Below are 144,179 nucleotides of genomic sequence, written 5' to 3'. Positions count from 1 at the left end.
TCTGACTGGAGCATGCTGGGAGTTGTAGTCCAACATATCTGGAGGGCACCAGGTTGGGGAAGGCTGGGTTAGACCTGCCACTTGATGCAGAGCCCACCCAACAGCTCCTGACATATCACCTGTGCCAATGGTTCTCAAATGAGAGCAGGATATGTAATACTTAAAAAGGGGTACAAAGATCTAGTGAATGGTGGAATCCTGAAATAGATGGGGTTGCCCCCCCCCCACTAAGATGCGACTGGCTTGAATAATAGCCTCCAGCTGAGGATTGTTCCTGATTCCCATTGGATTCATGGGAGTTACTGTTCCCTATTCTCCTATCATCCTAACCTGTTTTGAGAAGAGCTGCTGCTTGCCTCTGACAGTGGTTCCCTATGGTGGCTGGGGGGTGGGGCAGAGATACCTTCTTCTATTTCACTTTCTAATAAAATGCCAGAATTAGATTTAGGAATGGGAGATTCTGGCCATTTTGATTTCACTCAATTTTTCATTTTTCCAACCTTACATTCATTTCATCCCATTTCCAGATTAAAATGCAAGAAAATTTGTACTCCTTCTCCTGCACATTTCTCTGAAGATATGCATTTTTGTATGCAATTTTGCCTAATGTTTTGCAGGCAATGTTTTGCAGGCATGTTTTGGAGGCAACATCCACTAATATAATGCATTTTTGTATGATATTCATGAATATACACATTTTTGTACTTTAATATACACATTTTTGTATGATTGTTTTGATCGGAGAACTGCATCTCAAAATTTGGAAATGTGCGAATATCAAAGCATAATCGTATTTCAATTCACATATCAGTTTGGGAATGGCAAATTAGATAGATTTGCATTAAAATGTGAACCAATTTGCCCCTCTCTCCTAGTTAGGCTGGTGTCCCAATCCATAGCTGCTTGCATACAGGAGCAGGCTGCATGCGCTGCTTCAGTGTAAAAATCTCTGCATGTTCCCCTACATGTGGAACAGAAGGTTGATGCTGGGTTGGGGGGCAGAAGGTAGAATCCATTTAGAAGGGGGCCTATGCTCAAAATGTCTAAGAAACACTGTCCTATGGTGGCCATTTCACTAGAGCAAGTTATGACCCAGCATTAAATTGGAAAAAGCTCCATTCACTTTGTTGTTGTTGTTGTTCAGTCGTGTCCGACTCTTCGTCACCCCATGGACCATAGCACGCCAGGCCTTCCTGTCCTGCGCTCTCTCCCGGAGCGTGCTCAAGTTCATATTCATTGCATCCGTGATGCTATCTAGCCATCTCATCCTCTGCCGTCCCCTTCTCCTTTTGCCTTCAGTCTTTCCCAGCATCAGGGTCTTTTCCAGGGAGTTTTCTCTTCGCATTAGGTGGCCAAAATACTGGAGCTTCAGCTTCAGTATCTGTCCTTCCAATGAGCACTCAGGGTTGATTTCCTTTAGGATGGACTGATTTGACCTCCTTGCAGTCCAGGGGACTCGTAAGAGTCTTCTCCAGCACCACAGTTCGAAAGCATCAATTCTTCGGCGCTCAGCCTTCCTAATAGTCCAGCTCTCACAGCCATACATTACTACTGGGAAAACCATAGCTCCATTCACTTTACTCTGCATTTAAGTGCTTGTTGTGAACATGTTGAATTTCTTGGTTTATTAATTCAAGATCCTTTGCATAGAGGATTACAGAAGTAGATTCATTCAGAAATCTGATGAGAGTAACATTTCCTTGAACTTACATGGAATCAAGCACTGACATGGCTGATTGGTTGCAGAAACTTCTCCAAAATGGAAAGTTGTCATTGATCTCAAAGATGGTTCAACCCCCACCCCCTTATATATAGTAGACGAGCTTCCCTCAGCCTGGCAACCCCCAGCTGTGTTGGACTGCAAACTCCATCATCCCCCACCAGGCTGGGGGTGATGGGAGTTGCATTCTAACCCATCTGGAGGGCACCTGGTTGGGGAAGGCTGCAGCAGACCAGCACTCATTTACAACTGATTGCCTGTGATAAGGAATCTGGAAATCTATGGAACCCCAGTGTAAGATTGTGCCGTGGACTGTGGTCCTGACTGCTTTGTAGTTGACAATCTCCATTGCATTGCTGCACATTTCTTTGCAGAGCAGCTGAAGGTAAACTTCATTTATGTCTGACCTCCTTGGCCTTCACAGCTGGAATGTGTTGGGAATCACTTCTGGCACAGAAAAGGTTAATTGTCTCCCGCTGTGAGGTAGAAGCTGAGCAAAGGATGCCACATTTGGTCAGAATTAGAGTAAATGAGGTTTCCTTTATACCACTGCTCATTCTCGACATGTTGAAAGAGCATTAGTTTACAGTCACTTTTGCTGGAATGATCAAATCTGCTCAGGAAGCTTCATTAGGATATTAAACAGGACTTAATAAGTGAAAGTGATTTGCATCGCTGATAATCGCAGGCATTAATCAAGGCAGCTTCTCTCCCTCTCTCCCTGCAATATGCTTCCCGTTTTATTGTAAAGCCTCTGTAATTCTGTGTGGCATCTTAAAAATGGAAGTGTTCTGTTTTAGAAAGCCATTTTTATAATGATTTACTTAGCAAACATTGCTATAAATAATGCACAACTCAGTCCTTAGCTTCACCCATCAATATGATTAATATTGTGTGAGGTTTGTGGCCAGGATATGGACCAGATGTGTTCCCATTTACCAGACAGGGATTGCACTTACTTTAATAAATTCAGACAGAGTAACTTTGGGATCCAAGTAATGATGTCTCACACTTTAATCTGAAGTCAGAATGTTAAGGGATCTTTTATACAGGCTCAGCTGCACGATGTTGAATTTGTCTCACTGTAAACAGAGAAAGATGAAACATGCAGCTAATTACTTCCTGAATATAGTTTAAGATAAAACTGTTATTAAATTATGTTGCTTGTTTTATATTCTGCCCAACGATTCTACTGATTATCTAACCAGGATTTTATCTTTCATTATTTCTGGACAAAGTGTCATTTGTGCTTCTTATGACATATGCAATAGCCCTGTGAGGTAGGCTAGCCTGAGAGATATTGACTTGTGTGGGATTAACAAGGGGGCTTCATGGCTGCAGCATTTTTTTTAAAATCCTGTACAACACTGGACTACTCCTAGTGAGCACTATTTATTTAGGGCACAATCCTATGGTCCGCACCCTCGTTGCTTGGACACCTCTGAACTCGAAGGCTTCTGAGATTCTTGTGCCCTGCCGGGCAAACGCCAGCAGGGCGGGAAGCGGGGCGGAGGCAATCTTGGCCTCCCCATCCTCCAATCTCCTTTATTTTCGCTAGATGGGATTTTCAGCCTGTCTAGTGGGGGTGCTTTGGAGGAGGAAGAGGAGGAGGAGGAGAAGGAGGAGCAAAGGAGGCTGGAGGAGGTTCAGGATGGATCGTATCCTGGCCTCTCCAATCTCCTGCACTCCCCACCCACTGGTACATCCCCTTTTCCCCCCCTCCAAGGTCGATTTTCCAACCTCGGAGAGGCAGCCAGCACTGTTCTTTCCATGCCAGCTGCAAGGGGGTGGGGGCAGATCTCTGACTCCCCCTTCCAAGGTCAGAGTGCTGTCTCCAACCTCAGGAGGGATTTTCCAAGGCATCCTATGGTCCCTGGGACACTTGCCCAGGGACCATAGGATTGTTCTCTCAGTGCATTTCCCTACCACCTTTCAAAACTACAATCTTCTTCCCAAGGTGGTTTTTAATATAAAACATACAATTCTGCATCAATGGAACAAGTTCATAAAACTGTAAGTTAATTTTAAACAAATTGAAGAATAAACCAGTCACAAAAGCAGCATATGTAATTCAGTTCAATTCAAAGCCAAAGAAAACAAATCATTTTTTTTAAATCCTCTTAAAATCAACAACAGGGTACAATCATGGGCTAAAAGAAATAACCGCACTTATACACAAGGGAACATTTAAATCGTATGAACAAGTATGCAATGAAATGCAGCGTGTCCAACCTTTATTTTTCTAGTATTTACAGCTTAGAAGCATAGCCTTGAGGCTACTAAGGAAATCTGGACCTTTTCGGGCAAAAACCACTTTTGAAATGTTGATGACACAAAATCAGGAAAATCTACTAAGTAAGCTGTATAAAGTTCTACTAGATTTAGATCTTACAATTAACAATGATCAGAACGGCGGGGAAAGAGAACTAACTGATTCCAGTAAGCATGTGGACTTGGATCTGGAATAATAAATCAGAGCAGACTATTAGTACAAATCTGAAAGAAAACTTTTAAGAATTTATCTTCCACTGGTATTTAATGCCTGCAAGGCTTATCCGTATTAATCATAGGGTTGATAACAGGTGTTGGAGATGTAAAATGTCTAATGCAGATATGGCTCATATTTTCTGGTTTTGCCCAGACTATTGGCTAAAGATAATAAATGAACTTGAAATCATATCAGGGTATAGACTACCATTGGATCAAATAGTTATTCTCTTCGGTCATGTAAAGGAAGTTGTTCTATCTGATGACATAAAGATGAACAGCCACCAAAATGCTGGTATCTACAAACTGGGGAAAAACGAAAGCCCTCACAATTGATGATGGGATTATTAAATTATGGGAAATAAGATATATGGTTAAGTTAACTAATATGGTTAAGTTAAGGGTTAGGGAGGGAAGACAACAATAACAAATTTATAGAAAAGTGGTCCTTATTTGTAATGTATTGGTGTAATAAGAATCAAGAGAATGTGCAACCTTTTGTGTTACTGGGAACCTTATGATATTTGTTGGTTTTGCTGGTAAATTTGTTTATATTCTCTATAGTTAAATTATTGATAATACTTGGTCCAATTATTTGTATACTTTTGTACACTTTTGTCAGCATTGTAAATGAATACATAAATCAACAACAGAGGGAGTCAGTCATATATCTCTTGTGACAGAGTTCCAGAGGGCAGAAGCCATCACTGAGAAGGTCCTGTCTTTAATACCTGCCAACACCTTACTTCCATAGGTATAGGCAGCTACTAAAAAGGTCCTGTCTCTTGTGCCTGCCAATCTGATGGAATTTATTGGCAGGCTTTCGAGCAGGGCCTTTGTAGCCAATCTTAATTAACTGTACACTGTCCTTCAAATGCAGGGCTTGCCTGGAAAATTATGCCCATTGATTAAACATTTGTATATTGTTGAACTTTTGAAATATCTTGATCATTCACTTGAGACCTATGTCAGTTCTTGCTACACTATAGTGATGACTATTAATTCACCTGTCAGTGAGCGCAATTACTATTTTTCGCAACTATATTTACCCCAAAGCTTCTTCTTGATTCAGATTTCAGAGAGAGATGGGGACCTCCAACTATAGAAGCAGTTTGATCACCCTGCAGTCAATTAGCTAGACAACAACATGCTCCTTTGAAATCAGTTCATTGAGATCAGCCAATAGTATTAATTTGGAAAATATAATCAGGTCTGACTAGGGATGTACAGATGTTGTAAAATCTGATCTGTCTGCTTTTTGCGGATTGTCGTGTGCCTTTCGTTCCATTGTCCACTCATTATCAGAATCAGTTCTTTTTCCCAATTTCCAAAATTCGCATTTTCACAAATTCTCACTTCTGAAAGTTCACAAATCTCCCCCCTCTCCCCGATGCCCAAAACCACCCCCAAACACGCATTTTCATGCTTCAGCCTATTGGGGAAATGCACATTTTTGGCCGTGGTTTTTTATTTTACCTTTTTTCCACAAATAAATTTGCATAACATTCTGGAAAGTTAAACAAAACAGTCTAAAAGTCTGTGGAATCCATGTAACTCAGGAAAAGCTGATCCACTGTGGAATCTGCATTGGATTCATAGAAATCCAAACTTATTTGATTCTGTTGTAGATTTATCCGACATCCCTAAGGCTGACCCAAAATACTTTGCTGACTGTAGCAAAAGACAAGATGGCATTCCCTCCGCCCTCTATTCCATGTACAGAAGCCAACTGGACTGGCAGTTGAATGTTACTTCAGCACTGCAAACAGGACAGAGTTCTCTTTTGCACCCAATGGCAGCAGGTTAGCCTAAGGGACAACGGGCAGGTTACGTGGCCTCTCCCTGACCCCAGTATGTGCTGCCTGAAGCAGCTGCCTCACTCTGTCTAACATTAGTGCTGGCCCTGAATATTCCACCATCTTTATTTGGAAATATGGGCACAACTTTAAAAGTTTTGGGCTGGGATCTCCCACATGATGCCTGTGGGCACCAATCTATTCACAGACACGTCTCTTGGATCCCACCAGGCTCCCTGCCCTCTTCATTTTTATTTTATTTCTTAAGAGTTGTTGTTGTTGTTGTTGTTGTTAATTAACTGGTATTCTGTAAAGCAAAGTGCTGCCCTCCAACACCATCTTTATTTGGGTTCAAAAAAATGGTTTTGTGTTTTGGAGCTCAGACCCCACCTCTGCCTTGCATTTAGGTTCTTGGGCAAGTTACTTTTCTTTTAGTCTCACCAGTTTGCCTTCTGGGAAATGAGTGTTTTGTGACTGGCCTTGCTCACCACAGCAGCTATTTTATGAATGGTCAAGCTCACCCTCATGGAATCCATTTTGTGAAAGTGCCAATGACATTCCCTCGAAATTCCAAATGTGCCTACTAGCTCAAAAAGGTTAAGGACCCTTGGTTTAAGTTAACTTAAATTGTTTAAGCTTGCAATCCCATGTAGGGATGTATGAATTGTGTACCTTCAGTGCTGCTTGACCTCCACAGTTTGCAGCCAGTGCTCCGTTCTGCCGTTCACAAGCCCCCGGAATTCTCCTCTTTTTTTTTTCCACTCCAAAAATTACGAAGATAGATCCATACCGAAAACTGTAATTCTGGTGCCCAGCCATCTCTGTGAGTCTGCATAACTTCCGTAAGAATCACTATTTTTCATAAATATTTATGTATTTTTTTAAAAATTGAAATCCTCCGTCTCCATTTACTTTCAGCCAAAACACTTCCTCTTCCTAGGGGCTTCCCAAAAGAAGGCTGTCTTAGGTGTGCCTGAGCGATAAACCCTTTGTTTAAAGCAACGCTGTTTTAAAGAAAGAAAAAACCTTTTAAAATGACCATGCCAGTCCTGGAGCAAATGTGGATAACACCTGTTGTCACCTCAAAGGCAATATATTTTTTCAGTGGGGACAGTTTACACGTATCAACTTGAGCGTCATCAAGGATGAGACAGCGAAAGAAGATCATCCCTAGCTGTATCAGTCCTGAATAATCCCTAAGGATGAAATATCACAATTCACAATGTGTCTTTGATTGCAGCTTTTCTTATCGGCTGGACTGTTTCAATCACACAGGACATAAGGTCTGTCTTGAACAGATGACAACAATCTTATTTTACAAAGGCCAGAGGGCATGACATTTACCTGGCTGTCTTGCTGAACATGTATCTCAGATTTAAAATGACAATGAGGCATGGGTTTTTTTTGTTTTGGGTTGTTTGGACTTTTTGAGATGAATGATCCACAGCCAACCAGTTCAGGATTGATTCATGTTATTGACAGCTAGCGGCTGGTCATGATATGACTTGGCAATTTCTATTATGTAGTCCAGTCAAAGTGCTTGGAAGGTTGACTCCTCCCCTTCATGTCAAATTAACTGCGATGCCCTCAGAACAAGGCAAGGTCTAAATCTCAGTGAATAAACCCCATCCCACTGCCCCAGAGCTGCTCTTGAGATTGTCCTGTACAGTAAGCATGTTGGTAATTTTTATAATGATGTGCCAGTGTCACTGGATGTCTTGCTGGGAGCATTTGCACAATGCGTCAGTGTCTGTCGTGTCATCATGTCATATCAGATTTTGTGTGACATAGCCTGTGGATTTGCATCATTCAAGGTTCATAACTCCCCTTCCCCTTCCCCTTTTCTTCAGTGGTCATTGAAAGCATTTTGAACGATGCTGTTTCACCCCCACCCCACTCCACCCCAACAGTCTCTGACAGTGATAAATCTAATCTTGCATTTCCAAAACTAAATGTCCAGTATTCTTCAGTATCTTCCATCAGCCAGTTGAGCATTAGATCAAAGCAGTTCTCTTTAGGATTAAGTCCCACTGTCAGACTGTTGTGGAATCAGCAGTTGGGGCAGAATCAGTAGAGGAAGGGGAGGGGTTGTGATATCACAAGCGCCTGCCAATCAGTGCTGTGAACAGCCAGGCAACTGCTATTATAACCTAAGAGAACCAATTTAGGTACGTATGACATGAATGTAGTTGGTGCAGTCCCAGGGCAGTAGCTTATACTGCTGCTGTGCCTTTGCTAGTTACATTGCACCAGCGGAACAGACTGCTAGCACAAAAGGAACTAGCAGTCCCTGAAATAAGCCAGAACATTAGCAGAAATGCTCATTTCCAGAACGAGACAGTTTAACTAAGCGCCATTCTGTGAGCGCCACTGCCCCATCCCATTCTGGAACAAGTGCTGCTGCTAGTTTCCAGTTGTTTCAGGAACTCCTAGTTCCTCTTGCTCTAGCAGTCTGTTCTGCCAGCACATGTGGGCTAGTGTAGTAGGATACTGCCCCCAGTGTAAAGCAATTTCTCTTTCTATGTATATCTGCAAGCAGGGTTATAGCACAATCCTATACATGACAGAAGTAAATCAGTTGTATTGAGCTGAGTTGGGCTTACTCCCAGGATATAGGATTGCTGCCTTAAGCCCTATTCAGGCATTTGACTTACAGCTAAAGTGAACACATGACCCAGGAACCATGCCAAGTCGCTCTCTGCCTGACGTCGCACATGTAACGTAGCCCTTCCCCTTGACGTCCGTGCGCACAGTAGCAATGGGCGAGAATTTCACTTCAGTTTGAACTTGATAAGTTTTTACCAAAATTTGCAGAGTTCTTCCATACCCAGGAAAGAAATCACTTGAGCTTTAAAAAAAAAAAAAAAACCTGAGGGAGAAACCAAAACTAACAGATTTGTCCACCTAGGCCCAGTGCTTTCAGTGCTTAGCTCTTACATAGGGATGTTGGAGGAATCCATCCAGGGGGTGAAGCTCACCAAGCTTTCGTCAGCTCGGCCCCTTGGACTTTGGCTCATTTACCTACCTGTGAGCTGAGCTGACTTGATTTGCATCAAATTGGGACAGCTCGCAGATTTTCCAGGATGTTGTGTTGGTTTTTATTTTTTGATTTTTTGTCAACAGAAATTTGTGGAAATCGCAGCCATAATTTGCTTAATTTGAGCCAACTGCGGCCATAATTTGCTTCATTTGAGCCAATTGCGGCCATAATTTGCTTAATTTGAGCCAACTGCAGCTGTAACTTGCTTAATTTGTGCAAGTTATTTCTATTTACGAAAAAACTGAAAGAAGTTCCTGGATTTCGGGAAAAACCGTCAGCTTGGCTCACAAATCCAAGCTGAGCCAGGGGTGTTGTGGAAATCCGGTGAGCCCCCAAAGGGCCAGATTTCCTGGTGATGGACATCCCTACTCTTAAAAGCCTGGCTTTGAATCCCTGCGTATTCAACCACATTAGTTCTGAATTGGGGTTGCCAGATCTTTCTTCTGACAGGCTCCTCATTTTTAATAGCTGTATGACAGGCAGGTTCACAATGGTCCTCACTGTGCTAGGAATAGCGGTTTGGCTGGTGCAGATGGACAAGAGTTTTGTTTCATGTTGTTTTTTATTTTAAAAATTACCAAAAGTTGCAAGAGTCTTCATAGGCGAGAGAGAACAAATGTGAGTTGTTGTTTTAAAAAAAGCAACTACAGCAGAAAATAAAAGTGACAGATTCATCCATTCCTAGTACAGTGCAAACATCTCAGCGTACAGGATTGAAGCTTGCATGGAGATTTCCTGCAGATATTTGCACAGAAAGTGTTGCAGTCAAGGGAGGGGCTACATTACATGTGCAACATCAGGGGAAGAGCTACTCAGAATTGCCCCACTCCCAGCTTGCATGTTTAACTGTAAGTTGAATGCCTGAATAGGGTTTTTAGTGACATATAGAACTAAAATTCCACACAACTTGGTTGCATCTTGAGTAACTCCAGAATATTCTGGCTATTCAGCTCTTAGAGACATGTTAACACTCAATTACATATTATCACAAAGTTCAAAGGGTAGGTAGGTAAAGGCCCTGTCCTGCATTCCCAGTCCCACCAACCAGACTAATTTTGGTGGTGGGATATACAACAGGGTCTCTGAAGCTGATCACAACCTTTAGGCAGGTGACAGGAGGTGATGGTCATTCAGATAACCTGACTTTAAGCCATTTACAATTTTATAGATAAGCACCAGCACCTTGAATTGGGCCCAGAAGCCAGTGAAACTGATACATGACCAGCATAATATCATCTTAAATATATACACCAGAAAACAAACCGGCTGCCACATTTTGCGCCAGCCGCAGGTTCCAAACATTCTTCAGGGCAGCCCCACAAACAGCATATTTCAGTAATCTAATTGACCAAGGCATGTATCACTGTGCCCAGATCTGCCTTCTTCAGGAAGGGGAACAGCTGGTTCCAGCCAAAGCTGGACAAAAGCATTCCAGGCTATGACATCCAGAAGCAATTTTAAATCAAGGAGCAGTCCCTTCAGAGGGAGTGAAATCTAGTCTAGAACAGGCTGTATTTCCAGTCCTGAATGAGCTTGTCTACTGATCAACAACACCTCTGTCTTGTCTTGTTTTAGACTCAACTTGTTAGCCCACTGATTCAGGGTTTCCATAGCCTCCTGGTCTTCAGCTGAAAATAAGAGGACAGAGCTGGGTATCATCAGCATAGTGATGAGACCCAACTCCAAAATCCCAGGTGACCTGTTCCAGTGGCTTCATGTAGATGTTGAAAAGAGGATAAAATAGAGCTCTGAAAAACCCCATAAGCCAATGGCCAAGGGGCCTAGAAATCCCTCAGCACTACCTTCTGAGAATGTTCAACCAAATAGGGCTGGAATTACTGTAAAATGGTGTCAAGTCCCATATCAACTAACCCTCTCCGAAGGATATCATGGTTAATGACACTGAATGCTGTTGAGTGGTCCAACAAAAGTAGCAGGGACACATTCCACCAGCTAGCTCCTGGCGTAGGTCATCCACCAAGGCAACCATGGGTGTTTCAGTCCCCAAACTAGGCCTGAACCCAGATGGGGAAGGATCCAAAGACACAGCTTTTTCCAAGAGGGCCTGGAGTTGAGTAGCCACCAATTGCTCTAGGACCTGACTCAAAAGAGAAATATTAGAAACCGCCTGATAATTACCTAGGATAATGATCTAAACGGAAGACCTTCCAAGCTAAAAGACTTGATCCAGCACAGGAAGGGAAATGCCCACCTAAATTAATTTGGTGCTGTAGCATTTAGAAAAGCAGCAGCAGAGACTTCATGTTCATTTGTTTGAGGTTTCATAACCACAATGTTTCCTCCCTCTCCTCAAAAAAGTACTCATTCAAAGCTTTTCTCCCCCCTTCCCACTCTTTTTTTGTTAAAATTCTTCAAATACTTTGCTCTTAAATAAATGCATGAAATGATGGCCTTCCACATTTCCCCTTTTCCTATGAATTGGAACGCTAGGAACCAGGTGCTGAGGCTGAGAGGAGATTGTTCTACCAGAAACATCTGGCCCTTTAGGAGGCCATAGGAGAATCTTCAAAGGTGCATCTCTGCCTCTCACATGGTTAGGCTGCTGGTTGCCTGCTTTATCTTCTTGGATGTAATTCTTCCCTTGATTCACCTATAATTCTGAAGAAACGGATGCATTTGTATCCATTTTGAATACAGTTCTATACAAATGCTCCGTTTGATCTCAAGGCAGATCTTTTTTATTTCCTCTTATATGATCTCTCAGCATTAATTTGTGCTTTGGCTCAAGAACTGCACTCACTCATCCTGGGTGAAATTATATATATACTGCCATTCTTTTATTCCTACCTAAAATAACAGCACTTGGCCATACCTATACATATTAACATTGATAAAGCTCTATTTTGTTCAGAATTAAAGGCTTCTGTTCTGATTTGTTTCAAAAAATCATATGTAAGTTAGGCTGCAAAATGTTATCTGGACTGGACCACAGTTGTACATTGTAGGTGTTGCTGTTCCTGAATGTTATTGTGGACTGGGGTGGAGATAAAACAACACAGCCTTGATTTCATGCACTACTGCATTACAGCTTGGAAGCCCTCAGTATAATTTTTAAGTTGTCTGGGATTAGTTTTCCTTCATCTTGTTTAATTTGTTCTTGATCTGGACATTTACCATAAAGTCCAAAGTGCTTAATGTTAGAACTGTGCACCAACTGCCTCTCAAAATTCCCCACCCTACTTTTGAGTGGAAAAAAATGTGGGTGGGGGGAGAGGGGAAGACCATGGGAATCTCTCCACAGGAAGGAGAAGTTCATCAACAGTTTCTCAGTGGTAGGGCTCACCATGAGCAGCGGCAGTAGCAGAATGGGTCTTGGAGGGTCTAAGTGATGCATATAACGTCCTCTCCCCATCCCTCCTGCTAGTGTTGCTACCTCACCTGTTTTTCAGAGTTGGTGGATTGCACCCCACAGACTCACACACATACTCTGTCTTCCAAACAAACTTAGAAGTTTTATTCAAACAAAGGCTTTCTGCTGAGCTCTCTCAGGCTGTGGCCAGACGCAGTGGCTGTTGCCTTTAACTACTTCCTGGTTCCTCGCAGGAAGTACACCCCACTCAGGCGGAATCCAGCAGTTCTTTCATATTGTTACAACCCAATCTGCAGCAGTGGCCATGGGAAATGAAATCTAACCCCCACCCCAGAAATAGGTTGCCAGGCTTATGATTAGCAGGCAGGTGTTTTCAGTGTCAGGGGAGCTGGCCTTCCTCACCTGAGCTGATGGCCAACTTCTGTGGCTCCTAGCTCTGCTTCCTGAACGGTAGCAGTGGTGACAAAGAGGTACTGGAGGGCAGATGTTCTTCATGACCCTTGCCGCAGTTCAACAGAGATTCCTGCCACCACTACTGCAGTACACCACCATGTCCCATCATAAACTTTGTGGGACTCCTGTCAGTGAGCCTGGACCACTAGTGTCAGAGTAAGTAGGTTTTCCCCTTACCGCAACAGTGTCCCCATATGCCAGAGGTGGGCAACTTCAGGAGGCCTGAGGGCCATTTTTGCCTCCAAGAACCCTCCCACAGGTCACACCCCTCCCCTCATGACAGTGTAATAATAATAATAATAATAATAATAGGTAACAATAACAGCAGCAGCAGCAATAGCAACAACAAAATGGCATCCATAGTGGCTATCAAGTGCTAAAGGGGTCAAGCTTAGCTTGCAAACAAGCTAATTTTGACCCTCAGTTAATGGTTTAATATGTTTTTAGCTGTTTACATTATTTATTGTTTTATACTGTTTAAATTGATTTTATCTGTACGCTGCCGTGATATCTTAATGATTAAGGGCGCGATACAAATGTTTTAAATAAATAAATAAGGATGCTTTTTTCCCAAACATTTTTTTGTGAGTGGAAAAAAATGTGGGTGGGGGGAATGGGGAAGACCATTTCACCAAATCTCCATGGGAAGGAGAAGTTCATCAACAGTTTCTCAGTGGTAGGGCTCACCATGAGCAGTGGCAGTAGCAGAATGGGTCTTGGAGGCTCTAAGTGATGTATTTGGGGGTCAGCGGGGGTGTGGGGGGGGGTCGCATGTGGCTATGGATTCTGTGTTGCCCACCCCTGCCATATGCAGTGCTTTATTTTTCCCTGTAGGTGTGAATGTCAATCATGTATTTATACTGGAGAAAATAAATGGGGTGCACTTGAGGACACCATTAGGTTGGGAGCTAAGCTTGCTCTTTGCCCCCACTGGGGATCAAATGTGGGGTGTTCTGTTTCAAGGGCAGACATGGTTGGTCACCTGCTGAGGGCCCATACCCCAGCAGGGGCCCACTGACAAGAGCCCCCTTGGAGTTGCTCCTCCTTTTCAACTGCTTGTTTGCCAGCCTGTTGCTTGGGCCCAGACAATGGTCATGTCGAGAAGGAGGAGCAGTAGCTGCAACTGCTTACATGCTTGTAAGGCCTTGGGCCTGTAACCTGAGTAACCAGTAGTTTTAGAGGGGCCTAGAGATCCATAATGCTCTCGGCTTTGGTTCATGGGCTGCAATTATCTTGCTAGTGGGCCTCTTGGCTGGTAAGACGAGTCAAAGGTCGGTATCGCTGCCGCAGCACATTCCATGCTAACAAGCTCTGAATCTTATTGGGGCCTGGGAAGCACCTGAGAAGTGAGGCTCTGTTTACAGGTGTCTGTGCTGGGAAAGTTCTGACTGTCTCCCATCTGACGTGGGGCTGTTAGTCTATGCTGGGAAAGTTGCAGATGAATGCTAATTAACGCTTGCTGCTGTCATGCTGCCTCACTGCTGACATGTATGGTATAAAACCATTATACCCCTTGGCTCTGGGTTCAGAGAAGCTGTCTTATCCAACCATTGGGTGCGCCTGTGTGCTGTAAGTACTCAATAAAGTTTCCTTGTAAGCAAACCTGGGTCTGGCTTATTACTATCTTGGCACCTCCAAACCTTAGTAGCCCACTGCTGGGGCAATACAATGCTCACTTGGCTCTCTGTCTGTCAAGCAAGTGGCAGCAATGATGAGAAAGAAGACGAGGTGCAGGAGCTCCTGGTAACAATGGTGGTGAGAAGGTAGATTGACTGAGGGAGGGAGCCTATTGAGGGTGTCTTGTGCAAGGGCCCTCAAAAAGGGCACTGCTAATATACATCCCAATTTCAAGGGCTTAGGATCAGTGTAAGAATCCCTGGGTCCTCTTCCAGCTTCCAAACAGTTGTGCCAGAAGTGAAATTCAGAGCCACCCAACACATTTTAATGCCTGAGGTGCAGGACAAGATTGTGTTTCCCTCATACCATTCCAGGTACACATGCTGACTGGACTGACAGCTGAATCTTACTTCAACACTGGCAATGGGATAGCAGCCTCCACCATACCGATGGGCACCAGAATGGTGGGGGCAGAGGGGAAGGCACAAGGCAGGCTGTGCAACACACAGCTCTGTTCTCCAACCCCTCACCATTGCTCCCTGCCCCCCTGCATCTGCTGCCTGAAGTGACTGCCTCATTCTGCCTAATGGTAGGGCTGGCCCTGACTGAATGCTTGTAATGGATTTAGGAGACCAAGGTACAGACAGCCACTTAATTGACAGTTGGGCTTCACCATCTTGGCTGGAAGTACACACTGCATTCAACATGCCTATGTCAAGTTCTCCCCTGTTCCTCGTAATATGTAGAATCACTTTTCCCATGCCTTGACTTTGACACTACCCAGTCATGCGATTCCCCACCCACACCACATCTGGTGATTTGGAGCAGGGGGTGGGGAAACTGGCAGCAGCGAGGCTGCTTCAGCCAAAGCAGGCATGGACATGCTGTGCCTGCAGTTGTCCTGGTTTGGCTGAATCAGACTCAGAATTAGAGCAAATGATGAACCAATCCAGAAGGCGAGACAACCAAGAGGACAAATGGTCATACACAGAAGTTCCAGTCCAATAGGGGACCAGGCAAAGGCAGGAGTGGTCCAACTACAAAGGTCAAGCACAGTTAAGCAGGAAATTAACATACACCGTGCAGAAGCAGAGTCAAACAGGAGTCCAAGGGTCAGTAGCACACAGGTCAATCATAAGGCAAGGTTGAGAAAACAAGGTGCAAGGCACAGGAGCTGATGAACAATATTGTTCTAGCAGTGGCTAGGCTAGAACTGAAGGCTTATATAGCCAGAGCTTTCTGAGCCCCACCCAGGGCTCAGCTGCAGTGTGTTACAGACCCTCTGGCAGAAGTCCGACTTTGGAGGGGGGCCTTGCTCCAAGGTGTCCTCTTTTTAAATCGAGCACTCCTTCTCAGAGGAGCCCTATTGGCCTGCCTCTTGAGGTGGCAATGCTCTCAGGGGCTAGGTGGTTGCCCAGTGGAACTCCCCTCCTCCTGCAGGGATGGACTAGGGGTGATCTCCTCTGAGGGCCCAGGCTCCCCCAGATCTCATGACATGAGTGACTCCTTGGCATTATCTAGTGGATTCCTCCAACAGGGGCATAACAACAATGAAGCTTCAGCTGCCACTCGGCTGAGCATAGCAACTCACATTGCCACATCGGCCACTGCTACTCTTTGTCCCATCAGAGCATTCACCAAGGGACTATGTATTACAGGAGTACCCATTTTTAAAAATAATTATTTTATAAATAAAAACAGAATAACTACATACAATACTTTTCTAGTATATCCATCCTAGTATATGCAATTAAACTAGGCACCCCAGTTTACGAAGGATATTGAAAAATTGAAATGTGTCCAGAGCAACATGGCAAAGATGGTCTCTTCATAGGAGAGCAAGCCCTATGAAGAAAGGCTGAAGCAGTTGGGTATAACTAGCCTGGAGATGATACCATTACAAAGCAATATGTTAACTATTTTTAAGTATATGAAGGGCTGTCACATAGATGAAGAAGCAAATTTGTTTTCGATCACTCCAGCAGTTAAGACCCGAAGCAATGGGTTCAAATTACAAGAAAAGGGATTTAAATGAAACATTAGGAAGAACTTCCTGATGGTACAGGCTGTTCAACACTGGAAAAGACTGATTTATCCAGAAGTTGGTAAACTCTTCTTCATTAGAGGTTTTCAAGTAGTGGATTATCTGCATCAGCAAGGAGTTGGACTAGTTGACCATTAAGGTCCTTCCAACTCTATGATTCTAAGTATACACATATATAAACCCTTCAAAAATACTCAGAGAAAATCATAGAATAGTGAGCAAATTATACAGACCCTCTACTAATTCAGTACATAGTTTAAAATGATTTCTGAGTGACCAATTAAATGGGTTCTTTCCATAAGGAAATACACAGTATTCTAAAATATAAGATTAAATGAAGAATGGATTCTCTCTTGTCTAAAATTAATACTATGAAAATATGCTCTATGTGGGGTTACTGGAAGCTTCAATTGGTACAAAATGCTGGCTAGGATTGTATCCTAAATGCCTTAGGGCCTGGCTATCTGAGGGACTGCCTATCACAGTATGAACCTGTTTTGTTACTAAGATTAGTAGGAGACGCCCTGTTTGAAGACCCTCTCTCTTACAGAGGCCGGCTTGTTGGGCATGTGGAAAAAGGCTTTCTCCTGTGTCGTTTCCAAACTCTGGAATGCACTTCCTATGGAGATGAGACTCATCCACACTCTGTGTTCAGGACAGGGGCCAAGACCCATCTTTTTAATTTGGCTTTTTAAAATTGTTGGCATAGTTTTTAAGGTTGTTTTTAATAATTTACAATGTTCTGATCTGATTATATATTTTCTTTTATTTTCTGAACTTATTGTAAACCACCTCGGTTGGCTTCAGAAAGATCGAATAGAAAAGCAACAAATAAATAAATAATACAATATACACATCTTTTAAAGTATTCACTAATATTACTTAATCTGTTGATGTACTGAATGCAAGTATGTGGATTTCTGCCTCTTTTGCTATCAAAGTTTATGTACCTTCTTTATGGTAACTCACGGGCTCCTGGGCTGACAACTCAAATCATAGCCACTTGGTAGAACATGAATAAGACTAAGAGACAACCCCCTCTGTCCCCCCAAATTAGGGGAGTGTTTTCCCAAAGAAACATTAATGCAAGACTATCCAATGTGGCTCCAAGTAAAATAGGTGCTGCTCTTCCATTGACAGGCTCTGTTATAAGTCAGTCACTGATCATTTGTGTATATATAGGAGCAGGAGGCCAATTCTTGTCTTCCTGACTTAAGAAGAAAACACAAAGAAGCAAAAGGGACTAGAGAGCAACAGCTTCCAGGCAACACTGCACATCCCTCACCTTTTGTTTGCATCAAAGGAAGCACCCTACCATTCAACACCTTGAGCCCACTCAGGGTGACAGTAAAGTACAACAGATATTTCCACCCACTTGACCCAGCCTAGTGTAATTTCAAGGAGCAGATCTCCAGGAGGTAAAACAGCTCAAGTGAAACTCGATCCGTCATTCACAGCAGATGCTGAATGTGAACCCTGCAGTAATAGAATTAGTCCCTGATACAAAGACAGGACAGAAGAGCAAAGACTGGAGAAGCACAAGGTGCCCAGTTACCCGGGACCTAGAAATGTGATGCTGGTGTCCTGGAATCTGAAGTATTTATTCAGCCCTGTGGAAAGTCCACCATTCCATATATGATTCTGACTTCTAGACACTGGTGTGTGTGTGTGTGTGTACGTGTGTGTGCGCGTGCACACGCACAGCCCAGCCCAGCCCTACATGACAGCATGTAGGGCAATCACCCAATTAATCTTAAACTACCAATTAATCTCAACCAAAAACTTAATTGAGCAGTCATATGAGTATCAATTGCATCTGCGTATATTTACATATAAATAAAAAACTAGTTCTGAAGCAAAACCATATTGGCTTGAATCCTAAATTGGTCCTCTGTTCACATAAATGGGAGGGGGGTTTTGCCAGCTCCCCCTCCATGTGCGTGACCCCTCCGTATCATATCCCACTTCATTTTAAACTGTCTCCTAACTGCTAGGAGCAGATTTGGGTGGGCAAGGGGGGTGCAGGGGGCTACATAGATGGATGGGAAAGTCCTTGGACATGAACCCTGTCCCATTCACAGAAAGGAAGTTGGGATCCAAATAATATGCAAATGCTTGACCAGAGACCATTTTAGAACAGACATTCCTTGCTGTGTGGAAAAGAAGGCAGAGTGCCTCTTTAAGGTAATGCTTAAAATGCCCTATTCTTCCAAGTACTTGTGTTAAAAATAATTGTGTGGGGCGGGGGTTGTTGCTGGTTTTGGCAGCATGATTAATTGGGAACGTTTTTTACATGGACTGAAAAGTTTTTTGTTGATTAGTCTAACGATGAATGAATCAATTAAACATTGAATCCCTAATATGGCATGTGGCACAAGGCCATGTGTACATAAGTAGGAATTATGACAATGCTAGCACAGACTCCTTATCTATGTGCTGCAAAGACAGCCCATGCACGGAAACTCCTTGCAGCAATCCTGTGAGGTAGGGTAGGCTGAGACCATGTGACTGTCCCAAGTTCAGCCAGTGAGCTTCAGGACCAAGCAAGGATCTAAACCGTGGCCCCCCCAGGTCCAAACCTCAACCTGCCACACTGCACTGGCTAATTTTGAACAGGTCTTATCCATTTCCCCATCCATTCTCTGGTTGCATTCCATGCATGCAAATGTTATTTAAGTGGGCACAGCTTAGAACACTCATCATGTTTTTAGCTCAAAACTCTGCCATTTTGATGGCCTTTCTCCCCCCCCCCACACCCCCCAATCCTCTTCCTACATTTCATATCATTTTCAAAGGGTCTTTTTCTACAGCTTCTTGTCAAACCTACTTTCACCGCTTCCTGGAGTGCCTCCATAGACAGTGGCAGGTTCCTCTTCTCTTCAATCATTTTCATATGCCACGTACGTGTCTGAATTTCAGCCCTGGTATACTTATGAAGTCAGAGGACAGTATTCTTTTATTAACTGCTGATAATATTTCCTTTGTCTCCTATGATCCCTTCCTCAGAAAAAAAAAACAAAAAACACCTGGGATAAGATAACAGCAATTAGAATTCATTTTCTCTTCATTTTAACTTGATATTCTATATAATTTCTTTCCGACACACTCTGTCTTTCTAAGTAGCTCAAGATTAGAAGGGCTACAGTGACCTGTGACACATCTACAAAATACCCAGGAGTAATTCTTGGTGTTAACCTTCAATAAACGGATGGATTATATTACAAATAATAAGATGGCTAAATATAGGTGCAGCCTATGAATTAAACATGGCCCTAACTTTGCATGATGCTAATTTATTCTGGCACATCTTGATCATTCTGATGCAGCTGTGTCCTTCCCAATGTTTTTTAATTGTCCAGTCATTGTCCTTTATAAGCTAACTGCTGTCTGCTGTACAGTGTACAGTGAATCCATGTCAACTCTTTGCAACATATATGATCCACTTCGAGGCTGCTTTTTCAAGATAACCATGGAAAAAACAAGCCAGAGAATGCACAATAACAGTGCATGGGTATTGAAATCTCTAAGATGAATCAAGCATGTCCTCTTAACAATACCACGTTGGGACCATATGTAGGCAGAAGAGCACATACAACACTTCTCTAACTTGCTGCAAAACAAACATGGAACTCCCTTCCTATGTTTCTGCTGAGAATTTAATGTATGATATGCCACATATTGAGTCAGATTGGACCATCTAGTCCAGAATTCTGCCTGGTAGTGGTTCTCCAAGTATTCAGGGTGAGAAAGCCCTTCTACCTGAGATCCTTTTAACTCACAGGTGGGCAAAGAAACGGGCTGCAGGCCACATGCCCCCCCATGTTTTATTTTTATTTTTTACAAACAAAATGGCTATGGAGCACGGAAAGGGTCAAATTTAGCTTGCAAAAAAGCTAAATTTAACTCTTGTACTACTCCATAGCACTACGATTTGGGGAGGGGGTATTAAATTATTCTTTGAGGTAGGAGTACAGCCTGCAGGAGGGACCTGGGGCAAAATGTCTCCTGGACCTCACTCAGTTGCCCACCCATTTTGAACAGAAGCTAGGACTGTCTGCATGCAAAGCATATGCGCTCTACTGCTGAGCTATGGCATATCTCACCAGTTCTTAAGCAGTTACACTGGTTATTGGTTTCCCTAAACATCTACAAACAACAGGTCTAATTGTTATCAAATCCCTTACTAATGTTATCAAATCCCTTACTAAGCAAACAAATGTCATAACGTAAAGTCAACAACAACTTCCCGTCATTAATTCTCCAGTGTCTCAGAGATGGTTACAATTTCTGATATGAATTCGGAGAGGATATTTTATTTATTTACTTACTTACTTAGGGCCCGATCCTATGGGGATAGTCGGCCGCCTCCAATGCAGGGGGGCAGAGCGCAGAGGGGGATCTTCTCTGCATTCCAGCTGCCCTGAATTTGCAGCTAGATTTGCTGTCTAGCTGCCATAGGATTGTGCCCTTACTTACTTATTTTAACATGTGTATGCTGCCTTTCAGACTTAGCCCTTCCAAGGTGGCTCACATGGACATGCTGCCTGGGAATTATGGGAGTTGCAGACCAACACCTCTTGAAGGCACCTGGTTGGAGAAGGTAGTGGTAGATCATTAAGGCATTAACACAGTAACCATTTAAAACAATTGAGAGTACTGTACATGTTAATTACATAGGGAAAGGGCCTTCATGGTGGTGGCCCCCTGATGGTGGAGTGAGGTCCTCCTGGTGCCAACATTGTCATCTTTTCTGTGCCAGGTTAAGACTTTCCTGTACACCCAGGCATTTGCTGGTATATGATGGGGCTTTTTAATGTTAGTTGTTTTTATGAGGGTGGGGGGTCCTGATACTTTGCTGTTAATTCTTTTTGGCTATTTCAAACTGCTGTAAATTTTTGTATATTAAGGTTTTTAATTATGCTTTATCATGTTGTATTAAAGGGTCTCAATTTTTGTGAACTGCCCAGAGAGCTTAGGCTATTGGGCAGTATAGAAATGTAATCAATGAATGAATTAATTAAAAGCAAGTTAAAACAGAGCATTACAACAGCAACAGTTGAAAACAATGTGGACTACTTCTAATATAAAGGCATTTTTAAAAATCAGTGAAGTAGAGGGCCCATGCAGACCTCCCTGAGGAGGAAGCTCCCTCCTCCAAAATCTTATGAACGTGGCAAATTTGTCTGTTTTTCAGAAGGTAATGCTATGTTCTTCCAGTGTTGTGCTGTATCATACATGGTTACAGGTTACAGCTGATTTTGATTTGATATTTTATGAGGTTTATGCATTTATATTCTGTTCTATTAAAAAGTACCAGGAGTTATATGTTGGGATGACAACCACTGAATAATTAAGGTCAGAAGCAGCATTCCTGTTCTGCCTAAGAGCTAGTTCAGGCACACACTCTCATCACCTGAGTTCAACACGTTCAACAGATCAAACACCACAAACAGAACATTCACATCAACTTGCATCACCTCAAGCTAGGGATATACAGATCTTGTAAAATCCATTCTGTCTTCATTTCACACATGGTCAGATGCCTTTTGTTCCATTGTCTGCTCATTGATGGAATTGGGTTTTTTTTTCGAGTTTACCAAATTTGCGCAAAAATTCACACTAGTGAAAATGAGCAAATCCTCCCCCAAATGCTCCCAAAATTTGCATTTTTGTGCTTTAGCCTATGGGGGAAATGCACATTTTTGGCCAGTTTTTTTTTTTCAATTATTATTTTACGTATTTTTCTATGACTAAATTTGTGTGAAATTCCAGAAAGGTTAAAAAAGAAAAGTCCACAAGTCCATAGAATCCATGCAACTCAGGAAAAGCTGGTCTGCTGAGCAATCCATGGGTTGGATTCATAGAAAACCGAACTCATCTGATTCCGTTGCAGGTTCCTCCGACATCCCTACCTCATACTCAATGCTTACAGTGGGATCCCCATTCACACATTTTTTTCAGGTCCTGAGTAGACAAGCAATGAGACATCAAGCAATCTACAAACCAGCCATGACATATTTAAGTTTGTTACTGGGCAATCTACAGCCTACGTAGTAGGGAGCTAGTCTTGGAGGTGCAACTAACAAAGCAAAACAAAGTCATATGAAATGATGTTATCCTCAGGGTTTGACTCCCAATTTGTTTTAGACTGCATGGCAGCCTTCGATGCATTCAATTGCAATTGAAGGCCATTGGGTAGGATAAGACAAATGCATCAGAACATGATTATTGGTACTATCACCATCTTGTATTGAAAATGATGTTCTTCAACCATATTAGCCTGGTGACTCACACAGCCCAAAATAAACAGCATTTAAGATTTTGGTTTGATTCACAAATGCATGACATTTGTGACTGGAAGATCAAGTGATAGGTGACGTGTGCGAATAAACCATCATAGTTCTCAGACAGAACTTCCATATTGCCCTCAGATAAAGCAGCACAATTTCACACATTTTACTTCTAGTCATCAAGTGCTATATACTTACCTGCTGAGTAATGAAGCGATGTCCATATATGTGTGAACCACGAGAACTTTGATCCACATAAACCATTCTTTTATTTTACTTTAGGAGAACAGAGCTTTGACAAATAACAAATAACAAATCAGTGGGGTATCAACATACTGACCTGGTTCACACAACACGACAAGACAGAGTATGGGTTGCATATGGGTTGAGTGTGGGTTGGTATTGACCTGTGGGTTGTGTTGTGTGAACCCAGCCACACTAACAAACCATGGTTTCTTAACCATGAAAAACCCACAATTCACAACCCAACAACAAACCATGGGTTCTCTTCATAGGTTGTTTGTGGTTAACAAATCCTGGTTTGTTAGTGTGGCTGAGTTCACACATCACAACAACCCATGATTCAGCAACAAGCCATTGTTCAATGACAAGCCACACTCAAATCATAATCTGGCTCGTGTTATGTGAACCTAGCCACTGTATTAATAGGGATAAAGAATTTTGTTTAGTCTTAATTTTTAAGTGAACCAGCCTAATTTGCATTTATTCCACTAATATGTGGACTTGGAACAGTTAACCTTCAGACTCCGCACTTCAGGGCTCAAAAATTGCGTCCCCAAATGTATATATTAGGGAAAATTGCTTACAAAAATGTGTATATTGGGGAAAGTTGCATATATTGGGGAAATGTGTATGTTAGGGACAGCCAGTGTGGTGTAGTGGTTAGTGTTGGACTGGTTCTTGGGAGATCTGGGTTGTAGTCTCCACTCGGCCATGAAGCTCACTGGGTGACTTTGGGCCAGTCACTGTCTCTCTGTCAGGAGTGCTTTTGGGTGCAGGGAGTGGGACAGCAGTTCAGATTCTGAACAGGAATCGCCAGACATGGGAAGGTATGTTCCCAGGGTAGTCCAGATATGGATAGGCACGCTCCTCAGGTTTCAAAGGTCCAGCTGGAGGAAGGTCCCTCATCACACTAGGGGTGTACGAAACCCCGCTTACCTGGCTCCGCCGGGTTCCGCAGGTGGGGGGAGGCGATCCGTTCCTCCCCCCAGAATCCTTGATGGGAGGGGAGGTGATCCGTTCCTCCCCCCCCTCTCAGAATCCTGCCCGGCAGGCTCCGCTCCGCAGCCAGGCTGTGGAGCCACTGGCCGGACCAACCCACAGCGGGGCCTCCAGCCACTGCCGGGCTGCTGTGGATGCAAATGGCGTTCTGTGTAGGGGACACCATTTGCATCCCTACGCCGGCCTGTGATAGGCTACATAAATATTTATGTAGCCTATCACAGCTAAAGCAGGGACGCAAATGGCATCCCCTATGCCATTTGCATTCCCACTTTAGCCGTGATAGGCTACGTAAATATTTATGTAGCCTATCACGGCAAAAAAAAAAAAGGGAACGCAAATGGCGGTGGCTACGGCAGCCGCCATTTGCGTTCCCTTTTTTAGCTGTGATAGGCTACATAAATATTTACGTAACCTATCACGGTGAAAAAGGGAACGCAAATGGCAGCCGCCGTAGCCGCCACCATTTGCGTTCCCTTTTTTTGCCATGATAGGCTACGTAAATATTTATGTAGCCTATCACAGCCTCCACAGGGACGCAAATGGCGTCCCTGCATTAGCCGTGATAGGCTACGTAAGTATTTACGTAGCCTATCATGGCCACTCGAAAGACGCGAATGGCGGCTGCAGACGCGGCTGCCATTCGAGGAGCACTGGAACAGCCGACAAAGGTAGGCGCTGTTCTGGGCCCATTTCGTGGGGTGGGGGGGCTTTGTTCCACCACAGATTTCAGGGGGCCAAATGTGCTGGCATTCGGCCTGAGATCCGTGGCAGAATTCTCCGCCATGCCTACATCACACACACACACCCTGTGAGAGACAGAGAACAGGGAGAAGCGGTGTTTGGTGAGTCTGAATTAATAGATGCAAGGCACAGATGCAGAGCCAAGAGGGAGATGGCAGGGACAGAACTTAGAAGGTCTTCCTGATTGGCCCTGCATGTACAGCAGTGCTTAGAAGCCGAGAGAGAGAGAGAGAGAGAGAGAGAGAGAGACCTCCACCAACCCCTTAAGTTAGGCTAGTGAGCCCGCCTTTCTTTCAAATGGTGGGCAACTTTCGCAGCTACCTTTTGAGCACCCTGAAGGCATTTCCTTGCAGACTGAGAGTCACTGAGAATTTGCATCTGTATGACCCTTTGTGGTAATAGAATTAAAAGTTGTAGATTGAAGCCTCTTGTCTATGTTTGATTTGGCGTTTGAAGATCAGTGGGGGCAAAGGGAAACCTGACACTCTCAGCCTAACCTACTTCACAGGGTTGTTGCTAGGATATAATGGAGAGAAGGAGAACCATGTAGGCAGCCTTGGGTTCCTTGTAAGAGAAAAGAAGGTGGAATATAAATGTAATATTAAATAAATAAATAATACATACATACATACACTGCATACAAAAATAAATGCAAATTTTCATGCTGTTTCATTTTATTAAAAAAACACAATTCACAGACTGATGCATAAATTAAACAGAAGGGACTTATGACTGAATATGTACCAAACTGACATGGACTGATTCATTCATGCCTATGTATAAGTAAGTCTTTTGACTGTGACAAGGGGAATCCATTGTTCTTTAAAGTCTCCACCTCAACCACCAAACCACATCCCCTTCATATATACTTAATTGGCAGTCTGAAAAATTCTACAAAGTCTCCCATTTCTTTAAAAAACACACACACACCGAAAGACAGAGAGAAAAGGAGAGAAACCTATAGTCTATGAAATAATAAATATCTTCAATTGGATGTTTAATGCATATAGCAAATTACCAGATTACTTTGCAAGTAGCTACAGTGTCCTTAAAAATATTCTTTAACTGAAGAAAAGTTTTCTGACCTTTGCAGGAAATACTTGCTTCTAGCTATGAGTAGAAAGAGATTTCCTTCTTTCTCTGTTGTGTTAAGAATCTTTTCTTCTTATAAAGAAGGCACCACAGTGGTTTATAACTGTCATGAAAGCCTGGCAGCCTTTTGAGGTTAAGCTACTCAGCAATTCAACTTTTACTACGGAAACTTTGAAATTCAAAAAAGAAAAAAAAATAATGTAAGTTTTTGAAGGACATGTGTTGCTGTAGGTGATCCTCTTAATTAAAAGTGATTGCCTGCTAGGAAATCATGCTTTTAAAAGTTTCGTGAATTTATTAGAACCCTGAAGGTATCTTTGTATGCACAGGACTTTACATGCCGTTTATGCAATTTTTGTTTCAGATCTGTTTAAAGCCTCACCAGCACTCCCTGAGCAGGGAACAGCACTGCTGGCATTTGTATGTATTTTGGCTAATTGAATTATGTGAAAATACATACTAATGAAGCTTTACTAGTGATGTTTGCAGAGGGGAGCACACGACTCGCTTCTTCTAAATTAGAGATCTCTCTCTTCCCCCTCCCCCTTTTGTGGTGAATTAACATTTTTGATAGACAGAGATTCCTGCAGACTGTTGTGACAGAAATGACAATTTGTTTGGAAGCATTATACAAAAAAAAAATTGTGTATGTGTGCGTGCGTGTATGTTGGATAAAGCACACATATGCTTAAACACAAACAAATAAGACACAATCCAACAAAAGTTAGTGACAACAGGCAGCAGGGTCCTATTCATGATTGTTTACCGAGGACCACATCCCATGCAGTTCAATGGAACTTACTCTCAAGTAAGTATTCACAAGGCAGTAACCTCTCAGATACAATCCTGTGCAGAGTTAGTTGAGAGCATGCCCCACTGTCTGAACCGAATGAGATTTACCTCTGAGTAAACATGCATAGGGTCAGGCTGTACATCCCACATCAATCAAATGAGATTTGACCATTTTAGGCTTCCTTAGCAGTAGTGAACTACTACAGAAGCCTAAAACCGCCATATCTCACTTGAAAACAAGTGAGATTTGGCCACTTTAGGCTTCCTTAGTGATTTCTGAGGAAATTGGCGGCAAACCAGCCAATTTCAGCAGCTCAGTGCAAAGCACCTTGGATAGCTCCTTTAGAGGTCTGACTGGTTCTGACTGAAACCCGGAACGGATTCACCACCCCACTGACATCAGAGCCAAGTGTCTCAGTATAGGACAGCTTTCTATGTTCCATAGACTACTTTAGTTGTATAATCCCGCCTTTCTGACTGCAGAACTGGGCAACAACTGCCATGCCGATTTTTGGAAGAGAAGTGTGGAATTCTAGACCCTCATGCAGAATAAAGAACTGCCCACTAGCTTAATGTGTGTTTCTGTACAGTACCATTACAGGCAGGCATTTCATTGTAGGAGGGAAGTACATCCAGTATCTGAGTGAGAGAATAACTGCTTTGAAGAAAGAGGAAGCTTGAACTGTGGGAAATGTCAAAGCAGAAACATAAGAAGTTATTTGCACTGGGAATATGTTATGCTTAGAATCATAGAATAGTAAGGTTGGAAGGGGCCTATAAGACCATCGAGTCCAACCCCCTGCTCGATGCAGGAATCCAAGTCAAAGCTTGAGATCTCTATATTCCCCAAATCCACTTTTGCTATGGATTAACTAGAGTGATCATCTCATTTCAAATATAAAGTAGCACCAAGCACACACATCCTTTAAAATTCCAGCTTATAGATGTAGGAATACAGGAATATTGTTCATTTCTCCCTTTTCTACTCTAGTATTTTGCAATTAATAGTGTGTCATATGAGATTGGACTTCTATCCTTAAACAGTGTGAAATATCGAGGAGCTAAGGAAAGAAAGGCTATAGACATTACCTAAGTGGATATAGAATCGACATGTACAGAGCTAAAGGATAGGTTGGCTCAACAATCCATGTGCTTACTTTTAACCGTCCTGTTGATTTTGATCTGACTTTTATCATGTCCTGTATCCACATTGCCACTTCAGGACGTGGCGGCCACAGGAAAACCTGTGTATGAGCACAGCCTCTTCAGGAGGAGGCAACACTGTTGCCAAGTACACACCAATGCAAACGTTTACACATTTAGATGTGTACACCACTGCATTCACAGTGGCATGCCAAATAGATCAGTAAGCCAACCAGTTGTTGCTGCTGGCTGGTTGGTTGGTTTTATTTCTATACCACCCAGTAGCCAAAGCTCTCTGGTTCACAACAATTCAATTTATTGTCCAAGTTCAGATGGTAAAATGCAGGTGGCCAGAACTGGGCCTAAAAAGCCAGTAAGCAGAGTCTGCCAGATTCTGGCCATGACCCAAATCCTCCCTGCCCCTATCTCTGGCCCATCAAAATCTGCCATGGTTGTCCCTTAAGTCACCAGGAGGTCCTGTGCTGGTTCTGCCTCTGACCCTAACAAAAGCCTCTGCTCTGACCCTTGCTTCAACTCAGTCCTCCTGTGCTCAGGTCTCAGACCCTCAGAACTCAGACCCTCTATTGAACTGCCCTAGCTTTTTCACCTGTGCCCAATTTGGAGCCAGTATTTTTCTTATCAAACCTAGGACCAAAAGATGAATGTGCTCACAGATGCACACAACTGGCTCAACAGGCAGAGCTCAGTCCAGCTTTGAGAAAGCCATGGAAAGGTTGGCCTCTCCTACACTGGTGGGCCTCTGGCCATTATTTTAAATTTCCCACAGTGCCCCAGGGGAATGTTGGATACTCTGGAGCTTTGTGGGGAATTTAAAATGGGGAGTTGCTTCCAGATGCAGCTGCCTGTCATGGGGAGAGGGGAAGGGGCAATGTCAGTGATGGTTTCTGCTAGAGTAAATTTGCCTCTATATCTGCACGAGCATGCCAGACACGGATGCCAGCATCCCTGTCAACAGGGACTGAAGTGACAGGAAATCAAAATGGACAGGGCTTTTCTGACATGAACTGAAATGGAAAGAGATATGAATTGGTCCTCGCTTTTTAGTCTCCAGCCTTGGGGGGGGGGGAATTCTGAGGGAGCATCAGGGGCACTCTCACAAAATAGAGGGGTTACCCATTCATAAAATGGCTACCATACTCAATTCCCAGAAGGCAAACTGGTGAGACTAAAAGAAAAGAAACTTGCCCAGGAGTACAAGACAGAGTGAGGGTCTGAGTTTCCAAACACAAAAGCATTCTTTTGAGTCTAAATAAAGATGGCGCTGGAAGACAGCACCTCATTTTGCAACCTGACAGTCTCCCAGTTAATTTTCTAATTAAAAGAAAGAAAGAAAATCAACATCAGCAGGGACAGGGAACCTGCAGACACCAACAGAGGTGTTTGCAGGCACACTGGTGCCCATGAGCACCATATCTGAAACCCCAGACTTAGGAAACCTTTTAATGAATGCAAAATACTTTAATCTTTAGTTTGTCTCTCCCCACAACAAGCTAAAGCCAGGAGACAGCAGCTCTCTGAAAAGTCACCCAACGAATACTCAACTAAGCCAAAATTTGAACCCAAGTCTCCCACATCCAAGTGTCCCTGGCAAGAGTCCAGATGCTACATGACAGGATTAAGTGGAGGAGGTATTTTACTGAGTAAAGCCCATAAACAAGGGTAGACATGTCCAAAGGATAAGTAGATTCCATTTGTCATACACAGCAGAAACACAGTGTTAAAGGAAACCTTGAAATCAAAACGATTCACTTCTAGTCAATAGGAAGGTAACGGAGATGTCTTAACCTTTTTTATTTTCCATTCTGTTTCCCCTCTTGTCGTATCTCCACCACATCTGAGTATCCACTCTCGACTGCCTTGTACCCTGCGGTAAGAGTCAAGGCCAACTCAACGACAGGTTCCCTGGCATTGCTAACATGTTCAGAAACTCACAAGCTGCTTTGTTGGGGGAGGGACAACCTGGCCTCACTACCAAATGCCAAGACCCTCATTGAGATGCAGTCAATGTCTCCAGGCTCCCATTATGCGTGTGTTTTTTTTCCAGTTCCAAGCTCTGAGTATTATTGATAAGGGACACCACACGAGAAATCACGAGATGCTGCTGAGTGTTTAACATGCCTGCGAGTCTTCATTATTGCTGGGTTATAAACAACACACCCCATTTTTGAGAGACACAAAATAAATTGGGGACTCAACATTGGCCTTGATTGTTGATCGCTTCTTTTACTTTGGTAGAAGAGAAAAAACAAAACATAATTTCACAATGGAAATCATTCATTCATATGTACACATGCAGAAAACCAATAAATTGCATTTCTTGGTCAGCTTCTCAAGTCTCACTGAAAGGATCAGCTTTAATTGTGGCTACTGTATCTTATTCCCCTGAATTATATATTTGTGGAAAGGCAGCAAGCTTTGTGGCCAAGAAACTTCCTTATTGCTAGGAGTTCCTCTTGTCCTTCATATTGTTTATGTATTTTTTACATTTCTATACTGCCCAATAGGTGGCGAAGCTCTCTGGGTCGTTCGTCTTTCTTCCTTGATGCCACCCTCATCAAAAGAGACATTTCTATAAAGTAAAACAAAACAATGGCATTCAGCAAGCACCCTCAATTCTAGAAGACCCTTCCTAATATTTTAGGTATATTGTTGCTAACAGCTGAATTCCTAAGAAGCCAGTGTTGCTGCCTCCAGCATTGGCTCTTTGATCCCAAAGTTCCCCAACCTGAGTTGTAATTTATACACCGAAAAAGCCAGGGTGTAGGGCAGTACCTCACTTCCAGCACTTCTGATCACCTCCTATCCCAGACGAAAGTACTGAGGGCATTTCTGGAAGTAGGGCCAAGAACTATTGTTTCCCATGTAGAAATCCACATTGACAAGAACACACACATGATTTCATAGAATCATAGAATAGTAGGGTTGGAAGGGGCCTATAAGACCATCCAGTCCAACCCCACTGCTCAATGCAGGTATCCAAGTCAAAGTATCCCCGACAGATGGCTGTCCAGCCTCATCATGAATGCTTCCAGTATGGGAGAGCCCGAGGGAATGGGTTCCATTGTCGTATTGCTCTAACAGTCAGGATGTTTTTCCCGACGTTCAGCCGGAATCCGGCTTCCTGTAACTTGAGCCCATTATTCCGTGTCCTGCTCTCTGGGATGATCAAGAAGAGATCCTGGCCTTCCTCTCTGCGACAGCCTTTCAAGTACTTGAAGAGCGCTATCATATCTCCCCTCAGTCTTCTCTTCTCAAGGATAAACATGCTTTTAAAAATGGATCTCTTCTACTTCCTGTATGGCACTAACAGTATTGTAGCAATGATCCAAAGAGCTCAATTTTGAATCAATTCTCTCTCCCCGCAGAAATTGGGGTGGGGAGGATGAAAGAGAGGCAGAAAACCACTGGCCAGTTGTGTGTGTGGGGGGGCTGAGTAACTTATTTCGAGCAGCAGTAGCCCTTTGTTCCTTGAATGTTGTTTTGCCTCTGCTCCAAACAGGGGTTGTGAGAGCAGCACTTCTGTGAGCCATCCTGAGCTGATGTACCTAGGATAATGCTATGTAGGGATGGAGAAAACTGTCAGTGTCAGTTTTTCTCATTTCTTGTTCTTCCAGTCTTAAGTTTGGTTTGTCTCAAATGTTGAGAATTTCTCCAGCATGAAGTTCAGTTCATCCTGAACTTTGAGATTATTTTTAATTTCACATGAATATTCCTAGGCATTATTGTACAGATTTCTCCTAATGCATGCATTCATGTTTGCATTTTTGCCTAATATCCACATTTCATGCAAGCAATTCTCCCAATACCATGCATTTTTATTTTATTTGCCCTAATATATGCATTTTTGTACACATTTTTGACTGGACAATTTGACTGCAAAATTTGGAGAAGTGCAAAGCTAGATCTGAAAAAATTCTCCCTCATCCTTTGTAGGTGTGGGGATGGTGCAACATTTGAAAACAGTATCTAAAAATGAAAAAGCCACTACCACCATCACTCCCAGTAAGCCCAAGCCCCTGAAAGACATTGAGAATTTTTTACGCACACCCCACCCCCAAGAAATTGCTGAAATCGCTGAGACTTCCAACTCATTGCTATAATATTCAGAAGTGATGTAATGAAGAACAGGAACTCAATCCTATATGTATCTACTTGCAAGCCACTCCCACTGATCTTAGAAAGAGTTCAGACAAAACCACACAATGACAATGAACACAGAGATGCTGCTGAAAATGGCAGCTCTGTGCCAAATTCACCCTCTTCTTCCATTTAACATGCACATGGAGGTGTATAGCATAGTATCATCATCATCTTATACATTTCTCCACCAGCACTCAACAGCCAATAACGTCATCCAAAGACATACAAGGATGTCACCTTACACATTTCCATCGCTCACTGATGGAACATTAGTCATTTTCATATTTACAAGGTTCCATATCTACAAGTGAAGAGGAGGGGCAACTAAAGAGTTTGGGCAGCAATCTCGTGTCCATCATGTCTAGTTGTGTCCTTTCAAGTAGGAGCAGCAGCGTTATACCATCGCTTCCCACAAAAAAATGAAGCGCTGATTACAGATGTGTGTCCTTAAGCACCAATGTATACAGGCCAAGGAGACCTGATGGGGGTACATAGGTGTCTGTGAAGGTTTGAAGCCCCCACCCCACAACTCATCAGTCATCCCCAAGGCAAGCAGAGAATGGCCTCAGTAGGAGGCCTCCACCCTGTCCCTTCAGAACTTGCAGCCACCGTCTCTAAGACCTTTAGCTGCACTCCTTCTTCCTCAACAAGTTTCAGTAATGGCCTTTATAGGACAAGGCAGAAAGAGTCCCGCACACCACTATCATGTCAGAAATCAGCTCAGGCTTCCCCTTGCCTGCCATCTCCTGCAAGATGGAGGCAGACTCCACAGTGGAACCTGGTCACTTGTTGACCCACAGTGTTTAAGAGCCCACACCTGTTGTTTACAGTTTACGTATTCCCGAACAACACTGATGTTACTCTGAGGTACTCATGGAAATGTGTAAATTGTAGATTAGTCAATCAATCAAAGTTTATTATACAGACACAAACCCATTGAAGGAAATTGTAGAGCTGCACGCACTACACTTAGGTTTACTGTAAAATAGGGATTCCTACAGCACAATCCTATGCATATCTACTCAGAAGTACGTCCCATTGAGCTAAATGGGTTTTTTTCCCAGGTAGGGGGCGGTATGGGATTGCCATACAAATGTCTCAGGACTGGCCCTACCATTAGGCAGAGTGAAGCAGTTGCTTCAGGTGGCAGATGCTGGGAGGCGGCAGCATGGTGTTGGAAGAGAGAGCTGTGGGCTACATGGTCTGCCCTGCACACCCTAAGCTAGCCTGCTGGCTTCAGGTGTGGTGGAGGATGCAATCCCATTGAAGAAAGTTTCAACTGCCGGTCCAGTCGGCTTTTTTCATACATGGAATGGGAGGGGGACGCCCTCTTGTCCATTGCCTGAGATGGCAAAATGCCTTGGGCTGGTCCTGAAATGTCATTTGTGAACATGCAGGTACTTTGAATGCATATAAGCCCCAAACAGGTACCCCCCCTCCCCTTTCAGTGTTTAGTTAACACAAATGGACAGTACAGCTTATGATACTAGATGGTTCTGTCTCCCCATCTGGTATATAACTGGTCTGCTCAACTGTTCTTAAATGCAGACTCTTGAAATGCCCACTAAAGCCTTCTGGAATAATGCATGATGTAGCCAGTAGATGTCAGTAAGTGATAATGAAAAAGGGATGACATGAAACTCAGCCAAAGTCTTACCACAAGTTTCATTTCAGGCCTTACCTGGCTGCAACCAGTAACCATGGTCTGTGATGCTTTCACAGATGGCTACCTAAAATGATCTTTTTCCAGGTGAGTGAAACAGATACTAAAGTTTCCAGCAACAACAAAAGGGTGCAAAGAATGGTGTCTTGCCTCCAGCAGTCTTTGAGTTTTAAAAAGAAATTGCCAAAAGAATGACATTTTCCTCTTTTTTCCAGATTCTCTCAGTAATTACTCTGAGTCCAAATGGTTTCCCAAGAAAGACCTGATGGTGATATCTGACAAAATTGTGTTTCAATGGTGCCTGTGCATGCCCTTTCTTTGGACCACTCAAGAGTCCCTCAGCATGGATAATCTACCATAATGGAGTCAAATGCAGTCCCTGATGCATGTTAGAAAAGACATTGAGCTGAATCTCATCTCTACATGTTGTTGTTGTTCAGTCGTTAACTCATGTCCGACTCTTTGTGACGCCAGGCCTTCCTGTCCTCCGCTCTCTCCCGGAGTGTGCTCAAGTTCGTATTCATTGCATCGGTGATGCTATCTAGCCATCTCATCCTCTGCCATCCCCTTCTCCTTTTGCCTTCAATCTTTCCCAGCATCAGGGTCTTTTCCAGGGTGTTTTCTCTTCCCAAGAGGTGGCCAAAATATTTGCGCTTCAGCTTCAGTATCTGTCCTTCCAATGAGCAGTCATGGTTGATTTCCTTTTGGATTTACTGATTTGACCTCCTTGCAGTCCAGGGGACTCGTAAGATGTCCCCTGGACTTGAAGACTTGATAGGTATAACTGAGACTTGGTGGGATGACTCTCATGACTGGAATACAGCAATTGAAGGATATGACTTGTTCAAAAAGAACAGGAGGAACAGAAAGGGAGGTGGGGTTGCACTGCATGTGAAAAATACATATCTCTGCACAGAAATACAGGAGGATGAGCTTGGTAGCCCCATCGAGAGCATCTGGATCAAAATAAATGGAGCAAAGAATAAAAGGAACCTGGTGGTCGGAGTCTACTACCGGCCACCCAATCAAGGAGAAGACGAGGATGAAACTTTTGAAAAGCAAATAGCCAATGTTTTAAGGAAGCATGATGTAGTAGTAATGGGGGACTTCAGTTTCCCCGATATTTGTTGGGAGACAAATACTGCAAAACATGGCCCCTCCAGGAAATTCCTGACTTGTGTGATGGATAACTTCCTCCTACAGAAAGTAGAGAAAGGAACTAGAGGATCGGCTATCCTTGACTTGATCCTAACCAACAGAGATGACTTAGTGGATAAAGTAGCAGTTACAGGAACTCTGGGGGAAAGCGACCATGTTGTACTTGAGTTCTTGGTTCTAAGGGAAGCAAAAGCCAAGTGTAGTCAAACATGTACCCTGGATTTAAGGAAAGCTGATTTTAATAAACTCAGAACAATGATCAGTAAGGTCCCATGGCAAGAGACGCTAACGAGAAAAGGAGTCCAAGGAAGTGGAAAAAAGGAAGTGTAGGAAGTGGAAAAAAGGCCAAGTAACAAAGGAAGAGTACAGGCAGGTAGCACAGAATTGTAGGGATGGTGTCAGGAAGGCTAAAGCTGAGAACGAGCTGAGGTTAGCGAGGGAGGCTAAAAACAACAAAAAGGCTTTCTTCAGCTACGTGCATAGTAAAAGGCAGAGGAAAGAAATGGTTGTTCAGCTATTAAATAAGGATGGCAAAACGATAACAGATGACAAAGAAAAGGCAGAGGTGCTCAATTCCTACTTTGGCTCAGTCTTCTCCCAAAAGAGGGTCTATGACCCCCCCTGGCAAAGGCGAAGTACAGGCTGAAGGGGCAGGATTGCAGCTTCAAATCGATAGGCATATGGTCAAGGAACACCTAATTACTTTGAATGAGTTCAAATCACCAGGGCCAGATGAACTGCATCCTACAGTAATAAAGGAACTGGCAGAAGAACTCTCAGAACCGCTGTCTATTCTCTTTGAGAAATCATGGAGGACGGGGGAAGTGCCAGATGACTGGAGGAGGGCTAATGTTGTCCCTATCTTCAAAAAGGGTGAAAAGGAGGAACCTGGGAACTACAGACCAGTCAGTCTGACATCAATCCCTGGGAAAATTCTGGAGCAGATGATAAAGCAATCCATCTGTAAGCACCTTGAAAATAATGCCGTGATTACTCGAAGCCAACATGGATTTGTCAAAAACAAGTCCTGCCAGACAAATCTGATCTTATTTTTTGATCAAGTAACCTCCCTTGCAGACCCTGGGAATGCTGTAGACATCATATACCTCGACTTCTGCAAAGCTTTCGACAAAGTGCCCCATGATATCCTGATGAGCAAACTAGCTCAAAGTGGACTAGATGAAACAACGATCAGGTGGATCCACAGTTGGCTACAGAATCGGACTCAAAGAGTGCTTATCAATGGGACCTTCTCCAACTGGGGAGAGGTAACAAGTGGGGTACTGCAGGGCTCAGTCCTGGGCCCAGTGCTCTTCAACATTTTTATTAATGACTTGGAGGAGGTGCAGGGAATGCTGATCAAATTTGCAGATGACACAAAATTGGGTGGGACAGCTAATACTTTGGAAGACAGAAACAAAATTCAAAGTGATCTGGATAGACTGGAGCGCTGGGCAGAAAACAACGGAATGACATTTAATAGGAATAAATGCCAAGCTCTGCACCTAGGAAAAAGAAACCAAACGCACAGTTACAAGATGGGGGATACGTGGCTCAACAACACTACAAGCGAGAAGGATCTTGGCATTGTTGTCTATCACAAGCTGAATATGAGCCAACAATGTGATATGGCTGCAAAAAAGGCAAATGCTTTTACATGACCACGTGATCCTCCAGGGCGTCTCCTGCACTAAATGCCCTTTGTTCCATTTTTAAATAGATTGCAGATAATGAGCTATCAAATTACCCTGTTGTGTTCTGTGAGTTACCTCCATGAAAAGAGGGAAAGCAGCAAGAAGAGGAGTGAGATCAATGAAAGATAATGGAAGACTCAGTTATGGGCAGAAGGAGGGGGAAAGGGGAGTGGAGAAAGGAAGCAGGTGAAAAAGGGAATTGTCGTGATCCTGCATTTAAAACGGAAGCAGAAAGCCCCGTTTTAAATGCAGGATTTGAAGTTGGTGTAGAGATGCCCTATGAGCAGGCCATGTGAGAGCCAAAACACACATTAATTTAAATCCGTATCTAGCAGCTATCTCTTTTTTCATTTTCACTCTAGTCACGGGGGGGGGGGGCGGGCAATCTGGATTGGAACTCTGGCTTGAGGCTAGGGGGACTTTTAAAATCTGGATCAGGTTTCCTGTGCCTACTGTAATTTTTTTTTTAAAGGCATAGGTGTGAGTCATGGATGTAAAGTAGCGTCTGTTTTGGCTCTCAGTGAACTGGGAGAAACAGTTTCACCTTTGCAACAGAAACCTATATGAGTGGTTAGGCCTGCAATATCTTCTCAGGGCCCAAACAATCCTGGCCCTATATGGACCAGTGAACCAGTGACAATTTTCAGTTAAGTTGCACTTGTTTCTTTTCTTCCAGTCCACATTTTCCTGCCCACTGGTCATGCAAGCTGGGAATGATGGGAGTTGCAGTCCAACACACCTGGAGGGTGACAGATTGGGGAAGGCTGTTTTAAATCATGTTTCCTTTTTGATCCATCGCCTTTCATTTCCTAATGATAATGCTTTTCCAACTTACTCCACTTAACATTTCCACATCTCCTTGAAATGCCTATTTGGATTGCATAGTTTATCCAAAATTGGCTTAACTTCTGTCCCCAAACCACAGACAGCCTGTTGGGTGACACCAACCATCTTTAGGGCTGGCTGCATTTTCTCTCTCGTTATGTAGATGGACGACCTGTTTTTTTTTTTTTTATGGTTTTTTGTTAGGACAATCTGGATCTCAAACTAGTTTCCTTGGAGCCATTCTACTGCTGTTATTTCTGGGCCATATTTATTGCCACCTCCCCACGTTTGTTTTTTCATTTTAACCTCTTCTTTCTTTTTAAAAAATCTATTTCAGGCTTACTGAACAGGTGTTCATCTTTGTGTTGGCAATCAGTCACAACTGTAGGGTTTCTTGTGGGTCCAAGTGAAATAAGAACGTAAGAAGAGCCCTGCTGGATCAGACCAAGGGTTCATCTAGTTCAGCATTCTGTTCAGACAGTGGCCAACCAGCTGCCCATGGGAAACCCAGAACTAATAGCACCCTCCCACCCAGTCATGTTCTCCAGCAACTGGTGTACATAGGCATACCACCTCTGATGCTGGAGCTAGTGTATAGCCATCAGTACTAGTAGCCACTGACAGCCCGGTCCTCCGCGAATTCTCCTTCTCCTAACACGCTTTTAAAACCATCCAAATTGGTGGTCATCGGTATGTATTGTGGCAGCGAATTCCATAGCATAACTATGCACTGTGCAAAGAAGTCCTTCCTTTTACCTGTCCTGAATCTCTCAACAATCTACTTCATGGGATGGCCCTGGGTTCTAGTATTATGAGAGTGGGAGAAAAATGTCCCCTATCCACTTCCTCCACACCATGCATAATTTTGTACACCTCTGACATGTCTCCCCTTACTCCCCATTTTCATAAGCTAAACCATCCCATACGTTGTAACCTTTCCTCATAGGGGAGCTCCAGCCCCTTGATCATTTTAGCTGCCCTTTTCTGGACCTTTTCCAAGTCTACAATATCCTTTTTGAGGTGCAGTGACATCTTCCCAACGGACTGAAGTGGCACACACTGACACAAACGCCCATGCATGTCCTTTTGTGTTCATCGACCTGCTTGCCTCCAAGATGCTTCTCTACAGAGGTTGCCATTAAAGTTCAGCTGCAGACTCCGTGCCACTGAAATTTGTTCTGCTTAGCTGGAAGCCCATCAAGGATGACGTGCAAACAGACGCAGATGGCTCTCACAGCTTTGTCATGAGGCTTTCATTCAGGATTCTTAGCAAAAGGAGAGTCATCTTCCACATGGTGCTTATCAACGGGTTTGAGTTTCTGCAACGGAAATGTCAGGCACATGCAAGCTAGGAAAAGGGGAATCATGGAATTAACAGTCCCTTCATGCAGGCTGCCACAAAAGTGTCATGAAGTTGAGGGGGATTAAAATGGCTTAAAAACTGAGCGTGCTACTTCAGAGCAGGGCCATCCCAGGGAGCCAGTGTGGTGTAGTGGTGAGAGTGTTGGACTGGGAGCCGGGAGATCCGGGTTCTAGTCCCCACTCAGCCTTGGAAGTTCACTGGGTGACTTGGGCCAGTCACAGACTCTCAGCCCAACCTACCTACCTCACAGGGTTGTTGTTATGAGGCTAAAATGGAGAGGAAGAGGATTATGTACACTGCCTTGGATTTCTTAAAGAAGAAAAAAGGCAGGATCTAAATGTAATAAATACATAAATACATAAATCCCTGGGAAGCTGGCCTGTACCAGGTCAGACTATTTGTCCACCTAACGCAGTACATTGCCATCTTATCTGATTTCCTTGACAACAGGGAGGGGGAACCTCTTTCAGCCTGAGGGCCAAATTCAGGTTTGGAGAAGCTCTTGGGGGCTACAATCCATGGTTCAGCATGGCCAAAGGCCTGGGACCAAAATGCCAAAAATGCCACCATGTCTGAGCATAAAGCCAGCATAAAGCCCTGCCCTATTTATTTATTTATTTATTTATTGTATGTATATACTGCTCTACATCAAAGATTTTGGAGTAGTGAACAACAAGATAAAACAATAAAACCCCATAATTAAAATAATTAAAACATTTTAAAAGGAACAGATTCTGAACTTAATAAACCCCAGCGGATCACTCAGGGAAGTCCTCTCGATAGAGCAATGTCTTCAGGAGGCACCAAAAACAACAGGATGTTGGCGCCTGTCTGACCTCCAAAGGCAAGGAATTCCACAGGAAGGGGGCCACCACTCTGAAGGCTCTTCTCCTGGTAGACTCCAACTGGGCCATGGGTCCATGTGGAACCACCAGGAGCAAGACCTGCAATGACCTCAGTGACCAGGCAGGGTGATAAGGAAGAAGGCACTCTCTCGGGTGTCCTGAACCCAAGTTGTTTAGGGCTTTGTACACTAGTACTAATACCTTAAACGACCTGGCCCAGTAGTGAATAGGCAGCCAGTGCAGTTCCCTCAGCAAAGGAGTTACATTCCCCTTTTGCCTTTGGTCCCACCCATGACTGGAATGTATCCCTCAGGACCTCTCCAAAACCATTCTGATTGTCTGAACTATGATATGGATCAGGAACAAGCCCTGTGCTCAAGTGCACACGTACTGTTGAGTAAGTGACTCATTTCAAATGTGGGAAGTGGCCAAAAGAAAGGCAAAGATCCCAAGGGACTAAGAGGGGGAAGAAGTAGGGCAAATGGGAAGGAAAAGTTGGGCAAAGCCAACTGGAAAGAAAATTGTGGGCAGTCCTCCACACCCAGGAACCTGGAATGTAAGATCAATGAATCAAGCTAAGCTGGAGGTGGTCAAACATGAGATGGCAAGATTGAACATTGACATCTTGGGAATCAGCGAACTAAAATGGACAAGCATGGGCGAATGTAATTCAGGTGACCATTATATCTACTACTGTGGGCAAAATCCCTTGGAAGAAATGGAGTAGCACTCATCGTCAACAAAAGGGTGGGAAAAGCAGTACTGGGCTACAATCTCAAAAATGATAGAATGATCTCAGTACGAATCCAAGGCAAACCATTCAACATCACAGTAATTCAAATCTATGCCCCAACCACTGAGGCCGAAGAAGCTGAGGTTGATCGGTTCTATGAAGATCTACAACACCTTCTAGAACTAACACCCAAAAAAGACGTCCTCTTCATCATAGGAGATTGGAATGCTAAAGTAGGAAGTCAAGAAATCACCGGGCAAGCATGGCCTTGGTGTACAAAATGAAGCAGGACAAAGGCTAATAGAGTTTTGCCAAGAGAACACGCTGATCATAGCAAACACTCTTTCCAACAGCACAAGAGGCGACTCTACACATGGACATCACCAGATGGTCAATATCGAAATCAGATTGATTATGTCCTTTGCAGCCAAAGATGGAGAAGCTCTATACAGTCAGTAAAAACAAGACCTGGAGCTGACTGTGGCTCAGATCATGAGCTGTTTGCCTGTTTCTTGCAAAATTTCGGCTTAAATTGAGGAACATAGGGAAAACCACTAAACCATTCAGGTATGACCTAAATCATATCCCTTATGAATATACAGTGGAGGTGAGGAATAGATTTAAGGGATTAGACCTGATAGACAGCATGCCTGAGGAACTATGGACGGAGGTCCGTAACATTGTTCAGGAGGCAGCAACTCAATCCATCCCAAAGAAAAAGAAATGCAAGAAAGCAAAGTGGCTGTCTGAGGAGGCTTTACAAGTAGCTGAGGAAAGAAGGGAAGCGAAAAGCAAGGGAGAAAGGGGAAGATATATCCAACTGAATGCAGATTTCCAGAGAATAGCAAGGAGAGTCAAGAAGGCCTTCTTAAATGAACAATGCAAAGAAATCGAGGAAAACAATAGAATGGGAAAGACTAGAGATCTTTTCAAGAAAATCAGAGATCTCAAGGGAACGTTTTGTGCAAAGACGGGCAAGATAAAGGACAAAGAAGGCAGGGACCTAACAGAAGCAGATGAGATTAAGAAGAGGTGGCAAGAATACACAGAAGAACTATACAGGAAAGATCTTAATGCCCCTGATAGCCATGATAGTGCGGTCACTGAACTTGAGCCGGACATCCTAGAGAGTGAAGTCAAGTGGGCCTTAGGAAGCATTAGTAACAACAAAGCTAGCGGAGATGACAGTATTCCAGCTGAGCTATCTAAAATCCTAAAAGATGATGCTGTTAAAGTGCTGCACTCAATATGCCAACAAATTTGGAATACTCAGCAGTGGCCACAAGACTGGAAAAGGTCAGTTTACATTCCAATTCCAAAGAAGGGCAATGCCAAAGAGTGTTCAAACTACCGTACAATTGCGCTCATTTCACATGCCAACAAGGTTATGCTCAAAATGCTACAAGCTAGGCTTCAGCAGTATGTGAACCAAGAACTACTGGAAGTACAAGCTGGGTTTCGAAGAGGCAGAGGAACTAGAGATCAAATCGCCAACATTCGCTGGATCATGGAGAAAGCAAGAGAATTCCAGAAAAACCTCTATTTCTGCTTCATTGACTATGCTAAAGCCTTTGATTGTGTGGATCACAACAAACTGTGGCAATTTCTTAAAGAGATGGGGGTACCAGACCACCTTACCTGTCTCCTGAGAAACCTGTACGAGGGTCAAGAAGCAACAGTAAGAACCGGACATGGAACAACCGATTGGTTCAAAATTGGGAAAGGAGTACAACAAGGCTGCATATTGTCGCCCTGCTTATTTAACTTATATGCAGAGTACATCATGAGAAACGCCAGGTTGGATCATGAATCACAGGTCAGAATTAAGATTGTCAGGAGAATTATCAACAACCTCAGATACGCAGACGATACCACCCTAATGGCAGAAAGCGAAGAGGATCTAAAGAGCTTCTTGTTGAGGGTGAAAGTGGAGAGTGCAAAAACTGGTTTGAAACTCAACATTCAAAGAACGAAGATCATAGCATCTGGCCCCCTCACTTCCTGGCATATAGAAGGGGAAGAAATGGCAGCAGTGACAGATTTTACTTTCTTGGGCTCCAAGATCACCGCAGACGGTGACTAACCATGAAATTAAAAGACACTTGCTCCTTGGGAGGAAAGCTATGGCAAACCTACACAGTATAGTAAGAAGCAGAGACATCACCTTGCCGACAAAGGTCCGTCTAATCAAAGCTCTGGTTTTCCCAGTAGTAATGTATGGCTGTGAGAGCTGGACTATAAGAAAGGCTGAGCGCCGAAGAATTGATGCGTTCGAACTGTGGTGCTGGAGAAGACTAATAGAATCATAGAATAGTAGGGTTGGAAGGGTCCTACGAGGCCACTGAGTCCAACCCCCGGCTCAGTGCAGGAATCCAAGTCAGAGCATCCCTGACAGATGGCTGTCCAGCCTCGTCTTAAATGCCTCCTGTGTGGGGGAGCCCACCACCTCCCCAGGTAATTGGTTCCATTGTCATATTGCTGTAACAGTCAGGACGTTTTTCCTGATGTTCAGCCGGAATCTGGCTTCCTGTAACTTGAGCCCATTATTCCGTGTCCTGCACTCTGGGATGATCAAGAAGAGATCCTGGCCTTCCTCTCTGTGACAACCTTTCAAGTACTTGAAGAGTGCTATCATATCTCCCCTCAGTCTTCTCTTCTCAAGGCTAAACATGCCCAGTTCTTTCAGTCTGTCTTCATAGGGCTTTGTTTCCAGTCCCCTGATCATCTTTGTCGCCCTTCTCTGAACCCTCTCCAGTTTGTCTGCATCCTTCTTAAAGTGTGGTGCCCAGAACTGGACATAGTACTCCAGATGAGGCCTAACCAGTGCTGAGTAGAGGGGAACTAGTACTTCCCGGGATTTGGAAGCTATGCTTCTATTAATGCAGCCCCAAATATCATTTGCGTTTGCCTTTTTTGCAGCCACATCACATTGTTTGCTCATATTCAGCTTGTGATCTACAACAATGCCAAGCTCCTTCTCGCTTGTAGTATTGTTGAGCCAAGTATCCCCCATCTTGTAACTGTGACGGGCAAACCAATGAGGCAAAGAAAGAATCAGCAGTCCTTACAACACCCTCCCTGTATTATGTTTCCCTGACCTAGAAGAAATATGAAGAAAACCCTTCCTCTAACACAGTTGTTTTCCAGGAGATATTACTGAAATTTTTCCAACCACATGTTTAATAACAATCTCCAGGAACCCTTACCAGCACAGCCCCATGTCACCTGCCTTCTTCTGCTTCTCAAAGCAGGAAATGACCTCTGACCCTCAGCAGGAAGCTGCTCACACCATCCTGTGTCTTTTTCCACATGGAAAGCCTAGCACAGTTACATGAATTCCATTCAAGTGAAAGCCGTTCTTTTTATTCCTGTTTTTCTCTCTCTCTTGACTTGTAGGTATGAGCCTATATAGTATTGTGCTATATTTCATTTTAACTAATGTTATTTATTTAATGTGTTACGTTTCAACTACCGCCCGAAGCTCTCTAGGCAGTTCACAAAATGGAGCTTAAAACCATGAAATATAAGAACCTAAGAAAACATAGCATAAATCCTTTAAAAAAAGAAAAGAGAAACAGTTATGGAACAAAACCACAGCAAAACCCATGTGAAAGAAAAATTATCTTCTCTTTATTTCCAAGCGTTCACTTTTATTAATCAGCTGAACAAAAGGCAGACAGACATGTATGGAAGGGGATCCGTGGATCCACTTAATAAAATATAATTCTTAGGATATTTATACCTGGATACAGGCAAAGGCACATTTGGCAACAGTAGATTAAACACGCATTAAAAATGTGGTTGTTCAGGCAGACTTTTGGGGTGGGGTAATTTTAGAAATATGATATTTTAATGTAAAATTTTATTGTTTTAAAACTGTTTGTATTGATGTACATCGCCCAGAGTGGCCGGATGACCAGCCAGATGGGCAATTAAGAAATGTAATAGATAGATAGATGATAGATAGATAGATAGATAGATAGATAGATAGATAGAATACAAAATGCTGCATACGGGCAGAGAAAGTCATTTATTGGCTACTCACTAGATTCAAGCTAGGCTCACACAATCTACATAATCACGCTTACTTGCCTGAAACTCCTGGCTACATGCAGTTTCACTTTTAGCTAATGGTGTTTCTTTCACACCCACGGCAGTGGAAAGATCTAAAAAGCACAAACATGTCTTTTAAAAACTGAAGGACTAAAAGGCCTGGGAGAATAAAACGGGTTTGATCTGGAACAGAGAAGACCACATCGTAGACACCAGAGCCTCTCTGGAGAGGGCTTTCCACAACTGAGGCCCCACTATTAAAAAAGCCCTCTCCTTAGTAGCCACCTGCCTAACCTCATTTGGCAGGGGAAGCTGCCAAAGGAGGATGATCTCAGAGTCCAGGGAGGAATATATAACGAGACCATGTTTCAGGTGCCCTGGCCACAGGCCATGTAGGGATTTTCTTCTGGTCCACTAAATAGACTATGATTGATGATTGCTGTTCAGGTGGTCATCTCCTTATGTGGGAACGGCTGGCAGTTCTACTGGGGACCATATTAGAAACTTTACCATGTTATATTTAAGGCAGCCACAAAGGCTGGAAACATTCATTGTCGAAAAAGAGAGTTTCGACTGTTGGGCAGTATGGAAATGGAAGAAATAAACAAAAGGCCAATCCAAATAATTGCTGCTGCTCCCTGGGATGTGGGAATGTCAAAACTAAGACCGGCGATGGATGTTGCAGAGACTTATTGCCTGTACTCACCTCTTCCTGGGGAGGGAGGCCTCAGGAGGCAATCAATCAAAGCCTGGAGTCCAGGAACTTTAGTCATTGGTGTCTGCTGCAGTTGTAGGCTCTTGAGCCTTTTGCTTGCTATCATTGCCACCATAGTCCTGGGATCTAGATGACTTCATATCCAAGGCAGGCAATGCTGTCAAATATTGGTGGCGGGAAAGGGCTGGGAAAGAAAGGGCTCTTGCATGCCACATGGTCCCTGATCCCATCCTCCAAGGTGATACATGCACAACCCAAGCCCGTTTCTGCTCCCATATGTAGCCTCAGTATTGGCTCCATTTGCAGGAGGGGGGAGGCATGGCCAAGATGATCCCAGGGAGCCCTCATCTTCCTGAAGAGCTGATCCTCACTGCTGTTGTTGCTGCACTTTTGCTCACCTTGCCCCTTTGGGCCCAATCTACACTACTGCCCAAAGGGAAAGGTGAGAGGAGACCGGTGCTCCTTCTCCTTTTTCCTGTCCCTGCTCCCTCGCTTCGAGGGAGCAGGTGGGCAGGAAGTGACAGCAAGGAGAAGGAGGAGGACGTCGGGTGGCCAGGTGTCCTCTTTTCCAGAGGCCAGTCCTTATATTTGGAGGGTTGCCCGAGGACTGTCCCCTATTTCAAGATGCCCTCTATTTGAAGGCTTGTCCAGTCCAAGTCCAGTTTAAAAATAAAGAACCATAAGAATTGTTGCCCATCCATTTTTGTGAACCATCCAGAGAGCTTTGGCTATTGGGCAGTATAAAAATGAAATAAATACATAAGGAAATAAATAAATCAACAGTTAACACCTGAACAGCAGTCTGAATAGGCAAGCACACAGGTCACCTGGTCACAGTCTTCTACACTCTGGTGAGATGGACAGTATTTCTATTTAAATTAAAATAATTATTTCTAAATTTGCATCTCTACTTATAAATTAGCATATACACATTTTATTCAAATCGCTATCCTCTTTTGTCCTCTTTTTTGGTGATGCATTTCCTCTTTTGGGGCGATTCATAAGTGGCCAACCTAAGGAGGGCCAGGGGACTGCACGGATCAACATTGGACCCTCCTGCTTGAGCTTGGGCCTCAGCATAGGCCCGATGATGCTGACCCCTGACATCAGCCCTGCTTAACCTCTGTACTTGGAGAGGCTCTGCAACAACCACAAGACATTCTCTTGGCATAATGCAATATAGATGAAACCTGAGATCCAAACACAAGGGTGTCTGCTGCCCAAGAGAACTGGGGCTTCTTCACACTGAGCTTTTATCCTGCGATTGAGATTGCTCCTTCACGGAAGTTTGCAAGCTCTTTACATGACGCTGTGACCCTGCCATGACCCTCCAGGGCATCTCCTGCACTAAATGCCCTTTGCTCTGTTTTTAAATAGATTGCAGATAATGAGCAACAAATTACCCCGTTGTGTTCCGCTTCAGTTTCCTCTGTGAAAAGAGTTAAAGCGGCAAGAAAAGGAGCGAGATCAAGGAAAGATAATGGAAAAGTCTGATATGGGGAGAAGGAGGGGGAAGGAAGCGCGTATAAAGGGGGTCAGTTGTGATCCTGCATTTAAAACAGAAGCCCCGTTTTAAATGCAAGGTTTTAGGCTGGTGTAGAGATGCCCCTGATGAAGATAGGGGCACGACAGAATGCTTAATTCCACAATGAATCTGGTTGCATTTCTGAGAAAATAGTTGCCACTCAAAACCTATTCAACAACATTTACATTTACTTATTGATTTATTGATTTATATCCCACCCCCCTGGTGCAAAAGCACCACTCAGGGCAGCTCCCAGCATTTAAAAATTACAATGTCATTTTTTAAAAATCAGTGTAAAACAATAAATCCAGGAGACATGGTTGGCACTCAAAACCAACACAATCTTTTCCATGTACAACAAAACCCTGTTGGAATACAAGAGTCTTCAGTAGCAGGCGGAAAGTAGTGAGGAAGGGCAGCCAACCATATTTCACGGGGCAAAGGGTTCCATAATCTAAGAGCAGCCACTGAGAAGGCTTTCTCTTGTCCTACTCAGACATGCTTCCACCCTAGTAGTTGCACACAGAAGGGCCCAAGATAGTTTGCTGCCTAAGCCAGACCAGAAAGTTTTCCTTCACCCCACACCTAAGTCTAGGTACATAGTACCCAACTCCAGCCAAGTTATTCTGGCACCAGAAGAAGAAAATCCCACAAATACCTCTCCTTTGCTGGCAGTAAAAACACAACAGTAATAGATTAAATAGCTAACAATTTGCTGCCCTTAGGTGATACCCCAAACCAGCTACCTAAGGCAGCTACTTCACTCTGCCTAGCTGTAGGATCAACCCTGTCTCCTTGAAATCAAGACACGCAATAATGGAGTGATGGAAAACAGTTGAATGCGCTCTAGCGCACACTAACATTTTTTAAGGGAAAATACAGACAAGATAGGGTCGATGGCTGATCAAGAATGAGTACAGAAAACAGGGACAGCTGGAGTGTATGGATTTCTGGAGAATGGTATCAAATAGAGGGTTGTTATTTCTGGCAAAATAACACAACAGAGAGGCCACTCTCTTCCTGCCATTAAAGCATTTTCTGCTTTATTTTTTGTTCTGAAGGAGCTTGAGTTCCCATGTCAAAAGAATTGTCCACTTATTCATTTGGCAGAGTAAGGAACAAAGAACCATCCTCTCGTGATCAACAGGAAGAGAAGCACTCTTGCCGTTCTGATATCATCTGTGAGTGTTATTGTTGCTGCTGATCCAAATAATAATAGGTTTCTGGTAGAAAGACTATAAATCTTCAGTGCTTTGCATTGTCTCATGTGCGGATCAAGGTCCTTGTTGCTGATTGAGTCATGCATTTTTCATTTGCCTGTCTAACTAACACGCTTTGAGAGAAACAGATAGAAAAGTGCTGAAACTCCAGCTGATCTTCTCCTTTCCCTTAGCAGGACTTAGCCTGTGAGCTGTAAAAAAAAATTACTCATAGCATAGGAAGTGCCGTTGATTGAAACCCATGGTCTTTATTCAGCTCCGGAATAACTTCCCTTTTCGGCAAATGGAAAGGTGTTGAGTGCACTCTAGCCGAAAGGCTAGCTCACACAAAGAAGTCTCTCGTGCTGTCGAAATAAATGAGAAAAATTCAAGTAGCAAAGTACAGCTTTAGTTAAGCTCTTCACTGTTAGCCTTGGCCAGTTTTAGGCTTTTTGCAGTCTTCTAAAGCCCGCTAAACTGCTACTAGAAAACTACTGTGCACAGTTCTTGTTTTTTTATATATTCTGCCTGATGTTGAACTTATGGACCTTCCCTTACATTGCAATCCACATCTGAGGCCCTCCTCAGAGCTCCAAGGAAGCTTCAGAGGATGGCAACAAGGGAGAGGGCCTTTTCAATGGTGGCCCCTCTGACTGTGGTGCCGACATTGTCATCTTTTCAGCACTAAGTCAAGACTTTCCTCTACTCCCAGGCATTTGAAGGCATATGGTGGATCTTTTGTGCATTGCTTGTTTTGGTTATAGTCCACTCCATACTGATGTTTTAGTTGTTTTATTGTGATTTTCTATTTTTAATGGATTTTTTTTTAGCTATTTTATATTTTGTATGTTTTAATAATTTTGTTGTGAGTCATCTTGAATCTTTTCTAGGGGAAAGGTGACTAAGGCATTCTAATAACAATAATAATAATGATCAGTGGTCACCTACTAGTCTGGCTCTCAATCTCACTCACTCCAAATCCACACTCTTTTAAAAACTGCATATTTCTTTTATACTTAAAATCGTCAGGGGAGGGTCTTCTCCCAGTACATTGGGTGCAATATGTGTCAAGAAGGGAGACAGCCTTGTTAGTGGTGATGCCCCAGCTGAAACCCAGAATGGAATCATCACCCCTCTGAAACTGGAGCCACCAGCCTCCACTGACTGGCACCAGCATGGCAATTGTTTTGGCACCAGCTCAAAACCTTTTTGTTGACCCAGACATTTTAACTGATTTTTATTTTGTTTCTTCTATTGTGTTTTCTGCCTTGCCTGTTTTTATCATGATGAGTGCTTTTAGTGTTCTATACCATTGTGTATTATTTTAAACATATTTGTACCACCACCCTGGTGAAGAGCAGTTTTAAAAGGTTTTAATAAAATAATACATAACGTTTAAAGAACCTTGGCATTTTAGCCTCAAAATCAACTGCAAGGCAGTCTGTCATTTTCTGAAATCTTGATCTCCTTATTTTAGGTCTGTCAGGATTCCCCTTAAGACCTGGACCCCCTGAGCAACTCCTTAATGATCTCTTGCCAACTTAAGAGTCCCACCGTCCTTCTTTTACCTTCCCCTTTCTAGTAACATGGGGTTTAGGCTGTAGACATGGGGTGACTGACACTCTAGACACAGGGTTTAACCACAACAGTTTATTGGTAAATTAAGGGGGCAATCCAATGGGGGTAGTCGGCTGCCTCCAAACTTAGAGGTGACTGATTATCCAATACAGGGAGGGAGAGTGCAGAAGGGATCTTCTCCGCACTCCAGCCATCTGCATTTGCTGCTAGATGGCCAATTTCGGTTGTCTAGCCAGGGTGCCTTGGAGCAGGGGTGGAGACCAGATGGCACATCTGGCTCAGAGCTTGGTTCCCAGAAAATGAAAAAGTTTATGGCTGTCTACCCGCTGTCTGGGGGCCAAAGGATTATGCCCTAAAGCAAGCGAATCACAACTAAAGGTGTTTACACAATACAGCTGAGTGATACAAAAGGCATTAAGAGAAAATGAAAGTTGTAAAATGCAAGTTCCTTTACCCTAGCTGTACTTAGGCCTCTCCAGACTGCTTCTTCCTGCTCCCTCTTCAGGCTCTGCTCTCCCTGACTCAGCTCTTACTGGCTCTGGTCTTTCCTACTCTCTCTTTTTACCGAAAGTACTGCTCCAAACCTGAAGAAATAAAATTTAACTGGGGAATGTAAACTGAAATTCAACTGAGGAAATGAAAGCCTCTCAGGGATACCCCCTCCCAACAAAAACTCAAGGCCTCTAAGACCCTCAACAAAAACTCAAGACCCTTTTTCCCTTTGCCTCTGTAGGCCTCAAGCCTTCACAAGGGCCAAACTAGATGTGACATTAATTAAGTGAATGCGATTAGTGTGCTTTTTGTTGTTGTTATGTAAATAGCGGCCACATAAGAAGAGCCATGCTGGATCAGACCAAAGTGCCATCTAGTCCAGCATTCTGTTCCCAAACAGCTGCCTGTGGGAAGGCCACAAGTAGGACATGAGTGCAGCGGTTCCCTCCTGCTTGTGAACCCCAGCAACTGGTAAACTGCATACTGCCTGTGATACTGGAGGTAACCTATAGCTATCACAGCTAGTAGCCATTGATAGCCTTCTCCTCCATCAATTTGTCTAATCCCCTTTCTAAAGACATCCAAGTTGGTGGCCATTACAACATCTTGTGGTAGTGTATTCCATAGTTAAAATATGCACCATGTGAAGAAGTACTTCCTTTTATCTGTGCTGAATTTCCCATCATTCAACTTAATCGGATGAACGCATATTCTAGTATTTGAGAGAGGAAGAAAAAGATAACTTTCTCCATGCATAATTTTATACACCTCTATCATGTTCCCCCTTACTTGTCTTTTTTTAAAAGCTAAAAAGCCCCAAATGTTGTAACCTTTCCTTATAGGGGAGTCACTCCAGCCCCTTGTTCATTTTGGTTGCAAGCAAACCTGAACAACCTTGGGACCATCAAAAATCACATCTCTGAAGCTCCTATTTGCATTCAAGTAATGCCAATGGGAGCATCCTTTGAAATGCAAATAGCAACCTCAGTGAGGCGATGTCTATCAGAACCATGGCAGGGAGAGAAAGAGTTAGACTTGGTTTGCATGCAATGACAACCCAGAGTATGAGGTTGAATGTGGGTTGGTTATGGGATGTCATTCAATCATGGATTGTTGTTGAATTACCATTACATTCAACCGTGTTGTAGGTTACCGTTACATTCAAACCCTACAATATGGTTTAACTATGGGTTGTTAACCACAAACAACCCAGAGTTCACAACCCCACAACAAACTGTTCTCTTCCTGAGTTGTTTGTGGTTAACAACTCATAGTTAAACCATTGTGCAGGGTTCACGCATAACAACGACCCATGATTCAATAAAAATCCATGATTCAATGACAATTCATACTCAACCCATACTCTGGGTTGTCGTTATGTGTGAACCAAGTCCACCTTCCTACCCCATCTGCAATTAATGTCACATCGAGTTTCCCTGGGAATACCTTTTCCCATATTATGTCACTCTACCATTTCTCATAATTTAGAATCATGTCCCTTGTACAATTAACAGTAATTTATTTTAATTTTTAGGAACTCTTCCAAAACCCACTCAAACATCTCTTCTTATTTTAGTAGATTTGGAATCTGATCCTTCAGATGCAGCTGCAACTATGCCATAGAGAACAGAAATGTATTATGTAGGGTGGGGGGACACACACATGGATTTTGACAGGGCCAGCCCTACCATTAGACAAAGTGAGGCAACCACCTCAGATGACAGATGTTGGAGGGCAGTAATACCAGTTCTCTAGCCATTTCTCCTGAGACCTCCAGTCGTTCCCCTCTATTGGAGGACAGAGCTATGTGTGCCACATGGCCTGTCCTGCATGCCCTAAACTAGCCTACTGCTGTCAGGTGCAGTGGAGGACACCGTGGAGAACATTTTACTTCAACCAGTGTTGAAGTAAAATTCAGCTGTCAGTCCATTTTGCTTTTGCACATGGACTGGGGGTGGGGGTGGAGCACCATCTTTGTCCTTTGCCTCAAGCAGCAAAACGTCTTAGGCTGGCCCTGGGTCCAAGACAGGCTGGTGTGGTTTTAACACCTCTCTCGCAGATCAGTTGCTCAGACTGAGGGACCAAGCCTGGAACAGGCAGCAGCTGTTTTGGACTAGTCAGGCCCCTATTGGTTCCTCACGTCATCTGGTCTGGCCCTAGTACTGTGGATGGCCATTCCAGCACTGTAGTAATGGCAGCACCACAGACACCTGGCTGGAAGCTCTCTCCCCCTGAGCATTGCCTTGGCTGTGCAAGAATGAAGGCACCTCCTGGGTGGAGACCCCAGGTGCTTTACACCACATAAAATATAGGTCTCTTTCCTAGGTTGGCCCCAGGCAGCATTGCTTCACAAAGCAACATAAATGTGGCAGGGTGGGGGTGGGGGTACTTGTTTCACCTACATTCACTATTTATGATTTATTTATTCTTTCAACTTCTATCCCGCCGCATGCTTGAAAAAGCCCCAGGGTGGCAAAGCTAGAACTCTTCGATTACCCATGAAAGCGTAAAGCTGCAGGATACAGCCTGGCAGCAAACAACCTGATGAGGCTGTTTCTATTGAGATTTGCTCATCACTATTAATTTCTCCCCTGCTTCGGACTGATTCAGGAGGTACTTATTGAAATTCTTCTTCTCCCGCCTTAGTGGAATCCAGCTCAGCTGCTGTCAAATCTGCCAACAGACACAGCAATGCTACTGTGATAAAATAGGTCCAATTCTCTCCCAATCTTACTTTCCTGGGGAAGAACAGAACTCATTAAATAATTATGAACTGTGACAAGAAAGTAGCCAGCCAAACACTTGCCGCTAATCTAGGCATGACAGCAGGACTATACCTTTCAAAACGGTAATTAGCTAGATGAACAACAACATAAGTACCAGACAATGACATGGAAAGGACTGTCCCTAAAGGACAGATTCATTATACATAGGGTTTAGTGTTTGCATGACTTATGAATGGTATTTTGCATTACACAATGACACTCCATCCTTTTCTCCCTCTTTTTTCCCTTTTCCCCCTGTTGTTCTCCTTGCTTGGTGTATGCAAAGGAAAAAAAGGAAGAATATGTAGCTATAGGAGAAACGGAACATCAGAAGACATGACTCTAGTTCGTTGCATCGGAGCATGATGGGACAGAGGGAATCATTGCTGAAAACATGTACCCCATTATTCACTGTGTGAAAAAAGCACTTAACTATAAAAATTTCCCAAATTAATTTAGCACAGCAAGAAGAGTCCAGACAAGATATACCTCCAGTGTAAACTGGCAAAGATCCACAAAAGTGAATGAAGCTATGCTGGTTAATGCCAGCTGAAGTCCCAGCTTAATAACTCATATGGTATTTGCTTTCAGCTGGCAGAGAATTAATGTCAATATTATACTGGTTTATTTGTGTCCATTTCCAGTTGTGTGGTTTTCCCCATGCACCTGAGGTGATGTCAGACAACTGTAATAAAACTGCAAACCTGTCATTTGGTGACACCCTGCTGAGAAAATCAAACATGATATGGGATTTGTTCTGAGGTCGCCTTGAGAAAACATCTTTCTGAAATCAATTAGACTTTTGGTGCAATAATTTGCCTGCTGGAATCAATATAATCTACTTCCTGAGCCATGTGACTCCCTTTCACCCCCTCTCAGTTGACACAGACTCACTCACAAACTGCCTAAGCCCACTCAAACATCTCTTCCATCTCTTGACAACTTCCATGCCATACAAGCTTCTAGCCCTCGTGTGTTACTTCTCAATCTTTACCCATTTTTTGTTCAATCCTGTCCCTTGTGTTGTATTATTTAGCCTACCACCAATGCCTAGTGATAACTGCTAAGGCTATCTGGAATGGCAATGCTGGAAGAAATGCCACATTTTCATTGATAAATTCTCCGATCAGAATTGGTATTATGAAAGCCCATGAAATCTGGCAAATTCAAAAATCACTATAAATATTCATTTGAGAACAAAGATCCCCACTCAGAGAATGAGTTTGCTATTTTGGAGGTAATTTTATTGTGCAAAAGTAGTGTTTCAATAAATAAAAGCCCTAGAATTATGGGGATTTCCTCCATGAGGCCATAGACAGAGCTACAATTGGGGGGGGGGGGGGAATCCAAGCAGGGATCCCCCTGCTGGCTCCCAGCTGCAGTGGAAAGCTCCACAGCCACTCCTTCCCAAGGTCAGTGTTGCGACTTCGGAAGAGGAAAGAGGGCACGTACGTGCTCACAGCTGGGTATGTGAGCTAGTCAGGCTCTAAGGCCCATCTTGTTCAAAATGCACAACAGAGGACAGAGAGGCCGTAAAAGCCTCTGCCACTCCTCCCACCCTGCCTGGCCCTTGCCATCAGGGCTTAGGACAGTCAGAGGGCTCCAAGATCAGGGCCCTCCATTAAGTGGGCACCAGTCCTGTAGAACCACTTCTTTCTGAATAATCTTGTGTAGGATTTGTTTATTGCATTTATATCCCACCTTTTGTTTTCCTTCTGAGCTGTAATAGTTCCATTGGGAAGTCCCAGATGAGCTACCCAAGGTTTAAGGTCTGCCAATGAAGCCCTCATTCTATCTTATGTGGTGGCCAAATGAGTCTCCGCAAGAAGCAGGGCCTTTTTGGTTGCAGCCACAGAGCTTTGGAACATTCTTCCATGAGCTTGTTATTGGGATCTCTTTCTGGAAGCAGATAAAGATGAAATATTTTTCTGTTCTGGTTATTGGTTATTTTGACTCAGTTGGCAGAGGTTTTTTTTAATGTCAATTTCAATGCGTGATCTTAAAATGTTTTATGGAATTGTTCTCTACGTTGCTTCGGAAGCAACGTCTGAAAAGAGGTCTATTAATCCTACAAACAAACAAACAAATATCTTTAGGGTGCAATCCTATAGCCGCTAGACAGCGTCTAGACGGCCATACAATTTCGTGTTTTCTTGGAACCGAGCTTGGAGCCAGCACACCAACTCTCCTCCCGTTCCTCCACCACCTCATAGGTGGCATGGTTTGTCCTTGGCTCCGCACTCATAAGAGCAGCACAGAGTGGCTGAAAAGGGAGCATTCCTGGGGGCGGGGAGGGGAGGGGATGGCGGAAGCACTATTACAACGTTTCTTACATGCCATCCAGCCTCCCCCACCCCCCTGGCTAGACAGCTGAAATTGGCCATCTAGCCACAAATGCAGGGTGGCTGGAGCACAGAGAAGATCTCCTCCATGTTCCACCCAGCCTGCATTGTATAGTTGTTCGGTTCTGAGTTTGGAGGCGCTCAACTATCCCAATAGGATTGCGCCCTTAAGCATTTGTTGTTGTTGTTTTGATTGGTATTTATTTATTTACCATACCTTGATTAAAATCTGGATGTCAGGTCAAATGGATTGCAGGGTCAAATCTGGCTCATGGACCACCCATGTCTACCTTACATGAAAGTGGCCACATCTACATTTATGCTGATGAACAATAACTACAAACTGCAGTGATTTCGCCAGAAAATAGTCCCTCGGAAAGGAAACCACTTAGGCTCAAATCCTGAAATACTTTATATCCCTGCCTCACCTTCCCCTCTCCCCCCGCCCCAAATCTGAGCAATACACCTCTGACATCATTCAGTCTATTCCCAAAATTAAAATAAAATGCTGCATAAATATTTGCTTTACTGAAAGTGTGTGTTGGGGGTGGGGGTGGAGTGAGGCCTTGTTTGGGCTGTTTGAATAAATCTAAGTGGAGATGGATTAGCCGGTGAGATGACCCAAAGATATATACAGTTTATCACACAGCTCTGTTATTTATCACATGATTATCGCAAACAAATATTTGGTGTGGGGATATAGATATACACACGTGTGCGCATATCGAGACAGAGCCAAAGTTCTTTTGGCGCACGACTCATGCGTTGGTTGCAAATGTTAAGCCTGTGGCTGCACTTGTTCCAGAATTGCTTCCCAGCTGCCAAGGCCACTGAAGCGCCTCGGGCTTCACCCCCATCCTTTGTTTGCTGGCCCATTAAAGTTCTTATCCCACACTCCCTTTTGGCAGAAGATCCCGTCATTTCTGCCTTCTGCTGGCCTAGGCCTTTCTCCTGCCTCGCTTTCTATTAACCTATGGCAGCCATCGCCAGAAGTGAATTGAAGCAGCTGGTTACAGATCCCCCACTATCGAGACTGTGAAACAGCTGCTTTGCAGAAGGGCCACACTGGAAAAAGGAATACTGCAGAGCTGGGTCGTCTTACGGGTGCCAAACTAGACAGAGGGTAAGAGAATGAAGAGAAATGTCATCTTTACCTATTTGATTGTGGGGGGAGGAAAATGTGAGTTGTGTACATCACTCTTCCTGGATGCTGTGCCCAGGTTGTGCTTTCCAGGTATGTTCTTGGCACTGCATCATACCATTATCTGTCTGTGCACCAGCATCCATTGGCTCCCTCTCCTCCCTCAGTGTGAAAACGATTTCTGGATTTTCAGTATAAATTAATATTTACCGGTTGGTTATTTTTGGCAACCTACTCTTTGACAGCATTTAATAGAAATGGCAAACAGGGGAACCAGATTCAGGCCTGGGAACATTTACACTCAAATAACTTCATTTAGACGAGGGTAATTGAGAATAAAATCAGACAGATTCAGAGCGGTGTCATCGCTGCTTTTTAAAATGCTTCTACAAAACCTGCCTCTTTCATCTCTTAGGAAAAACATCCATGACTCCAACACCTCCTTGCCTAATAAACAATTGAACTGAGTGTAAATGATATAAATAGCTAATCTACCCTAATCTTACACTCTTACACACACACACAAAATATAATCAATAGGTTGGATCCAAATTTAGTCGTGCTTAGAGTGGATCCACTGAAACGAATGAGACTTAAGTTATTTGTGACTAACTTGTCCCATTTATTTGAATGGCTCTACTCTGAGCATGACTAAGTCTGGATGAAACCCAATATAAATATATTTTAGAAACCCAGCATCAAGAAATACAAAGATATTTTCCAGGTAGGACTAACCAATTGAGTGAAGAAGAAGAAAGGAATGGAATTTCCATTAAGTCCCCTCAAACAAATTTGGCATTTCTGTGACCTCTATTTTGAGACTGCCCAAAACAGAAAGGTAAAACCAGTGGGTGTCTTCTTCAGTATTTCCTTTCATCATTCATGTTCCAGGCCATTGCTGATGATTGTATGGGTGTGGAGGTTCCATTGAAATGATGAAGTCAGTGGCACATTCCTCCTGAAGTTGTGTTTACTTAGTCACAGGGATATTTCACACCAAGGTTTTAAGCTTCTTTTAGGAGTGCATTTAGTCCTGCAAGAAATTAATCTGAGTTAAAGGGCTGGAAGACACCATCATCACCGTAAACGATCAAGTCTATTTCCCTGTCTTAAGGCCCAAATCCTTCCAGAGTCAATTCCCCACGATGTAATTGAAAGTTAGAAATAATCTTGAGGGGCGCATGCCCGTGTGAAATTCTGAAGTTGCAAAAGAACAAGCAAGCTTGGCAACTTACAAATACTCTTGGACTTGGTAACCAGTCCATCCCATAGGAGCAACTGGCAGGCATGTCAAGGAGGGACAACAAAGCTCTTTCCATTTTCTCAGCCTATTACTGCCCAAACTTTGCACTGCAAACACCCTAACTGAGCAAATCACCTTACTCTCAATTTGCCATTCCAGAGGTACATTCCAGTTCCTGTCCTGGGAATAGTGCTTTCAATGACTGTGCAAAAGTGCTCCCTGCTACCCATAAGCCTCTGGGATTAATCTCAGCCTAAACTAATTGCAGGGCCAGCCCAAGACATTTTGCTGCCTGAGGCAAACAACAAGATGACACCCCTCCCCATACCATGTACAGAATGCAGCCAGACTAGCAGCTGAATCTTACTTCAACTTTGGCCGTGGGATAATGCCCTCCACCACACCAGAAGCACTGGCTAGTTTAGGGGCCCCGGGACTGGCTGTGCATCAAGCCCAGCTCCCTCACAACATCAGCAACCAAACACATGTGAAAGAAAGAGCGAACCCCTTTATTACACCAAGACACAAACACAGTCACCTCACCAGACTGCATGGATCAGAGTGCTTCACAAGCTCCAAGTTCAAATAAACTCAGATAATCCAAACAGGAGCCAGAAACAGGGACTTTAAGTCCAGTGGTTTAATCCAAGACAGAGTCCCAAGGCATGGGATTCACAGCATGCAATAGTTCAGGGTCCAAGCAAAAGAGTATCCAGGAACAGTGACGTTATACCCACAAATCTCTTGCCTGTGTGCCAGCCTTTCTGTGTGTGTGTGTGTGGGGGGCAACTAGAGTTCTTCACTTGTCAATCCCACCCTATGGGCAAACTTAGCCGGGAGCAGAGAACTCCACCTGACCTGAACCTGACTGGTTGTTTCTCCTTTCACCTCTTCAGCTGCCACTGCCAGCATTGTCTGGGACACAGGCTTGGGTATGCCCCTTCCTCAGCTGAATCTGCCTCCTGGCCTCTTATCAAAAGGTGTTCCTCAGGCTGCTTCAGCTCAGCTGCTTTTTCCCAGGCTACCTCTGGCTGTTGAGGAGGAGGAACAGCTGTCTCCCCTTCATTGCACTCTACTGTGAAGCCAAGCACAGACAAATTCCCAGCACCCTGACAATCCAAAACTTGACTAAATCAAATGTGATGTGGCTGCAAAAAAGGCAAATGCTATTTTGGGCTGCATTAATAGAAGCATAGCTTCCAAATCCCGGGAACTACTAGTTCCCCTCTACTCAGCACTGGTTAGGCCTCATCTGGAGTATTGTGTCCGGTTCTGGGCACCACATTTTAAGAAGGATGCATACAAACTGGAGAGGATTCAGAGGAGGGCAACGAAGATGATCAGGGGACTGGAAACAAAGCCCTGTGAAGAGAGACTGAAAGAACTGGGCATGTTTAGCCTTGAGAAGAGAAGACTGAGAGCAGATATGATAGCGCTCTTCAAGTACTTGAAAGGTTGCCACAGAGAGGAAGGCCAGGATCTCTTCTCGATCATCCCAGAGTGCAGGACACTGAATAATGGGCTCAAGTTACAGGAAGCCAGATTCCAGCTGAACATCAGGAAAAACTTCCTGATTGTTAGAGCAATACGACAATGGAACCAATTCCCTAGGGAGGCGGTGGGCTCTCCCACACTGGAGGCGTTCAAGACAAGGCTGGACAGCCATCTGTCAGGGATGCTCTGACTTGGATTCCTGCACTGAGCAGGGGGTTGGACTCGATGGCCTTGTAGGCCCCTCCCAACCCTACAATTCTATGATTCTGTGATTCTAAATTGTTCTATCTCTGAATCGGACTCTTCTTCTGCGGCATTAGGTGAAGGTATGACATTGCATGGCATACATGACTCCGTCCTCCGACAGAGGGTAACATCTGGGGGATTCAGGAAAACAGCCAGGAGGCTGCCACTACTGCCCTCCAGCATCTGCTGCCTCAGGCGATCATCTCACTCTGCCTAATGGTAGGGCTGGCCCTAACCACGTGGCTGTGCATGTGACAGAGATGGAGTCCAGTCATACCCATAAACTTTCCAAATGCCAGATTCCAGGTTCTCTTTTCCAGTATGCCATGGCCCATTTCCCAAATCCTGTCCCCTCTTTCCTGTCCCCATTTTCTCTCCAAACGGTCAGTTATTGTTGCATCCCCAGCTTAAAATAATAGGAACGAGCAAAGGGCTGGATGCACCTGATCTCATCTGATCTTGGAAGCTAAGCAGGGTCAGCCCTGGTTAGTACTTGAATGGGAGACCGCCTGGAAATCAGGCTTCCTGCATTGAGCAGGGGTTTGGACTCAATGGTCTTGTAGGCCCCTTCCAACCCTATGATTCTATGATAATCCTCCCCTCAAGTTTAACATCCCCATCTTCTATTCCGACTGAGCAGCAGGAATCATGAACAGCCAAGAAAACTGGGGTTGCGTGCTTAATATTACTATTCATACAGATCATCATACTCCTAAATATAGCTTTGAAGAAAAACCTTGATGATGCTTCATAGCACCATGCTTTCAAGATGAACTGTTAGCTTCTGTTTGTCTATATATTCTGATGAAGACATCTCCAACTTAGATTTTTGGCAAAGGAACACATTTCAAAGCCCTAAAGGGCTTGAGGCCAGGCTACCTGAAGGATTGTCTGCTCCCATATGTACCTGCCCAGATCCTAACATCATCTTAGGACCTCCTCTGGGACCTCCTACCAAAGGAAGTGAGGCAGGTGGCTACCAGAAAGAGGGCCTTTTCTGCTGTGGCACCCTGGCTATGGAATTAGCTCCCTAGGGAGGTTCACCAGGCACCTACGTTGTACTCTTTCCGGCGCCAGGTGAAGACCTTTTTATTTTCCCAGGAAATTTAGCATTTCAGCATTCTAGTCTTTTATTTCTGCTGTTTTAAATCTGCAATCGCATTTTAAATATCTGCATTGCTACTAGGTTTTACTTTGCTTGTAATTTTATACTGTAGTTTTAAGCTATTATATTCTGTGTTGTATTTTATGCTGTATTTTGTGGTTTTAATTTTTGTGAACCACCCGGAGAACTTTGGCTACTGGACAGTATAGAAATGTAATAAAAATGAATGAATGAATGAATGAATGAATGATGAGGTCTTCAAGAAAGTTTGCCAAACTCTTTTAGAAACCTTGGATCTGAATGGTCTAGCAGCTTGTGTAATTTTTATCTTAGGCCTAAACCACAAACAAATGAAGTCTCCTACTTCATTGCTCCTGCTTTCATACATCAGAGGCCGTTTCTCTGTATTGAAACAGGCCGTTGGGCTGCTTTTGCATGCATCTGTGTGTGATGTGTAGTTGGGCCTTAATGCTGTCTTCAAATGAGGTGAGATCTTGCAGCTTTGCTCTTTTGCAAAGAGATCTTCTTTGACGCAGCAAGCTCTGTTCTCAGTTGCCAGTGACGCTGGCTTGTGCTGGCAGTCTTTACTGGCCTCAGAGTAAAGCCGGGTTGGGCTTCTTCCCTCCTCGTTCAGTGTCGGCATTGATCAGCAGTGTCCTTCGCATCTGTCCCAGCCATTTCCTCATGCTTTCTGTTCCTTTCAACTTTGCCAATGCAAGTCATGGGAAGCTGCCTTTCACCAGCTCAGGATCAGAGGAGGCTGGTGGCTCCGATTTTGGTGGGGCTGTGAATCCACTCTGGGTTTCAGTCAGAACCAGTCAGAACCCTAAAGGAGCTATCCAAGGTTCTGAACCTATTTTGAGGATAGGGTTCATCACCTTGCATAGCTCCTTTAGAGTTCTAGCTGGTTCTGACTGGAACCCAGAATGGATTCACAGCCCCACTGAAATGGGAGCCACCAGCCTCCACTGGTCAGGCTATTTGTCCATTTAGTCCATATGACTGACAGCAGCTCCAGGTTCTTGGGCAGAGGTCTTTCACATCACCTGCTACCTGATCTTACCTTTTAACTGGATATAGACTGAATTGGGGGCCTTCTACATGCAAAGCATGTGCTCTACCACTAAGTTATGGTCCTTTCCCAAATCATCGTTCCTCACATCACCAACCAGTTCCTGATACAGATCCCCATATGCCTCTTTTCCATTCTCCCAACAGCCCTGAGTTAACTTCAGGGAAGGTCAGAACAAAAGCAAAGTCAGGAGACCAGATTTCAAAAGTAGGAAGGGTCCTTTCCCAAACGATAGTTCCTCTCATCATCAACCAAACATCTCGTGGATGCTGCCCAAAGCAGAAGTGTGCATGCATGTTATGCTTAATGCAGGTTGAACTACAGTGGTCATGTATCCTACATTACTGAGGACAATTCTCTATTAGAAGGGCTATCAGAGGTCAGTCCTCTATTTGAAAATCTCTTTAGTCCAATTGCATGGCCGATAAACAACTATAAGAATGGAGAGCTGGGCCTTGAAGTTGCCTGTCAGTAGTAAACACCTGGACAGCAGTCTGATCAGGTGCACAGGTCACCTGGTCGAGGTCTTCCCCCCTCCATGGTGAAATGCTCTGTATTTCTATTTAAATTATAGTAATTTCTTCTGATGTTGCATCTATACATCAAATTAGTATATACAGATTTTATGCAAATCTGTGTCCTCTTTCGTCATCATTTTGAATGATGTGTTTCCTCTTTAGGGGGCAATGTCTAAGTGGCTGCCGTAGGTTTAGGGATGTACGAAACTCTTACCTGGCTCCGCGCCAGGCAATCCGCGGTGGGGGGGGAGGTGCTCCGTCCTTCCCCCCGGAATCCTCCCTGGCCGGCTCCGCTCCACGGTGACTCCACAGAGCCACTGGCCGGGGCCGCCCACAGCCAGACATCCAGCCGCTGGGCTGCACAGGGACGCAAATGGTGGCCGCCATAGCCACCGCCATTTCGTCCGTGTCTTTAGCCGTGATAGGCTACGTATATATTTACGTAGCCTATCACGGCTAAAGATACGGATGCAAATGGCGGCTGCTATGCCATTTGTGCCCCATCTTTTGCCATGATAGGCTACATAAATATATACGTAGCCTATCACGGCTAAAGACACGGACGCAAATGGCAGCAGCTATGGTGGCTGCCATTTGCGTTCCTTCTTATTGCCGTGATAGGCTACATATATATTTACGTAGCCTATCACGGCCTCTGCAGGGATGCAAATGGCGCCCCTGTGTTAGCCGTGATAGGCTACGTAAATACATACGTAGCCTATCACGGCCTTTCGAAAGAGGCGAATGGCGGCCGCAGACACGACTGCCATTGGAGGAGCACTGGAACGGCCAACAAAGGTAGGCTCTGATCCGGGCCCATTTCGCGGGGTGGTGCGGTGGGTGGCTTCGTTCCGCCATGGATTCCGGGGGCCCGAATGTGCTGGCATTCGGCCTCCCTGGAATCTGTGGCGGAATTCTCCAACATCCCTATGTAGGTTGAACCCCAGCACTCAGCCTCAGCTTCTGTAGTCCAGATTCAGATAAGGTGGCCTTCTCTTGGCCAATGGTTTGACTATCTCCACTAAACAATAAGCCCAGAAACGGCGCTTGTTCAAGCAGCCTGGATGATCCTGTAACAGTAACAGTACCCTGACAAAAAAAGAAAAAGAGAGAAGCATTTACGTTAAGTGCCTTCATTGTGCCATGCTGGATGATCACTTAAGAAACCGCTTCAGTCATTTCTAATGTGAAAAGAAATAGCAGGGTCCTACAGCAGGGACACGGGAGCGAGTGCTGGTTCTTATGAACTGATGGAACTCAAGGCGGTCCAAAGAACTCCAGAGCTTCACCATGCTCAGATTTGTTCTATTGTTTGGCAGCTCCAAGTTACGTACAACAACCAAAAATGTTTACCCAAAAATGTATAGTCTATGAGCTTTTTATAGCATTTACTGCATGAGGGTAAAATCCTGCATCTTTTCCAGCGCTTCTGCTTCCAGATTCTTTGTGGGACTAATATCGGGTTCTTTACACAGGCAGACACGAGCTTTGAATCGGGGAATTCCTTTCTCGGCAAGTTCTATAGGTTTCATATTACAGCCACTAGATGGTGCTGTGGTTATTGCAGAACTGCACAATTACACACAGCCAATATATCTGATTAATGTTGTTTATCGGGTTATCTCTGATCTTTTTAAAGGCGGGACAAAGGTCAGAAAGCACGGAAGACGCCCTAGCAGTTGACAATGTCATGTAAAGCAGTGGTCTCCAAAGTGGGGTGTGCAAGACGATCTACTGGGGTGCGTGAGCTGGCTCCTGCTACTCCTACAAGCTGCCATTGTGTGCGGGTGAGCAATGGTGGTTGACAGCTGAAGGAAAGCAGGAAGGAGATTAACCCTTCCCACTCTCCTTTCAAAGCCGAGAAGGAAGCAGGCACTTTCCTCTCAGCTTCCATCTTGCCAAAGGAGAGCAGGAAGGGTTAACAGCCCAGGCCAAGCTGCCAGTCAGCCAAGGAGTGGAGACTCTGCACAGGGTGCGGGCTGATGACCAGGAGTCCTGGCTCTGGTGCAGGCAGGAGCCTGGCCGAGCACACCTTTCTCTTCCTTGCAAGGAAACTTTTCTCCTTGCAAGTTGACAGGGGTGCCTTCGCTCAGTCGTCAGCATATAGCAACGTATGCACAGTTAAATGGATTTACAGATTATATTAATAATATACTTTTAAGTGAGAACAAAAAGTTCCAGCCCATTTCATTTCCACCAAGAGCAAGAATTTGGTGAAGCTAATGGGTCTTAATGGCCATTAACCTCCAGGAGACTTTACATTACAACAGGGCACAATATATTCTTGCTGGGGGAATCCATTGCCCCCTAGCTACTGTGAAGGTTGCAGCTAAGCTCAGAGGAAACAAAGAAGTCTGAGGAGGGGGTGGCAGTTGATGTCAGGGTCCCTGTTAATCGTAAGGTGCAGGTGTTGGGTCCCTGTGAAGGCCCTCACTCCATTACACCACTGCCTTTCTTTCTTCTTTTTTAAAATCATTTTATAGTCAGGGAGCAGCCAGCTGGGCATGTACCTTCCCTTATGAGGGAAGGTTACAACAGCTGGGATTTTTTAGCTTGGAAAAAAGGCAAGGAAGAGGAAACATGACAGAGGTGTACCAAATCATGCATGGTGTGGAGAATGTGGACAGGGAGACATTTTTCTACCTCTCTCAAAATACGAGATCATCCTATGAAGCTGATTGGTGGGAGATTCAGGACAGATAAAAGGAAGTCCTTCTTCACACAGCACATAGTTAAACCATGGGATTCGCTGCCACAAGATGTTGATGGCCACCAACTTGGATGGCTTCAAAAAGGGGTTAGGCAAATTCCTGGAGAAGCCTCTCAGTCACTACTAGTCCTGATGGCTATATTCTACCTCCAGTACCAGAGGCAGTGAGCCTATGTACACCAGTTGCTGGGGAACATGGGTAGGAGGGTGCTGTTGCACTCATGCCCTGCTTGTGGGTTCCTGGTCAACGGCAGGTTGGCTGCTGTGTGAACAGAATACTGGACGAGATTGACCCTTGGTCTGATCCAGCATGGTTCTTCTTATGTTATTATGTTCTTACATGATTGTAGATGTTCATTTCATTATTTTCACTTGCAATATATAATCTCATTTTCTACAGCAAAATGGTACTTATTGCCAAGTAAATGTGTAGCATAATGGCAGCAGAAGCAAACACCCATTTTTTCCCTGTTGTTGTGATGGTGCTATGCAAATCTGCATATGCTCAGAGTCTTTCTTTCTTTTTTTAATCAGAGTAGGCAAGCAGTCCGTCCCCCCCAATATCAGGAACGTAGAAGCAGTTGTAAAGGATGGAATGTTATGGGAGGGGGAATGTTAAAGATGTGCTTCACATCTGTAGTAATACACATGGCTTTCTGTTAGGGGCCCTATAAGATCATGAAGTCCAGCTTCTGAAATAACCTAGCTGACTGTGTGTGGGCTACCACTCAAACAGTATTTCAGTGGGTGGGCTGTCAAATGAAATGACCAAACTCCTACGCCTGGGTGAAGCATTCCACTGCACCGGGCCTATGGGGAATTGTTGCCCCCCTTTCCTGTTTGTCATCTTCAAGGCAGGGAAACTTGGTAACTGAACCAAGGCCGCAGAGCGGAGCTGGTGGCGACACTGATAAATATTCAAGCCAATGTCTTTCAAATGTTATTGTGATTCACGCTCCCCTCCTTCCTTCCCCTGCTTCAGTCATCTTGCTGGCTCAGACTTTTTTACTTTTGTCTCAAACCTCAGCTGCCTTCAGTTTATTGCAGATGACTGCTATTGTCTTTGTCTCTTTTATCCGCTTCGCTGTGTCTCATTTTCCTAAAGTACCTGGCACCCATTTTTCCATAACATTGTTCCTTTGTTTCAGGAAGAGCATAATTTCAGGAGACAGCAGAAATACGGTTCCGAAGGCCAGGAGGTGACATCCTCTCTCACCTGATCTTTATTCATATCTGTTTTTTAATTGCATTCTTTTTTATTTTCCATTTCTCAAGCACCTTGCAACTCCCTTCCTCCCTGACAGGAAGACGTATTTTGTTTCTCATAAAATTGCTTTCCTACAGCTTTTCTATTCTTCAGAAATGTAAGGCCCTCCTGGCCTCTGGTGGCTCTCTCAGGTTCATTCAACTCTCAGCCTTGATGTAGTGTATTGCTGTTATAACTGCTGGCATTCTTCTCTTTCTTAAGCTGTGCAAGCCTTACGCTCTGCTGCATTCTAAAAAAAAAAAAAAATGTTCCAGCCATTGTGTTCAAAATGAATCTTCCATATGTAGGTGTTTAACAAGGCAGTGCTGGACTGACAGATATATTCGAGAAACTATTTCTTTTCTTTTAAAATTTTTTTTAGATCAGACACATCTTTGTCAAAGCAAATTTTCTTTGGATAACTCCTCATGTGATCTGTCCCTCCAAAATTGCATTGATGAGAACCCAAGAAGTTCCATAACTTCCAAAACTTACAGTGCAAACCTATGCACAGTTATTCAGAAATGAGTCACATTGAGTATAGGAATGCAGCCTTAATATTTTAAAATAGGGCCTTCTTGTATACTTGGTATTCTTCATACGAAGGAGCAATGAATGTAGTAAGCTGCCTTAGACTAACGCAGACCATTGGTCCATCTAGCTCAGTACTGTCTGCAACAGGGGTGGGCAGTGTTGAAAAGTCTGGTGTGACTTACAGAAGAATTGCTTTATATAGAGAAAACATGGCAACAAATCATTTTGTATTGGAGGCAATAAACGCAAGCTACAGCCAGTTTAAAGGAAGTACAAATCAACTTAGGGAGCAATCCTATGCATATTTAGACAGAAAAAGTCCTACAACTCCCAGCATGCTCCAGCTGGCTGGGGCATGCTGGGAGTTGTAGGACTTTTTTCTGTCTAAACATGCATAGGATTGTGCCCTTGCTTTATTAGTGCTTTTATACACATCATCGTTGATTAGAAGGCTATCTAACACTCTTTAACTACAAGGACCCCCTAAAGCTGGGTGTGTGAGTGTAAGTGAGCAAAGTCATGAGGAGATATGGTTACTTGGTTCCTTTCTGGAGAGACCTTTCTGGAGAGATTTGTTTCAGAGGCAAGAGGAAGGGGAGAGAGCAGGAAAAAGGAACTGATCAGATCACAGAACAATAAGGGGTGTGAACAAGACATGTTCTCTATCACCCTCTAGTGTGTGGAAGCATGAGGAGTTCCTATTATCCAACAGGCACAAGGTAGATCGAGATCTGTGGATAGATCTCTGGGGGATTTGCAGTACATCTGCAAGGGTTTCTGACTCCCAGTTGTCTAACAACAGCAATTCCCCTAAGTTATGCTACTGGAAAAGAATGCTTGTGGGGAAACCAGGAGTGGATTCCCCCCTACCCCGGCTTGGTTCTGTTACTGATCGCACATTCCTGGGCTGAGCAAAGTATGTGGACCACTATGAATACTCCAATGTGCCCAGGGCAGACTCTCCTATTAGGCAAAATGAGCCAACCACCTCAGGCAGCAGAGGTCAGGGGGCAAAAGTGGGAGCCCTGAGTGTTCCTCCTGAGGCCCTGCCTCTTCCTCTCTGTTGGAGGACAGAGCTATGCATGCCACATGTCCTGTCCTGGACACCCTAAACCAGTCTGGCGCCTCGGGTGCGACGAAGGATGCTATCCCACCGCCAGTGTTAAAGTAAGATTCAGCTGCTGGTCCAGTTGGCTTTTGTACATGGAATAAGGAGGGGCCGCCATCTTGTCCTTCACCTCAGGCAGCAAAATGTCTTGGGACAGCCCTGAAGGCTAAGTGCTAAGTCTTACTGTCATCATCTACTGAACCTGTTTTTCCTTTAAGCCCTAAGTCTGTGTGAGCCCAGCCATCATTGCATATGGGCAGAATCTGGATGCTGAGTTTTAATATACTGACATGAAAATGCTACCTGGTTTGGGAACACATGGTTTACTTGTATTTTCATGTCCCACACAAAAGCACATCCCCTCCCTCAAAATTTAGCACACTGAAGCACAAAGTTCCTAAGTTCTACTTTAAGGCCAAAATACTGTGTGTGTGTGCGCGCGCGTGCACGTGTGTGTGTGTGTGTGTGTGTGAGAGAGAGAGAGAGAGAGAGAGCGAGCGCAGCAGCATTTACAGAAGAAATAAAGTAGCAAATTGACTTGTCTATGGTCAAGGCATTCACACTGATACAGCTCCTAATGACAGTCTAGGATGTATTGTGTTCTCCATTTTATATGCCCTTATATAAAATGGAGAAGAAGAGGTAGCTAAGAAGAGGTAGAGGACAGTGGCATCAGCTTTCTATTACGTATGATTCGATGGGGAAGATGGAAGAATTCATAATGTCAACAAGAGGATAAGTCTCTCTAACCACTGATTCTTTATACAAAAAGATTCCAGCTTTTGTGGATCGTACTTACACATCACATAGTCTCACAAATGTTGCTGAAGTCAAAAACAGCATGAAACATGATTCAAAGATGAGCAAAACAAACGGTGACTTAACAGCTGCCCCCTTTGGGAGGCAGCTCAGTAAAGTGCCAAACATCATCGGTGTGGCCACTTTGAATAATCAACAACTTATTTTTTCTAATGGGTCTGTCCTTGACAGAGACAAAGAGCTGTGTAGAAGGAATGACATGTTAACCATGACCTACTCATTAGTATCCTTTCAAATCTTTTCTAACCAACAACCATATGCGCTACTATGTAAAAGCTCCTTAGAGTATTTGACCATTCCATGTTATATTCATAGCTATTCTAAGGTTACAATGGAATAAAATAGATAAATGAAGGCCACCTTTCAGCTGCATGGCACATGGAAAGAATGTAATGTTGGAGTACAATTATTGCAAGATGTGAGTCTTGTTTTCTAATTACTTGATGCCTGGTGTATTCTGCTCTGGAGCATTACATGGCAGCTTCTCTGATCTTGCCAAACAACTTAGACATCGTCATCATCACCCCAACCACTAGTGATTTGGCCTCCAAACACTGGAAATAGATGTGGTTGAAAAGAGAAGATGTAGCTGAACTGGGTGAGCTGAGTGCTTGTCCCAGTGTCTCTTCCCTGTTCTCACCCGTCTTCCCCCATCTTTCCTTTGATACCTACTTCATCTCAAGGGCCAGCTTGCCATTTGTAGCTTGGGATATTCAAACATGCAAATAGGAGAGTGCCGAGGGAGCTAACTGGTCTACTGGCTGTTGATGTCACAAGACCCCTTGACTGCTATGAGTAAACTAATCCCATGGGGGTGAGCTAATCCCACTTTATTTATTTATTTATTGCATTTATATCCTGCTTTTTTCATCTTGCAAGGAATCCAAGGCAGCTTACATTATTCTCCTTCTCTCCATTTTATCCTCACAACAACAATCCTCACAACAACCCTGTGAGGTAGGTTGGGCTGAGAGTCTGTGACTGGCCCAAAGACACCCAGCGAGCTTCCATGGCCGAGTGGGGACTAGAACCCGGATCTTCCAGCTCCCAGTCCAACACTCTCACCACTACACCATACTGGCTCCCTAGTACTGCTAATCCCATGGGGTTGGGGCATTTGTGGTGTCAGGGTTCCCTCTGAGCATATAGAGTGCCAGAGCAGTTCAGATTCTGAGGAAGAGCTGCAACATGTGGGGGGGCACAGCTGGACGGAGAGATCCTCCTTTCATACTCCCCTGTGAGTGACAGCGAACGGGGGGAGGCGAAGGAAGGACAACTTGAACTCTTAGACGCAAGACGCAGATGCAGGCACAAGCGGGAAATCGCAGGGATTGAACTTTGGCACTCTGCCCGATTGGCTCGGTGTCAACAGCTGCACCTAGAGGTGTCACGGGAAAGGGGGAGACTTTCCCCTCCCACCCCTTAAGAGAGTTTGCTGCCTTTTCCCAAACGGAGACCAACTTTCATAGCTCCCCTTTGAACTCCTTGAAGGCTTTTCCTTTGTAGTCTGTGAGTCTCTAGCAATTTGCCTCTGTATGCCTCATTAGGGTAAATGGAACTAAAGCCTTGGAAATGCAGCCTCTGGTCTGAGTGTTGATTGGAGTTTTGGGGTTTTCTATTGGAGTTTTCAGCAGGGCAAAAGGGGAATCCTGACGTGTGGGGCGCTCTGCAAGATGAAAGTTCACAGACTGCCAAACACCCTCGATCGTCTTCTCTTTCTGACAGTCAGTGGTGCAGCTAGGTAACATTAGACCACGGATTTGATGGGGTGGGGGGACGTTTGTTAGATGGCCTTGTATATTGCTGCAGTTGTGAGGCACACAATTAAGATGTCTCTTCTCCCCATTCCATGCTTTACAACTGATTCTACATTCCTTATGTGTTAAAATGTTTGCTAACCCTGAAAAAAAAAATACTCTGAGCATGTGCATTTTGAGCTCACTTAAATCATAACACCATCGTTTTATTTAATTTACAATATTTATATACCACTCCATATCAAAAGATGTTGGAAAGGTGAACAGCAAGATAAAGGAATAAAACACCAGGGGGGGGGTGTGTCTCCATGAGCAATTTACTCCGAGCTGGCTGCGTTTGGTGATGTATGACATCATGGCCACCCAGCGCCCACCCTGGGGTTTATCAGGGAAAAACTTGATTACCTGAGACTCCTTAGAGTCCGATTCTTTTCCTTAAGTCAGGTTCTCCTTGGTATAGTTGCTCTGTGCCCCAACCCCCACATTTACCTTGGGTACGCTAGCCCTGCCCAGGGGTGTGCCTTTCACCGTGACCCTGGTCAAGGTGGGTTTCCTGTGTGTTTCCCATCCCTGCACAAGCCAATTAGTGTCTCCTCAGAAGTAACTCCCATTGTGATCAGTGAGGCTAGTCCCCTGTGTGCCAGAGATCCCCCTTAATTCAAATAACACATTTTAAACCACTAATTCCCTAAAGGTTGTAAAGTGCTTTCGTGAAGCTGAGATTCTTCCATGTTTGGTTTACTGTCATTCAGAAGTAAGTACTTCCACCTTTGATCAGCATCGGATTAGAAAGGGGGCCTGTTTCCCATCCCTGTCTCTCCCAGCACAAACATATGTGTGTCTACTCAGGAGTAACTCCCACTGTGGTCAATGAAGCTTGTCCCTGAACTGCACACTCCCGAGATTCCCATTAATCAAAATAACCCATTTAGGGAGCCTTAATTTCAAAGCTTCGATTGATCGCAGCACAGCAGCGAGAACACTGTGTTCCTTTCATGATTGTCAGTTTGGGGCGGGAGGGGGGAGAGAAAGAGAGCGAATTCTGTGGATACAGGAGAGGAAACCTCCCAGGATTTCATCAAAGGAGAAAGAGGGAGAACCTGGAAGGTGGGAACCTTTTTTATTGGCTGAGTAGCCCCTGCCAGTCAGCTAACATTCACTCCAATCCCCCTCCCCACCCGGAAGTATGTTCCGTGAAGCAACTGCGATACACTTGGTCTTGGAGCCCTGCGCAAACCAAAGCTGGCTCCTTGAAAAATCCAGGTAAGCCACAATCAGCTTCTCCTTCCATTGTCATGGAGACACCCCCCAGGTTAAAACAGTTAAAACATTCTAAAAAGACAAATTCCAATAAGGACGAATTTAATAAACTGTGTCTAGTCACCCAAGAAAGGCCTCTTGAAATAACAAAGTCGTCAGGAGGCACCAAAAGGAACAAGACGTTGGTGCCTGGCTGATCTCCCAAAGGCAGGGAATTCCACAGGAAAGGGGCCACCACACTGAAGGCTCTTTTCTTGGTGGACTCCAGCTGGGCCATGGGTCCATGAGAAACCACCAGAAACATGCCCTCTGATGACCTCAGTGACTGGACAGGTTAGTAAGGAAGGAAGCGCTCTCTCAGGTATCCTAGTCCCAAGTTGTTTAGGGACATGTCCTCTGGAAGGGATACATTAAACCCATCCTCTTCCATAGCCTCCATCATTACAAGAGTCCACCAGTAAGTGCAGGCAGCTTTTATTTTTGCCTCCACTTTTTTGCCTCCACTTAAAGCACTGAGGCCAAGCCAGCATATAGACTTCCAGCTCAGGGAAAGGAATTACTCCCCCGCTCCATGGCTTTAAATTACAAAAACATCCAACTCTCCCCTTTTGAAGTACTGGCCTTTCAGGTGGCAAGCCTTCACAGTTTTTGTTTGCTAGTGGTTGTCCATTGCTAGGGAAGTAGTTCTCCAGACCACGCTGTGGGTATGGCTCTTCAGGTGCCTCAGAGAAGGATGCTAAGGGCTCCTTCACACTGGGCTTTTATCCTGTAATTGAGATGGCTCCTTCAAAGGAAGTTTGCGGGCTCTTTACATAACGCCCTGACCCTCCTGCACTAAATGCCCTTTGTTCCGTTTTTAAATAGATAGCAGATAATGAGCTCTCAAATTACCCCATTGTGTTCCGCTTCAGTTTCCTCCATGAAAAGAGTTAAAGCAGCAAGAAGAGAAGCAAGATCAATGAAGGATAATAGAAGACTCAGATATGGGGAGAAGGGGGGGGGAAGCGCATGTAAAGGGAGTCAGTGGTGATTCTGCATTTAAAATGAAAGCAGAAAGCCCCGTTTTAAATGCAGGATTTTAGGCTGGCATAGAAATGCCCTAAGCCCTGGCTTGGGTACACCTGAGGTCTTCCTGTGATGCCAACCAGTAATTTCCAGGTCTCCCAGCAATAGAAGCCCTGGGTGGTGGTTGCAGGTGAAGCCCTCCTCCAGCATCTGCCTTGGCAGAAACTATCTGTCTGCCCTCTTGCAAGCAGCTCTCCCCAGCTTGTCTTCCCTCCTGTTGCTCTTCCCACCACCCTCCTCTTCCTGCCTTTTCCCAGAGCTTTATAGCAGCATCTCGATAAGGCCCAGCTGTTGCTGCTGAGGCATCACTCCTTCACTCCACAGCTGTACTGTGCTACCCATATCAGCTCAAGCCCTCCCTAGCCAGTGCTCCCTTTTCGCTTCATACTCAGGCCTAGCTGCCTGCTGACTTGGTCCGGTGAGTCCGGTGGGCTGTTACATGGGCCTTGCACACTAGTACCAAAACTTTAGGAAGGCCTGGCATGCTATGGTCCATGGGGTCACGAAGAGTCGGACACAACTGAACGACTGAACAACAACAACAAACCAAAACCTTAAACCTGTCCCAGTAGTGAATAGGCAGCCGGTGCAGTTCCCCTGGCAAAGGAGTTGCATGCTGAAAATGGGCAGCTCCTGGCACCAGCCAAGCTCCTGCATTCTGCGCCAGCTCCAGCTTCCGGACCAGCCTCAAGGGCAGCCCCACGTAGAGCGCCTTGCAGTAATCCAGCCTTGGGGTTACTGATGCCTGTACCACCGTGGTCTGTCCAGGAGAGGCTGTAGCTGGCGAACCAGCTGAAGCTGGTAAAAGTCACTCTGAACCGCGGCGGCCACTTGGGCCTCCAGCAACAATGATGGATCTAGGAATATCCCCAGACTACGGACCTTACCATCATAAATACAGGAATAAAATAGAGTCTGCTTCTGCTTCCCTGACACCCTCATCACCTGCCACTGTCTCGGTGGTCATTTGCCTTGAGAACCTTGGACCCAAGGCCCACTGCTGGCAGTACCTTTTCTGCCCATGCCAATGAAGCATCTCACTTATGCACATCCAGCCTCACAGATATCCAGAACATCATTAGAGAAACATCATTTGGGAAAGGTGAACAAGTCTTGTCTCTGTTGAAAGATTCTGCTTTGAATGGCTTAAATCTGCTTATGAATTTTCCCTCTGATGGTCAACTTTACATGCCAAGATTTTTACAGACGTTTGTCAAACAAATGACTGAAAGGACCCAGGGAAATGGTTGAATAAATACCCTTCTCCCACCAGACAGCCAAAGGATTCAGTGCAGCATACCCAATAAATGTTCTGATCAGTTTCTAACCCCCTGGGCATGATCCCAGGCCAAATTAAATACTTCTAGACCTCGGTGACTTGAAGTGGGAAAGTTAAGTATGTACTTCACCCTTCCCAACTGAAGTGAATGTAACTTAAATGAGCTTTCCTTTGGCTGGATCAAACCCCATGTGCACTCAGATGATGTGATGTCACCTGGCAATTCACCAGTAAACATACATTAAGGGACAGTCCTAAGCATGTTTAGACAGAAAACAAGCCCTACAACTCCCAGCATTCCCCAGCCAGCACAGGGAATCTTGCGCCCTAAATCAAGATTTTAAAAAGACAAAGGCATTGCATTTCATTCATTACATTTCTATATTGCCCAATAGCTGAAGCTCTCTGGGTGGTTTACAAAGATTAAAACTGTAAAAATACATTGTAAAAACCACTAACATATAAACATATAAACAGACAGCACACACGGAGACAAACACACATATAAAACAATTTTAAACAATCAACGAGACAAATCCAGGACCTGATTAAAACCTCATCATGTGCTGCCAAATGCCTGAGAGAAGAAGAAGATCTTAACCTGGCGCTAAAGAGATAACAAATATTGATGCCAGGCGGACATCATCAGGGAGATCATTTCACAATTGGGGGGCTGCCACTGAGAAGGCCCTCTCCCTTGTTGCCACCTTCTGAGTCTCCCTCGGAGGAGGTACCTGGAGGAAAGCTTTAGATGATTAACACAGCGTACAGGTAGGCTCATGATAGTAATGTCCGTGATAGCCATGATAGTGCGGTCACTGAACTTGAGCCGGACATCCTCAAGAGTGAAGTCAAGTGAGCCTTAGGAAGCATTAGTAACAACAAAGCTAGCGGAGATGACAGTCTTCCAGCTGAGCTATTTAAAATCCTAAAAGATGATGCTGTTAAAGTGCTGCATTCAATATGCCAACAAATTTGGAACACTCAGCAATGGCCGCAAGACTGGAAAAGGTCAGTTTACATTCCAATTCCAAAGAAGGGCAACGCCAAAGAGTGTTCAAACTACCGCACAATTGCGCTCATTTCACATGCCAGCAAGGTGATGCTCAAAATCCTACAAGCTAGGCTTCAGCAGTATGCGAACCGAGAACTACCGGAAGTACAAGCTGGGTTTCGAAGAGGCAGAGGAACTAGAGATCAAATCGCCAACATTCGCTGCATCATGGAGAAAGCAAGAGAATTCCAGAAAAACGTCTATTTCTGCTTCATTGACTACGCTAAAGCCTTTGATTGTGTGGATCACAACAAACTGTGGCAAATTCTTAAAGTGATGGGAGTACCAGACCACCTTACCTGTCTCCTGAGAAACCTGTACGAGGGTCAAGAAGCAAAAGTAAGAACCGGACATGGAACAACCGAGTGGTTCAAAATTGGGAAAGGAGTACGACAAGGCTGCATATTGTCACCCTGTTTATTTAACTTATATGCAGAGTACATCATGAGAAACGCCGGGTTGGAAGAATCACAGGTCGGAATTAAGATTGCCGGGAGAATTATCAACAACCTCCGATATGCAGACGATACCACCCTAATGGCAGAAAGCAAAGAGGATCTAAAGAGCCTCTTGTTGAGGGTGAAAGAGGAGAGTGCAAAAGCTGGTTTGAAACTCAACATTAAAAAAACGAAGATCATGGCATCTGGCCCTATCACTTCCTGGCATATAGAAGGGGAAGAAATGGAAGCAGTGACAGATTTTACTTTCTTGGGTCCAAGGTCACCGCAGACGGTGACTGTAGCCATGAAATTAAAAGACGCTTGCTCCTTGGGAGGAAAGCTATGGCAAACCTAGACAGCATAGTAAGAAGCAGAGACATCACCTTGCCAACAAAGGTCCGTCTAATCAAAGCTATGGTTTTCCCAGTAGTAATGTATGGCTGTGAGAGCTGGACTATAAGGAAGGCTGAGCGCCGAAGAATTGATGCTTTCGAACTGTGGTGCTGGAGAAGACTCTTACGAGTCCCCTGGACTGCAAGGAGGTCCAATCAGTCCATCCTAAGGGAAATCAACCCTGAGTGCTCATTGGAAGGACAGATACTGAAGCTGAAGCTCAAATAATTTGGCCACCTAATGCGAAGAGAAAACTCCCTGGAAAAGACCCTGATGCTGGGAAAGACTGAAGGCAAAAGGAGAAGGGGACGGCAGAGGATGAGATGGCTAGATAGCATCACCGATGCAATGAATATGAACCTGAGCACACTCCGGGAGAGTGCGCAGGACAGGAAGGCCTGGCGTGCTATGGTCCATGGGGTCACGAAGAGTCGGACATGACTGAACGACTGAACAACAACAACAACAGGTAGGCTCATGCTGGGAGAGGCGCTCCACCAGGTATTGCAGTCCTGAGCTGTGTATGCTTTCTAAGAGGAATTAACATAAGGAAGTTCCTGGAAGGAAAATTTCGCATCCCTTCTGCCTCAATGAAGCCCCTCAAAAAGCCTCTCTGGAGGACTCCTGAGTGATGATGGGGTGCAGGGAGAGGTTGCTGGGGTTGAATATAGGTCTGCCCAATTTTCGCATATTTCCTCCTCCCACAGCAGCCTTTTGAGCCCCATCCCACATTGTTTGGGAGGGGCCCCCAACCAGTGGGTTAGTGGAGCTTGGGTTCACAGGGATGCAGTCCTGGGCCTGGCACTTCTTTATTAGCAAGGATGCTGACATCATCTGCCCCCCACCTCCCAGACTTCCCTGTTCCCTCTGAACTTAGTTGCAGTCCTCACAGTAGCTGGGCAGGGAGTGGGGTGGGGATGAATTTTCCCAGCAATTATATCTTGTTCCTTGCTGTAATGCAAAGTCTTCTGGGGGATGGATTGGTCTTGAATAGGCAATGAAGACCCATTCGCTTTACAAAAGACCTGTTCCTGGTGGAGATGAAAAGTGCTAGAACTGGTTTGTTGATATGGATCAACAACACAGCTGCCTGCATTGGTGGACTCTCCTCAGGGGCGTGGCTATGGCGACTGTCATGATGAGCATCTGCGCTTCAAAATATACCACTACACCACTGCCCTCAACAACCCAGAGAGGCTTTTCAGGGGTTTCTGGTGGGCTGCGGGGGAGGGGGGAGCAGGATAAGGAAGACACAGGAACTTTTCTTCCCGGAACTTCCTTGAGCTGCCTTATCTTAGGATCCTAGCCAAAGGATGTGTTGCATATGCGGTAGACATGCAAACCCAACGAGGAGTTTAGGATAATGCTACTGGCTCACATACAACAAATAACAGATCATAAAGGGCTTCATGAACCACAGCTAATTTCCTAATGTGGGAATTAGCTGATATTAACTTCCTGTCATGTCAGGAAATAATTAGCTACTGGTTAATAGCTGCTACACTGTGCATGGCTTAGAACTGAGAAAATAAGCAGACGGGAGGCCTCCAGGCATGCAAAGTGGACATTGTATGACATGGGTGTGTCCTGGGGCCCACCTACACCCAGCTTTTACTCCAGGGTGGGTGCGAGTCGAGGTCCCTCATGATAGATGATACAGTCGTGACTTCGCAGCCATCCGTGGTTTTCGCCCGGAAAATGTGGTGGAGTTCCAAGGAGTCGTTTTGCTGCGATGTTTTTTGTTTGCTATGGGTTTCCACATGCTTGTGAGACATCTGTCCCTCCCCCAAACCGACTTTGCATTTTGCAGTGGGCATGTTGTAGCGTGCATAGTGCCAGCATCACTCTTCGATGCCCCTTTACTCCCCCCATCCCTTCGCAGCTGTGCAGTTACAGAGGCACAGAGGGGCGTTTTCATATTTAATCACACTTTCGCTCATATTTGCAGCTTCATATCTTCACAACGGTTGCTTTTGGACTCAGTATTCAAGGGCCAGGGGGGAGGGGGGAGGACCAACATCTCTCTGGCCACCATTTTGGAGTGATGGCTAGGCACGTGGTGCTCACGCTTCTGAATAAGAACCATCGTGAGAGTCTCAGGCTGGGGAATTGACAAACTGATGGTGTGAAAGGAGCACAAAACACTCACTTTTTACCTAAAAAGGGATGGAAAGACACAGCAGAGCCCCTCAAATACAAAACAGCTACTGAAGTGTGTCACTCGCACCCCCACACTCACGAGACTGCACAGCTGCGCATTTCAGTATAATGGCCAAAAAAAGGGCATGGCGAATCTGTTCGGGAAGTGCGCACTACATCACAAGTGTATTGCAGGGCATGCTGATTCAGAGCCACATTGCTGCGCAGTTGTGACAGGATGGGGGGTCAAAGCGGTGCCATATAGATGCGGCCCTGGACTGGCCTATGCCAACCTTTCATACTATTTCTACAGCAGGTCAGGCATAGCCTTCTGCAATTGGAGCTGATTGTTCTGGCCCAGATCCCACCTGGGAGAGAACTCTGCCCCATGACAATTCCAGAACTTTTTAGAAGTAAGCAAGAAACTCTGCAAAAACCCTGATACAAAGCTGAAGTCTTTCAAGGTGTGCTGCATAACTTCAAAGTTTGCAATCCAAATCCACCTGGAAAGGCCATAAACCTGGCGTCCCCTCATTCATTTCTGCATATATATCTTGGTAAGACTGGGCCAGTGCTTCAGATGAGCTGTAAGTCATTGGGAGTCAATAGTGAAGATCTCTGGGAGATGTACTCCATATGTTTTTATTTTCTTAAACCCTAATAGGTCCGGCGGGGCAAAGTGGAGTTAACACAAAATGACATTTGAGAAGCTGCTGATTCTTGTAAAAGGAAATGATGAACTTCATGCCATCTGAGAGCCAAGTGCCATTTTCACACTTAACAGCTGCCCTTGCCGTTTCCTATCCTCATCTTATAACTGTCATCGTGATCTGTTGCTGCAAACACATTTGTGCTCCTGTCACTCTTTGTCTTCGTAAATTTGTATGCAGGCTGATAGTTCAAAATGCATGCAAAAGTGCTGACCCATTCAAAAGTGCTTGCAAGCATTGCTTTTCAGCAGTCTTCCCTGTCTTCCAGATGTGTTGGACTTCAACTCCCATCATTGTCAGCTGGCATTCCTGGCCAGCTGGCTGGGAATGATGGGAGTGGCAGTCCAACACAGCTGGAGGACACTATGCTGGGGAAGGCTGACGTACAACCTATTCATGGGCAACAAACCCACATAAAAGATCAGATTCAAAAACCAAACTGGCACTACATCAGATTTTGAGGCATTGTGACATCATCATGAGTAACTGGGACTAGGGTTGAGCACAAACTACTCACTGTTTTCATGAGCATTTTCAGTGCTCCCGCAAACCCCTTTGATTTCCAATTATTTTTCAGCACTCCTTATGAAAATGTTGCTTAATCATTTTAATTACCCCGATTCTCAATTATTCCCAGTGATGTCAACCTACAGCCAAATCTGATTGGCTATGTAACACTATGATAACATAATCTCATTGACTACGTGATCCCTGATTGGGTGGGATAATCCACGTGACTAATCCAGGATGGAAGAAGAGGAAAGCATCCAAACCAAAATGATGCTGATGCAGCAGCAGCAACAGCCAGAGTAAATAATGATTCCCAGCAGAATTTTAAAAAGGTAAATATTTGCACAGTCTATTTTTAGGGAGACATTTCCATGATTATAAGTTTCAGCCTAAAAATCTAAAGTGGGGAATGTTCTGAGCCCACCACCCACCCGCCCCCAGACAGTATTTGTGTGAAGTTCAATGCTAGTCTAGTGTCAAATGTACTGAGCTCATTCTCTGGAGTACCAATCCTTATGTACCAAAACAATATCAGCCATGCACAAGAAGGAGGTCTCAGCAGGCTCAGCGGAACCCCAAGGTGTGGAGAAGTACAAAGACTGTTTAGAAATAAAAACCCCAAGGGGAGGAGAAACCCTGAACAGCCCAATCCAGGCTGAGCACACTCATTTGACATGCAATGCTGGCTGACTTGGCAGGACCACCCCAAAGGAGGGGAGAGAGGAAAATGGAAGGGGGGCCCTTTTCGGAATTTTGAAAAAGTGCCCTGGGCAACAGGCGAGTGTGGGGTGTGCAGCCAATCAAAACTGTTGGGAAAACACCCTGCTTTTTGTGTGCATCCTCCCCCTCCCCCCCACCTCTCTCTCAGCCTTCACCTGAAATTCATCCAGTTCTTGTGAGATCTTGCAGCAACCACTTTCTTGCCCAAAATTATGGGTAGGCAGAGCAGTGGGGAACAGAAGGGTCTCCAAGGGGATCGCATTGGCTGGCTGCCTGGAACCCTGAACAGAAACACTGCAATATTTTTGTTGCAGGTTCCACTTATCAATAGACTATTGCCAGGAGCAGCACTGAGGTGCAAACCGATCTGTGTAGCACAGATATTATGGTGAAGACGATGGGCCAGCCCCATCTCCCACTGATCTTTGGACTCCCTAACCCTTTGCTTCCTGATTTATTGTGATCTCTACCTACAGTCTCTGCCTATATAGCTCCTCCCAGGGGGAGGGTTTCCCAGTCAAACTGAGCACATCCTTTAGAGGATTGTTTGCCAAATCTCTATGCAAAGCTATGTTCCCTCCACGGGTGAAATGTTTTGGAATATTCTATATTTCCAACATGTGTGAGGGCAGAGCAAGATTGTGCCAGCACATCCTTGGGTGACACCTGAAAGTGGCTGCATGTTCTGTGGTAGAAGGAAGCCTTATGGGGTTTCTCTATGCAACCTGGGACTTGGTCAAGCAGAGGGGAAGGTGTCTGAAGAGGGCTTATGACCTTATAGTATCGCAGCCAAATGCTGCCAGAGGCGTCACCATCATCGTATCCCTTAGCACAAGGGTTGGCAACCTTTTTGGGCTGTGAACACATTTGGCAATTTGAAAAACTGTCCTGGGCCCCACCGCAAAATGGCTGCCTCAGTCAGAGGCATGTCAAAAGACAAGTACCCTGCCCAACAGACGGAGTACAAGGCAGATGCGGGGTCTGACTCCCAACACACTTAACTACTTCTTTGAACCCACAGTTTTCAGCAGCAACAGAAACATTTCAGAGCAATCCCAGCTGGTGGTAAGAAAAAGTGTTAATTAAAAATGAAGTGGGAGGGATAGAAAACATTGATGGGTGCCAAGAAAGGTGTCTGGGGTGTATTGGAGCCTGTAGATGCCATGTTGTCCTTAGCACATTACTGTATAGATAGGACATGCCATGACTGCGGCCTTCCACTGCACATCTACAGGAATGAGGTGTTAGAAGCAAATGTGAGGATGTGACCATGTAATTTTGGATCCCTGCTGCTGCCTGTAATTCTATTTTTTTGTTTTGTTTTGTTTTTATAGTTTTATGCTGTGAGAAAGCTTGGGGGCATGGCTAGGCAGCAAGGCGGGTTACACATAAAATAAATAATATGTTGAATTTAAATAGGAAGCAAAGACAGTTAACTTTATTAGACTGGAGCCTCTTTATTTATTTTTCATGAGCAAGTGCACGGTGCTCAGCCTTGCTGATCTGCTGCATTTCCACAATTTTAACAATTTCTGTCACTCTTAATTATAGCCACTGGTAGTTCATCAGACTGATGGCTCAGGAAATTTGACATGAGTAATATCATTAGCGGTATGTAAGTTGATTTAATAACATTAATGGAAATAGTAAACATTAACAGAAAAGTAAATGATCCAGTATGTTCTGCTATGGACGAGGTGCTGGATTATTCTACTGTTCCACTAATGCAGCTTGACAAATCTAATTTGTATGGGGAAAGCTTTACTGACCAAGATGACGAGGCAAATGTGAGACCGCCATATATACTTCCACCCCTGATAAATCAGCTCAGTTTAGGAAGCTGCGTGCCTCATCCCTTGAAATGATTGTCAGGGGTAGTGCAGGCAAGGGTCACCTACTTTTTTTTTTTCTTTGTGTACCTCAATCCTTGGCAATGTTACTCAGAAGTAAGTCCCATTGAGTTCAATGGGAGCTACTGCTAGGGCTAGGTAATGGTATATAAGATTGCAGTCTTGCCATCCATCCTGATGTATGCAAGCACCTTTAAACCCATGGATTATAATCAGTGGTGTAGTGGTAAATTTTAAAGCCCAAGGGCTCATTATGACAGTCCCCATAGCCATGCCCCCACCCCGAGGAGAGTCCAAAACGCAGGCAGTTGTGTTGATCCATATCAATAAACCAGTTCTACCAGTTTTCATCTCCACTGGAAACTGGTCTTTTATAAAGCTAATGGTCTTCTTAGGGTGCAATCCTATTCATGTTTAGACAGAAAAAAAGTCCTACAACTCCCAGCATTCCCCAGCCAGTTGTGCTGTGCTGGCTGGGGAATGCTGGGAGTTGTAGAACTTTTTCTGTCTAAACATGCATAGAATTGCACCCTTAATTGCCCATCAAGACCATGCCACCCCAAATACTTTGCATTACAACAGGGATAGCTCACAGCAATATATTGTTGATGGGAAAATCGACTTCCACTCAGCTACTGAAAGGATTGCAGCTAAACTCAGGGTTTAGTTTACTCAGGGTAAAGTAACAGGGTTGTCTGTGTTGGGAATATTGCAATCTCATCTGCAAGTTACAAGAAGGGGGCAGTGTTGCAGTTTGGTCATGGGAATTTTGGGCAAAGCTAGCCTTAGGATCTCTATAGCCTACAGTGTGATTTCCTGTTCCTCCCCTTCCTTCCGCCTCTCTCTCTCTCTCTCTCTCTCTCTCTCTCTCTCTCTCTCTCTGACCTCTTCCATTGCTGGGAGCACAGATGTTTGCTCTCTCACTCCTGCCAGTATTGTAGAACACTGAACAAACTGCTTTTGAAATGGCACGCTGTACCTGCATTTGTATGCAAAAATACTGTGGGTAAAGCTTTTATGTTTTCTTCACTAAAGAAGGATGTGTTCTCTTTCTTAAAAATCTTTGTGTGCATGTGGGACTGGTAAATGCTCATTTTGTTCTGCCTTTTGTTTTTCTCTGCTATCTGCCTTTCTAACAGGAGGCATCAATAATAAATATTGATTATTATTTATAATCATGCCTGAAGGCAGTGGCAGATGGCATCATCATCCGTGCCAATCAAAAAGTCCTGGTGCTTGGATCCTGTGAGCCTTGAATCCACTACATCACTTATGATAATGGATTTCAGTCTGCTGAACTCAGCATAGGATCATGCTGTTAGTTTCTTTATCCAAGTGCTTTAAAAGATGGGGTTGGCCCGAATACAGCTCTGCCCCCTTCTTTTTCCTTTAATCTTCTTAGGGCAGAATCCTATATGTGTTTAGACAGAAAAAAGTCCTACCACTCCCAGCATGCCCCAGACAGCCATGCTGGCTGAGGAATGCTGGGAGTGGTAGGACTTTTTTCTGTCTAAACATGCATAAGATTGTGTCCTTAGCCTTAAACTGTGAGCATGAGTGAACACTGCAGAAGTGAACTGTCAAAAACATGGCTGGCCATTTGTGTTTTTCAGCTAATTGTGCTTGGAAATAAAAGCCGGAGGGTGCTATTGCACTCATGTCCTTCTTGCCGGCTTCCCATAGACATCTGGTTGGCTACTGTGGGAACAGAATGCTGAGTGAGATAAGCCTTTGGTCTGATCCAGCATGACTTTTCTTACAATCGTATGCATAAAACTCATGGGCTGTCTGAATCATTAGTCACAAGGACAAGCCATGATTGCACACCTCTGCAAGCCTTCCTAAGGTGAGTCAAGCAATGGTATTTCAAATTGCAGTATGTATCTGTGCTAAAAGATTCGGTCAACCCGTTTGCCACATGCACCTTGCAACCTGGGCCAAAAACAAAAAGCAAGTGGCTACAGGTGAGGTGCTGAGGTGAACTGGCCTACTGTTACACTTGAGGGAAGTTTGAGCAGTTTTACTCCTAATTTACAGAGACTCAAGCTGACGAAGTTTGTAAACCCTCATTCTGCATTAATGAAAGGAAGACAAGTATGTGATCTTGAGCTATGCCCTTAGATTACTTTGGCAGTACTTATTTAGCAAATTTTTCTTCTCATGCCTCCAGGCAAGAGCCTGGAAGTGTAGAATGCCCTCTACTTATAGCCATGAAGGGTTTCTAACATGTTGAGATTTTTCCGTGATTCACGTTTCACATTTGCCTCCTGGGAATTATTTCATCTTTCTTTTCTTTGTTTTGCTTCAGCTTGATTAAAATCTTATGTTCTAAAGGGCATGTCCACACTGTAGTTTCAATGCCTTAGCATATGGCCAGAAACTCTGGCTGCAATACTAGCAAGAGGTCCTGTGTTAAGTGTGGTGAGGCACACGTTTACGCTATAAAGAAAGCACTACTTATGGGCCCTGGGAATTTCCTGTTCCGGTACATGGAATGCTGGGAAATAAGGACTTGCAGGTAATGGACTTCTCTGTTCAGTGTCACAATTCCCCCCACACACACACCTCCAACCTCTGCTGTCAGTGAACTTTGCTAATGTGCTACTGGTTCTTCCTGCAGCTCTACGTTAGAATAACTGCACAGGACTTAAACAGTGTCATGAATGCTACAAATACAAATGGAAGAAACATACAAAGGGGCCCAGTGCAAGTAGCGCTCAAGCCCCATTGATATTAATTAGGCTTAAATTAGCTGCTCCTAACTTGTCCCATTGGCAGCCATGGGCCCAAGGCTGCAATCCTCCACTCACTTACCTGGGACTAAGCCCTACTGACATGCACAGTATTGCACTGTTAAAACATGATGAATTTTGGTTGGATTGGGGCCATCCTGTTTAGAAAGGTCATCTTCCCTCTACGTCTGGGCTGGGGCATGTGTGGCTAGGGCTGATGCAAGTTGCCGTCCAACCAGATCCCCAGCCCTGCTCTAGGCAGTTTTGAAAGCTATTTTTCAAAAGTGATTGAGAACCACAAAACAAGACGCTTCCCGCGATGGTGCTGGGTCCAATTGCTTCCACTGTTTTTTGAATAGGAACACTGCAAACTTGTCATTTGCAGGAAGCCTCTGGTGTGTGCAAAAGAATCCTCAAATACTGGCCCTTCAGCCTCTACTGTGCAGTCTACTCTGTCACTCACAGAGTTAGATATGCCTAAGGGCACAGTCCTAGCAAAGATGGCTGGGGAATGCTGGGGGTTGTAGGCCTTTTTTCCCCGTCTAAACATGCATAGGATCACGCCCTGAGCCCATTTATTTTAAAGGGCTTAGAAATATGTCTGCCTCTGCGCAAGCTGCTAGTGTGGTTGTCTGCAGAACTTAGATTTCATTAAAAATATACTCAATATATTTTGGACTTTTTTGGCCAAGGGATCATGATCAGTCCTGCCTCTCTGTGTGGGAATCTGGCCAGCCAGCTGGAATGATGCCTTGCTCTTCCACGAAGTATTTCGAGAGCTTGCAGACTTCATATATACATACGTAGACACTGATTTGTGAACAGTCACTGTAACAATTCTATATAATTTAAGCTTTAACATGATCCGTACTTTCTGCATTTCATTTTCTTCTTACCCAGGGATGGAGAACATGTGGCATTCAATTGGACTGCAGCTCCCATTGCCCTTCACCATTGCCTATGCTGGCCAGGGCTGATGGGGCTTTCAGTCCAGCAACATCTGGAGGGCCACATATTCCCCACTCCTGCTCTAACCTCACTTCTAGCAATTCCCAACCGCTGTGCGTGTGTATTTGTAGCCTTTAAGGTGCCACAAGACTCTGTTTATATTTGTAAACATTTTCTATCATAAATACAACAGATCTTTTAAAATTAATTTTTATTGTACAATTTCAACAAAACAATAAAGAGGAAAAGAAAAACATTGGAGCTACATAGATTTGAATATATCAATTTCAATACATGCATATGAAGTGTGTGTGTGTGTGTGTGTGTGAAAATATAATTTTCTAACAATTCTATGTAAACTTCAACAAAAGCAGACCAACTATCCATATATTTATCCACTCACAAGTGGTATTTATATACCACCCCTTCAAATGTTGAAAGTGTTGTTAGGTCCTTAATCTATAGCATTATAGAAGGTGAGTGTGTATCCTTCCAATGTTGTAATAAATACAAGAGATATAATGCTGATTTTTCAATTATCCTCACAGATATATGAAGATATGGGATGTCTAACTTGATGTTAATGCAGGCACATCCCAGGTGGACTGTGCACTAGTATTCCTTGGAAAGAGTGATATTAGAGGAGACAGGGGACCTGGCCCTGGAACTCGTTTTATAATTGTTGTTGTTCAGTCGTTCAGTCGTGTCCGACTCTTCGTGACCCCATGGACCATAGCACGCCAGGCCTTCCTGTCCTGCGCTCTCTCCCGGAGCGTGCTCAAGTTCATATTCATTGCATCCGTGATGCTATCTAGCCATCTCATCCTCTGCCGTCCCCTTCTCCTTTTGCCTTCAGTCTTTCCCAGCATCAGGGTCTTTTCCAGGGAGTTTTCTCTTCGCATTAGGTGGCCAAAATATTGGAGCTTCAGCTTCAGTATCTGTCCTTCCAATGAGCAGTCAGGGTTGATTTCCTTTAGGATGGACTGATTTGACCTCCTTGCAGTCCAGGGGACTCGTAAGAGTCTTCTCCAGCACCACAGTTCGAAAGCATCAATTCTTCGGCACTCAGCCTTCCTTATAGTCCAGCTCTCACAGCCATACATTACTACTGGGAAAACCATAGCTTTGATTAGACGGACCTTTGTCGGCAAGGTGATGTCTCTGCTTCTTACTATGCTGTCTAGGTTGGCCATAGCTTTCCTCCCAAGGAGCAAGCGTCTTTTAATTTCATGGCTACAGTCACTGTCTGCGGTGATCTTGGAGCCCAAGAAAGTAAAATCTGTCACTGCTTCCATTTCTTCCCCTTCTATATGCCAGGAAGTGATAGGGCCAGATGCCATGATCTTAGTTTTTTTAATGTTGAGTTTCAAACCAGCTTTTGCACTCTCCTCTTTCACCCTCAACAAGAGGCTCTTGAGATCCTCTTCGCTTTCTGCCATTAGGGTGGTATCGTCTGCATATCTGAGGTTGTTGATAATTCTCCCGGCAATCTTAATTCCGCCCTCTGATTCATCTAACCCGGCATTTCTCATGATGTACTCTGCATATAAGTTAAATAAGCAAGGTGACAATATGCAGCCTTGTTGTACTCCTTTCCCAATTTTGAACCAATCGATTGTTCCATGTCTGGTTCTTACTGTTGCTTCTTGACCCTCGTACAGGTTTCTCAGGAGACAGGTAAGGTGGTCTGGTACTCCCATCACTTTAAGAATTTGCCACAGTTTGTTGTGATCCACACAATCAAAGGCTTTAGCGTAGTCAATGAAGCAGAAATAGATGTTTTTCTGGAATTCTCTTGCTTTCTCCATGATGCAGCGAATGTTGGCGATTTGATCTCTAGTTCCTCTGCCTCTTCTAAACCCAGCTTGTACTTCCGGTAGTTCTCGGTTCGCATACTGCTGAAGCCTAGCTTGTAGGATTTTGAGCATCACCTTGCTGGCATGTGAAATGAGCGCAATTGTGCGGTAATTTGAACACTCTTTGGCGTTGCCCTTCTTTGGAATTGGAATGTAAACTGACCTTTTCCAGTCTTGTGGCCACTGTTGAGTGTTCCAGATTTGTTGGCATATTGAATGCAGCACTTTAACAGCATCATCTTTTACGATTTTAAATAGCTCAGCTGGAAGACTGTCATCTCCGCTAGCTTTGTTGTTACTAATGCTTCCTAAGGCCCACTTGACTTCACTCTCGAGGATGTCCGGCTCAAGTTCAGTAACCGCACTATCATGGCTATCAGGGACATTCAGATCTTTCCTGTATAGTTCTTCTGTGTATTCTTGCCACCTCTTCTTAATCTCATCTGCTTCTGTTAGGTCCCTGCCTTCTTTGTCCTTTATCATGCCCGTCTTTGCACAAAACGTTCCCTTGAGATCTCCAATTTTCTTGAAGAGATCTCTAGTCTTTCCCATTCTGTTGTTTTCCTCGATTTCTTTGCATTGTTCATTTAAGAAGGCCTTCTTGTCTCTCCTTGCTATTCTCTGGAACTCTGCATTCAGTTGGGTATATCTTCCCCTTTCTCCCTTGCTTTTCGCTTCCTTCCTCAGCTACTTGTAAAGCCTCATCAGACAGCCACTTGGCTTTCTTGCATTTCTTTTTCTTTGGGACGGATTTCGTTGCTGCCTCCTGGACAATGTTACGGACCTCCGTCCATAGTTCCTCAGGCACTCTGTCTATCAGGTCTAATCCCTGAAATCTATTCCTCACCTCCACTGTATATTCATCATGGATATGATTTCGGTCATACCTGAATGGTTTAGTGGTTTTCCCTACGTTCTTCAATTTAAGCCGAAATTTTGCAAGAAGCAGCTCATGATCTGAGCCACAGTCAGCTCCAGGTCTTGTTTATACTGACTGTATGGAGCTTCTACATCTTTGGCTGCAAAGGACATAATCAATCTGATTTCGATATTGACCATCTGGTGACGTCCATGTGTAGAGTTGCCTCTTGTGCTGTTGGAAAAGAGTGTTTGCTATGGGTGAAATAGCGGGAAAGAGTTCCTCTGAATATGTGCAAAGCACCAAGCTGGGAACTCAAATCTGATGCTCTTTTGAGAATTCTGATGCTATCTTTTGACCATCCAGTTGTTGCTGCTTTTAACTTGGACTTCTTGCCTATTTGTTTTAACACTGCATTGTTACATTTTTAATTGTAAGTCACCTTGCAAGTAAAATAAAAATAAATTTCACCTGGGACAAACTCACTAGGTGTCCTTAGGAAAACCACTTCAGGAGAAATCCTGAGCATGTTTAGACCAGAAAAAGGTCCTACAACTCCCAGCATTCCAGGCTGGGGAATGCTGGGAGTTGTAGGACCTTTTTCTGGTCTAAATATGCATAGGATCGCACCCTTAGCCCACCATCTGCAATATGGCCTGCCCTTTTAGTTATATAGCTATAAACTAAAGATCAGAGCAATGTTGTGTTAAGCTTGAAATGTGCTATATAAATGCTAATAATACTAATTAGCACACCAAGGGCACCTTAAAAAAAAAAATCAAAGTCTTGCTTTGCATTCATTGTTTCAGTAACCCTTACAATAACCCTGTAAGGCAGGCTGGCTGTATCCCCATACACTGGGAGGCTAAACCAGCATTTACTTGACTAAAGGCCACCTAGCCAGACAATACTACTACTGCTGCTGCTAATAATAATAATAGTAATTTATTCGGTCATCAAATACCTACGGCTTGTATACTGTAAACCCCTTGGGGTAAGGGCTTGTCTTCTCATTCTTTGTAAAGCATCATATACATCATAAACTAACTGTTTCGTTACTATTAGAGATGTGAAGGTTTGGGGAAAAAATGGAAAAATTAGGGGTGGGTTTCCCCCCGATTTTCTAAAAATCCACAGGAAAACACCGCCCTCCAGTTTTCCGAATTCTACCAGTTCCCACCACCACCACTTCTCTAATTCTTATCCCATCTCTCAGGAGACAAATCCTTCCCAGACGACTCCCAAGAAAACGCACCGAACAATATCCCTCCAAGTAGTGCTGCATCTCGGCTGGGGGTGGGAGAGGCGTGGGGGAGCTCAAAATGCTGCCTCTCCGCGTGAACTCCCAGGCTGCAATCGTACGCAACCGTTTCCCGGGGAGCCCTCTCCGCTGAACTCAGAACCGGACAGCCTTCCGAGCAAAGGGTTCAGGAGAAGGGGGTGGCGTGGGGGACACAAACGACCCCCCTCCTTTTTTTTTTTCTGGCTCCGGAGAGAGGAAAACTTCTCCCAGCCGCCTCGTGCGGCGCCCGTTGGCTTTAGGACCCAGCGGGCGCGCGGCGCGCTATTCCCAGGGAGCCGGCGGCGGCGGCCCATGCCCATGTATGCGCCTGGGGTCTGGCTGGCTGGCTGGGGCCGGGCGCTGCGGGTGACTGCGCTCCAGTGAGAGCGACGGGACGGGCCGCCGCCGCCGCCGGCAGCAAGACCGTCTGCGAAGCCGCCAGGGCCATGCGCTCGGAGGAGAGCCCCGCGTCGGAGGGGCTGGAGCGGTTCCAGAGCGCGGGCAAGGGCAGGGGGCTGCGGGCGCGGCGCTGCTTCGCCGTCGGGGAGCTGCTCTTCTCTTGCCCGGCCTTCACCTGCGTGCTGACCGTCAACGAGAGAGGCAACCACTGCGAGTGCTGCTTCGCCAGGTAGCGGGCGCGCTCGGCGGACGGCCCGGCCGGGGAAGGGGAAGAGGCGGAGGCCGAGCGCGGAGGCAGCGGAGGCGAGGGGCAGGCTTTGCCTTGGCGGCGTCAGCGCTCTGGGATTCCCTGTGGGTCCTAGCACCGGCGCCGTCTGCGCCTCTCTCTTTGCAGCGGGCTCCTGCCGGGGGAGGCTGAGTGTGTGTGTGTGTGTGTGTGTGTGAGAGAGAGAGAGAGGGGGGGGGTGCCGGCAGCGGGCTCCTGCCTGGATCCGACGCCCCCTCCCTCGAGAAGCCGTCTGCGTAAGCTCAGAGGTGTGGGGAAGGGCGGTGACTTCAGGATAGCCGTCTCCTCCCCCCCCCCCCCATGGCGAAACATGCTGCAGCTTGAACAGCGGCCTGAGAGACAGAAAATCCACAGGTGAAGAATCGCTTCCTGTCTCCAGATCGGGGGTGGGGGGAAGGCAAGTTGTGGCCCTCCGGAAGGGCCTACGGTTCCCATCATCCCACGCCCTTGGCGATGCCGGCTAGGGCTGATGGGAGCGGTAGGCCACGACCTCTGGAGCGTCACAAGTTGCCCGCCCCTGATCTAGATCCGCGTGTCTGCAAAAGCTGTATCTTTGGAATGTGTGCCTGCCCCTCAGCCGTGAAAGGGCAGCGGCTTTGCTAGGGGGAAATGTGGCGATGCTGGAGCAGCCGCTCAGCCAGAAGGGAGGCAAAGTTGCTTTGCCCATGTTCAGGGGTGCTTTCGTTACTTCTCATGCTCTCTAGTTGAGGCCTGGCCTTAAGATGGGATCCAGGACAAAGGTGTAGCTCAAATTAAGCTTTATTCAGTGCTCTTTGCCTAATCCCTCGATTGTCCCATGCTCCTTCTTTTGGACAGTCCCAAACATCTTTACACGGGCCTTCAAAAGAAGACATGCTCAGAATTCATGAGGGATCAGGATGGCTTAGGAGCAGGGCTTAATTGAAATCAGGGCTCATCAGGTAAAACCCTGGAACTGATTTTTGGTGCCTTGGTTCAGTCCTGAATGGTGGAAAGTGATAGAAAACAGTTCACTTGAGCATGTGCAGAATGCCATCCACTCACCATTGGGTCTGTGTGCAGCTGGTATTGCAAGACTCGCCCAGGAAAAACGTTGAACCCTGGCACCTACCATTTTAGATGTTAACCATTGGGTAGTCAGTACAGTCCTTCAGGGCGCAATCCTATGCATGTTTAGACAGAAAAAGGTCCTACAACTCCCAGCATGCCCCAGCTGGCTGGGATTTGTAGGACCTTTTTCTGTCTAAACAAGCATAGGATTGCACCCTCAGTGTACTAAACTCATTTGCCTTTTTGGACGGGGTGGATGCAAAGATAGAGAATTTGTCAAATTGGGATACAGTGGGAACTGGAAATATGGCAATAAATCTGAAGTTGCTTTTTCTTATTTTGCTTTTTTCTGAATTTACACAGAGCACTAGTTCATTTAGTAAGCCTGGTATTTCTTTTTCTGTCATTTCATTTTCCTTCAGTTCTCCATTTGGAAGAAAAAAACACACCCCTCTTTTCTGTACTTAAGAACTGACTAAAGAGGTGTGCTGGGTCAGACCAAACGCCTATCTATCTAGCATTTTGTTCTCACAACAGCCAATCTGATGCCTATGGGAAGCCCACAAGCAGGAGGTGAGAGCAGTAGCATTCCCGGAAGCGCAATTTGACAATGAATGGGCTTAATCTTGCAAAGTGACAGGTGCCAAACCCAGTGGAGGCTGGTGGCTCCGATGTCAGTTGGGCTGTGAATCCACTCCGGGTTTCAGTCAGAACTCTAAGGGACCTATCCAACCTATAGCTCCGTTAGAGTTCTGACTGGTCCTGACTGAAACCCGGAGCGGATTCACAGCCCAACTGACATTGGAGCCACCAGCCTCCACTGCCCAAACCCAAGATTTCTTAATGCAACTAACACTCTGATTGTATGTAGATTTAGGCGGGCCTAAGCACGATTGTGCCATCAGGACAAGACTTTGGGGCAGAGGTCCAGGTTACCACTCATCAGAATGAGCAGGAGGGACCCCAAATGCAGGAAGACAGGCTTAACTTATTTTGAAGTATATGAAGTCATACTTGTGAAGTTACCATCTAATGAGCTCCCCCGGGCCTGCCTTCGCCCCACCAGACCATCAAGTCCAGAGTCTAATGTTGCCTAGCTGCACCATTGAAATCAAGGAGCTTAGTGTGTCTATAACTCTCCATATGTTTGGGCTGCTAGTTGCCCCTTAAAACACAATTACTTCCCATTTGTTTGCATCATTATTACACTGGTATGGAAGAATATGTGAATCCCAGAAACAATCATTATTATTCACACAATGTCATACACATTATTAATCACACACCTTTTCTCCAGTGGGCTTTTTAACTGGCATATAATCTATTGCACATTTTCTGTTTCTTGCTGAAAGGACAGCAAAACCCAGGCTGGGTTCAGACATGATGTGAAACCATTGTTTGCTTAGCTAAACCATGGTTTTACCTTACATCTGGCCACGATGTACTTGCAAACTGTTGTTTGGGGCTGACATACTGGGATGTAAAACTCCAGTTTGGACCTGGTTTTCAAACCACAGTTTAGCTAATTGTGGTTTGCTGTAATGTCTGAATTCGCAGACAACTGACAAGCCATTGGTTTGTTTCAAAAGGCCATTGCACTATAGAAATGGGAGTTGCTTTGCCGGAAGAGGCTGCTGCACCATGGAGACAGGAGTGAACTTGTAAAGCTGAGTGTTGAGCAGATAGAAAACGAAGGCAAACAAGCACCTCTAAACTGTGGTTTGCCTGTGGTACATCTGGAAGATCAAACCATGGTGTGGGTTCTTAACTATGGTTAGCACAAACCATGGTTCTGCATTACATCTAAACCCAGCCTGAGCCTTGGAAGTCAGCACTATAAATGGCTGGTCTATAGAAAACAAATAGGTGGTATCTTGGCAAGCAAAATTAGCACAGTCTTCTCACACAATTTACAAGTGTGCTGAAATGATATCAGAGTTCTGAGATGTATAGTTTCAGACAGGTTGTTCTCTCTAATTTGTGTTGCTAGTTGGGCCTCAGTATATTTATGTCTCAACAGAGTTTTTTGGGCTGTGGTGTGTTGTAGTGTCCCCTACGAGCATATCTTGGCACTGTACTTTTTAATGTATATCAGTGACACTTTATATAATCATAATCCAGAAACAGGCATGTATGCCCTGAGGATCCCTAATTATTTCGCATCAAGGGTGATGTTAGAGTTGTTTTATAATACCCACTTTATAGAGGCCAGGATCAGACATGCCATGTTTCAGATTGGAGAGTCTGTTCATCAGTTCTTCTGATAGTTAAGATTGCAGGGCGCGGGGTGGGGGACTAAACCGCACTAAAAAATTAAAACTCTGCACCCGGGTGATCTAAATTCTGTGCCAACAAAAGCGAGATTCTGCCATCTCTATAAATTATGCAAATTGGAAAAAAAAACTTGCATAATTCTCCCTTTTTTGTTTCTTTGCATAATTTATTTTGGTTTTGCTAATCATGAGAGGAGCAAAGGCACTTTAGCACCACGGCAAATTTTATTCAGCCATCTTTCTGGCTTCTCCAATTTCATCAGGGATTGCCCACATACTTTCAAGCATTATCTTCATAGTCATAAGAACTAGAAACCTGGTTTGTTTTGTGTTTGTTTTTAAAGAAAAGCTGAAATTCTCAAGTAACTGATTTTTGTGTTCACTGTCACATTTTGCCCCTCAACAGGTGTATTGAAATGAGAATTTCCTGTGATCTAAAGACTAAACTATACATTACATTAATTAAAGGAAATGGGAGCATTTTCCCCATAAAATTGCAGGCACAGGATGCCTGATCTGGATCCGGACTGCAGGCAGGAGCAGGGTGGGTGGGGAATGGCTTACCTCCCTACCCACTGTGTTAGGGTCCCAATCTGAATTGGGGTCCAATAATAATAATGCCTTTCTATATTGCCCCATTGCCAAAGCTCTCTGGGCAGTTTATAGAGACATTAAAATACAATATACAAAATTTATAAGCCATTTACATAAAACATACAGACAATGTGTTTTATATACACAATGGCAACATATAACTAAAAACAACTTTGAGCAGTCAGTCATAACCAAAGACAGATCCAGGACTGATTAAAAGGTTATCATGTGTTGCCAAATGCCTGAGAGAAGAGGGAGGTCTTAATCTGACACTGAAAAGATAATAGTGTTGGCGCCAAGTGGGCATCATCGGGGGGATTGTTCCATAGGTGGAGGGCCACCACTGAGAAGGCCCTCTCCCTCATTGAATACTCACTATTCTGAAAGAAAAATCCTGTACTCAAGGGCAACCCATGTGATATCTAATTTGGCCCTAAGTGCCAACAGCCAGGAGTGGAGAAACTGTCCTGGGGAAAGGCAGAAACCATTTTTCCCTACACCTATCGCTGCTAGATAACTGCAAACAGTTATCCCTTCTGATAGTCTTCTTCCAGTCCTTGTATATGTGGATGAGCAGCAAACCTGCATGGGCTTGAACACCCCTCAAGTCTGGAAATCAAGTATGTTCAGCTTGTATTGGAGTTATTTATCTATTGAGAGCAGCATTTAGTTTGCTTGACAAAACATGCTTAAGCCAGCCAGCCACCCCCTCCCACCCAAATAGGTCTACTTGGGTCTGTTAATACATTTTCTAGCACCATTAACATGTTCCTGGGTAGAATTATCTGGACCTATTGTTTTGGTGGCATTGGCAAAAGCTATGCTAATTAGATTAAATGTTTGTAATATTTGTCATGGAAATTTATTGTTGCAGTTGTCACAGAATGGTAGACTAAGGATCAATATGCAAGTTCTGCTTCATATTCTTAGTAGTTCTCAAATTTGGGTATGAAGTAAAACTGATTTGGCATCTTTCTTCCTACGTGTCAAAAGCATGATTAGCTTTGCTATCAATAGTGCCTTCTTCTTGTACTGGTTATATGGTATCATTGGGAGTTAAATGAGTAAAAAATATTCTTTGAAGTAGTACAAATGTTACTGTGTATCAGAAAATATATTGGTACACTGTTTCGGGGGAGTTAACTGTGTCTCAGAAGATAAATTGATATACTGTTTCATTAAAAGTAATCTGACACTGGTAGGTTTCTCACTCAGCTAGGATGAGGTTATATTTTATTTTATTTTATTCCATTTATAAAGTATTCAAAAATTGCTACTTGCTGTGCAAAAATTAGAAATAATACAAGCCTTGTCCTCAGGCTATCAGTATAAGATATATGATACAAATGGAAAAAGGAATGGGAAGGAAAGATGAAAATAAATATATTCATGTATTCTTTATACTGTAAGATAAATTCTTTAGGAGTCTTACTGTAAGCTACTTTATCAATCGTTCACGGTACTTGCTTATTACTGACATAGGCAGCATTTAGACATAACACGAAACCATGGCTTAGCTTTCTAGGTCAAGTCCCAGTAAGCCTTGGGTTTGCGTACTCCCCCTACTCCTGTCCTTTGGTGTAGCTGTGAGGAGATTAGAAGCTTCCTCATCAGTTTTAGCTTAGCCACTGTTTAGCATGTCTGAACCCTAAACTGTAGTTAATCTTAACATATCAACATAAGAAGAGTTGTGCCAGATCAGACCAAACATCTATCTAGTGCAATATTCTGTTTGCACAGTCGCCAATCAGATGCCTATGGGAAGCCTAGATACCTATGGGTGTTTCCCAGCAACTCGTATACAGAGGCATCTGATATTGGAGGAAGCGTATAGCCATGAGGACTAGTAGCCAGTGATAGCTTTATCTTCCATGAATTTGTCTAATCCCTTTTAAAAGCCATCCAAATTGGTGGCCATCACTAGATTATGTGGTAGATATTTCATAGTTTAACTATGCGCTGTGTGAAGAAGTACTTTCTTTTATTTGTCCTGGATTTTCCACCATTCAGCTTCACTGGATGACCCTGGGTTCTAGTATCATCACAGGAGGAAAAACTTCCCCTTTCCGCTTTTTCAACAACATCCATAATGTTATCCATTTCTATCCTAACCATGTTAGTAAAAACAAAAACAAACAAAAAAACATAAGCCAGCTTCATAATTTATGGTTTGAAGTTGGTTTGCTTCCACTAGCCATATTTGTTTTCACTAGCCATATTAAAAAAGATTATGCAGTTAATCTGGAATGGAAGTGAAAACATCCGCACTCCTTATGGAGGAACAGGGAACAGGGGACACTGGAGGCTTGCTAAGGCTCACTGTTGTAACACTAAACGATGGCTAAGTATTCTATCCAGACTAGACTTTCCCAAGTTATTTACTTTTCTATCAGAGGTTTAACTTTATTGCTAGCTCCTAATTGCAGCAGTAAAGAATTAGTCTGACATCACAATTCTCATACACATAGCATAACAAAATGAATACAGAACTGGGTGAAAAGTGGCTGAAGACCTGAGTTTATGGCCTGGCTTGGTTCAGATATTTAGGCTTAATTTAGACATCACATTGAAACATGGTTTGTGCTAACAATGGTTAGAGAGCAATCCTGTGGTCTCTGGAGAATGTCCCAGGGACCATAGGATTCTTCAGAGACCCCCTCCAAGGCTGTAGAGACTGCTAAGACCTTGGAAGAGGGACTTCAGAATCCAGTCTCTCTGAACCGCTCCCACCCACTCGCAGCTGCCATGGAAAAAAATATGGCACCTGTGTTAGGAGGTTGCAAAAGCGGTCTTGGAAAGGTCTAAGTGGGGGCATTGTGCTGGGCAGGGAGGAAAGGAGAAAGGAGAGGCCAGGATACAAGAAATCTAATGGCCTCTCCAGCCCCAGCTCTGCCCCGGCCAGTGCATCTCCATTAGATGGGGTCCAGAGTCCCCTCTAGAGGGGGTGGGGGAAACAAAGGAGAATGGAGAGGTGAAAATCACCTCCGCTGCTCCTCCTGCCCTGCTGGCAGCAGCCTGGTAGGGCACTGGATACTTGGATGCCTCCAAGATCAGAGCCTTAAGAACCCACATCATGGTTTGATCTTCCAGATAGACAGCAGGCAAACCTAGGTTTGGAGCTCCTTGTCTCCCCATTTTCCATATCCTCAGCACCCAGTTTTGTAAAATCATAAGTTCATTGTGCAGCAGCCTCTTGTGGCAAAGCAATAGCCATGTTTGGTTTGTCAGTGGTTGGTGTATTCAGTCATGTTTAATAAGCCTTTTTTTTTCACACATGCAGCTCCTTCACTCCTCTCTTTGCAGTGCAAACCAGCAAGCCTCTAATTAACCATCATTTCCCATTTTGTCCAAACAGGGACACTGGCTACCGTCTTTGGAAAAAGCCGGGATATTAAAGCATGTTTTGAAGCTGGTTTAATATCCTGGCTTGTTCTGAAGGTGGTAACCATAGTTTCCCAGTTAGGACAAAACAGGAGACCGTGGTTAATAAGAGGCTTTCTGATTTGATTGCTCATGCCAGGGGCTGTGTGTGCAGGCAAAAGTCTTGTTCATATCTCAGTTTATGAAGCTGAGATATGACCAACCGAACCAGGCCAGTATGTTACATGTGTTCAAAATCCAGTCTTGAGTGCAAACTTTTCACCAATACATTAAAAAAATTGGACAGAATATTGGAGAATTCAGGAAAATGAATGCTCTTTTTGGAAGGAGAATACCTGGACAAAATATCTTAAAAGAAGGGAATGAAAGTTGCATATGGACATTGGTCACCTATATTTGTTAATACTGAAGAATCTTTGTCTCAATGTTGTGCGCCACAGTCCTGAAAGATGAGACAAGTTTAGTACATCAAGAATGTTGGTGGTTGTATCCCGGAGGCTGTAATTAAGGTATACACTGCAAAATATTTGTCAGGGGATTAAACAGAATGATCGTGTCAGCTTATTGTGTATGTAAGCACATACTCACCTCATTTAATCACCACTTTTTCTCATTAAAAATGTTGGCCTTACTTTCAAGTCTACAAAGTGTTACTTTATTCACAAATATGCAGTAGACCATAGGTGGAAGCAAGCATACCAGGCAGGATATCCGCAACATCATATAAGATCACTGGGCACCCCCACCCCCTATGCTTTCAACCTTTTGCTAACTCTGCCTGCCTCTTTCTCTCTCTCTCTCTCTCTCTGCTTCTGGTTCTCTCTATTTCTGTCCCCAAACTGCACATTCTTCACATGTGCCTGGGCTCCTCTCCTTAGCTGGGCATATAAGGTGTTCTACCTTCTCTGAACTTTGATGGCTTTCCCATTCAAAACATTCAGAGAGGTCTTTGTATCTAGAAACCATCTTCTTACAAGTAGCTCCCATAAGGACACATCTGCTAGCCATCACGGATTGTTAAGAAATATTAACGTTCTTTTAAAAAATCCCAGACTCTGATCAGGCATTGCTTTTAAAGGCAAACCTGTAGTGATAGTCTTGCCCATAGTAACTGGACAACAATCTCATAACAATCACTTAAATTTAGTACTGTGTTGGTTGTGGAGAGAGGTACATTTGTTTTGTAAATATATCTTGGAGCATGTATGACTAAGGCCCTTTGCTTGCACTCAGGTGTAATGTGTTGCATTGCAGATGTTCTGCAAAGCACATTAGCTTTGCTGCAATGCAGTATGCTTTGCAACTGAGTCTGAGAATTTCCTTTTGGTAGCCACTGTGTAGAAATGTCCCAAAGGGACATTTTTTTCGTTTGGAGGCGAAAAAAAAACCCTTCAGGATTTATCAGTTGCAGAAAACTCTGCTTGGAAAGAGGGCTGTCAGTTGAGCTCCCTGGTTGCAGGAAACTCTGCATGTTAAATAACATTCTCCGGCATTTAGGCTTCAGAGAACGGGATTGTTAAATTTATTTTCTTTTAGATATGCAAACTCCAGTATTAAATAGACACAGAAAGGAAGCATTTGAACTTCTTGACAAATTTTAATTAATATATTTGATGGAATCTGTTAGACAAGTTGTATTGTGCTTATTAGATTCAGTTATGCAGAATACACTCAAACTGATACTGTGATCTTGGGATAAATCTCCCTTTTTATATGACAGCTCAACAAATTACTCCCCCTGCCCCAGTCTTGCTCAGTTAGAAACATAAAAGTTGATGCATACAACCACTTTGTACCATCAGAAGTCATCATAAGTTGATATTCTTCTGTAGTTTTCGCCAAGTTGAACAGGTTAATGCTGAAGCATTTGTGCAGTTCATGATTCATGATACTCTGGTTCAACTCTTGGGCAAAGTTTATTTTTTTATTTAAAATATTTATAGTCCGCCTTTTATAGCAGGAGCCCTCCCATGTTCAGGTGCAACAACTAGCCACAGTTCATTGTTACAAGCATAAGGTGACACAGCGTTTGTGTGTGTTCCTCCTTCCCTTCCTCACACAAGAGGAGGATATCTAAAGCTTTTTCTGGTTTGTTCTAAACCACAGGTTCCCATTTTATCCAAATGTGGAAACTGGTTTTACAAACCACAAGCCAGGATACCAAACCAGGATCAGATCCATGGTTTCTTCCTACTTCTGAACTGGGCTTTTGTTTACTTGCTTTTTCTGCTTAGGATTTTTTAAAGAACATAAGAAGAGCCATGCTGGATCAGACCAAGGATCCATCTAGTCCAGCATTCCGTTCACACGGTGGTCAACCAGCTGTCGACCAGCAAACCTCAAGCAGGACATGAGTACAACAGCACCCTCCCGCCCATGTTCCCCAACAACTGGTGTACACAGGCATACTGCTTCTGATACTGGATGTAGCACATAGCCATCAGGACTAGCAGCCATTGACAGCCTTCTCCTCTAGGAATTTATCTGATCTAGGAATTTTAAAGCCATCCAAATTGGTGGCCATCACTACATGTTGTGGCAGTGAATTCCAAAGCTTAACTATGCACTGTGTGAAGAAGTGGTTCCTTTTACCTGTCCTGAATCTCACAACAATCAACTTCATGGGATGGCCCCGGGTTCTAGTGTTATGAGAGTGGGCGGAAAATGTCTCCCTATCCACTTTCTCCATACCATGCATAATTTTGTGCACCTCTATCATGGCTTCCCTTACCTTCCTTTTTCCAAGCTAAATAATCCCAACTGTTGTACTCTTCCTTCATAGGAGAGATGCTCCAGCCCCTTGATCATCGTAGTTGCCTTTTTCTGCCCTTTTGTGGAAGGCGTTTCAGGATATGGCAATTTGCTGTTAGGAAATGTCTTCCCATATTCCAGTTTCATTTCTGAAGTTGAGTTAATAACAGAATCACAGGACAACTCAGTCTGTGGGTAGGGGAATTTGAAATAACTCCGTTGTCATGGATTACCTGATAGGGTTCAGAACTGCTGAGAGTCATAATCTTTTGGCGGGGGGTGCTATTGAAATGGTGCACCCTCAGAGACTACTGGATCCAGAATGATTCTTGAAAACTTTGGGAGATTTTCCTGCCACTAGAGCTGAAGATTCTGTCAAAGCTCTGATAGATCTGTGGAATGGTGAGATGACCCAGGCATTTGACACTAATGCTCCAAGGTGCCCTGTCTCATTGTGTCAAGCTGAGGGTCCTTGGTTTTTGAAGGAGCTGTGGGAGCTTAGGGAGATGGCTAGAGTGACACTGGAGTAAGACTTGGATTGAACATGGGTTGGAGCTCATGCTAAGGCCTATTCTGTGTTTGTCAGCACTAGTCTCTGGTCTTATTCTCCTGGTTCTCCTGGGTCTCCCCACTGCCCCAGAATTCTTCCATGCTTCATCTAGTCCCAAAGAAATCAGGACAGGATTTTTAATAGGAACGTGGAGGCAGAGCTGTGCACCTATGCTAGTTATCTTGGGCAGCACAGCTGTAGCTTAGAGATGCTCCTATTGGATGGTGAGAAAGAGGGCAGATCTTGGGAAGTGGCTAGAAATCAATGAAGGCCTATGGAATAAAGCCTCCCCCAGCACACCTTAATTCTTATATTTTAAAGAATAGCTATTGAAACCACCTTTGGCCATAAAAGTCCGAAGTGGATTTTGATTGCTCAGACTTGCCTTTGCATGCTGCAGTGCTAAAGACGATCCTGTTTTTATTATTCACTGTCACTGGGTAGGCATAACAATTGTGTATTTATTTCTTTTTTTAAGGAAAGAAGGATTGTCCAGGTGTGGAAGGTGTAAGCAGGCTTTTTACTGCAATGTAGAATGCCAGGTGAGTGTTGCAGCACTATGAAGGAAAAAGGTGATTCCACTAATATTTATAGATGATTTACAATGCTTTTATACCAATCTTCGAGTTAAAAAATAAAATAAAAAATCCAGGGCAGTTTACAGTAGGTAAATACAGGGACTTAGGATGCTGGGTTTTAAAACAAACAAACAAAAACAGTAACCTTCATAGATTCTAATGTAGCATCGAGATAGGCTATAGTGTTGGGGTCGGCCATCACTGTGGGATTGGAGTCGCAGCCTGAACCATTCTAAGAATTTGGAAATGGACATAATGTGTCACCGAGGATCAGCTGTGCTGGGTCATAGTACCGCTGAGCCATTAGATTAGTAGACTGCTACATGGCCCTAATTGCTTCAGAAGCTTCTGCCTACTTTAAGCAAACCAGATGGTTTAACATTATTTCGCTAAGCTGGTGAGGATGCTCATGCCTAGCTGAGCAATCAGAAAGAAAGGCTGGATTTAGCTTTGGGGGTAGGTGGGTGGGAAGAATCTGTTTGCAAATGCTGCTGCTAATAATAATAGTGTGTGTTTAGAAACCAACTGTGCTTCTACTAGGCGGTCATATACATTCATTACAGCGGCAAAGGAAGCTAAAAGTAGGCCTATTCAAATAATTTATAGTTGCTAAGAAGGATTTAATGCACAAAAACAAAGGCCTCTAACCCCATTGTGTGTGTGTGTATGTGTGTGCACGTGTGCATGCGCGTGCACGCATGTGTGTGCATGCATGTGTGTGCATATTGCTGCTTAGCATTCTTTCACCTACTGTTGTAAGTTGAGGGCCAGACTACACCTTCTGCTAATTGCGTAGGTGTAGCTGAGCCAGCGGACACTCTCTTTCCTTTTTTTGACCCCCTGCAGGATGGTGGTGGAATTCTGGGGGCAGGAAATGGGGGGGAAGTTTAATCATTCCCACCTGGAGTGTGCTGAGCCCAATCTGAATTGAGACCACACACAACTACACTGGAGTAAGGAAAAATATCAGGCTCAGATGCACCTACACGATTAGCAGAATGTGTGGTTTCATCCAAAGTCTAAGGATTTTCTCTGACACATTGGAAGTGTGTCTGCGTTGTAGCTCCTCCCTCATCCCCCACCTCCCAACCCCACCTCGACTGTCTTTGGCCGAATTCATGAAGCCCTTTTGGAGGTTAGAAACATGACCAGGATGCAAGCTAGTCTTAGGAAAGTGCTCCTCTGTAAAAAGATCAGAAGCTACCATCATGTGAAAACTGAACAGGGCAAGGTTACTTGACCTGTCTATCCCAGAAAGAAATGTTACACTAACTGGCACTTTAGTTAACCTTACTTTCTTTTAACAATACTTTTATTAAGGTAGTGTCCTGGATGTTTGTGACTAATGCAGCACAGACAGACAGACAGAATCTGGAGAAAAATTGAGATGATTACTGAAGGCTTTAAATCATGGGTGGGGAACATTTTTTCTGTCAAGGGCCACTTTCCCTCAGGGGCAGTCTATTAGGAGCTGCATGCCAATGATGGCCAGATGAGAGCCAAAAATGCATGGGTCCATGCCCTCTCCCCCTCTCTTTTTTCCTCTCTCTCCCCCTCTTCTTCCCTACATAGCAGTCTCTGGGGGAGAGCCAAATTACCCTTGCCAGAGATCTGAACTAATCTGTTACAGAGAACATTTGACTTTAGGCTGAGGGCTGCAGGTTGTCTCCCTCTTCTTCAAATGAAATATGTCTGGTGCTTTTGTTGTTTTCCCTTATACTCCTAAACAATATTTTTATCCTGCCTTTTGGCCACAGAAACGGGGGTGGATGGGCATTAAAACCATCTGTTCAAAACAGAAGAACAGAAACAGCATTCTGTCCTCAGAATACATCCTTCTTCCCCCTCTTTGGTGCTGCGGCTACCTCTCCAGAGTGGGTGGGGCATGCCACTCATATATGTACCTGCCTTCTTTTTCTGCTGGCTCAGGGCAACTGACTGGGCATTTCCATTGTGATGGAGCTCTTCCTTTGAAAAGAAGCTACAGGTAGGCATTGTCATTGATTTCACCAGTCATGTTCAGGTGGGAAGTCCTGTTTCATCTACCATCAGCATCTACTGCTCTGACCCATCTGACTTCGTAATGTTTCACTAAGTGGGGGAGTGGTACAGTCCAGCTGGAGCAGGCACTTAACATGGTATTCATCTGCCTCCCTGCCTGCCTGCCTCTCTCTTCTCTCTCCACAAGCCTGTGTTGTGAAACTGTGGAAAAAGCTTTTTTTAAGTTCACCATAAAGTCCTGTTGTACTAAAAAACATTCTTTACATAAAAGTGGTGTGTGGCCAGTGACATATTTTTCACAGCAAGCTTTGTCACCTCTTCCCACACTAGAACTGTCCTTTGAGTAGAAAAGACACATTTGACAAAACAGTTTCCAGACGCATAGAGTCTGTTGTAACAAAGGCAATGAAGAGTCTTGTGGCATCTTAAAGACCAACAAATTTATTATGGCATAGACTTTTGTGAACATCTGATGAAGCAGGCTCTGGGTTGCAAAAGCTTATGCCATAACAGTTTGTTAATCTTTAATGTAATGTAAGACCCTTTGTGGTATTAACTAAAGAAAAACGTTCAAGTTAATTTATTGGAACCATTCAGGAATCATGGTTTAATATAAGCCCTAGTCAGTTGCTAAACAAATCACCTACAACCCCTAATTTGTTTAGCTGGCATGTTTAACAAACTGGAGGTTATTTTAAAACCATTGTCAAGGGCTCTTTGGAGGCCTCTCTCAGTCTAATCCAGTAGCCAAGCCCAGACACAGACAAAGGGATTCCTTTCAAAGCTTTATTCTTCTTGTATAACTTAACAACTCTACCGTTTGCAACTAGATCTGAGCAGCACAGTACCTATGCCCTAAGTTGGAACAGTTGGTCCCCGTTTGAAAGGGAATTACTGGCAGACCCCTGAACTTAAGGACTAGGGAGAGTCCCTCCCCTTTTTCCTTGGATCCTCTGGGCACAGCCGTTGTTTGCGCGCTAACCGGGCACTACGCTTCCTTTCTTCGCCCTCCATTTGGCGCCGCTCTCGGCGTCGCGCGTCCACCAAGTCTATCCGCGCTCTGTCACTCCCAGGACTGCTATCTAAGCTAGGAATGCCGGTGGGAGTAATCTCCGTCAGCTGTTGGCCCTGGGAAAGAGGAGCGTGCTCCTCTTCCAGGAGCGACTGCTCTTCCTCAGAATCAGAACTACTCTGGGATTCTATGGGCTCAGTGTCCACCCTGACAACCATGATTCCTGGTTTGCATGTAACAACAAGACAGGAATGGGCTAAAGCAAAATAGAATCCTGGTTTATTTCTTCTCTGAGGGGGTGAGAGGGTCGGGAGAAGCACTTGAGCTCCAGGTTGTGTACATCGTGTTACACTATGATTTAGGGCGCAATCCTATGCATGTTTAGACAGAAAAAAGTCCATCCAGGCTGGGGAATGCTGGGAGTTCTAGGACCTTTTACTGTCTAAACATGCATGGGATTGCACCCTTAGCTGATGTGCAAACATAGTGACTGTGTGATTTTTTTCAACTGCTTCTGTCACGTTTATCAATTGGCAGCTGCTGTTTTCTGCAAGCTTTTAGATGGTTTTTTTTATTGTATTTGTATTTTTGGTATTTGTATAGGCTTCCTTGAATGTTATTTTTGAGGAAAGGCAGTTTTCCTAAATTAATAAGGTAGCTCTTTGGATCATGGCCTAGATCTTCAATAATAATAAGAGTGATTGACTGCCCTGAATGCCCTGGTTAGCCAGCTATACAGTAGTTCAAGGTAAGTCCTTCCTATAGTGCTTGTAAGGCTGCTGTAACAAAACAATCTTCCGAGAAAGAAGACTCTTCTCCCAGGATCTCTGGGCATTTAAAAGTTGCAGGAAAATTAAGATTTAAATTCAGTCTCAAGATGTGCAATTATATAATGATTTTGTAAAGGCTTTCCTTGAGATCATCCTGTGCAATGTAATGCTTCATTCAGTAGGTTTTAAGAGTTTTGATCTTTATAGTTTGAACACACCAGTATTGAGCTATCTTTTTCATCACTCTCTATGAAATGCTGAGGGCTTTTTTGCTCCTTGGTTGGCAGAATACTTCTCTTCAGTGTTTGAGGGATCCTTCCAAAGCACTTGTGTGAAATATAGGAATATTGCCAGAGCCAAATTGTTTTTCAAAGTTACCTTCAAGCATGATGGTCTTTAGAATCTAGTCTCTGCTGACTACGAGCTGCACAGACAATCTGTATCGCATCTTCATCTTTGTCGTCTTCAAAGACATGTGATTTTTTTTTTAGTGGTTCAGCAATTCTGTCTTGAAGCTGAGAAGGACATTGGTGCCTTGATATTGAACTTGTAGGACTGCGTTGTATAGCAAATGTTTCTCTTTTAGGCCTCCATGGAAAGGAACACTTCTTGCTTTGGTTTTCTTCACACCAAACAGATAAAAACTAGATCTGAATTTAGAGGTCTCCCTGACTATCCCCTTAACTTATGATTACTTATGATTTCTTACCTCTAGTTGAATAAGAAGCCCAGATCAAATAAAAATATACTACAGACTTAAGAGTACGATGCTATTTTTTCCCCAAATTGGCAACTTGATATTCTTGTATTCTGTCTTAAGCGAACCAATTTTATAGGTACAGCCAGGGTCATCACCAGATTCAAAGAAATCTTATCTGATAAATTGTTTCATTTTAATCCATTGTTTGTGCACCACCTTGATGGCTGTTTAGCAAATAAGGTGCTATATAAATGTTGGTAACATTACCTGTGCATCTCCATTTCCTCTGTTCTTCTCCCTTGCTTTGTTTTCTCCTTCCTTTTGAGATTGTATTGTAAGCTCCTCTGAGCATGGGCCTGTCTTCTTACTTTATGTTTCTCTTCCAGATCATAATAGAGGTTGCAGCTAGTTCCTTCTCAAAGATGGTTTGGGTTGACCCTTACTTGGGCATGGGGTGGAGATGATGGGATGCCTACAAAGAAACACTATGCTGTTGTCTTTGCAACCAGTTTCTTGGTTTCTTCCATGGTGGTCTTAGTAGTAGAATGTTTGATAATCCATTCACAATTGGCTTCAGAAAAGTGGTTAACAGCCAATTGTGTTTAGATAATTTGCATGACAATTGAACTAAAATAGTAATAATAAATTTAGAGTCAAAGAGCATTAGATAGAAGCCCCTCTCCTTTTTTCCTATGTCAGAAACTGCCTATTAACAGCACTATAGACAAGCATTTTTGAGAGGGCGCATTGTACAAGTGTAGAAATGCTAAGTCTCAGCTATGTGAGCTGTTTCTACTGTAAAATACATCTATTCAATCTTGCATATGTGGAGGTCAGCTAATTATAGTGGATGTAGTCCTGTACTTGTCTCCCCTCCCCCCTTTTGGTGGTTGAAAAAGCTCTGAAAACAAAAAAAAATTGGAAGACTTCCGCCTTTAATTTCCAGCTGTTTCATGCTTCCAATAATATACCTGTTAACTTCCTCAAGAGGCCATCTTGATGAATAATGTGGGTAGTTTTTTCTTTTTTTCTTTTTTAAGCAAAATAGAAATATTCAGAAGAGATAATAGAATCATTCGGTGAATGTAATTCTTGGAATTGTCATTCAACAAAATTACTGTCTCTCTGTTTAGCAAATAAAAAGCTCCCAAAGTATGGCTCACCTCATTTATTTTGAAATAAATGTTCAAGTAAATAATCCTATTTGGAAGCCTTGTAATATTGCTAAGCACTGCACAGAAGTTTTAAAAAGACAGGCATGCTGGGTTGGTTTCACAGTGTGAAGTGTCAAGAAAAAGCAACTGTGACCATGAGAGAGGTAACAATCCTACCTTTCAATTCCATTGCGTGTGTCTAATCCTCATGGCTTCAAAGATATTTAAGGGAAAGGCCATGGCTCAGTGGGTAGAGCACCTGCTTTGCATCGTCAGTGGCCTTTCTCCTTGAGCCCCTGCCAAAGGAAGTGAGGCGGGTGGCTACTAGGAGGAGGGCTTTTTCTGCTGTGGCACCCCGGCTCTGGAATGAGCTCCCTAGTGAGGTTCGCCTGGCGCCTATATTGTATTCCTTTCGGCGCCAGGTGAAGACCTTTTTATTTTCCCAGGCATTTTAGCATTTTAGCTTTCTAAATTTTTAGCTTTGCTGTTTTAAATCTGTATTTTAAACTCCTGCACTGCTGCTAGGTTTTATTGTGGTTGTATTGCTATATTGTGGTTTTAATGTTCTATATATTTTAAATTGTTTTATTGTGTGCTGTTTGGTTTTAATTTTTGTGAACCGCCCAGAGAGCTTCGGCTATTGGGCGGTATAGAAATTAAATAAATAAATAAATAAATAAATAAATAAATTTGCGCGCGGAAGGTCCTAGGTTTGATCCCCAGCATCTCCAGGAAGGGCTGGAAATATTCCTGCCTGAAACCCTGGACAGCCACTGCCAATCAGTGTCAACAGTGCTGGGCTAGATGGGCCAATGGTCTGACTCGGTATAAGGCAGTTCCCTATGTTCCTATCTACTCAACATTATTCTGAAATATTGATCAGTCAGAATAAGCAGATACATAATCAGAAACATCCACAGTTCTGCTTTTTATACTATATTAAGGGTTGATTGATTTTTTAAAAAAACGTCACAAATAACAAACATGTAGAACCAAGGACATCATGTTGCCCAACTGTAGTTTGGCATCAACTAGATTTTTTAAAATGATATAAAATTATTGGTGGATTTTTTAAAAAGCGTATTTTACTTTTTATTTCTTCCAACTTTTGGAGGGCAAGGCTTTTGCCCATGACTCCATGTGGGCCAGAGGCGCAGAACTTCTTTCAGACTGAGGGCTAAATTCCATTTTGGAGAAGTTCTCAGGGACCACATTCCAGTGGTGGGTGTGGCCAAAACTGAAAGGGGGGGGGCCAACAATACCAACGTATTTTACCTTAAAGCTCTAAGTGCCAGTATCTGAGCATTTCTAAGTGCCAGTAACTGAGCATGTCTAACTGCCAGTCACTAAGGAGAGGCATTTCAACCTTTCAGAATGGGGGGAAAGCTGCACAAAAGCTGGGAAATACTTGGTGGTTGGGGGAAAGGGAGCGTGGCCATTTGGGGAACCCCAGAGGGTGGATTGGGACCCCAGGCCTGATGTTCTACACCCCTGATGTAGGTTTTCCTGGAATGCTTGGGATGGCTTTGAGGCCTTCGATGGGAGAGTCTCTCCCCCAGCCTCCTTTTAAGTATCAGTTACTTTTTCTGTACTGAGAATCCTATAGGCTTCTTTCCAGCATATCCATAGCAGCTCTGCTGATGGGAGCCATTTTGAAGAATTCAGTAGAGGAAGATCATGTTTCCACTTTGATTTTTGAAAAGCAGATGTCCTAGCAAACTTTCTTTCCAGTCATTTTCTGATTCTATCTTTAAATCAGAGAGAAATATTGTCTACGTAGTCCTCCCCCCGCCCCCGAGTCTACAGTATCATTAATACAGCACTAGGGAGTTGGCTAGAACAATGCTGCCTGCTACCCATCAAACGGCTCAGAGAAATAGTGGAAAAGAATGTTAAACGCGATCCTGCTGTGATCACTAAAACGACCTCTGTCAGAGTGTTTCCATGCCAGGTATTACTCAGACGCTGCTCCCCTATTCCTGCAATGTTCCTGGCTTTTATCTTGTTTTGCACAATTCAGCCATATCTTGTCCCTTACTAGTTCACATAACTCAGTTGGATTTTGCCTGAGGAAATTTTTTAATTAACTATGCTTAAAGAATAAAAGGGTCAGGACAGAATGGTGGAAGGACATATTGGCATTGTCAATTTTGCATCTTTCTTAACTGGGGTCTCCCCCCCCCCCCGGCACTATGAAGAGAATCTATATGTTACATTTTTAAATTTATTTTCTACTTCTCATATACTTAAAAGTTAGCTGTTCAATGAGGAATCCTAGCTATTATTTGGCAACTCTGTCTGGTCAATGTTCTCTCTCACACACACATGCACAGATATTGTGGATGTAAAATAAAGCCCTTTTGGTTAAATTTCAGTAGATTGTTTCAGCTTTATTTAATCTCTTATGATTGCTTATTTGGCAAATATAAGTGGAGATAGCTGGGAAATATCTTCTGGAGATTCAGTTTTTTTGATGATCACTGCCCATTACTCGCTTTGTAATTTGCACTGATCACACTTGTTCCATGCAATCAGTGGTGATTATCACTACTTTGGTTTCTGTTAAGTGTTAGCATCTTTTGATTCTAGCATTTCTGATTCTTGTGAGAATTTTCAGACCAGAGCTTGGTTTTTCTACAGCTGTATATCAATTTTATGCTAGACTTGAAAGGAAACTTACAGGGCAAATCTCTCAGTTTGCAACTGCCAACTTTAGGGTGATTGTTCCATTGAAAATTGCTTGGAGTTGATAATTCCCATTACTTCAAATAATTCCCCCCTCCACACACATATTTTGTCTGTCCATAATTACTGCTGACAGTCCAGTGCACAAGGACACTATCAACTGTGGCCTTTACCTCTGACACGTAACATGATATTAGGACAGGGAATTAATGACTTGGTTTGCATGTCATAAGAGCCTCGTGTGGCACAGAGTGGTAGGCGGCAGTATTGCAACCGAAACTCTCCCCATGACCTGAGTTCAATCCCAGCGGAAGCCGGGTCTCGGGTAGCTGACTCAGATCGACTCAGCCTTCCATCCTTCCGAGGTCGATAAAATGAATACCCAGCTTGCTGGGGGAAAGGTAGTCACGACTGGGGAAGGCAATGGCAAACCACCCCGCTATAGTCTGCCATGAAAACGCCAGCATAAGCGGCATCCCTCTAGGGGTCAGTAATGACCCGGTGCTTGCACAGGAGGAACCTTTCCTTTCCTTTCCTTTCCTTTCCTTTCCTTTCCTTTCCTTTCCTTGCATGTCATGGCGGCAATTCCTGGGTTGTTTAACGCAGGAATTGCAGGGTAAGTGGACCATGTGAGCTGCATGCTCATTATTTCCCAACAATTGCCCATGGTTTGTTGTTGAGTTAACTCTGAGTTATTTAACTTGTAAACAATCCAGAGTTCCCAGGTTTGCACATTATGAAACAGCTGAAGAACGAGGGTCTTCCTTGGTTGTTAATTAATAGCAGAAACGATGGACACACAGTTCACACACTCCACTTGTCCCCACAATTCTTGGGCTAAACAACCCAGGAATTGCAGCTGTGACATGCGAACCAAGTTAATACAGTCGCTACTCAGAGCCTCTGTAAAGGCTCTTTTGCCTGCAGAATGCCAACTTTCAGGTTCATGTGCAGTTCTTGGCCTCTGTTGGTACGGCCAAATGCCATCCATTTTTTGTAATATCCTTTATGTTTAAAGTAGAATATGCCAATCGTTGTGCTAGAGCAATATCTCAAGACAATATGATAGAGCAGCACTGCAGGGAACCTACTATAATGCCAGCACATTATAGTACATAATGCCAGCATAAGTGTTTGCAACCAGGGAGCTGCTTTGGTTTATTCTGCCTACTCTTTCTGGGAGAAATCTGTAAAGGTCTTAATCCAAGTGTTCTACCCAGCTAGGGACAACTTAGATAACTCAACCTAACCATGTGTCAGGGTGGACACTGAGGCCATAGAATCCCAGAGTAGTTCTGATGCTGAGAAAGAGCAATCGCTCCTTCAGGAGAGGAGCGTGCTCCTTTTTTCCCAGGACCAACAGCTGACGGAGATTCCTCCCACCCACATTCCTAGTTTAGAAAGCAGTCCAGGGAGTGACTCAGCACAGATAGCAGACTGGGGGGGATGCGCGGCGCAGACTCAGAGAGCGGTGCCAAATGGTTCGCGCTCAAAGAACGGTTGTGCCCAGAAGATCTAAGGGAAAAGGGGAGGGATTCTCCCGAGTCCTTATATTCAGGGGTCTGCCAGTAATTGCCCTTCAAACGGGGACCAACTGTTCTAACTTAGGGCATAGGGATGCTGCTGCTCAGATCTAGTTGCTACCTGTAGAGCTGTTAAGTTATAAAAGAAGAATAAAGCTTTGAAAAGAATCCCTTTGTCTGTGTCTGGACTTGGCTACTGGATTAGACTGAGAGCCATTCCAAGGAGCCCCTGACACCATGGTTGTTCAGCCCACAGATACATGTTCTTAGGTATCGTTTATTTCAAAAGGATGAACCTATGTACACAGTTGCTGAGAAACATGGGCGGGAGGGTGCTGTTGCACTCATGTCCTGCTGGTGGGTTTCCCATGGGCGGCTGGTTGGCCACTGTGTGAACAGAATGCTGGAGTACATGGACCTTTGGGCTGATCCGGCAGGGCTCTTCTTATGTCTTATGATATAGGAAGCTGCCTTATACATAGTCAGACCATTGTCCACCTAGCGCTGTACTGTCTGTCACTTATTGTTTGGTGGCTTCTCGGCTTTTGTGTAGTTTTTTCCCCATTCCAAAAGGTTGAAATGCCTCTCCTACAGCTTAGTTCCTGGCAGCAAGGGCTTGAAGCTAAAATAGGCTGCTATTTTTTTAACCTTTTCTCCCTGCCCTCTTTGCCTTTGGCCACACCTACCACTGGAATGCAGCCCCTTAGAGTTTCCCCAAAATGGAGTTTGGCCTTCAGGCTGAAAGAGGTTCAGCACCCCGGCCTACACTGAGTGGTAGCAGCTGTCCAGGGTTCCAGGCAGGGTTCTTTCTGAGTCATACCTGGAGAAGCCAGGGGTTGAACCTGGGATCTTTTGCATGCAGAACATTTGCTCTGCTGTTGAGTGGCATCTCCTCCCCATATCAGGTCCCTGACCTGGCTCATGTGACTAAGGGATGAGCTGCAGATGTGGAAAAGTTCAGTCTGGTTTCCTCATTCAGAATAAAAAGCACCAGGGCTGGGGTCTCCGGTGTAGTGCCGTAGTCATTAATGTGCCCACAGACACCTCTCATGATGTTTGCCAGGCTCCCTGCCCTTCCTGATTTTTATTTTATTTTATTTATTATTATTTATTTAAATTAAACCTTTTTTTAAAAAAGTGGGAGGCTGGCGTGCTGCAAGGTGAAGTGTTGCCCTCTAGCACCATCCCTGTTTGGGTTCAAAAGAGTGCTTTTCTGTTTTGGAGCTCAGACCTCTGCCTTCTGCTTAGGTTCTTGGGCATGTTACTTTTCTCTTCATCTCACCAATTTGCCTTCTGGGAAATGAGTGTCTCGTGACCAGCCATCCACACCATGGCAGTCATTTTATGAGCAGGCAGGCCTCCCATGGCAGCCATTTTGTGGGAGTGCCCATGAACACTCCCTCAGGATCTCAGATGCGGCCACTGACCCAAAACATTTGGGGACCCCTGCACTAGGGTATTTAGAGTTCTCACTGAATATTTTGTCACAAGTTTCTATCTGAAGGGCCTTAATTGTTGCGGGGAGGGGCGGATCAGGAAGTGGAAGCAAAGGCTGGGATGGATGGGGGAGAGGGAGAGAAGAGAGAACATATCAGAGTCTATGCGCTATAGCAAGGGATTTGCAGGAAGGTACACTCTATGAACAAAGGACCAGTTCGAATACAGACTGCTTCTGACCTGACCAGATCCTATGCCAAGTGACAGCCAAGATGGCAGCACTGCTTTTGGTCTGCAGCCTTGCAACTGGTCTGGTTCTTGACAACTACCCAGCTCTTCCAAAATCTGGTGCTGACCACACCGGTCCTCCTTCAATTAAGATAGATGCTACATTCTTTTAAATGCTACCATATCTTGTCAGTGCATGTCAAAATCAGCCTCAGAAAATAGCTCTTTTATCCTCAGATTTGTCCCATGTTTAGTTTACTTTTAGCAAGGGTCATCTTACCGTTTTAAAGGAAACACATTTCGTTTGACCTCCAGGTTTCGTTGGGGCATGTGGCATCCTCTTCTCATTTACAAAATGCAAATCCACAGTTTCTCCCCTCTGTTTAACCTTCCAGAAACAGGACTGGCCACTGCACAAGCTGGAATGTTCTGCCATGTGCGTGTTTGGACAGAACTGGAATCCCTCAGAGACAGTGAGACTCACTGCAAGGATTCTGGCCAAACAGGTGAGCGGGATCCAAAGATTTCAGTCAGATTTCTGCTTTTGTTTTTGTTTTAGGGTGGAAAAGGAAAAGCCAGGAAAGAGATCAAGTCCTACAGAACCATTTTTTGCAAAATTTATTTCTCAGTATCTTGTTTGTGTATATTGGCAGTTGCTCTGGTAATGAATAGCATAACCTGTGTTTTGCTGTAGCATATCTGCTTAAGAACCTTGACCTGCTATGCCCTTGAACAGCCTCTGTCCTTTCTGTCTGCTAAGCTGCCTCCTGTTGTCCTCCATTACATTTCTCGACCAAAACTTGCTTCTCGCACAGCCATTTGAATCATTGTAGTCTCACTTTTTCTGCCCTGCTTCCTTAGCATAAGCAGTTCAAGTTGCTACTTCCACTGCAGAACATGAAGGTGAACCCTAGGATCAGGAACACCAGGAGAACTGTACAGTCTTCACTTTCAGAGGCTCGCTGTGGCCATGTTTGAGAATCCCTGATTCAGATCAGGGATCAGTTTTCAGTCTGTTGTGGTTAGATCCTCCCACAATCCAGTCGTCTGGGGGCTAGTGGTCCCTTTTCATGTGACATCGCATATGCACATGCCTCTGAGCAGCTTGGCCAGAGAGTCAAGTTCCCCAGGCAGAAGAACTTGCAAGATGCTCCTCTCACTGGGGAAGAAGGCTTCTGTGGCAACATCTCATTTCCAGGTGGGAGGGGCACCTGCCAGGTAAGAAGTGGCACCTTGTCCTTTAAACTGAACATATAGGGATGATGGAAGAGGATGAAGCTGGAGGATGGGTGGGGGTGGATGCAGCCCATAGCTCACTGTATGGCTTTCTCTGCTTTAGATCAGTAGAAGTGAAAAGTGTTATAATGAATTGACAAAGTTATCACTAGAAAGGAAAATGGCCTCTTAACCTTGGAAAAAGAAGCAACAAGAATAAACCCAATAAGCTTAGCACTAATTTTTTTACTGGGTGATGTTGAATTATCCCACCTATCATATTTTATTTATTACAATATTTTATATATGTAGTTCTATCCTACTTTACAAACTAAACTTTCAGTGACACTTTCAAAGTTATATATAGCCATGTATGTGCCAAGCCCTAATTCAAGGTGGTTTACACAAAGATAAAACAACAACAAACATATCAGCCAAAAGCATACCAAAAATGTTCCTGAAGAAGCTGGGTATTTTTTATTTACCCCACTTCTAAATGATGATAGTGATGGGTGTACCCAGGATGACTAAAGCAGGAGTTCCTAAAAGCTGGGGCTGCAACACAGAGAACTCTGAGGAAAGACACTTCCTGGGGGTGGGGTGGCAGTGGAGACAGAGAGGAGCATAAAAGTTCCCTGCAGATATAAGAAACCTGGAGGCTTATTTCAATGTGACATTTGGATTGGTGAGAAGTGTACCCCGGATTTCTTTATTTTTGCAGGGAAACAAAGTGGAATCGGCAAGTTTCAAGGTCATTGTGTTGTATTGCTCCAACTTCTTTTCCTCTGCAGTAAAAAAAAAAATATTAACCCCCCTGAACAATGGCCTTTGAAGAAAATATGTACATTTTAGAACTGCTTATGTGACAAGGGTGACCCAGATGCAGGAGAGAGAGAGAGAGAGAGAGAGAGGACTCTGTAGGCCTGCTGGGATGGTAGCCTGCCTGATCCCCTGTGCTTCTTTCCCTTCTTTCTTTCTTCCTTTTTTAAAATTAAAGTACAGTCTAGTGGTGATCCACAAACAAAATTAGATGTTTAATGATGAAAAGTCATTGGAATAAATTTGTGCTTTTATAGCTTGCAGGGAAGTGGGAGGGAGCTCTACATGGCATATGAAAGCTAAATATGCAAACCAGAGTCCCTGAACCTCAGCTGTTGGGCCACCTGCAAACCCGTATTTAATGGCCAAGCTTACAAAGAAGTGGCCTTAGGCCAATGCTGGAGTGTTGCTTTTGAACTCTGTCAACATTGAGATTATTCACTTTCCTCAAAGGCAAAGTCTGCCTACTAACTGCTTGCTACTGTCAGTGGCTTTCTGGGAGTCTGCAGCTAAAGCAAGTGACAATTTAAAAAAATTGTTCCATGTGCATGTGTAAATTTGGATACAAGTTCTGTGACTGTTGGCTAGTTAATTTGTTGTATGGTGACAGCAGATTTAAACTCAAGAGTGCCATTCATTAACTCATCTGAAGTCTTTATAGGGCAGGGATATTGGAGAAGACAATTGTGCAAAAACCAATGAAATAGCTGGAGGATTTTTTTGACGTTGTCCTTTTTTCCTTCCTTCCTTCCTTCCTTCCTTCCTTCCTTCCTTCCTTTTTCACCATTACCAGAAAACACACTCAGAAAGGACTGAGTCAGAAAAACTCCTCTCTGTAAAAGAGTTTGAATCCCGTAAGTAGAAATCAGTTGTTTTCCACAGGCTGTTTAGAAACTTCTTAATAACTTTTCAACATAATCTACCTTTTTTTTTGGTGTGCTGTGGGTTGCTATGATATCCACCTGTGGAAAGGGAGTGGATGGAAGCTGACTTTTCTGCCCCTTCTTCTCTCCACCAGCCCTCAAGCTCTTGGTAAAGCTCCCTCAGGGGTTGGGAGGCCCTGCTGAGTGGTGTGGGCTGTGGCGTGTGTGTGTGTGTGGGGGGGCTGGGGGGGTGATCACAGAAAATTGGCACCCTCTGTGAGTGGAACACAAGGTGCCTCTGCCCAGTTTTCTGTAATATCCCACTTTCCTCTCAACCTCCTGCACCACAACCTGCTCCACTCAGCAGGGCCTCCCAAACTTTGAGGGAGCATTTTCAGGGTGCCCTGGGGGCAGGTAGGGAGAGGAGGGGTGAGAAAGTTGGTTTCCGCCCAGCCCCTTCTGTGGACAGATATCTGGATCCAGCCCTGTGTGTGTAGTAGGAAGAAATCAGGGGATGTTGCTGGTTTTGCAATGATGCTATTGTCTCCCTTAACTTTGGGAAAGGTAGGATTAAAATTCTGGCCCATTAATTATATTGTTTCCGTCCGTCAAACAGCTTTCCTGGCAACTAGGGTGACTTTTGTGGATTCTGATATTGTAAAATTTAAAACAGCCAGCATTATTACCAGGGGGCATGAAGTCAGAGATGGTGCCGTTGCTTGATAGTGACAGTGTCTTTGGGGCTAATTGCAGGCCCCTCTGGTGTTGAATTGCGTGTCTGTCACTGCCAGTCAAATCTGACATGTCCTTTGTGATTTCCACATCCCGAGGGCTCTAAAAGTGAATTAAGGAAGGAGAGAAGGCCATTGCTTGGTGCGAGTGTGTGTGTGTGTGTGTGTGTGTGTGTGTGTGAGTGAGTGAGAGAGAGAGAGAGAGAGAGAGAGAAAGAAAGAAAGAGAGAACTTATTTTTCCCCATCAAGGCAGAGTTAGAAACTGAGCAACTGTTAAGAAGATGAAGGAAGCTAGAATTGTCAGCACCACAGAAATGTGGTCTTGCGCTCTTGCTTGGTGCTGATAATAGTGAAACAAGTTACCACAATAAAACAGGGTGCCCAGCGGAGAATTATAAGTGCTATTCAGCCATTCTGTTGGTGAACAGGCAACGTGAGGAGAAAAGGGCTATAGGGCCATGGCTTCAGCCCACCCCAGTCGTCACACAGCTTGTGCTGGCTTTCCTCGTGTTCTAGTGTCTTCCAACACATCTGGAGGGCACCAGGTTGTGGAAGGCAGTTTTTCTGGGGGGGTGATTTGATGCTGAATTGGGGAGCAGAAGCAGGTAGGGGGGACATTCTTCCAATGACATGTGCTGCATTCACAAGGGGAAATCCAGGGGGCCTGCTGTGAAGTCAGACACTACTGGCCATGTACATTGGGGCAGGCAGACTTCAGGCTTTTCAGATCTACTTTGTTGTTTTTCTACTGGAACCCCAAGTTTAACTAAACCGAGCCAGGTGCAAAAGATGTACACCTAGAATTAAGGTGGCCCTGAGCACATTCTGAGCCTAGGAATTTGTTTTCAATACAGAACTGGACTTCGCTCACAGTCCCTTTTACATAAAAAGCCCTTCCTGATTACCCCAGGTTCACTTCATTCCAGAAGCCTAATTTAAGTGGAGAAAATCATTTAATTCTTGCTATTGTTAAACAAGTGGGGGGTCAGAAATCCTTGCTCACCTCCTGGAAATCACCCAGAAATCCTGATCTACCTTCAGCCCCCCCGCCCCCAATGTACATGGTGCTGTTTATATTCTAGTCCTTGCCTTTAAATTTCCCTCCAGAAAGAGGATGGGCTCTTTCTGGAGGGAAGAACGTAGGCTGCAGTCCATTGTTCGGACCATTAGCCAGTTTCTGATGGACCACCCAGTGCTTGCTGGGATTCTTGCAAGGAATGCTGGATTAGGTAAACCCCAGGACCAACAAGAGAATTCTTCCATTCTTAAGCAGAAGTTCATACTCGGGATCACTTGACATAGAGCAACCTTCCCCAGCCTTGTGCCCTCCAGATGTTTTGGACTACAACTCTCACCAGCCCCAGCCAGCATAGTCAAGCATGATGGGAGTTGTTCAAAACATCTGGAGGGCACCAGGCTGGGGAAGGCTAACATAGAGAGTCGTACACGACTGTGTCCATCTGCCAGTGGGATGGATACTGCTGACAAATGGATTCCCCTTTCCCTCTGCAGGTTTCCCCCCCCCCATGCCTCCAAATATGCTCTGGAGGATTTGGGAACCCTTTGGAGCAGGTCTGGGGTGGCAGAGAGGGTGCAGAGGGAAAGAGAGGAAGGGGAAGTCCCATTGTGCAAGCAGATGCCCAGATTTTTTGTGTTAAGAGATGCTGAGCATTCACTTGGACTACACAGACTGTGGTTTTATTTTATGTGAAGAAAAAAGTAAAGCACAGAAGACTGAATCCAGGCCATCTAAAATATCCAGAAATGGATATGCAGTTACTATTTTTTTTGGAATGGCCTTGCTGGTCATTCTAAAACAAAAGTACCCTGATGGCAGACCTTCTCTGTAGCGGCACCCACCCTCTGGAAAACCCTCCCTCGTGCAGTTCGGGAGGCAGAAAATAGAAACGCCTCCTAAAAGCACACCTGTTCACCCAGGCTTTCCCTGGGCTGTAAGTAAATCAATTATGGTGCTCCATTTTACTGCTTCTGGAATTGTTTTTATTGTAGATGGAAGTGTTTTTAATGCTGTGTTTTTAATGCTGTGTTTTTAATATTGCATTTTTAAATATTAAATGCATTTTAATATTTATTGTGAACCACTGGGAGATTTCATTATATTCAGCAGTATACAAATGTCACAAATAAATAAATAAATAAATTTCCCTCAATTTAGGAATGGCATTTATTGTTGCATGTTGTGCTGTGTGAGGTTCAACCCTATTTGTGCATAAATTCAGCAATAAAGTGTGTGTGTGGGGGGCGCAGCTGAACTACTAAAAAAATTTACTTTGATGAGATGATATAAAACAGTTATAAGCTGTCAAGATCCCAAAGGGAAAGAGTGAACCTTTGGGGCAATGTTAATACATGTTTTTCTTGTGAGTATAGGCTGCGTCTTGCCTTTCGTGAACAGTGTTCACTCGCTTAGTGTTATAACGTTGATGGTACCTATTTGAAAACAAAGATAATTCATTTTAATTTACCATTAATCAGTGGCGTGGTGACAAATTCATGAAGAGACAAGCTAATGTGTTTTATAAGCAAATGGAAATGGCCTTGGTCGCTTTGGTGGATGATATGAGGAGGGCTTTGGATAGGGGTGAATGCTCCTTCCTTGTTCTCGACCTCTCAGCGGCTTTTGATACCGTTGACCACGGTATCCTCCTGGACTGCCTGGAGGGGTTGGGCATTGGAGACACCATATTCCTGTCCTTCCTCTCCGGCAGGTACCAGTGGGTAGCACTGGGGGAGGAGGTTTCAGACCTGTGGCCGCTCACATGTGGGGTGCCACAGGGTTCCATCCTCTCCCTGATGCTAACTATCTTCATATCTATGTGAAGCCACTGAGGGCTATGATCAGGAAGTTTGGGGTGTGGTGTCATCAATATGCAGATGACATGCAGCTCTACCTCTCTTTCAAATCTTCACCAAGGTTGGCCGTGGAATCTCTGTCTAAATGTCTGGAGATGGTGAGTGGCTGGATGGGGCGGAATAAGCTGAACCCTGACAAGACTGAGGTACTTCTGGTAGGAGACAAGAAGAGGTTGGGGGATGTTGATCTGGTGTTGAATGGGGTACGGCTACCCTTGAAAGACCAGGTCCACAGCCTGGGGGTCATTTTAGACTCCCAGCTGTCCATGGAGGCTCAGATGTCAGCCGTGAGCTGGACAGCTTTGTACCAACTCTATCTGATATGGCGGCTGTGCCCCTACCTTCCTGACCATCTGCTCCCATTGGTAGTACATGCCCTGGTCTCCTCTCGTCTAGACTACTGTAATGCGCTTTACGTGGGGTTACCCTTGAAGACGGTTTGGAAGCTGCAGCTGGTACAGAATGTGGTGGCTCACCTCATTAAAGGCAGCCGGTGGCATGATCACATCACTCCAGTGCTGATGGAGTTGCACTGGTTACCAGTTGTTTTCCAGGCCAAATTCAAGGTGTTGGTTTTGACCTTTAAAACCCTATGTGGTTCCAGCCCAGCCTATCTCAAGGAGCACCTCCAGCAACATCAGACAGGCTGCTTAACGAGATCAGCCTCGGATGGCCTTCTCTCTGTCCCATCAGCCAGGACAGCTAGGCTGCTGAGGACAAGGGAGAAGGCCTTCTCTGTGGTGGCCCCCACTCTGTGGAACTCTCTCCCTAGGGAACTCTGCCATGCCCCCTCTTTAATGAGCTTCTGCCACGCACTGAAAACTTGGTTATTCAGGCAGGCATTTGGGGTGGGTTAAGGTATTTTTCATGCACCTCGGTGTTCAGTCATGCCGGCCGCATGACCACGGAAGCGTCTTCAGACAGCGCTGGCTCTTCGGCTTAGAAATGGAGATGAGCACCACCCGCTAGAGTTGGACACGACTGGTTGGGGACACCTTTACCTTTTTTTTAGAGTATTTTTAAATAATGTTTTGATGTATAATTTTGCTGTTTTAAATTGTACATCGCCCAGAGCGGCTGGGTGACTGGACAGATGGGCAATTAAGAAATTAATAAATAAGTACATACATACATACATAAATGGTATTGTCCATCTTAAAGGCAAAATTTCCCATATAACAGATGAGCAGACATCTACTTGTGGTTAGATGCTTGCTGGCATTCATTTTCACAAAATGTGACACCCACTGTAGTTTAAATAAGAGTACTCATGCCTGATTTTCTTTCTTAGAGGACCTCCTATCTTGAAGTTGACCTCACTGTAGTTAACAAGCAAAGCAGTCCTTGGAATGAAAAAAGGATTTCTTTTCCTTTGCAGATCTCGATAAGCTCGATAATGAAAAGAAGGAGCTGATTCAAAATGACATCTCTGCTCTCCATCACTTTTATTCAAAGCACATAGAATACCCCGACAATGCAGCTCTTGTGGTCCTTTTTGGTCAAGTAAGATGGATGAAATAAAAAACGGGTTTGCTTGGTTCTAGAGGGTGGCTTTGTTTCCAGAGGTTGCACCACACCCACATTGTATCTTGGAAGCATTCTAGTGGTTCTGGAAATAGAAGCCTTGGCAACCACATTAATGCTCGTCACACATTATGGGTTGCATCCAATGGGTTGAATCCAACGTTAGTCTAATTCAAGTCTCGTTCTTTTCAATGTGTGTACTCGAAGTAGGACTAACATAGGGTACAACCCTATGTTTTTGATTGTACACCCCAAAACGCAAAGTGCGAATGTGACAAATAGTTACTTTTATTCTTCCCTATTGAATATAGCCAAGTTCCCAGACCTTAGGCTAAATGGGGCTGATTTCCTTTTGAATTAATTCTATAGCAATGTGATATTTGTTATTTCTTAAACTCCTAGAAAGGCCAAGTGTACGCAGTATAAATCTTGCAGGAAATATTTACTGAAATTGAGCTGGGCCTTTTTCTGTCCTAGTCCCCATCTTTTATCATCATTTCAGCTTCCAAGTCTTAGGGTTTTTTTAACCTCCACCCTACAAGGATGTCCTATACAGCTGCCTTTCTCACCCCATCCCCATCCCCCAGCTTTCTGGATGTGAGTACTGTCTGTTGTGCCTCAGCTCGGCTGCCCGATACTTAATCTTTCATTACAAAATTAGATTGTAAATAAACTCTGACCTCCCTTCTTGTAAAGCTAGTAGCTCAGCAGCAAGACTTGATTAAGAAGAAGCAAAGTTCTAATCAGATTAATCAGTATGGTGCAGACGAGTAGGGTCACTTACCGCGCAGTGCTAAACAGTCCAGGGGATTGTGTTTTTATCCCTCTTTCCCTTTCTCATAGGTTAACTGCAATGGCTTCACAATTGAAGATGAAGAGCTTTCGCACTTGGGGTCAGCAATATTCCCTGAGTAAGCGTTTTAGATGGAGCATATTCCCCCCAAACAAATAATTTCTCTGATGTATTTCCAACAACCAATGTACAAAAAGCAGTGGAGGCTGGTGGCTCCAATGTCCATGGGGAGGTGAATCCGCTCTTGGTTTTAGTCAGAACCAGTCAGAACTCTAAAGGAGCTATCCAAGGAGCATCTTGGCTAAGGGTGCAATCATGTGCATGTTTAGACAGAGAAAAGTCCTACATCTCCCAGCATTCTCGAGCCAGCCATGCTTACAGGACTTTTTTCTGCCTAAACACGCATTGTGCCCTGAAGTGCTTAACCACGGCAGCATTGTATGCTCCATTTTCTGGAATCTCCACTTGTGGAGGGAAATTCTATAAGCTGAGAGGATTTATTGTCTTATTTCTACACACACACACACACACACACACAGAGGGAGGGAGGGAGGGGGAGAGAGAGAGAGAGAGAGAGGACTTTTTCCAATGTAGAAAAATACCTTAAAACATTTCGACAAATCTGAGACATGTTCATGCCTCAGAAAGTTTCTCTTGATCTTGGTAATCCCCATACAATAGTAATAATGTGCCATATTTCATCAAAAAACATTACATGCTGCTTATCAAAGCAAGTCTTGTAGCTGGTAGGCTTTTTGCCTTTGCTTGTGGTGTTAATGCTGCTGCTCATGGAACAACAAATGCCCTCCTGTTTTTGACAGCGTGGCACTTATGAACCACAGTTGTTGCCCCAACGTGATTGTTACCTACAAAGGGACAGTGGCTGAAGTCAGAGCTGTTCAGGAGATAGAAGCTGGAGATGAGGTAACTATATACGCAGTGGATATATGCTCGAAACAGCTTGCATTTTGTATGAATGCAGTTCTTACTAGGGCTGTGCTGAAACCCCACTTGCCCTTTTGCAGCCTCTCTGTTTGCCTGCGAAAGAGGCAGTCATTTTTCTGCCTCTTTTGTTGGGTTGCTGAGAATTTCAGAGAAACTCCGTGCTTACTGTCTGTAAGGAGGTGGCCAAGGGGTGTGTGCCCTTTCTTTTACCATTTCCCTCCAAGTTCTGTCCTTACAGCCTCTCCGGCTTCTTTGAAAGACCCCATAGAGGCCTTTGGCAAGGCGTCCTCCTTTGGGGCTTTCCAGTGTGGCTGCCTGCTGAGTGCCTGAAAGCTGAGCAAAGAGCTGTGGTTATTTTTCGTATTACTTTCCTTCTTTCAACAAAGCAAAACCAAAAATGCCTCTCTCAGCTTTCAGGCACTGAGTAGGCAGCAGCACAGGGAAGCCCGAAGCAAGGAAGTCTTGGCTAAGTCCTCCAGGGGGCTTTCTGAGAAGCTGAAGCAGCCAGAGAAGCTGCACGGACAGAATGGGGGTGGGTAGAAATGGTAAAAGAAAAAGAGCATCCCCACTCCCCTCAACCACCTCCTTACAGTAAGGTGAGCCCCAAAGCCTGCACCCTGAGAAATTTCTCCAAAATTCTCACCCCTTCCCACAAATGTTTGGGTGTAATTTCTTTTCACCCCTCCCCCCAACAAATGGTCGAAAATAAACAGATTGAAAAATTCGTCAGATTGCTAGTAACTATATATGCAATGGCTATGAGCTCAAAATAGCTTGCATTTTGTTTGAATGCAGTTCTTAGTGAATGTCCAAACACTGTGTGCCTGCAAGTGCTTCTGGCACATGTCTTCCTCCACTCCTGTCCCTTGGACCACATTTCAGTTTTCCTCCCAGTTTTAACCTACAGTTAAAGGGTGTTGATTTTAAACTGTGGAAAGCAGTTTAAAGCCATTTGTTTTGAACTTTGAGATGGTTGATTCTCTTTTTTCTGTTGTTGTTAAAATTAGGAGAAAGGAAATAATGTCTGTGAACTCAGTGTATGATATACAACTAAGATAAGAACTAGAGAATAATAATAATAAGCATTTGTTGTGTAAGGGGAGCCAAAGGTAGATATCTTACAAGATATTTTAGTGTATGTGTATTGTTGTTGTGTTTCTGTTTCTGTTATTGTTGTGTTGTGTTTTTCTTTTTTTAAAAATAAAATAAAATTATTATATCAAAAAAAAGGAGAAGCAATACAAGAGTGGCAATCAAGCCCTCCGGACTGCAGCCATGTGCCTCCCTGCTCAGCAGGGATCCTGCTCAGGGGCTTTTTGCAGCAACTGAGTCCTGTTTTACCCCTGCTGCATTTCCCAATAAGTAACTTCAGTTCTACATCTAAGCCATCCTTCCCCAACTTGGTGCCTGGCGGCTTCATTGGTGCCCAGCGACAACTCCCATCATCCTCATGGTGGCCAGGAATGAAGGATGTTGCGATCCAGAGAAGCTGGAGGGCACCAAGTTGGGGCACCAGCCATGGCTCAGGGTAATTTACTAGGAATAAGACAGACGTGTATTGCGGAGCAGCTGCAGCCCACCCTTTACACTATAGGGGAACAGCTGGAAACTATCCTAAGGGCAGCGGTGGCTGGTGGCTTTGATCTCCCTTGTTTGGGAGTTTGAAAATCCACATACATAGATATCATTTTTCTCTATTTCTTGTACAAATTCTATAAAAGGTTTCCAATCTAACATAAATTTAGTTGTTGACCCTTCTTTAATTATAATAGTAAGTTTTGCCATCTCTGCCAGTTACATCATTTTCATGATCCACTCGCTCACAGTTGGTATTGTTTCACTCTTCCACTTTTGTGCATACAATAACCTTGCAGCCGTTGTCATGTAGAGAAAGAGGGTTCCCCCCTTCTCTTTTACATATTTATATGTTGTTGTTGTTCAGTCGTGTCCGACTCTTCGTGACCCCATGGACCATAGCACACCAGGCATTCCTGTCCTGCCCTCTCTCCCGGAGTGTCCTCAAGTCCATATTCATTGCATCGGTGATGCTATCTAGCCATCTCATCCTCTGCCGTCCCCTTCTCCATTTGCCTTCAATCTTTCCCAGCATCAGGGTCTTTTCCAGGGAGTTTTCTCTTCGCATTAGGTGGCCCAAAGATTTGAGCTTCAGCTTCAGTATCTGTCCTTCCAATGAGCAGTCAGGGTTGATTTCCTTTAGGATTGACTGATTTGACCTCCTTGCAGTCCAGGGGACTTGTAAGAGTCTTCCCCAGCACCATAGTTCGAAAGCATCGATTCTTCAGCGCTCAGCCTTCCTTATAGTCTAGCTCTCACAGCCATACGTTGCTACTGGGAAAACCATAGCTTTGATTAGACGGACCTTTGTCGGCAAGGAGATGTCTCTGCTTCTTACTATGCTGTCTAGGTTTGCCATAGCTTTCCTCCCAAGGAGCAAGCGTCTTTTAATTTCATGGCTACAGTCACTGTCTGCGGTGATCTTGGAGCCCAAGAAAATACAATCTGTCACTGCTTCTGTTTCTTCCCCTTCTATATGCCAGGAAGTGATGGGGCCAGATGCCATGATCTTAGTTTTTTTAATGTTGAATTTCAAACCGGCTTTTGCACTCTCCACTTTCACCCTCAACAAGAGGCTCTTTAGATCCTCTTCGCTTTCTGCCATTAGGGTGGTATCGTCTGCCTATCTGAGGTTGTTGATAATTCTCCCAGCAATCTTAATTCCGACCTGTGATTCATCCAACCCGGCATTTCTCATGATGTACTCTGCATATAAATTAAATAAGCAGGGCGACAATATGCAGCCTTGTTGTACTCCTTTCCCAATTTTGAACCAATCGGTTGTTCTATGTCTGGTTCTTACTGTTGCTTCTTGATCCTCGTACAGGTTTCTCAGGAGACAGGTAAGGTGGTCTGGTACTCCCATCACTTTAAGAATTTGCCACAGTTTGTTGTGATCCACACAATCAAAGGCTTTAGCATAGTCAATGAAGCAGAAATAGACGCTTTTCTGGAATTCTCTTGCTTTCTCCATGATGCAGCGAATGTTGGCGATTTGATCTCTAGTTCCTCTGCCTCTTCGGAACCCAGCTTGTACTTCCGGTAGTTTTCGGTTCACATACTGCTGAAGCCTAGCTTGTAGGATTTTGAGCATCACCTTGCTGGCATGTGAAATGAGCACAATTGTATGGTAGTTTGAACACTCTTTGGCATTGCCCTACTTTCGAATTAGAATGTAAACTGACCTTTTCCAGTCTTGTGGCCATTGTTGAGTGTTCCAAATTTGTTGGCATATTGAGTGCAGCACTTTAACAGCATCATCTTTTAGGATCTTAAATAGCTCAGCTGGAATACTGTAATCTCTGCTAGCTTTGTTGTTAGTAATGCTTCCTAAGGCCCACTTGACTTCACTCTCGAGGATGTCCGGCTCAAGTTCAGTGACTGCAGTATCATGGCTATCAGGAACATTAAGATCTCTCCTGTATAGTTCTTCTGTGTATTCTTTCCACCTCTTCTTAATCTCATCTGCTTCTGTAAGGCCCTGCCTTTTTTGTCCTTTATCATGCCCATCTTTGCACAAAACGTTCCCTTGAGATCTCCGATTTTCTTGAAGAGATCTCTAGTCTTTCCCATTCTATTGATTTCTTCGATTTCTTTGCATTGTTCATTTAAGAAGGCCTTCTTGTCTCTCCTTGCTATTCTCTGGAACTCTGCATTCAGTTGGGTATATCTTCCCCTTTCTCCCTTGCTTTTCGCTTCCCTTCTTTCCTCAGCTACTTGTAAAGCCTCCTCAGACAGCCACTTTGCTTTCTTGCATTTCTTTTTCTTTGGGATAGATTGAGTTGCTGCCTCCTGAACAATGTTACGGACCTCCATCCATAGTTCCTCAGGCACTAAGTCTATCAGGTCTAATCCCTTAAATCTATTCGTCACCTCCACTGTATATTCATACGGGATATGATTTAGGTCATACCTGAATGGGGCTTTAGTTCTATAGTAGTCTTTAATATTCTTTGAGCTAAAGACTGTATTCGTTTCCAAAATGTTTTAGCCTTTTACAAGTCCGCCATAAATGATAAAACATTCCCTCTTGGTCTTCACATTTTCAACATATTCCAGAAACACCTTTATACATCTTAAACAATTTAAAAGGTGACATATACCATCTATACATCATCTTATAAAAATTCTCTTTAAGACTTGTACATAAATTTTAAATCTTTTCCCCACATACTTTCCCACTCTTCTATTGATATTTTATGACCAACATTTTGTGCCCATTTTATCATACAGTCCTGTCTCGCTTTTCCAAATATCTGCACATCGCCGCAGGTGCCCACAGGTAGAGAATGAGAGGAACAAATGTGACAGCAGATCAATAAACGAGACAGATGGCAAAGATGTTCGGCCCTCTCATCCCTTGCAGCTCTCAGAGCCACAGCTGCTTTGTGCCTGCAAGGTTGCGTTGTTGGATTGCGCTCGGTTTGTGCGCATGCTTTGGTCGCGATGCCAAACTGGCAAACCCCCAAGAGAAATCTGCTATGTTTCGGTTAATGTATTTGCACATGCGCTTTGTGGCCCTGGCCTAGCAGGGGCGGAACACAAGGGGAAGCAGTTCTCTGCGCATAGTTTGCTCCCACAAGAGGCACAAAATCCCCTGCTTCCAACAGCCATGCAGAGGCCGTCCTCACTTCTCGTTATGCAGAACTGAGTGTTTTCAGGTCCCCCCCTCCAACCCTTCTCCATCCTTATCTGAAGGCATCACCTATCTCGACGGCGTTCCAGATTTGTTGTGGGATTATTTAGGAAAATGGGGATGTTCCCCTGGAATGCCTTATACTCGGTCATTTATATGTGTTATGTAAATAAATAAGTAAGTAAGTAAGAAAGAACAACAGGGCCATACAAAAGCCTTGTTAATAAGTTGGTAGAATCATGTTTCTGAAGCTCCTGGAAAGGGTTCTGTGCCATTTAACTTGAGCAACACATTTATCTTCAGTGGCATGGGCTGTGTCTCCACCTTCTGGTTTAACATGGTTACTACATGAGTTCTAATTGGGTGTAGAGTGTGTGTGTGTGAGTGTGTGTGTTTAAACTGGCTCCCATATTTTATGCCTGGAGAAAAGCAACTGAGATGCACTCACCATAGAATAAAAATAAGCAACTGCAAACTAACAACAGCTTGCTGTGGGCATGTTGAGAGAAGGTGAAGGATATAAAAACAGGAGCAGACTAAGTGAAACGCTTCAATTCCTGGTGGATCAGATATGCATTAGGTGAGAAATTTAAAAGGAGGGTTAACTCCTCTTCCCTCCCCATGCCTTTTTCCTTCTGTATCGTGTCTTTGAGAGTGTGAGCCTGTCTCGTGTCCTTTAATAACTGGACAGCACTTAGAGAATTTTAGGCACTTTATAAGTTAATGATAACAACGACAACATCTTCTCTAAGCATTGGAACTTGCCATCATATTTTATATTGAGAAGAAAATGAATACAAAAAAAGTCTTTGTGTGTGTTTTGGGGCTGTGGTTTCTTTTCCTTTTTCTTTTTGTGTGTGTCTAGACAAGATATTTTGCTTGGTGAAATAAGTACAGCTGCAACGAGCTTGAAATGAACGTGTCTCTGTTGCTATGCAATTTGTGTTTAGACGTCTAACAAAATTCACCACTTTTGCCATAATATCTGTTAATAGAAATATTATTTTATAAGACTGTACAACTAAAGTACAATATAACAGATCTGCCCCAAAAGTAAAGATCTCTTTTTATATTGTGCTATTGTATGGACCCAGGTTCACAAGGGTTGGAATAGCCCTTAGTTTTATACTGTGAAGCCCTCTGACACAGCAGAGGGCGAGGGAGACAGGTGTATATTATTCTGTCCTTCAGCCTACTGATCTCCCATGGCTTGACTCCATGTTAAAGGAACTTAACTAGTGCCGTATCTCCCTGGGATTTAGCCCAGAAACCTGCTAGTGGTGATGCTTTGAGCTCTTTTGAGGGACGTGCACAGTAACTTTGTCTCATCACTGAGTAACTGCATCTGGTTTGTGCATATTTGGTCCCAGGTGGAATATCGCAGCTACTTATATGTGGGACTGAGCTTTGGCACCTCAGATGTATATTGATGTATCAGCTGCATTAATAAGCCAAAAAAGTCTGGGTTAAAAAAAAAATACAGTGAAAACTGTGCTCATGCACCCTGTTCCCCTTTGCAGGCACGGGTAGACAAACCAGGAAAAGCCAGTTTCACGTGATATCCAAACCTGGGGTTATGGTTTATTGCACCCAAATAAACCAGGATTTGTAAGACAACAACAAACCCTGGTTTAAAGCTGGCTTACAAATCCTGGCTTGTTTGGTTGCAATAAACCATAATCCTAGGTTTGGATGTCTCATTACACTATACTCTTCCTGGTTTGTTTACCCACATATCTGAAGGGAGGCGTGAATGAGCTGTGTACACCAGCATGCCAGTCATTCATATCATGGTTTATTAGGCCAGAACGTTTGGCTTGTCATCATTACATGCGATGCAGCCACTGCATAGCTATTCCATATGCATAGGTCAGTAGATGTGTTATGTATAAGATAGAGTATATCGAGATCTATGTGCTGTTATAAAGTGATCATTCTTTCTTCTCTAGATTTTTACCAGTTACATTGACCTGTTGTATCCCACAGAAGATAGGAATGACCGATTAAAAGATTCCTATTTCTTTAACTGTGATTGCAAAGAGTGCATTACTAAAGAAAAGGTAATTATATTTAATAGCCTAGTCACAAGCTTTATTGTTTGGACTGATAGCTTGACTGCGAAGATGCAATACTTTTCTTATCTCATTGTCATCCTCTTTATCATCATTTATCATCTAATATGTTTTATAGTTCCTGTAATATCTGATGCCTCAAAACAGACTTGTGGCATAACATATCTCTTATTTCTAATTCCCATTTGTGCAACAGAGTCTCAGAGAATGACTTATTCCAGGTTAACCATTAGGGCTTTTGCCGAGGTAAGATTTGAATCTAGGTTAAAATCTCATCTCACGTCATATTCCTGGGCTACCTCCTTATTATCATTTTGCTGTAGCACTCATTTATTTTTCTGGAGAGGGAAGGCATCTTGTTTCATTGCCCCCCACCACCACCATCACCAGTGGCAAAAGCAGGGCACAATTCTGGGTGAAATGGTCAAGAGCATAAGGGTAGCATAAAGGTCCCAAGACATTTGGGGATTTATGAATCAAAACTAGCACCCTGAATAGTCTCTGCAAGACAATAGGAAGCCAGTGCAGATGCCAGAGCTCTGCCCTCCCATCTTCCTAGTAAGCGACTTCTAGTAGACTGTACTTTCATCTTCCAGTCAAAGTCTAGGAGAAGAATGGAGTTACATTTTAATTTAATTTTAAAGTCTCGTTCATCTACCAATGCTCTCCAGATGTGTTGGAGGGCACTAGGTTGGGAAAGACTCCTCTACCTGCTTATGCCTCAAACAAAGGCCTCTATTTTATTTATATGAGCGATTGTCAGGTTCTTTGTGGATCTGTTTTTTGTCTTTGCATTGGAGTAGGCCCTTGTAACTCTCTTATAACTCTTCCCTCAGGACAAAGATAAACTGGAAATCCGCAAGCTGAATGAGCCTCCATCGGCAGAAGCTGTGCGAGATATGATCAAATATGCCAGAAATGTTATTGAAGAGTTCAGGAGGGCCAAACACTACAAATATATCCTTTGGTGTTCTCTTTCATATCTCTGTCTCTGTAAAGCTGAACTTTAGAGTCAATTTAGCGGCCTCATCGTTGAGGCATGTCCAAAAATGAAGTTCCAAAAGCATAAAGAGTGCTGTTTTCAGCAGTCTCTTATTAATTTCTTCCGTCGTGTTTTGTTTCTCAAGACAGATTTCCCCCTCCCCCCACCCCACAACAAATGTGGTTATTTGTGACTGGATAGTGGGGTTGGGGGAAAACAAAGTAGAAAATAATTTGCAAGTGATTCAGTATGTAAACATTTTGGGCTGATGAATCAAGACAGGAAGATGAGGCTGCAAAGCCCTTTAGGGCGCAGTCCTATGCAGATAGGTGGCCGCCTCCGAACTTGGAGGTGACCGCCTATCCAGTGCAGGGCAGGAGAAGCACAGATGGGATTGTTCCCTCCATGCTTCTCCTGCCCTGCATTTTTGGCTAGATAGCCGATTTCGGCTGTCTAGCCATGGGAGGGCAGAGCAGGGGAGGAGGCTGCCATATGACACATAGGATGTGTTGTACAGGCATTCCCACCCTCCCCGCCATGGAACGCCCCCCAGGAATGCCCCATTTTGGCTGCTCTGCGCTCCTCTTGTGAGCGTAGAGCACAGGGCTTTTCCGTGCTGCCTGCGAGGCAGCACAGAAGTGGGGGGAGGTCGGTTCTCCGGGAACCGACCTCGAAGTGCGGGCTTCGAGGCTGGTTCCCAGAAAACAAGATACCCTATGGCCATCTAGCTGCTGACTAGAGGCCATAGGATTGCTCCCTCCATGATGAAATTAATGGTTTAAGCCTTTCTTGGGACTTTAAAAAAAAACTTTTCAGTGGGACTTAAATAGTATAAATGCTTTGAATAGTTACTACATGGCTCAAGCTCAAGAAGCTGCTTCTAATACTGAATTTGCAGAATCTCTTTCCAACCCATAAAAGCAGGAATAAAACCACATAGTCTAGAATAGTCCCTTGGATTCCACTCTTTTTAGTCTTGTTCAGGCATTCAAGATGAACCTGTGGAGGGGAAAGGGGCCCACCCCCTGTGTCCCCACATGCATTGTCTCCACCCTCAACTGTCCTACACTGAGTGGAAAGATCTGAAGGGGGTAGTCTGTGCATTCAGCTGAACCTGCTTAGAATTCTCTCTGTGATTAGGAACCCTGTATTATCACAGTTTCCCACTGTGGGAAGGGGTCTAAGCATGGTTTAAGCCTTTCTTGGGACTTTAAAAAAAAACTTTTCAGTGGGACTTAAATAGTATAAATGCTTTGAATAGTTACTACATGGCTCAAGCTCAAGAAGCTGCTTCTAATATTGAATTTGCAGAATCTCTTTCCAACCCATAAAAGCAGGAATAAAACCACATAGTCTAGAATAGTCCCTTGGATTCCACTCTTTTTAGTCTTGTTCAGGCATTCAAGATGAACCTGTGGAGGGGAAAGGGGCCCACCCCCTGTGTCCCCACATGCATTGTCTCCACCCTCAACTGTCCTACACTGAGTGGAAAGATCTGAAGGGGGTAGTCTGTGCGTTCAGCTGAACCTGCTTAGAATTCTCTCTGTGATTAGGAACCCTGTATTATCACAGTTTCCCACTGTGGGAAGGGGTCTAAGCATGGTTTAAGCCTTTATTGGGACTTTAAAAAAAAACTTTTCAGTGGGACTTAAATAGTATAAATGCTTTGAATAGTTACTACATGGCTCAAGCTCAAGAAGCTGCTTCTAATACTGAATTTGCAGAATCTCTTTCCAACCCATAAAAGCAGGAATAAAACCACATAGTCTAGAATATTCCCTTGGATTCCACTCTTTTTAGTCTTGTTCAGGCATTCAAGATGAACCTCTGGAGGGGAAAGGGGCCCACCCCCTGTGTCCCCACATGCATTGTCTCCACCCTCAACTGTCCTACACTGAGTGGAAAGATCTGAAGGGGGTAGTCTGTGCGTTCAGCTGAACCTGCTTAGAATTCTCTCTGTGATTAGGAACCCTGTATTATCACAGTTTCCCACTGTGGGAAGGGGTCTAAGCATGTCTAGCTGAACACGCAAAGAATCACCCTTCAGGCCTTTCCACTCAATGCTGGAAGGTTGAGGGTGGAGCTGGCAGGAAAAAGTCATGGGATCGGGACACAGCACACACGGCCTCACTTCCTCCAATGTGTTCCCTGAACACTTTCAGAAATTACTTGTCTCACTCACAGATCTAGCCCCAAATATATCGACCGTGTTTCTCATGGCTCAAAGGTAGTCTTCGAAATAATTAACAGGAAGGCTAGAATAGGTCAACGTATCATTTTAGAACCGTGCTGAGAAACAAGTGATGCCACTGCAAAAGAGGTTGGCACTGACTGCTTCAAATGTTTGAAGTATGAGATTGCTGAACATAAGAGGAGCACTGGTGCCTCAGGTTAAAGACCCACCTAGTCCAGCATTCTGTTTCCAAGACTAGCCAATGAGATGCCTCTGGGAAGCCCACACAAAAGGCACAAAAGCAGTACCCCTCCCCCATGGTTTCTCCAGCGCACTCTTAGAGGTGCATGCTTCTGAACATGGAAGGTCTGTAGCGATCACTTATTTCATGTATTTATAAATGGACATTTATATCCTGCCTTTTTATCAGAGACCCTCAAGGTTGCTTACGATACAACACTTTAAGAAACCCATCCATTTAAAAAGATTAACCATATAAAACCAGCCAAAGGAATGTACAGAAGCAGCAAAGAAAATTTAATAAGCGCTGCTGTGGAAAAAGGTTTGCTGCATGCCTCTACCCACCGAATTTCAGGTGGCAGGCAATCAACAAGGCCTCAGGAATTCAATGGGGCACCTGAGGCAGTTCATATGGAAGGAAGCGATCCTAAACAAACTCTAGACCCAGACTAGTTAGGGCCTTGAAGGTTATCGATAGGGCTGTAAACTGGGTCAGGAAACAAATTGGTAGCCGGTGCAACTGAAGCAGCACTGGGAATGCCTCGCATCAAACAACCATCTGGTAGCTCTGTTCTGAAGTGCTTGAAACTTCCAAGCACTTTTCAAATGCAGCCCCATGCAGAAGCGTTGCAATAATACAACCTGGACACTAGAAGTGCATGAATCACCATAGCCAGGCCTGGTTTCTTTCTTCCAGTAAGGATGCAACTGGTGCACCAGCCGAAGCGGCTAAGAAGTGATTTGGCCACTGCCGCCACGTGGGCATTCAGGAATAGCACCTGATCTAGGATCACTCCCAAGTGGCATACCTGATCCTTCTAGGGGAGCACAGCACCATCCAGAACAGGCTGAGCACCTGCACCCAGATAAGTGGGATCCGCAACCAACCATATCTCTGTCTTGTCTTGATCGCATTTCAGCTTGTTTCGTTACATTCAGTCCATTGTTGATCCCAGGCACTGGTTCGAGATGCTTGAGGATTTAATCTGGTCTTCATTTTTAAGTGAACCAAACTGATTCATGCTTCCTGGACTAACGCACAGATCAAATGCAATTATTCATTGTTTTTCCACACCCATCCCCAAATTTTTGCAATAGACTTTAAACAGCTTCATGTAGATTTCATGTAGATTTTAAACAGCTTGGAGGGACAAGATGAAATCCTGTGGCACCTCACAGGCCAAAGGCCAGAGCAATACTCCAGCAGCTGTTGACCTTCTGGTTCTGAGCCTCAAAACAGGACCATAGCCACAAAAGCACAATTTCTTCCAGCCCCCGAAGAAGTTCATGGCTAATAGCATCTGCATGTTCAGAGGCAGCATACCTCTGAATTACCGGATAATAGGAACAAATAACAGAGCAGGGCTATTAAGTTTTTGTGTGGGTCATGTATCCTTGAGGTTTTTAGTTAGGGGAGTCGTGTTTTTAAGGAACAGGTGTGTAACTGGGGGTCATGACTGGATATTTTCCCCACTTACTATATTCCTTGACTCTTGGCTTACCTCCAAGTGAACTGCTAGAGGTTTGTGAGCTTAGCCTGGACAAGATGGGCTCTGTGTTTGCAGAGAGTAATGTTTACATGTTACACATGATGTATCAGGCCATGGGAGTCTGTCTGTACATGCAAGACTGGGAGGGTGCTTTGCGCTATGGACAGAAGATTATCAAACCATACAGGTAACGTTCTTAACTTATTTTTTTCTGTGATTTGTATAATATAGTAAGTGGATATACCTATAAAGGAGCACACCTACCCAAACACACCTTTGGCTTCCCATTCAGTGAACAGATCTCATTAATGAATACTTCAGTGTAACACTGCCCTGCAGGGAGAAGCAAAATAATGATATCTTAGAGAACATAAGCCTGTTTATCTCTGATCCGTTATCTTGGGATAACTTCTAATTTATTTACATATTTAGGAAGCAGGGCTATCATTTGTTTAAACACTTCTTTGTTGATTAATCATATGAGATTTAAACTATTCAAGTCTGCATATTAATAAAACAATTGTTTTGAAGGAAAAGCTTTTTTAAAATATTGGTAATGTTAAGCCTATATGTGTTTCAGGAGGCATAATCTTCAAGGCATTCTTTTCTGTATGACAGAAAAGGGGAAATCTCTCTTCTTAGATGGTACCTGGCACCTGCAGGCGTTTTTTTTTTTATTAAATGTGATTAATACTTTACAAAATGTGTTGCCTGGTGAATTAAGAACACCTTCTTTACTCAGTGTTTTTCAGTTGATTAATAGGGTGCAAAACCCAGGCAAAACTGGAGAACATCCAAAATCTCACAAAGTCCCAGGATGTGAAAAATAAAGGTTTATTCTTTGGAGTAGCCCGATGCGTTAAAGTCTTTACCATATATTTCCGGTCCTTCTTCAGTGGTCAATATTTTTAAATGTAGCATGCTGGAATGTCTGGGAAATATATGTCTCCAAGAATAGATCGTGCAGCTGCTGAGGCATGCTGGGAGTTGTAATCCAACCAGTGGAGGCTGGTGGCTCCAATGTCAGTGGGGCGGTGAATCCACTCCGGGTTTCAGTCAGAACTCTCAAGGAGTGATCCAAGCAACTTGGATAGCTCCTTGAGAGTTCTGACTGAAACCCAGAGCAGATTTACTGTCCCACTGACATCGGAGCCACCAGCCTCCACTGAACACATCTGGAGGGCCCCAGGCTGGGGAAGACTACGCTACTCCACGCTGTCAGCTTCTTGGCCCTTGGCTTCCCTATCACCAGGGTAGAATCTGAAAATTTAGGACTTGGATGCATGTCCCTGAATGTTGGAGCACGTGTTCAGTGCCTCATCCACCCCTGACTTCTCTGGCTCCCATGGTATCGAGGCTGTGAAGGGTTTTTTTCCGCCTGAGATCCTGGAGAGCCGCTGCTAGTCAGTGTTGGCAGGTCTGCACTGGAAGGACCAGTGTTGCCTTCGAGGGAGAACCTGCAGTGTCTCCATTTGAGGCTTGGCTGCTTTGTTTGAGCTTGGAGCCATTTTGGTTTTTAAGGCTGCATGCAAGGCTGCTGCAGAAAGTTGCGCTTTGCAGCCGCTTAGCAAGGTTGCCCAGAGCCGTTTGCTGGGAAGCGCCATTTGCGGAGCGTAAGTACGGCCATCGGCGTTGGGAGCCCAGGGATTGTGTTGTTGCACTGTGTGCAGTCCGTCCTCTTGTGCGCGAGACACTCAGAAGGCTCCTCAACAAATGATCATCGTAGGGCATAATTTTCTCTCCAGCTGGGGAGTGCAGACGACCCTCTGCCCTTGAATCGGATGCCAGTATGAAGTCACAGATCAGCTGGCGGGGAGTGGCGATGGGGAAAATGCAAGGGCACGGTCTTCCCCTGGGGCCTGAATCTGATTTATCACCTTGCCTAGTTTTTATGGGCTCTGAGCATGATCCTCTAAGCTGGTTTAGGCTGGCTGTGCAATCTCAGTACTCTGGTGTGCGGACGCATCAGTTCTAGGATTGGTTTTGGATTGCCACCTCACCTGACCATCAAAAGGCCTTGGTGTATTGAACAAGCCTCACTTGACCCACAGCTCTTTCATAAAAAAAACAAAAACCATGAATTAACCATGATAAATGATACCATAAATGGAAGGGGGAAATTAATGTCTTTCTTCCCCTTTGTGATAAAGGGTCGTGTCAGGTCAAGGCGTATGTTTGTGAGCTGAACTGTTGTTGACAAACCTTGTATAACTGAGATTTCAAGCTCTGGTCAAAGCAAAAGTGAATGTGTGTGGTGTTTCATGTTTTATTTTGGCTTTTGCAGTAAACATTACCCTTCCTATTCTCTCAATGTGGCTTCCATGTGGCTGAAACTGGGGAGACTTTACATGGGCCTGGAAAACAGACCTGCCGGTGTTAAGGCTCTCAAGAAGGTATACTTTTTTCCTTGTAGAATGACTTTGCTAGTTTGAATGGAGTTCTTTGTGCCATACACAGAAATGCTTTGTGTGGGAAAATAGAATAGTTAATATAATACAATATATCTTCCAAATTGCTTTTGCATTATTATATTCTTAAATTTTTCAGGCAGCCTCAGCATCTTACTGGAACAGTAATGTAAAAATCTGAAATGACCCATACGAAAATGGTAACTTTAGAACTCAAAAATCTAGGGATTGTGCCTGTCTTTGGTGCTGCATATCTCCTTCAATTAAGGTGGCAGCAAGCAGCAGTTGAGTTTAATTCATACATATGGTTTTCCCAACAGGATCCCTCACTGAAAAGTCGCTCTCAGTTTCTGTGGTTTTGTGTACAATCAAGAGCTGTTCAGAAACTGAATGTTCTTGGCTCTGGTGGAAACTAGGCATATGGCACAAAGCAGATTGCATTTCAGTCACTAGTTTGAATGTTAGTGCATATGTAGTCAAAATATTTTTTTTCCTGTGGCTGGAAAACCCTGCATATTGGGGTGGGGGTCCAGGCAGTGGCTTTGGGGCATTTGGAGTTTTCCTCCTTTTTATCATCTTCAGTATAAAGGCATCTTGTAAGGAGCAGCTGCTTTAGTTCCCCTCCTGGTGACAGTGAATCTGTGCACATTAGTGGGAGGACATCCAGATTGTGACCGGGAATACGATCTAGAATTAGAAGCAAAATGCAATAGAAAACTGGGTTTTCTTTGTTGTTCAGTCGTTCAGTCGTGTCCGACTCTTCGTGACCCCATGGACCATAGCACGCCAGGCCTTCCTGTCCTGCGCTCCCTCCTGGAGCGTGCTCAGGTTCATATTCATTGCATCGGTGATGCTCTCTAGCCATCTCATCCTCTGCTGTCCCCTTCTCCTTTTGCCTTCAGTCTTTCCCAGCATCAGGGTCTTTTCCAGGGAGTTTTCTCTTCACATTAGGTGGCCAAAAAATTTGAGCTTCAGCTTCAGTATCTGTCCTTCCAATGAGCACTCAGGGTTGATTTCCTTTAGGATTGACTGATTTGACCTCCTTGCAGTCCAGGGGACTCGTAAGAGTCTTCTCCAGCACCACAGTTTGAAAGCATCAATTCTTCGGCGCTCAGCCTTCCTTATAGTCCAGCTCTCACAGCCATACATTACTACTGGGAAAACCATAGCTTTGATTAGATGGACCTTTGTCGGCAAGGTGATGTCTCTGCTTCTTACGATGCTGTCTAGGTTTGCCATAGCTTTCCTCCCAAGGAGCAAGCGTCTTTTAATTTCATGGCTACAGTCACTGTCTGCGGTGATCTTGGAGCCCAAGAAAATACAATCTGTCACAGCTTCCATTTCTTCCCCTTCTATATGCCAAGAAGTGATGGGGCCAGATGCCATGATCTGAGTTTTTTTAATGTTGAGTTTCAAACCAGCTTTTGCACTCTCATCTTTCACCCTCAACAAGAGGCTCTTGAGATCCTCTTCGCTTTCTGCCATTGGGGTGGTATCGTCTGCATATTGGAGGTTGTTGATAATTCTCCCGGCAATCTTAATTCCGACCTGTGATTCATCCAACCCGGCGTTTCTCATGATGTACTCTGCATATAAGTTAAATAAGCAGGGTGACAATATGCAGCCTTGTCGTACTCCTTTCCCAATTTTGAACCACTCAGTTGTTCCATGTCTGGTTCTTACTGTTGCTTCTTGACCCTCATACAGGTTCCTCAGGAGACAGGTAAGGTGGTCTGGTACTCCCATCACTTTAAGAATTTGCCACAGTTTGTTGTGATCCACACAACCAAAGGCTTTAGTGTAGTCAATGAAGCAGAAATAGACGATTTTCTGGAATTCTCTTGCTTTCTCCATGATCCAGCGAATGTTGGCGATTTGATCTCTAGTTCCTCTGCCTCTTCTAAACCTAGCTTGTACTTCGGGTAGTTCTCGGTTCGCATACTGCTGAAGCCTAGCTTGTAGGATTTTGAGCATCACCTTGCTGGCATGTGAAATGAGCACAATTGTGCGGTAGTTTGAACACTCTTTGGCATTGCCCTTCTTTGGAATTGGAATGTAAACTGACCTTTTCCAGTCTTGCGGCCACTGTTGAGTGTTCCAAATTTGTTGGCATATTGAGTGCAGCACTTGAACAGCATCATCTTTTAGTATTTTAAATAGCTCGGCTGGAATACTGTCATCTCTGCTAGCTTTGTTGTTACTAATGCTTCCTAAGGCCCACTTGACTTCACTCTCTAGGATGTCTGGCTCAAGTTCAGTGACTGCGCTATCATGGCTATCAGGGACATTAAGATCTTTCCTGTATAGTTCTTCTGTGTATTCTTTCCACCTCTTCTTAATCTCATCTGCTTCTGTTAGGTCCCTGCCTTCTTTGTCATTTATCATGCCCGTCTTTGCACAAAACGTTCCCTTGAGATCTCCGATTTTCTTGAAGAGATCTCTAGTCTTTCCCATTCTGTTGTTTTCCTCGATTTCTTTGCATTGTTCATTTAAGAAGGCCTTCTTGTCTCTCCTTGCTATTCTCTGGAACTCTGCATTCAGTTGGGTATATCTTCCCCTTTCTCCTTTGCTTTTTGCTTCCCTTCTTTCCTCAGCTACTTGTAAAGCCTCATCAGACAATGATGTAGTTGAGCCTGGCCAGTCTATTCTAGGCTTAACTGGGGTGAAACAAAATATACAAGGGTGCTGAAACAAATTGTGGACCATAGCCTTAATTTTTGGTTTTAGTTTAAGAGGGTGCGGTAGCTTAAACAATCTTGTGATGCATTTGGGATCAGGGCTGCACCATCCTCAGTTCGTGGCGATGCTTGTGATTGCATCTGGTTGCTCACTGGCTGATCCTGTGAGTTTGCTTTGCAGTCTGCCTGGATTTCACCCTCCTGAATGATTTGGTGTTCTCTCCAGTCTTGGCTACCTCATTGCTTCCACCAGATCAGATGAACCCATTAAATAGCATCCTGGGGGTGCATTTAGATCCTGGGGATGGGGCAGTTGTGAAAACTGCCCATGTATTCTTACCCTTTAGTTTGTTTTTTGGGTACTAGTGGCAGATCCATAACAGGGCATGCCTTGTCCTCTTATCCCATAATGGTCAAGCTTGAAGGTGTGTGTGTTTTTTTTTTAATGTTGAAACAGACAGTGTCTGTCAGATCTGCCGCCAGGACCGTGTGCACTGATGAGCCCCTCCCACTGGCATCTGCATGTAGAGTGCAGGCATCTGCAGAGAGGGGACCTCCGTTGCCGACAGCTTTATGCAGGCTCCGAGGTGGTGCAGATGCTTCAGCATATACAGTCTCCCTGCAGATGTTTGCACTGTACACATGGAAGCCTGAGGGAGGAGCTGATCAGCACACTTGGCATTGGTGGCTTTTGCCACTTCTTATACCAAATGGATAGATAGGGTTACCGTTTGCTGAAATTCTGAAAGAATCCTAAATAGTTGGTGAGGCAAGACTTCTATTTGGATAAGCCCTGTGGATTCACTTTAAGCCAGACTTCCCCAACCTGGGACCCTCCAGATGTTTGGACTATAACTCCCAGCATTCCTGACCATTGTGGCTGGGGCTCATGGGAGTTGATGTCCATAAAACTGGAGCACACCAGGTAGGGGGGAAGGCTGCCAGTGGAGCAAGGTGGTTCCAATCTCAGTGGGGCAGTGAATCTACTCCAGGTTTCAGTCAGAACCAGTCAGAACTGCAAAGCACCTTGAATAGCTCCTTTAGAGTTCTGATTGGTTCTGTCTGAAACCTGGAGCAGCTGACATTGGAGCCACCAGCCTCCACTGAAGGCTGCCTTAACCTTGGGGTAGTAGTCTTTCTCTCACGAGAGTAAGGTGATACCCAGCCTATAAAGTTCATGCAACATCAGAGTATAAAGGAGCTCCTTAAGAGAAGCATCCATCATGCACATTTCATTACAATGACAGCAGTTGTTGCACCTTATCCTGCCCCCTTACTTGTGGGTTCATTAGTTGAAAGGACCCACATGAGGATTCAGGGAGGATCATTCATCTCTTTTAAAATTGCATTGAAAATGATTAACGGGGGGTGCAATCCTATGCATGTTTAGACAGAAAAAAGTCCTACAACTCCCAGCATTGGCCAGCATGGCTGGCTGGGGAATGCTAGGAGCTGTAGGACTGTTTTCTGTCTAAACATGCATAGAATTGCACCCTTAGTTACAAACCTTTTTGTAGGTAAAGACCTTAGTAGTGTAAGTCAGGCTTGAAATAAACATCTCAAGGAAGTCAGAGCACTGAAGTACCAGTGGCCTCCGTACAACTTGGTTTGTGAGCCGCTGGCATGATAAGTAGCAATTAAATTTTAACCTCTGTCTGTAGTGTCTGAATGCCTTGGCCATTGTGTCATAACCTATAGAATCACAGAATAGTAGGGTTGGAAGGGGCCTACAAGGCCATTGAGTCCAACCCCCTGCTCAATGCAGGAATATTTGTGCATTGGTTGTGCCTCTGGCACAAATAGGTTGCAGGAACCCTAGAAGAGGGTAATGCAGAGACTGTGCTATTGTAAGTGGCAGATGGTGGATAGTGGTCATTCCAGATATGGATGAAGCATCACCCACTCCTATTGACCACCCAGGCTCCATCTTGTCATATTGCTTCTGAATACAAACAGGCCCAAATGAGGGTTAGAGCAGCCCTGTGTGAAAGTCATCTTCTGTTAAGTTTGGAACAGAAAGGCTGATACAATGCCGCTTAACTTTTTGCTTGTCTGTGGCTTTCAAAAGAGCTTGGGAGATCTCTTAGGATCAAAGGTGCTGTGTATATAATACGGTTTGATACTTACAATCGAATGGGCTGTTTTCAATTGGGCACATTTAAGGGGACAAAAACCAGTCAGAGGTTTCTGACTCTTTGGAATCCCTGACGAGAACATTTCATAAACCAAGGCTGTCTGAATCCATTGTATTTTTCCCCTTTCGCAGGCAATCGCTATCATGGAGATAGCACATGGGAAAGATCATCCATACGTTATAGAGATCAAAAAGGAATTAGAGGCCCACTGAGTCTTTGAATCTATGCAATCCTTCAACCTTCCTTTAAAAGCCTTGCTATGGAAACTTCAGGAATGCTTTGAAAATTGACGTGGGATGAAAGCTTTTCTGTAAAATAATTGGAATGACAAACATGTGGTGCACTTGGGCCTTGCCTCTTGCATTTTCTGAGGTTTATGTGAAATATCTTGAGCCTTGATGAATTAATTTTTGAATGCTTTTTTCCCCTAAGGAAATGCCACGGTTTCATACATTTAATGCCTTTGATCGATCATGTGCAGAGATGACCAATTCTTTTCTCTACAGATTTTAATGTATTATGTATCTTAGTCATGCAAAGCAATTAATTAAATTGGGACGACATTGCTTGAGCCCGTTTGCTTGTTTGCCTCTTCATTACTGTGATGTGGATTTTGCCTTCCAAAGATGTATTGTAGGCCACATTTTTTAAATTCGTCTTTGTAACTCCCCCACCCCCCCTCCTTCAGAACTACTTCCACCCCAAAGGTGGTTATGAACTTTGCTCTTGCATGCAGTGGGTTGGATCTAGATTCAGTGAGACTTAGACCCATTGAAATCAACGGGACTTAGGTCAACCCTGCGTTTCTTTGTCATGACTAACCCATCCATAACGTCATCCATCTTAAGAGGCCAATGAGACTATGCTCCTTCAGCTGTCTTATGCAGGTATATTGGGACAAACAAGCATTGGATGATGTGCATCTGGACGCATTTTAGAAGTATATGTTTGTCAAGTTCCCTCCACTCAGCAACTACATCTGGATGGCTTATGCATGCTGGCTTATGCATGCGCTGTGGAAACCAGTGCAGGCCTGTCCATGTGGAAGTTAAACCTTTGGATCTGTCCTTTTTGCTCATGAGTAACAGAACTCAGTGCAATGAGACAGCACAGAAAAACTGCATAATACGAAGAGCAGCATTTTGCCTTCCCTCCCCCCTCTTAAGTTATTGCAATATAAAATCACACTTTAAAACTTCAAACTATATAAGGATGAATGGTTGGAAGCTAAACTTAATGCATTCATAGTAGGCCAGAGAGCATATGTTTAACAGGAAATGAACTTAATCAATGAAACAATTTCTAAACAGATGGGCCATTCCTTGGTACTTGATGTTTTCACATAGCACAACCTTAGTCTAATACTTGTTACTGGGTTTTGATATAATACAATAATAGAAGGAAAGTGTTTCTTGAATCTGATTATAAGAACATAAGAAGAGGCCTGCTGGATCAGACCAAGGGTCCATCTAGTCCAGCATTCTGTTCACACAGTGGCCAAACAGCTGTTGACCAGGAACCCACAAGCAGGGCATGAGTGCAACAGCACCCTCCCACCCATGTTCCCCAGCAACTGGTGTACATAGGCCTGTCGAATGTTTGATAAACATCCCATATTTGATACTTTCGAGACTGCAAAAACAGGAGGGTTATTAAGCGCCTGTTAGAGGGGAGGGGGATACAACTGTTATGGGTCGTGGATGGACTGTGTTGAAAGGCAGCTAACAATACCTGTCTAAAATGGAAGACAATTGGAGCTGCCCCAGTTGAGTGGCTCTACCGTAGTCACACATTCAGAGGGAAAGCAATAGCATCTTCTGTTTACACCTCTTCCACCACTTCTGCAGAATGTAGAACTGGAGACAATATTGCAAGTGGGACCTACGAATACTTCTGCCCTGATCCAGCTAAAGGGCATGCTGATGTGGTAGCGGGCTACTATTCACATATCCCTAGCTATATGAGCAACTGTATATGTAGGAGAGGGGTGCGCGTGGTACTTCCCCTGATTCAGTCGCCAAGCATGCCTGCCTGTAACCCCACTTTGATAATGGGCTATCACACAAATCAACAGTGCTGAGGGGTATGCAGGGGACGTGAATCAGTCCCTGCTCCCCCACCATGTCAACAGCTGGTAGACACAATTGTCACTTTGTTGCCTGGGCTATATATGTGCAGCTCTTGCTGCTGCTGGGATGAACACACGGAGGAAATTGTTTTCTTTTGGATTTGGTTCATAGGCTTGTGATGCTTCCTGGACAAGTCACCACCTTTCAGCTATGTGTAAAATGGGAAATAAGAGCCTTTAGTTTAGAGAGTTGATATAGAAGTCACACAAAGTAAAGATGAGAAGGTGCTTTGCATTTTTAAGAGGTCAGGTTAGTAGCCTTGTAAGCTTTCGTCCTGGTGAATGGGGAACTTGCCTTCCCGCACACAAAATGCATTGGGCAAATTTCACTGCACTGATTTCTCATCTGGCATGTATTCCTATTGTTACACATTGCAATCAGGGTAATATTGGTTAACTTGTCAGGAATGGTGGATATGCAAAATCCTGCTTCACTGCAAGACATTTGGAGAAGATGTCTTAAGTTCTTTGAAAACAACATTTGAGTTTATATCATTCCCTTTATGAGAAAAAAATCTCCCGTCCCTCGCTCCCCACCAGCTCTAACACTGTCCTGCACAGGCGCTTAATAACCCTCCTGTTTTTGCAGTCTGGAAAGTAGCAAATATGGCACATTTATCAAATGTTTGACAGGCATCTATGTATGGTGGTGTTTCTGGCCCGGTGGATCACCAGTTCTAAAGGCCCGCCCTCTAACTGATCAATAGCGGCCCACCCATGATCTTCAAGTTGACAAGGTGACAACAGGAATTTTGAGAAAAAAAGTTTTTATTGCATAATGGGAAAGCTAAGCATAGTCTTTTACAAAACAAAGATTGGGTCAAAACTTTCTTACATTGCAAAATGCAGGTATTTACACAAAGGCAGTGTAATGTGTAAAAAAAAAAGTATTGCAAATATTAATGCTGAAGAGAACTTATAAAAACAGAAGGAAAAAGGGAAAAGTGCAAAAATACTGTCAAATGTCAATCGGTTCTATACAAAACAAAACCGAAAAGCAAAAGCTTATGTACTGATATGAATATACATTAGCGTACAAAATAGCATGCATAGA

General features: G+C 44.2%; 1 protein-coding gene across 2 annotated transcripts; it reads left to right on the top strand.

The window, feature by feature from the left end:
• Nucleotides 1-89,282: 89,282 nt before the first annotated feature.
• SMYD2 (SET and MYND domain containing 2) lies at nucleotides 89,283-143,979 on the top strand. 2 transcript variants are annotated; one of them, XM_084828804.1, is made up of 12 exons: nucleotides 89,283-89,620; nucleotides 100,734-100,797; nucleotides 112,739-112,849; nucleotides 115,171-115,231; nucleotides 120,225-120,349; nucleotides 121,214-121,281; nucleotides 121,985-122,087; nucleotides 128,769-128,879; nucleotides 129,728-129,848; nucleotides 133,789-133,963; nucleotides 136,061-136,169; nucleotides 141,129-143,979. In XM_084828804.1, the coding sequence occupies exons 1-12, from the start codon at nucleotides 89,439-89,441 to the stop codon at nucleotides 141,207-141,209; spliced, it is 1,311 nt and encodes a 436-aa protein (XP_084684930.1). In that variant the 5' UTR covers nucleotides 89,283-89,438; the 3' UTR covers nucleotides 141,210-143,979. The 2 variants fall into 2 exon arrangements, with proteins under 2 accessions (XP_084684930.1, XP_084684931.1); XM_084828805.1 differs by lacking the exon at nucleotides 89,283-89,620 and adding an exon at nucleotides 89,743-90,031 and having other exon boundaries at nucleotides 141,129-141,571.
• The last annotated feature ends 200 nt before the right edge of the window (nucleotides 143,980-144,179 follow it).

The sequence above is a fragment of the Heloderma suspectum genome, chromosome 1 (assembly GCF_057233095.1).
Source record: "Heloderma suspectum isolate Gila_16-S chromosome 1, 16-S_ref, whole genome shotgun sequence".
NCBI classification, from domain to species: domain Eukaryota; kingdom Metazoa; phylum Chordata; class Lepidosauria; order Squamata; family Helodermatidae; genus Heloderma; species Heloderma suspectum.
Note: the sequence above shows the minus strand (reverse complement) of the source record. Positions and strands in the feature narration are given on the sequence as shown.

What these genes read in the sequence shown, in the direction of transcription:
- SMYD2 (XM_084828804.1), top strand. Translation starts at nt 89,439, where the DNA reads ATGCGCTCGGAGGAGAGCCCCGCGTCGGAGGGGCTGGAGCGGTTCCAG. An exon ending in TGTAAAAGAGTTTGAATCCC is followed by an intron (nt 115,232 to 120,224) that starts GTAAGTAGAAAT and finishes TTTCCTTTGCAG; the next exon opens with ATCTCGATAAGCTCGATAAT. An exon ending in TTGTGGTCCTTTTTGGTCAA is followed by an intron (nt 120,350 to 121,213) that starts GTAAGATGGATG and finishes CCTTTCTCATAG; the next exon opens with GTTAACTGCAATGGCTTCAC.